The 144,179-nt window shown below is 36.7% G+C and overlaps 1 protein-coding gene across 1 annotated transcript; it reads right to left on the reverse strand.

Moving 5' to 3' along the window:
* Window positions 1–58,844: 58,844 nt before the first annotated feature.
* Window positions 58,845–60,097, reverse strand: LOC142520767 (zinc-finger homeodomain protein 11-like). Its single transcript, XM_075623887.1, has one exon. It carries the CDS (start codon window positions 59,898–59,900, stop codon window positions 59,007–59,009), a length of 894 nt encoding a protein of 297 aa, XP_075480002.1. The 5' UTR covers window positions 59,901–60,097; the 3' UTR covers window positions 58,845–59,006.
* Window positions 60,098–144,179: the final 84,082 nt, after the last annotated feature.

Below are 144,179 nucleotides of genomic sequence, written 5' to 3' on the forward strand. Positions count from 1 at the left end.
AACATAAAGATTTTCGTAAACATTTTCATATCAACATATTCATATTCGTGTTTGTTGAATTCAGATCGTAATTGTGACTTCCTCAATCCTCAAAAAGTCGAATGAGTCCATCTACATGTAACCACAGTACTGGACGACGGGGACACCAGTACGATCGTCGAATGGAAATACGATCATCGGAGCTCCCTCGAGGGCCTTCTCCCATAGACAGGCTCCCTCTAAGGTTTTTTTCCCACGCATGAGTTCCCTCTGGGGCCTTCTCCCAAAAATGGGCTCCCTCTGGGGCCTTTTATCTCACGACATCTACTCATTCTTATCCTCATATCCTCAATAGTCACAATTACTTCACCTCCTCCAATGTTTCACATTTTCATCACTTTATAAAAATCATGCATTTAATATCCATTTCTTTTAAAAACAAGCATGCAACATATCTTCTAACGTTAACGTTTTATCGTAAAAATCCATAAACATTTTAAAAGAACCTTTTAACATATAAAAATCCATAAATCTTTTAAATAAGCATTCAACATCATAAACATTTTAAAATATGCATTTAAATTATAAACATTTAAAATAAACATTTTAACATATTAAATCATAACCTTTTAAAATAACATTTTGACATAATAAATCGTAAATATTTAAAATAAATGTCATAAAATTCATAAACATTTGAAATAATCATATTAGCATGTAAAACACATTTAATTTCTAGGTGTAAAATTACCGTTTTACCCCAAGACGAAATTTCATGTTGACTCTAACATGTCCCAAATAATTATTTAATCTAACATGAATTTTCTCATATTTTTATTTGGCTTAATCGATAACTTTTAAATTAATCTTTAAATATGACGTATTACTGCGTTTTAATCCCGAATTAAACCAAACCTTAATACAAAATTCCAAAATTAAAACTTAGACTTTTAATAATTATTTGAGCTTAAATATAATTTTCCATAATTTTATTAAGCTTAAATCTAGGCGTTCCAATTAATTCTTTAATTAATGTTTCGTGCGACGATAAAATCCCGGATAAATCCAAAACTCATTATTTTGATACCAAATTTTAAATATAACATTTTTATTATTTATTCTACCCTTCCAAGTCATGAGCCACACCCGTGGACCCATGGTTCCAATTTTAGCCTTTTAATTTTCTTTTTTGACACATATTCAAACACATCGAGCCATCTCCCAAATTTCTCGAGCCACGCCTGAGCCACCTCGAGCCAAACCCTAGTCAACCCATCTAGGGACCCTCCTAACCAAGCCCAAGCCCCTTATACCCTCGAAAACCTACCTCCTCTTGACCCTTTTAGTGTGTGCGAGAGTTTTGTGCACTTAGGACTCCTTCTTCTTCTAGGAACCCTACAGCCCCCTAACCCACTACCAGCACTGACCCTCACTGAGCCTAGACCACACTCAGAATCTAGCCAAGCCTAGCCCAGCCCCGGGCAACGCGTACGAAGCCCTGCACCAGAAGCAGCCGAGCGCGATCACCTAGTGCTTCCCTCACGTGATCTGAGTTTAGCTCGAGTCACAGCGCGCCCAGCAACCCCAAACCCTGGACCGACCCCTACCCATCACCCTAGGACCCTGATGGACCACCTAGCCTAGCCCCTACCCAAGCCATAGCCCTTGGAACTCTCGGCCCCCTTCTCAGAATCTTGTGCGTGAAGAGTCCCTTCACGCAGGGACTCTTCCAGCCTAATTAGCGTGAGCCCTAGCCCCATAGGACTCTACCAAGCCCTCACCCCTGACCTTCCTCGAGCCCCAGCCAGCCCTGGCCAAGCCCCAAGGCCCCATGCAAAGCCACCAAGCCTATGCGCCGCAACAAGCACACACAAGCCTTAAAAATCCCACGGCCCTTCCCTATTTTCTCTCGGTTGTTCCAGCTTGCACTTTTCTTGTTTGCTGTGTTTGGGGTGTGTGTTCTAGACCTATAAACTTGTATAAAACATGACCCTAACACATCCTAATCATGGCAGCCCTTAAGTACAAGAATTTCATGGTTTTTGAGATCAAAATACATGTTTTAAAACCACATAAGATGCATGTGCGAAAATATTAAGATGTGTGGTTGTTTTTATAGAAAAACATGATCAAATAAATACTATGGTGTGATAGATGTTTGAAGGAAAAAAATATAGCGTGCCCTTGCGTTTTAAACGCACGATTTTACGTTGACGACGAAAAACGATGGCACGAAACGATGACTTGTTTTTACATGAAGAACCTTCAAAATTTTGTCTTAATTTGATTTGTGTGTGCCGTGTATTTTAGGTGCAAAAATAATTTGTATTGTAAAGGGGTGTGGGCGTAGGGTTTTGTGGGGTTATGGGTAGGTTTAGTATATTATATGCTTAATCAATCCACTAACAAGGTTTATGCCCATTAACAAACTTAATTAGGCTCATTTAGCCCATTAGTATTTAATTAAAATATTTAAAATAATTTTGCTTAAATAAGTTTGTGAATTTATTAGCCGGGTTGGCAAAACGTTCGTATTTTTGTTGAAAATCCAACACTGATAAAAATTACGTCCCGACGTATAAAATCACCTCAAAAACCCCCTTATTTTCAAAAATAAGAAAAAGCATCAATCATATTTTAAATAATTAAAATTATTTATTTAATAAAAACATTTTCCATTTTTCAGCCATCGATCTCCGTTCCTCGATCGCAACTCGAATAACCTTTTAAAATACATTTTAATGCAACCATGCAGAAAAGTATATTTTAAACATGTAAATATGCATAACATAATTAATTAATGCAATTAAAACAATTAATTGAAATACACAATGAATTTAATAACTCGCGTGCATGTGGTTCGCGTGGACCTTTAAATTTTCGGGGCATTGCAAAATTTATGATTCAAAGTAATAAGTTCCTAGAAATATTCTCGGATTACTCTAAACTCTCGGGAGATATTAGAGAAATCCAAAAACGGTACAAAACTAGGCAATCAGCTATACTATGTACCACGAAAAATTGAAGAAATCCTTAGGAAACATGATAAAATTCTTGGAACGTAATATTCAAACAATAATCTGAATTTTAGAACAAAAATCAAGTTCTAATAAAAGATCTAGGAAAGAAGGTTACCACTATCTTTTAGTATATAACTTTTATTACATCAGAGGAGAAAGGTCAAAGTAGTAGAAAAACCTCTAACTGATGACAAAAAATGATCAACTTATAAAAACTGTCTAAGAAAAGAAACCAATCTGATGACAACTATAAAAATGATTAATCTAGATGGTCTTCAAGACCTTGTAGAATATTTTTGCAAACTTTAATAGCGTGGATCTGAAGATGAACACAACTAGAGGTGAAAATTCTATCATTAATAGAATACCTTTTCAAGAACCCCCCTAGGGAAAGTGTGGGATCCTATGATTCAAATATGGAAAAAAACCCGAACAAACTTCTAAACCGGTGGATAATCATACCCAGTAGGAACACGAGTAAGGAGGAATCAAATCTCTTCGCAGCAAACACCCTATGAGAATGTTGTTTTTAAACCAATATATCCATATGAGGTAATGTTTAACCTTGATGTACTGAATTTCAAAACAGAGAAGATTTCATAAATGATTGGACATCAGCTATGAGAAATGCAGTAGGAATACTTGATATCAATAAATAAGGATTCATTAAACTTTTAGAAATTAGCAGTTAAAATTGCTTGGGGCATGACTTTGGCAGAAACAAAAGAGTTAGTCCTAACTGGAAAATCTCTTAGTGAGATAGTCAGAAGAATGGATACCCTATTTAACGCACAATTTATTGCGGTAGAGTATTTTAACAATCAAGACACAGAGAAGGAAAAAAATATAATCAAGCTATGTACGGTCTTAAATTTTATGACATATGTTTAGTGGATTGATATATTATATGATTCACTAAATATAGATGAAATTCAGGGGTCGAAAAAAATATAACAATGCAATTTTTCTTCTCCAAAATGCAACCCCTAGAGAGAAATGCTAATAAGAGAATATGTCTCTGGCAATTCATATACCGTAGTTAGACGAGACTCTTTTCTTAAAATAAAATTAGCAGAATGGTGTCATATGACATCATTACAAAAGAATTACAAATGATTAAGAGGTATTAATAAACTTACTCCTTTTTGTTTTACAAAACTCACATCAGAAAGAGAACAATCATACATATATTGCAATAGATTATTCTTAGATGCAGAACATCTTGTGCTAATGTCAGAGAATGATGACCTGGACAAATTACACAGCAACAGATTTTTTTTTGAAGATTATGACTGTTGCATTTTAAAGTCTTTAAATAAAGATGAAGATCAGTTGAGCAAAATAAACATCAAGTTACAAGAACAACAGTTATATACTTAGAATAGCCATTTGTTTCAAGCTTACAAGTTCAATCAAAATTGATCATACAGTCAAGCGCACTTTAAAAAGTATTGTATATGATCATTGAGGATCATTAAGTGCTAGGAATTCTTTTCTATTCATTGTATTCAAGAACATTTTGTATATTATTTCTTAGTTCAGTTGAGTAGACTGAGTTTTGGCAGTGTTAATTCCAAACTGAACTGAGTCTTTTGCAAACTGCTTGTAAAGATCAAAGTCTTCTAGTGTGAGCCTTCTCAAAAGGAAGAAGAGATGAAGTAGAATTTTGAGTTCTCTGAACATCGAGAAACAAACTTTGGTCTATTTACCATATAGTTTTCCTAGTCAAGCCATTTTGAAATATTCTAATATGTCAATTTGGCTTCTTTCCGCATGTATTTTTGTTAGCCATATATTATTGACATCGAAAATATCAAGTTCAGTTTCTAACCAAACTGAATTAATTTTGAAGTTAAGAAATTTGTTGTGAGTGTTTATTCAACCCTCCTTCTAAACATTTCCACCGATTCTATCAAGTGGTATCAAAGCGATGCTTCTTCTTGTGTTTGAACATTTCTTTAAATGGCTTTTTCAACAAAATTACAATGATCTCAAAGGAAGATTTCGACGACTGGAAGATAAGGATGCATGCTCATTTAGTTCCACGAGACGATGATATGTGGTACATCATTACTGATGGATTGATGACAATTATGAAAGCAAACATTGTTGTTTCTATAATTGATGGGGCACCTAAGAAAATTGAAAAGCCCAGAAATGAATGGACAAACGATGATAAGAAGAATTCAACCTCGATAATCTTGCTAAAGATAAACTGTATAAAAATTTTGACAAGAATACTTTTAGAAAGATCAAGACGTGCTAGAAAGCAAAGGAAATTTGGGAAAAAATGATTCAGTTGTGCGAGGGAAATGAACAAACAAAGAAAAAATATATATGTTGCTACACAAAAGTTTGATAGTATCAAAATGAAACTAGGAGAATCAATATCTGAATTTGATGAACGAGTAAGCAGCATTATCATTGAAATGAGTGCACTTGTAAAAGTGTACATTAACTGAGAAGTTATCCAGAAAATGATGTGTGGTTTGCCCTAGGAATGAGATGTGAAAAAATGACAATGAGCGAATCTAATGATTTGAACAAACTGGAGTTGCATGAAATTTTTGCAGATTTAAAGACCTACGAGTTTGAGTTGCAAACAAGAGAGGATGATCATTCTACCTCTCAGTTGACCAAGGCCTTAATTACAGTAAAACTAGAACTATCAATTTCGAGTGAGAATTCAGCCGAGCATTTGAATAATGATATCATGTCACTGTTTGTGAAGAAGTTTGTAAGTTTCTAATAAAAAATCAAAGTAATTTTCAAGGCTCTCAGCGAAAATCTTATTAGAAAAGGAAACCAACTGATGATTCCAACGCCTGGACACTTTATAGCTGACTGTACCAAACCAAAGAATGATGACAAGAGAGCAGTTGAGAAGGGCAAAAATTCCTTTGACAGAAGTAGATCCAAATATGAGAAGAATTCCTTCAAAATTAAGCATAAGGTGTTGATGGCAGAGGAAAGGAATTCAAATTGGGCTGATTCTGACAGTGAAGCATCTGAGTCAGAAAGCTCAAGTATTTTGAGTGATGATGAGAAACTGAAGTGCTTCATGCCAATGATCTGAGCTCGAATCTACCAATGAACATGTATTTGATTTTAGCTCAACTAATTTCACAATAGATGATCTTGTCATTGTACTACATGATATGGTAAATGAGTACCAAAGACTTTCTATCTCATTCAAAGAAGTTAAAGCTAAGCAAACAGATCTGCCAAACAACAAAATTGAACCTAAATAGGAACAATCTAATGAAATGTTGAATCTAAATAAATAGATTGCTAAACTAAAAAATGAGAATGAAAGAAAACAGGATGAAATTCAGAGGTTAAAATATGAGAATATGAAGCTAATTGAACTAGTTTTGTCCCGAAACAAGTCTTTAGTTTTCTTAACTAAAATTCAAGAGTTACAAAAACCATTTGAAGATGAAACTGGTTTCGATTTCAACAGCATTTTGTTATAACTAGTTTGGTATATGAACATAAAGAACTCATATCTCAAGTTGCAAAGCCTGTTGAAAATATGAATAAATACAAAAAGCTTGTTATTGGTTATTTTTCTCAGAGTTCCAATACTTAAACAAACTTGAATCCTAACCGAACCAGTTTTTATAGGCATAACTCAATAAAAGGCAAGCCTAACCGATACTTTAGCAGCAAGCATGTTCAGAAAAGATGCAGGAAAATTAATGAATTCGGAAGGGATAAACAACATTTTGTATTTACTGCACACAAAACACACAACACAAATGCATATGCACAACTTATTTTGAATACAACAAGTGGTCAATCAATTAAACTGATTCAAGTTTGGGTTCCAAAAGAACTAATCTTGTTTAGACCCAAGTAGCCATAGGTACGAAGAGTTATTCTTCATTTGTGATTGTAGGACACATGAACTGAACTAATCAAGAAGTCGGTTGGACAGTGGATGTTCAAGGCACATGACTGGTGAAGCTAAACCGCTGCCTAAACTGACTCGGTTTACTAGGCCTAAGATTACTTTTGGAGATGCTTCTGAAGAAAGAACTGTAGGTAAGTGTAAGCTAATCCATGGTAACATTATTATTGAAGATATACTACTTGTTGAAAATATTAAATACAATTTGATTAACATAAGCCAAATATTTGATCAATTAGTGAACAAGATGGTGTTCGAGTTCACTCAAAGAACAACTGAGAATCAAACTAATGACAACTAAATTGATGTCAAATAAACTGATGGCAACTAAACTAAGCACAACCAAACTGATTCAGTTCCACATAAGAATATTGGTCAACCTAATTATAGATGGAACAATAATCATCCACCTAGCTTATTAATAGGTAACACATCTGCTCCATTGATAACCAGAGGACAGATGCTCAATCTAACACTCTGCTTTCATTTCTAACATGAACCTAAAAAGATTGATGAAGCTTTAACTTATTGCATTTGCATTGATACTATACAAGAAGAACTTACTCCGTTTACTAGAAATTATGCCTGGGACTAAGTTCCAAAACATTCTCATTAATCAGTTATAGATACAAGATGGGTGTACAGGAACAAGCTCAATGAAGATGGAACAATGGCGAGGAACAAAGCAAGACTAGTTTCTTGTTCCTCACGGATTTAAGCAAGAAGAATGAATTGACTATGATGAGGTCTTTGCTCAGTAGCTAGACTGGAAGCTATCAGGAAGTTCCTTATCTTTGCCTATTACAAGAACTTCAAAGTTCATCGAATGGATGTAAAGAGTGCATTTTTTAATGAACAATTATAAGAATAATTTTATGTTGAACTACCTCTATATTTTATTAACCGTATATTTTATTATTATATTTATAAACTAAACAAAGCCTTATAGTCTGAAACAGACTCCAAAAGCTTGGTATGACACACTATCTAAGTTTCTTATTGAACGTGATTTCATGATAGGGATTGTTGATAAGATTATATTTAAGTTTACTAAAGGAGATCATACTTTAAAAGTACAAATTTTTTTTGATGACATTATTTTTGGTTCAACAAACCCCAAACTACGTAAAAAGGTCTCTAAATCGATGTGATGCTATCGGCAGGGCCAATTACGAGGGAACGGAGCAAGAAGTTCAAGAAAGCTCTTCAAGGGTTCATGGCAAGCTACCAAAAGCATTCCAATCAAGTGTGAGGCCATTATAATGTCATTGAAGTGTTGAAGAACCAAAAAGAAGGCATCCAAGCAGAGACAGGCGCCCCCCAGCGCGTATTTTCACTCGTCCCACTACCCAGAGCTGAGGCAGGCGTGCCCCAGCACGAGTTTTTGGCCACCCCAGCGCTCAACATGCGCACCAGTGGAAGAAATTAGTTGCTACAATGCACCTCCTGTTCAAAATACCAGCGCGTCTCAGTGGAGATTTTCACCCGCCTCAACGCGCCGCAATGCAGAATCATACAAGGAAACCTTAGATTACAAATTTTTTAATGTTTTTTACATAAAACAAAAGTTGTAACATGGAAGAGGACAATTATTGAATATTTTTATCAACATTTTGAGTTTTCTCTAAAATAGCTTTTGCTTTTTAATCAAAAATCAAACTTACCAAAGACTTAAATATTTGTGGTATTTGTCGATTGACTTCACATGGATTGTCAAATACGAGTTCTTTGAAGGTTCATCTGAATTTCGATTGTTTCATATTGTGGATATTTGTTGCTAAGTTCTTCATAGCTTAGAGGTGAATTTTTGGAACATTTCATGTTCGCAATCTTGATTTTGATATTAACAAAACTTGTTATATTGTTTCTAATGAATTTACCTAAGTTCACAGAAAGCTACCGAGCCTAAACTGAAGCTATCGAGACGAAAATTGAAAGCGCAAACTGATTGCATAAACTGAACCAGTTCAACTGATATATCAAAGACCAGTTCATTGATTCTCCAGCTGATAGGTAGATCAGAAGAAGATCTTCAGAAGCCCGACCAGCTGACGAAGAGCTCAACTGATTAAGAGCCCATCTTACCAGTTCAACTGAAGCAGTGAAATCAGTTTAGCTGACGAGCCAACTGATTTCACCAAACAAGTTCTAGACCAGTTCAACTGACCAGTTCAGAGCATCAGTTAGGAGCCGACCAGTTTGCAGAACATGACAAGCTTATCTAAGTGGAATCCAGCTGTGCACAACGGTATAAAATCAATTGTCCAGTCAAAAGACAATAATGAACGTTGCAGCAGAGCTTAAAGTCAAGACGTTCCAGGATGACTGTCAGAAAGGACAAGACACAAATATCGAGGAACAGATTCAAACTGCAACAGACATATTTGATGAGTCTTGAAGAACGGTCACGAAGCCTCTATAAATACAAGATCAAGACCATCAACAAATGAGTGTGTGAAAATCATGAGAAAAAAAGAAGGACACGCTCAACGTATATCAGTTTACAAGAAGCAATCCGCCCAGATTTGAGAGAACACTTCAACGTGTTATCAGCTTAGATTAGAAGCACAATTGCCTCAGTTTGTGAGAACACTTTCATGTTGTATTCGTAAATCAGTTCTCACACACGCACACACCATCACTCACATATACACATAAAATAGAGCCTATTGAAAAGCTGAGTGAGTCTTGCACAAAGACCTTAGACAAGTGTTGGCTAGAAGGTGTTGCCTTCAGTCTAGGCTAGGAGTTCAGTTAGACAGTAAGATAAGTCCTAAGCTGAGTGGGTTTGTACAAGGTTTTGTATAAATCAAAGTCTTCTAGTGCATCCTACCCGAGAGGGTAGAAGGGGTGACGTATGAGCAGTTGAAGTCTCCGAACATCCATAAACATATCTTGTGTACTTAACTGTTTAACTATTGTTTTCAAATTGATTTGATCATTTCAAGCTGATATCAGTTTATTTCTTACCATAACTGAACTGATACAATCAAGAACTGATCCCCCTCATTTCAGTTATTCAGTCCACGCAAGAGAAAAGGCTTTCAAATTAATCAGCTTTCTTAACGAACGATTATTTCGAGTATTTTCCGCTATGTTTAAAACCAAACTCGATCTAATTCATCGTTTTTTATATTCAATAGCTATTGCAGCTCATTGAGATTATTGTGTTTGAAGCATCCTTGCAGGTGTTAGAACCGATCCATCATGAATAATACAAAACGTTGCTTGTTCAAGAGATCGGGACAACCCGACGTTCTTTATTTCATCGAATTGAGGGCGTGACTCTGTTTTCGAGCGCGTTTGCTTTTCGTGTTTGGAAGAATCGTATCATTTGGTATCAGAGCTTTTGGTTCATTTTTTATTCAAGTAAGTATATTGTTTTTATTATCATATCTGCGTTAATATTTTGTTTGTTTTCAGATTTGTGTTGTTATATCATCTTTGTCTTTCATGAATCTTGTTATTCTCGATATTTTGTGAGTCGTGCTTAGTTTTTTTTTTTGAGTTGCACAAATCATCTTTGTACAAATAAAAAAATAGTACAAAAAATTCGAAAATCTTGCTGTTATTTAGCATTGATCTTTTTTTTCTCTTTTTGTGAGTCATATTCAAGTATCTCTTACAATCAATAAAAAAATTCAAATTTCTTGGCTTTACGCAGTACAAGTGGGATAGTTGCGAGTGTCCACGTGGTGAATCTGAAAGTTTGATATATACAGATACATAGCTTAAGCGCACCCTAGAGAGAACTCTCAAATTCGAGCAAAAATACTTGAGTGCTAGTGTTAATTCTTTGGAGTAACTGGTGAATATTTGAAGTGAAAAAAAAAAGAGAGACAAGTGAATTTTTTTTGGAGTGACCGTTATAATTTGGGTGAGGAATATCTTTTTATTCTATTAATGTTTCTTGCAGGTGTAATGTCCAAAGAAAAATGGAGAACGAGGTAGGAGATGACGCAAACGAAGGCCTTTCCAATGTCCAAATGGAGGCGTTTTTCGGTCATTTCAGTAGGATGATGATGACCCAGTTGGAATCCTTATATGAGAGTTGGATAGGCTTGAGGTTAGTACTAGTGGGAGTGGGTCTAAGCCTAAGAATGTGGGTAGAGGCGAATGCTATGATGAGTTTGATTTGGGTGGCGACTATGAGAGCCAAAATGAGAATTGGGAAAGGAACAAAGATGATAGAGGATGTGAGAGAGGAAAAGGAGAAGCTGTAAGGGGTAGGTACCATGATGGGAGTATAGAAGATGGGAATATGGGTAGCATTAAGATAAAGATCCTTTCGTTCCACGGTAAGTCTGACCCAGAGGCTTATTTAGAATGGGAGAAGAGAAGAATTTGTTTTCGACTGTCACCACTATTCCGAACTCAAAAAATTTATGTTGGTGGTGGTTGAGTTTGTAAATTATGCTCTTATTTGGTGGGATCAGCTTGTGACCACTAAGAGAAGGTGCAATGAGAGGCCTATAAAAACTTGGGCTGAGACGAAAAACGTCATGAGGAAGAGGTTTGTACCCAATCACTACTATACAGGGATGTTTAAAAGGTTACGAACTTTGAGACAGGGTGTAAAGAGTGTCGATGACTACTATAAAGGGTTGTAAGTAGTCATGATTAGGGCGAACATAGAGGAGGATCGTGAGGCTACTATGACTCGTTTTATATGTGGATTAAACAAGGAGATTCAAGATCAAATGGAGCTTAGAAACTACTTGAATCAAGATGAGATGGTGCAAATGGCGATAAAGGTGAGCAACAACTCAAGAGGAGAGGAGTTGGTCGCACCAATCAAGTGGGGAGTGCATCAACGTCTTGGCGTTTCAACGTTGCTAAACGTGAAGAAGGCAAGGTGGTGGCCAATATCAAAGTTGAAATTAAGAAATAGGCACCTAAACAAAGAGTGCAAGATAAATTTGAAACTCTTATGAATCGTTCTAGAGATATCATTTTTTTAAGTGTCAATGAGTTGGCCATATTGCTAGCCAATGTCCAAATAAAAGAGCGATAGTGTTGAATACATATGGGGAGTATGAATCTCAGAGTGAGGGAGATGACAAGATTGATGATGATAAGATGTCCGAGTTGGAGGACCCTGATGAGGGATATCAAGCGGTTGTAGGTGAGGCATTAGTGACTAGGCGTATCATGAGTGCCCAAGTCAAGGAAGAGGAGACTAACCAAAGAGAAAACTTGTCCCGTACTAGATATTTTGTGAATGACAAGTTTGCAACCTTATTATAGATGGAGGAAGTTGTATCGACGTGGCTAGTTGTGAGATGGTGGAGAAGTTGAATTTGCCTACCTTGAAACATTTTCAACTATATAGGCTACAAGGTTTGAATGACTGTGCGGAAGTAAATGTGAAAAAGGAAGTCTTGTTTTCTATTTCGATTGGGAAGTACATAGATGAGATGTTGTGTGATGTGGTGTTAATGCATGCTTGTCATATTGTTTTGGGGATACCTTTGCAATATGATAAACGAGTGACACATGATGACTCAAAAATCGGTACTCTTTTGTCCTACAAAAAGAACCTATTGTGTTACTTCTCCTGTCCCCAAAGGAAGTATTGGAGGACCGAGTAAAGAAAAAAAAAAGAGAGGATGCCGAAAAAAAAAGCGAACAAAAAGTGAGGTGGCCTTAGAGGGAAAAAAAAAGAGATGGCCGAAAGAAATAGCAATCAAAAGAGTGAGATGGTCATGGAGAGAAAAAGGGATGAAAGAAAATGAGATGAAAGATGCCAAGAAAAAAACGTATATGGCCCAAAAGAGCGAGTTGAAGCAACTGTTGTGCGTACACATACGATCCAATCGTGTTGATTCTTAACATGGGATTCTCCTTAACACAAGTGAAATAGCCGGATCCCTTCCGAGCATTATTGTTTCGCTTTTGCAAGAATTTGATGATATATTTCTGGAGGACCTACTTCAATGACTACAACCATAGAGGAGAATCGAGCACCATATTGATTTGTGCGTGGAAGTGAATTGTCAAATCGTACAGCCTATAGTAGCAATTCGAAGGAGACTAAAGAGCTTCAATGACAGGTAAGTCATATTTTGGATAATGGGTTTGTGCGTGAATCCATGTCTCCTTGTGTTGTACCCGTTTTATTAGTCCCTCAGAAATATGGCTCATGGCGAATGTGTGTGGATTGTAGAGCAATAAATAATATAAATATCAAGTATAGACATATCATACCTAGACTATATGATATGTTAGATGAATTTCATGTTGCATGTATTTTCAGAAAAATTGACCTTAAGAGTGGTTGTCACCAGATTATGGTGAGGGAAGATGATGAGTGGAAAACTGCTTTTAAAGCAAAGTACGGGTTATATGAATAGATGGTCATGTTTTGGTTTAATTAACGCACCTAGAACCTTTATAAGGTTGATTAACAATGTTTTGCATGCACACATAGGAAAATTTGTTGGGGTGTAATTTGATGATATCCTAGTGTATAGCAAAAATTTGGATGAGCATGCTGGACACTTGAAACTTGTGTTAATCACACTTTGAGCTGAAAGTTTGTATGCTAATTTAAAGAATGTGATCTTTGTACTAGCAAACTTGTTTTCCTTAGTTTCGTGGTAAGCTCACTAGACATACAAGTTGATTAAGACAAGGTAAGTGCTATTCGAGACTAGCCAACGCCTACTACTATTGGCCATGTTCGAAGATTTCATGGTCTTGCAAGCTCCTATAGGAGGTTTGTAAAGGATTTTAGCACACTGACAGCACCAATGAGGTGGCGATTAAAAAGGACGTCTCATTCAGTTGGGGCAAGGAGCAAGAGAAGTATTTTAAAGAGATTAAACAAAAATTAATTAATTCACATTTACTTGTCTTGCCTGACTTTGCTAATAACTTTGAAATTGAATATGATTTTTCAGGTGTAGATATTGTGGAGTCTTGATGCAAGGAGGACTGCCGGTGGCGTACTTTAATGAGAAGCTCAATGGAGCAATGCTGAAATATCTGACGTATGAAAGAGTTATATGAACTTGTGAGAACTCTTGAAACGTGGCAATACTACTTAAGGCCTAAGAAATTTGTGATTCATACGGATCATGATTCTCTAAAGCACCTTAAGGGGCATCAGAAGTTGAACAAGAGGCATGCCAAGTGGGTGGCGTTCGTGGAGACATGATAAAGTACAAACAAGGTAAGGAAAATGTAGTGGCCGACGCACGATCACGGAGGTACATATTATTCTCTACATTGGAATCGAAAATTTTGAACTTGAGCATGTGAAAGAGTTGTATGTGATGGATGAGAACCTTAGGCAGATATTTCAAACATTTATGCAGTGTCCACATGACAAATTTTATTTGCATAATGGTTTCTTATTTAGAGAAGATATATTGTGCATTCCTAAATCATCAATTCGTGAATTACTTGTTAAGGAAGCACATGAGGATGGTTTGATGGGACACTTTGATGTGGCTAAACCTTTAAATGCTTTGCATGAACATTTTTATTGGCCACATATGAAGCGTGATGTTGAGCAGTGTGCGAGTAATGTATAATTTTAGACAAGATAAGTCTAGGACACAACCACATGGATTGTATACTCCAATTCCTGTCCCTGTTAAACCTTGGGTTGACATTTCTATATACTTTGTTTTGGGTTTGCCTATAACTAAGAAGGGGAAGGACTCTATATTTGTTATTGTTGATAGATTTTCTAAGATGACACATTTTATTACTTTTCATAAAACTGGTGATGCATCTAACATTGCGAATTTGTTCTTTAGAGAAGTTGTTAAGTTGCATGGTATGCCTAAGACTATTGTGTCTAATCGTGATGTTAAGTTTCTGAGTTACTTTTGGAAAACGTTGTGGGCTAAATTTGGCACAAAATTGTTGTTTTCTGCTACATGTCATTATCAAACGGATGGGCAAACTAAGTTATTAATAGAACTCTAGGAATTATGTTGCGTGCTATTCTTAAAAAGAATTTAAAGAATTGAGAAGAGTGTTTGTCATTCATTGAATTTGTTTATAATCATAATGTGCATTCTAATACAAAATATTCGTCGTTTGAAATTATTTATGGTTTAACTCATTAATTTCTTTGGATTTGATATCTTTACCTATGAGTGAAAGATTAAACATGGATGGTAAGAAAAATGAGGAGTTTGTCGAAGCTTGCATGAGAAAGTCAAGGCAAACAATGAAAGAAAGAATTTGCAATATACCAAGCAAGCCAATAAAAGAAGAAAGGAGTGATTTTTGAACCAGGCGATTGAGTGTAGTTGCATTTGAGGAAGGAGAGGTTTCCAGAGAAGAGGCGTTCAAAACTCCTGCCAAGGGTAGTGGTCCATTTCAAGTGCTAGAAAATATCAACGACAATGTGTACCGATTGGACTTACCAGGTGAGTATAATGTAAGTTCAACTTTTAATGTTACTGATATGTCTTTATTTGTTGTAGGAGATGATCAAGATTTGAGGACAAATATTTTTAAAGAAGAGGAGGATGATGGGATCTCGGATGCTCCTAAGAAAGCAGCGTGGGATCCGTTGGATTTACCGGCATGGCCAATTACGTGGGGACGGAGCAAAAAGTTGAAGAAGCTCTTCAGGGGTTCATAGAAAGCTACCAAGAACATTCCAATCAAGTTTTAGGCCATTATAATGTCATTCAAGTGTTGAAGGACCAAAAATAAGGCATCCAAACCGAGATAGGCGCACCACAGTGCGTATTTTCTCCCGCCCCAACTCCCAGAGCCAAGGCAGGCACGCCTTAGCGCATGTTTTTGGCCGCCCCAGCACTCACCCTGAGCTCCAGCACACCCTAGCTGAAGAAATTAGCCGTCCCAGCGCACCCCCTGCGCAAAATTTGCGAGACCAACGCACGCAGCGGAGCTTTTCACCTCCCCCTGCACGCCACAATGTAGAATCATACAAGGAAACCCTAGATTATGAATTTTAATGTTTGTTTTACATAAAACAAAAGTTGTAAATTTGTGGGGACCCGGACGCTAACTCCTCTTCTTAATCCTCATTAAGATTAGTTGGGAACAATTAAATAAATTGGGTCATAAAATTTTATTTTATTTTTTAAATGTTGAACACTATATAAACAAGTGTACAAGATCTATAATAAATTAGGTCTCATCTCATTCAAATACAAGATCAAGTTTAATATCTACAACATGATCTAAAGTACAAGTATTGTAAAAAAGTAAATCGTAACAAACTACTGTTTATTCACAACATGTCAAGTAATGAAAACAACTCTACTTCTGGGTCCGAATCTCCACGCTAAACTCAATCTCCCATCCTCTTCCTGACCCTGATCATGTCCCACCTGTTATCATGCACACATACAAACACAACAACAGCCGGATAACTCCGGTGAAAATATAATTCCCAGTATAAACAATGTATACATGCAATCATATAAACAGATATAAAAGCATGGAAAAGTTATCAATAGCATGTATCATAATCTGAAAAACATGAATCGATATACAATTGCAAATCAAACTCTTTGACTCTTAACTTCTAACTCGACTCTTATCTAGTCTAGGGATCCCGGTTTGAATAAGAACGCAACAATCTCCCACCTACTCTTCCCAGCTAGATGGTGGTACGTTCTTATTCCCATACTTTGGCCACCATATCGAATTTCTACATTAGGAGTCGATCTACTCCTAAGCACATCGATATAAACCCAATGTCCAGTGACTGGCACATCTGCCAAAGACGTGGCACATCTGCCAAAGACTCTCTGCATGCTTTGCTATAAATCAATAGACTAAGCATATCATTCTCATGGATTGCAAACATCAAAGCAATTACAATATAGTATGTGGTTTTGGGAAACTCAAGCTATCTCTTACTCGAGTCGTATCTTCCCGGTTTAATATTGATTTATACATTTCTTTTCGTAGATCAATCTGATCAAGGAAATCAAATATCAGTTTGGCTCTGATCGCTCTTCGAAGTCTTCAATACCAATTCTGGAATCATATATTCGAGAAGTACAATATCAATATACAACTCAAAGCAATACTAGATATGATCAGAACTTAATCTAATTCTGTTTCGACGACATACCAACACAATCTCGATATACCCAGCAATAGAATATCAGCAGATACCAATCTCAATAACTCATAATCAATCAACAACACAATCTGATACCAAAATCTGTTTAATCTCAATCAAATCAAATTTGAAAATGATAACAATTTCATACGGTGTCCGTTCTTCGATCCGGTTTCGATTATACAATTACAATAATCTCAGGAACAGATAATATCAATCATATCCTAATTTCTTCAATACCATATTTTCAAAACATGCTGGAAAGTAATAAAAATTACTTCCTTTCGAAGCCTTGGACTAGAGGAACACGGTATTAAACTCAGATTGAAATTCTAACGGACGAATCTTACGTAAATCAAATTCTAAACTTTGAAGAAACTTGAAACCTCTCTGGAGCTTTCCTCGATTTTCCTTGCTACTGGATCTGAAGGAATGAATGCATTTACATACACACTTGCATGGTAAAGAAACGTGGCTCACTTCTTTGTGCAGCACGTCTCGCGCATATGCGCGACCTTCACCGGCGCATATGCGCGAGACCTACTGTCTCGACGCATCAGAAATTCTCTGCTCGCGCATAATTCATGTCTTCTCTTGTCTTCCCCAGTCTGTTCCTTTCCGTCTATAATCACATCAATTATCAATTAATCATTTCAAATTACAGTAATAAAATCTCGGGCATTACAAAATTGGAGGAGGAAAATTATTGAAGATTTTTATCAACTTTCTGAGTTTTCTCTCAAATTTTCGAAAGCTTTTGCTTTGTTAATAAAAAATCAAACTTATCAAAGATTTTAATCTTTCTAGCATTTGTCTACTAAATTTTTCGTAACTTGGAGGTGAATATTACAATTTGTTGCTTGTTTCAAAAGATTGGGACAACCCAACGTTTATATTTCATTTAATTAAGGGCGTGACTTCGTTTTCGAGCGCGTTTGCTTTTCGTGTTTTTAAGAACCGTATCATAATGCATGACAAATTTGAGATGAGTAAGATAAGTGAACTGACATTTTTTCTTGGTCTACAAGTAAAACAATTGGATAATGATATTTGCATCAGTCAAACTAAGTACACAAAAAAACTACTCAAGAAATTTGGCATTGAAACACGTTCCGCAGCAGTAACCCCAATGAGCTCATCGGTTAAACTACACAAAGATGAAGGGAGAATATCAATTGAGGTAACCATGTATCGAGAATTAATAGGTTCTTTATGTATCTAATTTCAAGTCGACCTGATATTTTTTTGCAGTCTGTATATGTGCTTAGTTTCAGTCTGATCCTAAGTAATCTCATTATTTAGCTATCACATGAATTCTTAAATATCTTAAAGGAATACAAAATGTGGGTCTGTAGTATGATAAAGACTCTTCTTTCAATTTAATTGGCGATTCAAATGCAAATTATGCAGGGTTCAAGCTTGATACAAAAAGTACCCATAGATCATGTCAGTTTTTAGGAGACAAACCTCAAGAAGCGGACTTCCATTACAATACGCACAACTAAGAAGTACTTAGCTGATGGAAGATGTTGTGTCGAACTGCTCTGAATTCCACAACAGTCTCTCACTCTTTGGATTCAACAATAGTTGAGAGATTATGAGATCCTTGTATAAGAGTCACCAATATTTTGTGACAATACAAGCACCATAACAATCACCTACAATCCAATTCTACACTTCAGGTCCAAACATATTGATGTCAGGAACCACTTCATCAGATATCATACATTGAAAAAAGACACAAGGGTAGAATATATATCAACTGATCAACAAGTTGCAAATATTTTTACCAAGACACTATCAGAGACTAAGTTTTCTTTTTTATAGGGCTTATAGATTTATCTTAATACTTAAATTATGGGGAATATTGATTGATAAGAAAGCAACTGATAAGACATAAGTCATTTTAACTTGAGCTCAATAGTCTGTCATTTAGTTGCCTAAATTGATCTTTTATGCTTTTGGACAAACTGGTCTTATCATTTACTAGACTAATTCGTAACTCAATATAGTTCCATATCAAGTTGTGATGGTTGAATGATCAGTCTACTTCAAATCAGTTTAAAAATTTTTCAAAAATATTTTTATTCTAATGATAGACTGTCACGTGTCTTGTTAAAGGAAATTCAAAAGGTCATCATACACAAGTACTTCATTTTACCTCTTACATTTCTTACTTCACTTTTCAAAACATTCTCTGTAATTGTTTGTGCTTTTGCTTAACAATTTTCAATCGCATTCAATATTCTCTTAAATCTTTTTCAATTTCATTCTTGAAATGGCATCACATTCGCTAGCTTAAGTTTTGAGTGCTCCTGTTGTAGCCATTTAAAACTGTTGTAATTGGAAGTGATGTTGAAAGTGCGTTCCACGACAACGGTTTAAAACAGTTGTCGTAGCTCTAATTAGCACGGATTATGTCTAAACCTTCGTTAATATTAGCGACTGTTTTTGACTAAGCCGTCATTAATTATCGACAGTTTAGAATAAATCGTCGCTAAAATTAGCGACAGTTTAAGTTATACCTTCGCTAACATTAACGATGGTTTATTCTAAATCGTCGCTAATTAGCGTCAGTTTTTGACTAAACCGTCACTAATTAGCGACGATTTAGACATAATCCGACGCGAATTTTTTAAGTAAAATAAAAAAATTACTTTTATAATTTAATAAATCTAACAAAAAAACTTACTATCTTTCTAAGCTAATAAAATTCATAATCTTAACTAACACTTAGAAATTTACCAAGAATTGAAGCGAAAAAACTTACCCTAAATTGAAATTAAAATCGTACAAGAGAGGCAAATGTATTGTAGATGTGGAAGGTGTGGAGGAAAATGGACAGAAAATGTGAGTATTTATAGACAACCAAATACCGTTGCTATTGGCGACGGTTATATATTAAACCATCGCAATTTTAAATTAGCGACGGTTCAAAATTGTTGCGATTAGCGACGGTTTTTGTTTTATTTGTCGCTATTTTAACGACGGTTCACTAAAACCGTTGTTTTTTGTCCAAAAAAAAACACGCTAATAGAAAACGGTCTTTGATCCCCAGAAAAAAACCAAAAGACAACGGTTTTTAGAAAATAGTTGTTTTTTGCTTAAAAAAAAGTGCCTTTTAACAACGGTTTCACTAAAACCATTGTTAAAAAGTAAAAGACAATGGTTTTCTAAAAAAACCATTATCTTTTGAGTGTGGTTGAAGGCATATTTTGTTGTAGTGATTGGAGTGATATGGACTCAAGAGTTTTCTTTCAGCGTCTTCCTTGGACTTCTTCGTGACTGAATTGTTGTGTGTCTATGAGAAAAGTACGATCAATGAAGAAGAAAATATTGTGATGCACATCAACGAGTATTCTCTACTGATCGACAAGTGTTTCTTTGTTTTTCTATTTCAGTTACCATCTGAGGGTATTACAAGTTTTGCTGACATCTCTCTAACTGACATGGAGGAGATGCAAATGAATTTTTCTACTTCTGGCAAAGCTGCTAAATTTTTGGATGCTAAGAAATAGCTCAAGTTCGATTATAAGTTGCTGGAGGATGATTATAAGTTGCTGGAGGATGTTGTAGCCAAGGGTTTGATTGCTAAGGTGGGTTCTTTGTTGCCCTAACTGTCGAGAATTTTAAAGTAATGAAGACCATAGTAATGAGGATAAAGATCAAGTGGTCATCTATTATGTTCAATATTTTGAAGAATATGGTGCAACATACCAAGCAATATTTTGGCTTCGCAATTAAATTAAGCAAAATATTTGAGGACTCTGAAATTCCTCTAAACGAACCGAAAACTCTATGCAAACTTAGGATGCTGATTGCACAGAGCATCATCGATCAGAGGCCCAAGAATATTTCACCGGCGAGACTGCTTGAGGTTAAGAAGGAAATTGAGGAGGAGTTAGCTCAAGCTAAGAAATCTAAGGATGTAAAGAGCAAAATTAGCTTAGCTCTCAAGCCCAAGACTAAGAGAAAAATGATAACTCATGAGAGTGACTCGAGATAACACCACCAGCACCTATCAAGATAGTTAGAACCACCAATACTAAATCAATCTCAACACTGAGCAAGCTAGCACCATTATCTGTTGAGAAGAATGAGAAGAATAATATTGAAGCAAAGAAAACCGATTCACTTTTTCCCAAAACTGATGTCAAGGAAGCTACTGCTATGGAAATTGACAATGAATTTTTTGCTAATCCTATAGAAAATATGACCTTGGTAGGATAGATGCTCCTATGTAAACAGTTGCTCCACTCACCATCCAACCGATATCAAAGCCTAAGTGCGTGGTAATCAAGGATCCTATTGAGTGCACCATGTATATATTGGACTCAATTTTCTCTTCTAAAGGAAAAGAAAAAGGAAATATGTACGAAATTGAGGATTCCAAACCATTATGTGCAGTCCAAACTTAGATAGATTTATTAATGTATGAAGTGAATAAGTACGTTGATACCAAAACTGAATTTTTGATGAATAGTACTAGTTTAGGACCGTCACTATTGCTCGCAAAATAAAGATGAAAGAAATTTTGAAGAAGTCATTGCTCTTGAGAAAATTGTGGTGAAAGCACATACAGTAGTTCATGCATTGGGAATTAGAGAATATTTCTTTGATTTAATGAGAATTAAGAAACTAACCTTGATTTTGTGAAGAACTAAAGAAGAACTATGATTGGACCTGTCCAACTGCTCACGATGACAGAGGAACATTGACTCAATTGGATGTAGATTTAAGCTCTTTACAAATAAAAGTCATATTTTGAGAGATTGACCAACAGTTATCAATACATGTTGATCCAAAAGCAAGAAAAATTCTAAGGACACTACCAAAGAACAAAAAGTTGAGGAGGGTTCTCAGTTCAGGTCCAACAGGAGTCATGCCAAGCTGGACCATCATCCAGTTCGGCTGAGCCAGAATTTTACTCTACCGAAACCGCAATCAGTCTACAACCAGAAGTTCAGTTGACAAATGAACCAATTGAGGATGTATCTCTACACAATGTTGATGAGATCCTGAAGTCTGTAATTGATAGTATTACAGAGGTTCTTGAAGAAGAAGTTAAGATAAAAAATGCAACAATGATGGAAGTTGAAGAACCAGTTTTGGAAGTTTCAGTTCAAAATCAAGAGGAGCAGATGACAGTTGAAACTGAAGTTGAGTTTGTGCGCGAAATTGTTTCTTCAGCACCACGATCAGTTCCAACAGGCACTTTTATTGTAACGACCATGGGCTATCCCGATCTTGGGCTTTCTGGGGGGCCTTTTCCCGTCTTGGGTTCCCACTGGGGCCTTTTCTCTCACGGGCTTTCACATGCATCAATACTCATAGGACTCTCCACATCAGGTTGTTGGAGTGGTACCTCCCCAAGTCTCAAACCCATGACCTCCTTGCATAAGTACATTGTTCAAAGAGACTTGGTACCAATTGAGCTAGCATATTTTATTGTAACGACCATGGATTATCCCGATCTTGGGCTCCCTCGGGGGCCTTTTCCCATCTTGGGTTCCCACTGGGGGTTTTTCTCTCACCGGCTTTCCCATTCTTTGTTACTCATGCTCAATTGGTATCAAGTCTTTTTTAACAATATACTTATGCCAAGAGCTCATGGGTTCGAGACTTGGGGAGGTACCACTCCACCAACTTGGTGTGGAGAGTCCTATGAGTAACGGAACATGGGAAAGCCCATGAGGGAAAATGCTCTAGTGAGAACCCAAGACGGGAAAAGGCCCCCGAGGGAGCCCAAGATTGGGACATCCCATGGTCGTTACAGAGACAGACTGCAAATGACTCTGAGAATCTGAAATATAAAGTGTTAAAGCACCTCTCAGGCCTATCTAAATATGTCAACACGTTTATCAAGCTGGAGTCCATGAAAAAAACTGTGCTTCAACATCACAACTATCTAGTTCTCATGATGTTCTTACACAAAAGATGGATCTAATGCATGATAGCTTAAATTCGAACAAAGGTTCAGTTCATGCCCATGTCTCTGCAAAGTTCGATACCATGTCTGAACAAATGACTTTAGTAATACATATCCTGCGAAGATATATGATTGCCTCTGGTGTTGATAAAAAAAGAGGGAAGTGAGTCTCAAGGACAAAACTGATAAATCTAAAGAGAATCTGTTTCTAAGAAGTCAGACAAATTCTATCAATTTACAGGAATTTCTATCAGTTCATCAGGATTTTATATCAATACAAGTTTTTCCTAAAACAATTGGATTTATTTCTTAATTTTTTCAAACATTAAAAAACAAAAATTTTTGGAACATTTATGTTTTGGTGTTAACAAATGACTCAAGGCAAAACTAATTTTAGCTAAACTGGTTTACCTAAACTGGACTAGTGGAGCAAACTGACTTAGAGCAAAACTGATTGTTATCAAAGCATTTTATCAAGCTATCAGTTTAAAGATCATCATTCATTCTCAAGGAAATCAGTTTACACTATAGGGAAAAACTGATTATTGGATAATTTTTTCCATACCTTGCTGACACAGCCAACTTCAACTACACTACATCTTATACGGATGTCTGAGAATGATGACCTAGACAAAAGACCCAGCACCGGATTTTTTTTAAGGTTTGATCGTTACAATTTGAATTCCATAAATTGATATGAAGATCAGTTGAGGAAAAAAACACCAAGTTACGAGAACAAAATTTATACACTAACAACAACTATTTGTTTCAAGCTTACAAGTTCAAGCAAAACTGATCATACACTCAAGCTCACTTTACAAAATATTGTATCTGATCATTAATGATCATTAAGTGTTGGGAATTCTTTGTAATTTATTGTATTCAAGAAGACTTTGTATATTGTTTCTTCGTTCACTTGAATAGACTAGGAGTTTTATTTTTCGCAGTGTTAAGAACAAATTGAACTAAGTCTTTTGCAAATTGCTTGTAAAGATCAATGCCTTCTAGTGTGAGCCCTCTAAAAAGGAAGGAGGGGTAGCGTAGGACCTTGACTTATCTTAACATCCAGAAACAAATTTGTGTCTATTTACCTAGTCAAGCCATTTTTGAGTTGTTCTAATATGTTAATTTGGCTTCTTTCTGCAGGTATTTTTATTATCCAACCGACATTGATATCGAGAATAAAAATTCAGTTTCTAACCAGACTGAATTATTTTGAAGTTACGAAATTTGTTGTGAATGTTTATTCAATCCCCCTTCTAAACACTTCCATCGGTCCTATCACAAGTCCAAGTGGCAAAGAGGCACACAAGTTAATAAAGTTAGACTTTAACTTACATATAAAAATATTTATATGTTTGAAATATATTATTTAAATCATGCTAACTTGAATGGTTCAAGACGTATAACTAGTTAAGCTAAAAGAATGATTCTTATAGAAAATATAAATTCTATATTTAATGAAATAAACTACAAATTATGATATAAATAAATGATTTTGTGACATTCTTGTAGAGTTCTCGTGATTTACAAGCTTGATCTATACCTCAAGTAATTCGAAAAAAAGAAGATATGTTATTACCGGATAATATATAGTAGTGTTTGATATTTGTTGAACGTGGATTATATGACATTTATTTGTCTACGTGAATTAATTTGTGACATTGTATAAACATCGATGCGTGGAAATAAAAATATATTTTACACACACATATTTTTTGTTATATATGTAACATTGATGCATGACACGACATCACATTACATGTTGAGCCTTGATTCTATTGATGACCATTTTGATATCATGTGTATGATCGAGGTAAGTGCTGGGATGATACGGAGCTGCGACTAGCCCGAAAGATGTTGCAGGCCGATAAGGCACAGTATGTCTGTAATCCCTGGCGAGCTGTCCAGCTCATGGTAGTAGACTGGCGGAGGAGTGGTTACTACGGTAGTGTAGCCGAGCCTTGCCTGTTGCTCGAGCTGTTTTTGTGTTGCATATACTGATTGTGTAGACATCGTTATTCCATTTACCTATGCATGTGTGTTTACCTGATCATGCATTACATCCACATATCATGCAACATGTTACATGATCTTTTTATTTGGTTTTATCATACTGGGTTATTATTCACCCTCTCGAGGGCGGTTAATGTTTTGTGTGTGGATGGTAATCAGGTAATCATGCCATTAGTAGTTCTACTTAGTGAGGAAGGGACTGAGACATTTACTCATGTGATTATGTACGTAAATGGGATTCATATGCTAATTGAAGAAATTGCGTACAAGTTTCTTGGAGTTCTAGTAAAAGAGAGGATGGAGCTGTCTGCGGCAGCCATTCCAGTGAGGGTGACTTGGAGTTACACTTCCCTCTGTACCCTATGTGACGAATATATATATATATATATATATATATATATATATATATATATATCAGTGGAGGATTGACCACTCAACCACTACAACATAATAGATCACTAACAAGTGGTACACCAACTAAAATATGTTGTTGGCCAGAACTATCAAGCAGAAAAATTCACAAATTTAAAGTCCAGATTTGAAATCCACCAAAGCTTCTATAAATATCAAGACAGAAGAAAAAAGAAGGCAATATTCAACCTTCTCATTTTCTTTCAAGATAAAACTTGTAATATTTTTTTCAGTTTATGTTTGTTGTAATTTCACCTGCGATAAGTAAAATAAGTTCTTCGTCCTCTACAGAAGGTTACTAAGTAATAATATTTTGTATATTTAAATAAAAGAACTAAATCTTACTGCCTCTCTTATATATTATTTTCAAAATTTAACTTCTTTGTTATACACATTAAGATAGAAAACAATAAAGAGTTTTGATAAGTTCTGTTGAAGGAATCCACATCAATAATCATATGTTACGACTACGTGGTTAGGCTGTGAAGTGAAGTCTGTAAAATCCGGTGGATACGATCCGACGACATTTCGATTAAAGAGATAAAATGTTTAATTTATACTAAGGAAGCATAAGCTCCTTCTTTTGAAGCTTGCTCGGTCTACTATATATTTTTATCCATTGCACTAGAGGAGGTAAACTGTATTTCATATTGCTATATTAGACTATAAGAAAGCCTGGAATACATCTCCTTTGTGGAACCTACATTAAGATCTACCTTCTTCTTGCTATGAACTGTCTACAGAGGGATTTCTCCTACCTAACCTGACCTTAGATTGGGCTACCTTAGTGAAAGCAAGAATAGGCTAACATCTAAACCATTACTATCCCAAACTCTATAGAATGAGGCTAGAAGGTTCCCTCAATTGTCGCTATGAAGGTCAGTAGTCATTCAACTTTCCTCATTTCCTTTCACTTCCGACTGAAACGGAAGTTCTAAGCTATCGTCATTCTATAGACCTAACTAGGCTACTTTACGACCCTATATACCCGAAGCTACCTCAAAGGATAATGGGGCCCCGTTCCCCTCCAAAAAAAAGAATGGAATAGTTCCGAAGAAAGGAAGTGGGTTGGTTCTGACTCTTTCTAGAGCAACTCAGCTCTTTTGTCGCTCCCGCTTCGCAGCCTAAGCTGGATAAGGAAGGAGCTCCCATATGTTGTCAATCTAAGGCAGCCCGAATCCTACCGAGGTTTAGTAGCGCTTAACAGCTCTTCTAAGGTAATCCACACCTTAGCCTAAATTGTCTAAGGAATTTGCTCTTCCGAAGGTTCCTTAGAACTCAATAGATTATTGTTGCTGGCAGCTCATTGGCTAATTCAACTTCTAAGCAAAAGAGTTGATTATTGAGTTCTTGAAGGAGCGTCTGCTATTGGGGTTGTCGGAATTGAATGTCCCTTTTAGGGCTACCGAAGATCTACTGCTCTGTGAGCTACTCCAACCTATTTCTTACTGGTGCGGATTCTACACAAGTACTATAAAGGCTGAAACTTACAAAAATAAGTCAAGTACTGTAAAGGCCCGTATTTCGTATTCATAATTTTGCGGAATTATTAAAATTTTTCTAAATAGATAATTATCTTGTCTCATTTAATTAAAGTAAATATGTAAATAATTTTAACTTTAAAATAACAGCGGAAGCAAATATTATTTTCAACCAACAATTTAAAAATAATTCAACGTAAACATCAACTTAAAAATAATCCAACGTATTAAACTGAGTTTGAATAATAAAAGGTGCATAAATTAAATCATGAGGTCCTCGGGTTTACTACTGCTGTTCCCAAGATCGCTCACTGGTCTCCGTCTCCGTCCGCGGTCCCGACCTCATCAATACCTACAACAAACAAGTAAATATATCATAAAATCGCATGCAACGTAAAAATAAAGTATCGTAAAGCGTACAGTAAAAATCATATCAAGAATAATTATAACTACGTGCATATCTAAAAATCTTACATAAAAGATTTGCTCAATAGAGCTCTGTCATAACATATCATAATTTTCTGGTAGAGATAATGTTTCTAAGCTAGTGGCCCATAACATAGCGTAAGCGCCTGATCAGACTAAACCACAGTATACTGGGCGGTAGAGATCAATCACAGCCCTTGGACTGGATGTCCGTACCCATACATAATCATAAACCGGTCGTAAGTCACCGGGCGGAGAGGTCCTCGGTTGTTCCTACCGACTTCCAAACCCATAAGCATAAGGTGGCCACAAGACATATCGCATATATCTCAAAAATAAACATTTTATATTTTTATGCACGTAACATAATTATAACCTTATTTTTTTACCGGATGATTTGGATCGTTCCCAGGCTTGCTGCGACTTACTACTAATATGTGACACATGAAATAAATCTTAACTTGACAAAATCTTAACAATAGAACCAAAAACGAGACGATTCGGACCAACAACTTGATTTTTAACCATGGCTTCGTACCAACCCGAACCAACATTAAACCGACGTTTAAAAATGATTAAAAATACCCCAAACATACTGAAAAATATGCATAATAACTGTAAAACACAAAAATGGGTGAAAGGAATCCAAAAACATAAAACACTCTTTCGAGAGTCATTTTGGCACCTTTCACCGTAAATTCTCGTACGACCTCTAAACTCGACCGAATCACGAACGGACAAAAACATGACTTTCCTAACTCATTGAGGTACTGTCCAGTCCAAGGCCATTGGCTAAAAGCCAACCAAGAACTCAAACCACCTCCAAAACCGAAGATGAAAGTTGCTGTCAAAAAATCCAGCAGTGGCACTTGTGTGTTTGTGGTGAAATTCTGAAATTTATTGACCAATGGCTTGAACCACCTCCCAAGGACTCTTACCAACATTCTAAGGCATGGCTTGGCCCATGGCTAAGGGTTAAAAGCCAACCACAAACCAAGCAACCACCTAGGACAACTCAAAGTTGCTGCCGAGAGCACCCCTTTATGTGTAGTATGATGTAATAATTTGTTTTAATGTCTTGTGTCGTTCCAGTGGTCATTTGATCGACCATGGCTTGAGATAGACATGATGTAGTGTTGTATGAACCATGGCTGTGGGCTAGAAACCAACCATAATCCAAACAACGCCCAAAAACCGAAAGTGTACACACACAGAAAATGGAGAACACCGAAATGCACTTATGTTGTTTTGGTGAAATTTTGATGGACCCTTGAACCAATCTTTGAAAGGATGATTTGGTCACGTCCTAGACATGTTAAAGTAGGGTTCTAACCGTGGCTACAGCCCCTAGGACAGCCAGGGTTCGAACACTCCTTAAACAACTCAATGACAAAAAAAATCGTGAACCAAATCTGTAGTTGGTAGAAAAAGTTTGCTGTCATGCCTTTGTTTAAAAATGTTTAGACTCAACCAATGAACCGACAACTCCCTAACACATGGTAAAACATTCCTAGGAGCAGCCTTGAGTGCCTGGAAAATGAGCCAACCTCCTGAACCACAAAGCAAGCCAACCAAAACCGTGAGACACAAAGTGGAAACATAAAAAATTCTGTACAGAATTTCTTGGGTAGTTGCTGCTATATTTCGTTTTTCCTCTCAAACCATGATCACATATTGATTTAAAATATCTATTATAACTTGATTGAAGAGCAAAGAACTAATATATACATGCCTGGAATTTGTTTTGAAGAAAAACAAATCAAAACGACAATACGACGCGACGGGATCGGAGTTGGCTTCCTTCTTGTTCAGCTGCTGTTATTCTCGATTATTTGCTGATGCTTTCTTCTGTAATTTCGAAGTTAAGGTTGTGGGGAATGTAGGTGAGGAAGGTGAATGATTTAATAGGTGTTAAAGGTGACATTATATGCCTTAAAATGAGAGTTACAAGTGAAGGAGTGGAAGGGACTTTGAATGGTTTTTCATTCCTCCTTGCTGGCCGATTCTTTTCCTCCTTTTTCTTGCTTTTATTCCCGATTTCATTAGCCTATTGATTCTAATATTTTTGAGTATATAGGATGTAGGAATGTTATGTAAGGGGAAATGATGGTTACAAGAGGTTTTAAGGATGCCATAAAATGAATTAAAGTGGAAGGTTACAAGTGAAAGCTTTGAATATCATTTGCATGCTTTCTCTCCCAGCTTCCGTTGCATGTCATTCAAATTATTGCAACATTCAAACTCATTTCATAGTCTAATAGGTTGAGGAAAATTATATGAATTATAGTATTTGAATCTACTACTAGTTAGTGATTTAAAATGAGGAATTGAATCCACCTTAAAGGTCATTGAGGATGGTTTGAATGGGTTTACACCACATTTGCATTTGTTTAAAAGTGTTGACCGATTTCCTACAAATTTTGAATGGTATATTATGGTATAAACTTTGTATTTTAATTGTTTGAGGTTTTAAATACTCATTATACACTTTAGTGCATTTACACATTAAGTTAGACTAAAGTCTTGCATGGATTTATGATTTAAGTATTTAAATGTTATACTTTAATTTCTTGAATATATTATGCTTAGATTAATTCATTCTCAATTGTTTACACATTTTAATTTAAGCTTTTAAGTAAATATTGAATCTAAAAGAATTTATTTAATAACTTAGCTCTAATTAATTTAATAACTCCTAATACATTCTTTTCCTTTAAATTAAATTATCCCTTGACTTAAATTAAATTTAGGAATATTTTCTTATTATTAATCTTATCTCAAATCTCCAAACTCCGGTCCGGCCTCGCGTATTTATCCTGAAAAGATAAAACTAAATATCTACTCTTAAAATAAATAATCATGATTTAAAACTTCATATTTAATTTAAATAATAGAAATTATGCATGGCTTATACGTAATCTGATTTTCGGGTTCTACAACTCTTCCCCCCTTAAAAGAAATTTCGTCCCCGAAATTAAATCTTACCGAATAACTCGGGATATCGACTCTTCATCTCTGGCTCAGCTTCCCATGTAGCTTCCTCCTCCGAATGATTGAGCCACTTGACTTTCACTAGCTTGACCATTTTGTTCCGAAGCTTTTTCTCCTGTCTGTCTAAAATTTGCACTGGTCTTTCCTCATAAGACAAGTTCGGAGTGAGCTGCAATGGTTCAAAATTTAAGACATGCGATGGATTCGCCATATACTTCCTCAACATGGAGACGTGAAACACGTTGTGTACTCCGGCCATATTCGGCGGAAGAGCAACACGATAAGCTAACGTCCCAACTCGGTCGAGAATCTCAAATGGTCCAATGAATCTCGGACTGAGCTTTCCTTTCTTCCCGAACCGCATGACGCCTTTCATCGGTGCTATCTTCACGAAAACATGGTCACCAACAGCAAACTCTAAATCTCTTCTCCTCTGATCCGCATAACTCTTCTGTCTACTCTGAGCAGTCCTCATCCTATCACGAATCTTGACTACTACATCAGCAGCCTGCCGTACAATCTCCGGACCCAACTCTGATCTCTCCCCCACTTCATCCCAATGAATAGGAGATCTACACTTGCGACCGTACAGTGCTTCATATGGAGCCATACCTATAGACGACTGAAAACTGTTGTTATAGGTAAACTCCACCAACGGTAGCTTTGATTCCCAACTCCCGGAGAAATCAAGAACACATGCACGAAGAAGATCCTCCAAAATCTGGATAACTCTCTCGGATTGACCATCTGTCTGTGGATGAAAAGCTGTGCTAAACAACAACTTCGTACCCATAGCTGAATGTAGACTCTTCCAAAATGATGAAGTGAATCTAGGATCTCGGTCAGACACTATAGAAACGGGAATTCCATGAAGTCTAACGATCTCCCGGATATATAACTCTGTATACTGGATCATGGAGAAAGTAGTTTTAATAGGAAAGAAATGAGCTGATTTCGTAAGACGATCTTAAAATTATTTACATATTTACTTTAATTAAATGGGACAAGATAATTATCTATTTAGAAAAATTTTAATAATTCCGCAAAATTATGAATACGAAATACGGGCCTTTACAAGTACCATCCATGAGCGGATACCATCGAGTTATCGGCCAACAAGGTTTGATGTAATTGAAATGGAGCTCGTCCATTCTTTCATCCATTGATGGCACTTTTCGCCCTTATTGAGGAGAATCACTTAGATTGAGTTCCATGGATGTGATTAATGTAAAAAAATTTATCCCGAAATTCCATAGTAGCTAGAAGTAGTTGATTAAGCCTCTGTCAGAGGAAAGATGGGGGACACTGGGGTAGAACTCCTTTATTTGACTGTCACTTAACGAATCCGTTAATCATTTCCCTTTATTCTTCTTAGAAAAGAAGCATCCCTTGGCGCACCTTTATCTGCTTGAGAGGCAAAAGAAAAATAAGCCAAAGAAAACTTGTTCATTCCACATAAAATTGATGCCACCCTTTAGACCATCTCCAATGCTGACCATTTTGGTGCAGCTTTATTGCCCCAATGGGGGCTGTTTAAATAATAGTATATTATGATTTTATTATTTGAATAATTAGATATTTAATCATAAAAATTATAAAATAATAATTGTTCATTATTAAAATATTTATTTATTTACTTTAAAAATTAAATTTTTTATGATTTTTAATTAATATAATTTAATACAAATACAAAATTAAAAATATATTAAATAAAATATACTAAATAATTATGTAAAATAAAAGGAATATTTCGAGAATATTCTTTTTGGTGTAAGATTTGAAGTAAATTGGTTGGAGATAAATGTTGTATTTGGTGCAGAAATCGCACTATTTTAGTGTAAAATTTACACCATGATAGATTTTATGGTTGGAGATGGCCTTAGGATGAGGAAACATTGCTGCCACATAACCCTCATATTTATTGTATATAAGCTTGAAACCTTGCGTATCCCTATGTTTTTTGACAGGCTCAATAGATGTAATAATGTCACGTACTGAAAAGAGAGTTCAGTATGATTTGGAAAAAATTAATTAAAGTAGGGAGCTTAAATTAATTTTTGATGGACAAAGGACTATATTTTAAATGATATTAGGACATGGAGATTTATTTGAGATTTGTTGTCTCTATTCGCTAATTCAACATTTTTTAATTTATGTTATTGATCGATTTCACTCTAATCACAGAATTCAACTAAATCGAAAATTTTTCGTTCGATCAAACCGACTAAGTTGTCGTATATCGATTTAAATTAATCAGTTATTTTAGTTCATTAATGGAAATAACCAATATCGTTTTCTTCAAAAAAAAATAGAAAAAAAACGATTATTGTTATTTTAAAAAATATATATATTTTTACTTAGTAACTCCACAACAAATTTCTTTAAAAGAAAGGCAACATAATATATATCACAATCAATATTTGTCCTTTTTTCCATCAATATTCGACGAAAAAACATTTGAAACAATTTCTTACATCACCTTGAGATGAGATTTCTTATATCCTTTCCTGAAAATTGATAACTATTCATAGTTTTTACCTTGACGCCAAAAATAGTTCAATCAATGCTTGAGTTATGTCCCAGTTATCAAAAGATATAATTACTGATATTTCTATAAATTAGATGTTTGAACCATATAACAACATAAGTTTCGCGTTTCGATCGCTCTCTTATAACGACTTCTACGACGTCAATGCAAAGTTTCAAAGTTTTAAAAAATTCGAAAAAATACTAATACTAATTAATAAATATATTTGTTGACAACTAAATCAATTTAGAGTTTTAGTATAGTTGACAATTTATGGTAAAAATCAAGTAAAAACACTATTAACAGTCTTTAACAAATGGGAGCTTCGATTTTAAAAAATCAATCCAACCAATGATTGCTTGAATAAAATATTAGTTTATGTTGCAATCATTAGACATTTAATCAGACATGGAGGATCACAATAAAAAAAAAATTATGATCTAAATTATATTATAAAATTATATTAATAAAAAGTTTCCTAAAAGTTCATTTCATGCCTCAATGACGTGTGTCTAATGTCTAAGTAGTAATTTGAATATATTATTTGAGACCTCGGAGCCATGTAATAAAAAAAATATATGAACATATATCATATAGAAAGACATGCAATAATGCTTGCCACAACAAATGGATGAACACGACATGACTTACTCAAACACTTGATCGTTCGAGTAAGCTACTTAATTGGATGGGATGTATCCTTTGGAGTATGTGGCGCATATCTGATTAAAGGGGGATCGCCCATTAGTTGTGGTGTGAGTGATGTAAAAGTATTTTTGTGAAGTCGTGAATAATTTTAAAATAGATTATATAGATTTATATTTGTAAGATGGGTCTTAAGTTCAAACATTACGTTCTCGTTGTTTCTCACGTAAGAACAACAATTGTTCTTGATCTTTCTAATAATTGCACCAATTGATAATAAGGTTAATGTCACTTATTTTATCAAAATAATATATATGTTGAATAATTGTACATGGTGATACCACCGGAAGAGCCCGGGTCATGAATGACCTTGAACATTAAATGGGTCGACCGAATCGTGGTGAGTTTGCAGCAGGAGCTTATAAGTAGCTGGGCATGTGACTGTCCGAGACATCTTTACCCGGGCTACCAAAAACCCGGGCTTTCAAACAAGCTCCCGGGAGGCTTTCTATTTGGGCTACCTCGAAAGTATCATCTCACTCGAGTGTATCAGTATGAGATACTTCATGCTTAGCAATCATTACTGTCAGAATTGCAGGTGTTTGGCGTGTCAGAAAGTAGGGTATGGGCAGTCATCTTGCCCTAATTAGTAAGTGGGCACTGAAAACAAAATAATCATGTATTTCATTCCTATAAATAACATGTACGATTTATATTCAAAGATCTTTGGCAGATTCACACATTCACGTATATTCACGTATATACGAGCCTTTTTTATCTTCATCTACTGACTTAAACATCGGAGTGGTTATGTCGGACACCCCTTCGACGCCCATTCACGAGTTCATCTTCTTGTTTTTAGGACACGGTTGCAGCCATTACACAGATATATCTTCATCTCAAGGTATATTTTCTGGTCATTTTTCCTTAACAAACTTCCTATTCAATTCGGTGGATTACCTCGACCCAGCTCACCCAATTCACTCGTATCACATCATTGGCGCCGTCTATGGGAAATTGTGCTCAAGACGTAGATATGGCTCCTACCAGAAAAACGAATCAATATCGATATCAGGTTCCTTGAGATAATTCACTCCTCTATGGTCAAGTTGGTCCTTCACTCACTGGACCTCAACCTTATATCATCTTGTCACCCGAAGAGTTAACTCGGATTATATCCGATGCTGTCAAGAATGCCATAGCAAGAAAGGCCCCTTCTCATCATTCTACCCCGCCAGAGGGAGAGCAAGAGAGAGATCAAGAGGGGAGAGAAGAGGGGGTGAGAGTGGAGGAGAGGGAATCTAGTGTTGGTTCCAAGTCCCCTACTGTAGTTGAGGAGTTGGAGGAGTTGAGGAGGAAGATGAAGATTTTGGAGGGGCAGGTGGAAGGTCGGAATAAGGCCCAGGTAATCGCTAAAGGTGTCCCTTCTCTGATGTCATTATCCGAGAACCTTTGCCAGGGTACTTTAAATCTGCGAAGATAAATGATTACGATGGGAGTGCTGATCCTGAAGAGCATATCGCCATATTCGAGAATATGGCTATGCTACATTGCTATGGGGATATGATCAAATGCAAAGTGTTCTTGACCACTTTGGTTTACTCAGCCCATAGATGGTTTGAGGGACTGACCCCTCAAAGTGTACAATATTTTAAAGACTTTTACAATGTGTTCTTGCATCATTTCAGCAACAGCAAGAAATATAAAAGAACCACTTTCAGTTTGTTTGAAGTGAAGCAGAGCCATGAAGAAAGTTTGAGGGCATACATCCGAAGGTTCAATCGAGTCGCTTTGGATGTTCCCTCATGTGCCCTTGAAACCAAAACTACTGCATTTACCCAGGGCTTACGGGAGGGTGAATTTTTCTGATCATTGACCAAGAAAGCGCACGGGGACTTTGAGGATCTTTTGGCCCGGGCAGAAAAATACATCAAAATGGAGGAAGCCTAGAAACAAAAGAGGGATGCTTTGAAGAGAGAGAGGGGTGAACGGGTGGCCAGAACCGAGGAAAAATTCAGAAGAGAGTCCAACCTGGACATTTTTCCCATCATGTGCCTCTGAAAATTGCCCGGGACAGGAATGTCCAGTTGTCCACGAATGCAACTCAGAAAGATCCCAGGACCTAAACCGCAATCCACAGCCAGTTAGACCGGAGAAGAAGGGATTATGTACCCTTCACAACGTATGTTTTCATGACACAAATGAATGTCGGATGCTGAAGAGGGATTATGTCCAGCATGCTGCCCCAGGATATAATCCATCGAATAAAAGGCCAATGCCATCTTGGACAACTCGGTGGCAAGGACCAAGTTCCCAAGAAGACTCACAAGGTGCCCCGGGCGAAAGAAAAAATCATGACCAGGAACAAAAGAATGCCTCATCCCCTGCTTTAGGGGTGATAAAAATGATTTCCGGAGGCTCTACAGATGGTGATTCTAATCGGGCTCGAAAGGCCCGAGGTAGGAGGGAGGAGGTTGAGGGAGTGAGAAGAAATGAATTGGTTATAAACTTTGGACCGGGTGATCTCAAGGGTGTTAGTCTTCCTCATAATGACGCCCTGGTAATCCAAGCCCGAGTTGTCAATTATGATGTTATGAGAATCTTTGTTGATTCAGGCAGCTCTGTAAATGTTATCTTCAAGGAAGCTTTGGTGCAGATTAATTTCCAGGGGTATCATTTAGAGCCAATAGAAACCGCTCTTTTCGGTTTTTCTGGTCACGCTGTGTATCCGGAGGGAGAGATTATTTTGCCGTTGACTTTCGGTATTCGGGAAATTGTGGAAAATTGTTATGACCCATTTTACGATTTTGGATGCCCCTTCATCATATAAAATTATTCTGGGACAACCGGCTATGAATGAGTTGAAAGCTGTAGCATATACCTATCACCAAAAAATCAAGTTTTCAATCGGAAATCGGGTATGAGAGGTCCGGGGAGATCAACCATCTTCTCAGAAATGCTATGTAGAGACAGTCCGGGTGGATCAGAAGAAAGCGAGGCGAGAGAAAAAGGGAGGAAATTGTGTTAAGGAAGTGGAGAAGATAACAGAAAAGGGGGAGGTTCATTATGTAGCAGAGGAAGAGCATGAGATGGTGGAGATTGTGCCAGGAAAGGAGATCTGGGTGGCTCGAGATCTTGACTTATCCACGCTGTTCAGTTTATTAAACTGTTTAAAAACTAACATTAATGTTTTTTCATGGTCACAGTAGGAATTGGTTGGGATCTCACCCTTGATGGATGAGCATCATCTGAATATCCTTCCGGGGTCTCAACCTGTCAAACAAAAAAAAGACACTTTGGTCCTGAGAAGGACAAAGTGATTGATGTACATGTCCAAGAATTGTTGAAAGCCGGTTACATTAGAGAAATACAATTTCCTACTTGGCTCTCGAATATAGTGTTGGTTCCTAAAGCTGCGGAGAAGTGGATGATGTGTGTAGATTTCAGGGATCTCAACAAGTCTTGCCCCAAAATCATTATCCTCTGCCCCAGATTGATCAGTTGGTGGATTCCACCTCTGGCTATGAACTGCTCAGTTTTATTAATGCTTACCAGGGGTATCACCAAATTTCCCAGGCCAAAAATGATCAAGACAAGTCCAGTTCCATTACCTTGGGAGGTACATGTTTTTGTTATGTAGTTATGCCTTTTGGGTTAAAGAATGTTGGAGCTACATATTAGTGTTTAATGAATAAAGTATTTGGGAAGCAGTTGGGAAGAAATGTGGAAGTACATATTAATGATATATTCGGTAAGTCTCGAGAAATTTCTTGTTTTATCTCTGATCTGGAAGAAACGTTCGCCACTCTCATGCATTATGGGATCAAACTCAACCCGACAAGTGCATCTTTGGCGTGAAGAGTGGTAAGTTTTTGGGTTTTGTGGTAACTGATCGAGGGATCGAGGTAAACCCAAAAAAAGTCAAGTCAATATTGAATATGTCATCCCCTCGGTCCATCCGATATGTGCAGAAACTAACCGGTAGGACTGCTGCACTTTCCCGATTTATATCCATATCAGCACACAGAAGTTATCCATTCTTTCAAATCCTGCAGAAGGCACAACAATTTGGTTGGAATGAAAGTGCGAACAGGCCTTTAAAGACCTCAAAATTCATTTATCAAAGCTTCCAATTTTGGTAAAGCACGAGCCCGGGGAGAAATTATTTGTCTACTTATCCACTACAAAATATGTTGTCAGCTCAGTGCTTATACGAGAAGAAGGCTCCGATCAGAATCATGTGTATTATGTCAGCCATGCTCTCAGGGGAGCTGAGCTCCGATACAGTGAAGTGGAGAAGATAGACATGTCCCTGGTCATGACTGCTCGGAAATTACGACCTTATTTCCTTTCGCATCCGATTATTGTGCTCACCAACATTCCTCTTGGGAGGATCATGACTCATTTGGATGTTTCTGGAAGAATGATAAAGTGTACAATCAAGCTTGGAGAGTATGATATCGAATACAGGCCCCGGTTGCTATCAAAGCACAAGACCTGTTACACTTCCTTTCAGAAATGATTCAGCCGGACGAGGAAGAGGCTTGGAGAGTATTTGTGGATGGAACATCGATTATAACCGGATGTGGAGTGGGAGTGGTGATAACAACACCCTCGGGAGAAAAAATTAAGTTGGCTCTGAGAATTGACTCATGGGTCACCGACAATGAAGCAGAATATGAAGTTGTTTTGGCCGCAACACGTGCTGCCCGGGAAATAGGAGCTTCCCGAATCATTCTATACTCCGATTCACAATTGGTCACTGAACAGATAAAGGGTGTTTATGAAGCTAAGAATGACAGAATGCTCAAGTATCTAAAGCTCATTAAAGTCCTGGCAGAGTCTTTTGTGGATTGGAGTATTGAGCGAATTCCCCGAGATGAGAATGGTGAAGCAAATGCCTTAGCTAAAATGGCCGCCTCCTTTTCAGAAGTCAATACTCGAGAAGTATTTCATGTTACTCGCTAATTTTTTCTACTGAGGAGGAGGTGCTGCCAGTGCAAGAGGATTCATGGATGACACCTCCGATCAAATTTATTGCCCATAATGTATTACCTGAAGATCGAGCTCAAACCCAAAAGATCAAAAAACAAGCTCACAGGTTCGTTCTTTTAAATAACATCTTATACAAGAGATTATACCAGGGACCTTTGTTAAAATGCTTAGCTATGGGAGAGGTGGAGTATGTCCTCCTGTAAATACATGAAGGATGTTGCGGGGAGCATCTTGGAGGAACAGCGTTGGCCCGGAAAGCAATGCTGGCTGGATTCTGATGGCCGAGCATAAGCCAAGACTCTTCTAGGGTGGTCCGAGTCTGTGAAGGATGTCAACATCATTCTAACTTTCAGAACATCCCGGCTACTCCTATGAAGCCTATTTGGGCATCTTGTCCCTTCGACCAGTGGGGCATGGATATTGTGGGACCTTTCCCAGTTGCTCGAGCTCAAAAGAATTTTATCCTGCTTGCAGTAGACTACTTCTCTAAATGGATTGAGGCTGAACCACTAGCTAGAATCACTGAGAAGGATGTGCTGAAGTTTTTGTGGAAAAACATTGTATGCCAGTTTGGGGTTCCCAGGAGATTAATTTCAGATAATGGAAGACAGTTTCAAGGAAAGAAGAAAACGTCCTGGTGCCAAGAAATGAAGATCACTCAGTCTTTCACCTCTGTTGCTTACCCTCAAGCAAATGGGCGGACAAAAGTAATAAATAGGATTATTGTTCAGGCCTTGAAAAGTCAGCTGCAAGGTAATGGAAAAGACTAGGTGAAGGAGTTTGTCTAGTGTTCTCTGGGCATACAGAACTACTCCACGATCACCTACTCAATAAACTCCTTTCAATTTGGTATATGGTTCTGAAGCAGTCCTACCTGTGGAAATAGGGCAAACTTCCGCGCGGGTAAGATTACGATAATGATCAGAGCCGGGCAATGGAACTAGATCTGGTGGAAGAGAAGAGAGAGAAAAAAATGATTCGGATGAAAGCTTATCGGGGCCAAGTTAGGAAATCATATAACAAGCGAGTCCGGATCCGAGACTTTCAGACAGGCGATCTGGTAATGAAAAAAGTCAATCCAGCTGGAGATGTGGGCAAGTTGGATGCTCGGTGGGAAGGACCTTATAAAATTATTCAGAAAGTTAGCCCTGGAGCATTTTATTAGGAGGATGCTCAGGGACGCTCTGTTAAGCGATCATGGAATATTTTTCACTTGAAAAAATATTATGCTTAAAATGTATCTGTTATCTGAAGTGACAATGAAGCTCTTTTCTTACCAAAAAATGTGTGAAATATTATATCTAAAACCGAGAGGCATGAGGCCCCAGTTACCTATAAGTTCAGGGACCCGTACCCTGGTCCGGGGCTCCATACCCTAGTTATTTATTAAGCTCAGGGACCCGTATCCTGGCTCGGGGCTCCGTACCTCAACCATTCATTAAGTCCAGGGACCTGTACCCTAACTCGGGCCTCCACACCTCGACCACTCATTAAGTCCAGGGATTCGTATCCTGGTTATTCATTAAGACCAGGGATCCATACCTTGGCCTAGGGCTCCGTATCCTGGTTATTCATTAAGCCCAGGGACTTGTACCCTTGCTCGGGGCTCCGCACCTAAAAGAAAAGGAGCAGCGAAGCAGTATATGAATGAGAAGAATCTAATTATTTCTAAGGCAGGGTATTTTGTAAATATTCTCATGCTATCTACGAAAGACACGATGGGTAAAAAGAAAAGTATTTTATTAAAGAAATCTCGAAGGCAAAGATTACAATAAAAAGGAAAGAAACTTACAATCCTAGTCTAAATCTATGGGACTTGAGCCTCGCTGCTCCTTTTCTTTTAGGTGCTTCTCCTCTTCAGCATCCTTGAGAAGGGATGCTATGGCCCGTCTAAAATCAGGGAAGTATTCCCTATCTTCCGGAAGAAGCCCAACTTCTTCAAATTTCTCTCGGCATTTAAGCTAGTCTGGAAGAAAATGTAGGCTTGATCTTCAACTGCCTTCTGGAATTCAGGAGACTAGAGGAAGGAGGCTCGCCACTTATCTAGGTTATATTCGGAATCAGCCAGGTCAGCCTCATCAACAATCGTCCGGGATTATTGGCTCTCCTTTTCCTCAGACAAAGAATGATTTTCTGACTCTAAAAAAGAGATCTCGGGCTTTTGCCAGATCCACTTGAGTTATTTGCTATTGCTGGTTGGCCTTATCTAAAGCATTGCGGATGCCAGCCATTTCTTCCTCGTGAGCTGATCGAAATCGGGAAAGCTCTCCTTGCAATTGCTTTTGTAGATCTTGAGTAGTCCGGGCTTGACCGCTTTCTCTTGTAGCTACCGCAGCCGTTTCTTCAAAAGCAGATACCAGCATTTGAACACCCTGTTCAGAAGGAGTTAAAAAAAAAGAGAAAGAGATCAGGAGGACTTACGGAAAAGATCCGGTTTGATCCTTCGAAGAGCTTAGAGGTCGGGAGGGATCTCTTCAAATGTGTCTCCTCAGCAGGAAGAAGCATCTGCTTGAGGAGCTTGACTCTGGTTGTAGTGGCTCCCTCCAAGAAGAGATTAACTCAGTCTCCTGACATGCTGGATTGGAAGGGCTCATTAAGTGGATGATTTTGTATAGGAGGGGTGGATTGGGCTGTCCTGGAGGTGTCTTGATCTTCTTCTTTGTTGCTTTCCAGAAGGACAAGCTCCGGGCTTGCCATAGCTTTTCTCTTCCTTTGGATAAGAGGAACATGGTCCGCTGAATCTTCATGAGAATCAGTTTGAACCATTTCCCTCTCTTGCTGATGCTCCACCAGGGCAGAGTCGTCCATCCGGGCCACCTCTTCCTCGGCCGCAGATAATTGGGTCCCAGAGAGCGTGGGCAAGACCGGTTTTTTCTTCTCAGCAGCTGCTTTCCGGGCTGCAAACTTTTTCTCCTTGGTCGCCTTCTCGGCCGCCCACCTCTTGGCGAAGGCCTCTTGTATTTCGAAGTTGTCTATCAAGAGTAAAGGAAAGAGCAAAGCAGAGTTATCAAAAATCAAGTATACATTAAAAGAATAAAAAGAAGTAAAGGAAATGTTCATAGTTGGAAATTATCAGGTTGAGCGCCCGAGCCAGCCACTTCATCTACCAGCCGGTCGAGAGGGTCCTCCACCCGGGTAATCAACGTATAAGCAAGCATATTTTCCTCTGAAATGTGGGTAGAAAAGAAGAACTTTTGCCCCTCCACCAATTCTTGGCTTCGGAGGTAAGGCTCCTCAAATTTTTAAGATTTGGTAAGAGAAGGTTGTGAAGGAAGAGTGGGGAGGAAACCGGTCAAGCAGGGAATGGAAGTCGGTTGGAGAATGAAAAAGAAACGTCATTTCCATCCTTTCTGGGAGGAAGGGATATCATCAAAGAATCGAGATTTTAACCGGACAGACAATGAGAAGGCATTATCTCCCATCCGACAAACAAAAAAGTAGTAGAGAATAAGGGGGTTGATGAGTAAATTGTGCATTTTAAAGAAAATATAGGCCGAGGCCATAATCGGGAAAGAGTTCGGGTGGAATTGGTTTACTGGTACACCATAGAACTTGGCAACCTCAGTATAGAAAGCAGGAATATGGAATCGAAGGCCATTCCTAACCTGGTCCCTGAAGAAAGTAGTGAAACCAGGCGGAGGGTGATCAACCCTGTCAAAGGGGCCGGGAATCAAAATGGGAAAAGAAGGAGGAATAGAGCCGAGATCCCTAAGTTCCTCGTCCGCTACCGAGCGCAAAGTGCTGCTCATTGAAGAAAACCAAGGAGGTCCTGGATTCTCAAGGGGAGAAGGGCTGGAAGCTCGAGTTTTGCCCTTACCCTTGTCTTTTTTCAAAACTCGGGACGGGCCAGCAGAGGAAGGCTTGGATTTTAGTGTTTTGGTTTTTAGAGAAAGGTCGGTGGAAAAACGTTTTGGGGAGGAGAAGGAGGTGAATCGAAGCGCATCGCGGTAGACTCATAACTAGATGAGCCTCACGCATTCGCTCCAGAGGTAGAAGAAGTGGAATTTGACATATTTAAAGAGAAATGCAAGAAAGAACTTACGAGATTAAGTGATTGAAGGATATTTTGGTTGGAAACCGACGGAACAGAGGAGCGCAATACGCTGGAGATGTTAATGAAGTTTTGGAGAGAACGAGGAATTGTAAAAGTGGCAAATGAAATGGGTTTGTTGTTTTATGTAGGTGAGAGGAATGGATCTCAACCGTTGATCTAAGGATAAATCGGACGACGAGGAGGTGTCTCGGAAATTGTGCGGGTAAATGAAGGACAGGCTCGAAGATCGAGGTGTCTCAGACTGATAGCATTCTCGGAATTCGAAACGTTTTGGGCCATTCAAATTCTATGGCATGCGTCATCATGACATCAGCCCTACCACCCGAGAATATGAAACGACAAAAATATTTTAAGCCCGGGAGACATGAGGCCCCGACATCTTATTCTAAGCCCGGGAGACATGAGGCCCCGACATCATATTCTAAGCTCAGGAGACATGAGGCCCTGACATCTTATACTAAGGCCGAAAGACATGAGGCCCCGGAATCTTATTCTAAGCCGGGGAGAAATGAGGCCCATGTACCCTATTTCATGTCCAAGAGGCATGAAGCTCTGATGCTTTTATAAGAATTGATTATCTTTCTATTTGAGTCCAAGCATGACTGTTCGGGACAGCGAGTAAGATTCTAGCCCGACTATTTAAGGGAGGGGTGGTGATACCCCCAGAAGATCTCGGGTCATGGATGACCTGGGACATTAAATGTGTCGCGTGAATCGTGGTGAATTTGCAGCAGGAGCTTATAAGTAGTCGGACAGGTGAATGTCCAAGACATCTTTACCCCAGGCTACCAGAAACCCGGGCTTTCAAACAAACTCCGGGGAGGCTTTCTACCTGGGCTACATCGAAAGCAGCACCTCACTTGAGTGCACAAGTATGGGATACCTTATGCTTAGCAATCATTACTGTTAGAATCGCAGGGGTTTGGCGTGTCAGAAAAGTTGTCAAAAAGTAGACTGTGTGCAGCCATATTGCCCTAATTAGTAAGTGAGCAATAAAAACAAAGTAATCATGGATTTTTTTCCTATAAATAACAGGTACGATTTATATTCAAAGATCTTTGGCAGATTCACACATTCATGTATATTCACATATATACGAGCCTTTTTTATTTTCATATGTTAACTTAAGCATCGGAGAAGCTATGTCGGACACACATCCGGTGCCCATCACGAGTTCATCTTCTTGTTTCCAGGACACGGTTGCGGCCATAACACACAGATATATCTTCATCTCAAGGTATATTTTTTGACTCATTTTTCCTTAACAAACTTCATATTTGATTCGGTGAATTGTCCTAATCCAACTCAACCATTTCACTCGTATCACATCAGTACAATTCAAATGTTTTGAATCATACCAACCAGATATCATACAGTAAATGTTATATTTTAATAACTTTAGAAAACTGTTATTATTTGAAGATACCTTATTTATTATACTATTCACATGTTGACCAAATTTTTAATTATAGAACAAAGGTCGGCGAATATTGAATTTGTGACCATAATAATGATTGAGTTCCAATTAATAAGTAGAGGGCTGAATAGTTTCGTGAAACTTTTTTTAATATTTTCAATTGCTTTTATAATAACTCACACATACACACATATATATTTATATATATAAATAGTGTTAAATTTTTAATGCGAAGTGTTTCTAGTTTATTGAACAAAACATCTGTTTGTTAAAAAGAAGATTGTGGGACTCTCACGTAAGAATATGTCTCTTGTAAGACGATCTCACGAAACTTTATCTGTGAGACGGATCAACTCTACCAATATTCACAATAAAAAATAATATTATTAGCATAAAAAGTAATAATTTTTTTATTAATGACACAAATAAGATATTCGTCTCACAAAATACGACATGTGATACCATCTCACACAAGTTTTTGCCCCACCTTAAACATTTATTGATTTTTTTTAATTCGTTATTTAAAATTGAGGTTTAGTCTCTCGGTTTTTTTTACAATTATAAATATAAATTAAATTAATTATAAAAAAACCTTTACAAACACACGACATATAAAAAAAAACGCTAATATATATTAATGCAAGCAAATGAGATTTGGAATGATACGCATGTTAATTAATTTTCTTGCCGCTATAGCAACCAACCAAAAAATGGCGATTGGCTTAGAGCACCCGCATTAGTGGCGTGTTATAACACCCACCACCTCATCAAAAATCGTAGGGTCTACATGCCACATACACATTACATTAACACATCTATTCTCTCACATTCATTTTAATATTCACACTCATTATTTGTAGGTCCCGCTGTCCACTCATTCATCTTATTCTTACTTTAAATTAAATAAATTCAATTTCAAATTTTTTAAGAAATTTAAATTATTATTATTTTATATTAATAATAATATGTTTTTATATATTTAGTACGTAAAATAATTTAATTCTATGAGTGTCACTTATTTAAAATTAAAAATTTATTATAAACCTAAAATAAAACGGTACAACATATAATAATAAATAACACTTGCATAAAAATAAAAGAAAATAAATTAAACTAAAGAGAAGATGCAAAATACTAGTTCAAGGAAACAACGTTTAGCGACGGTTTGTGGAAATCCATCGCAAAAAGCGACGGTTTTGAAGTAGGGGCGTTCATAAAATATAAAATATAATTAAAATAATTCAAAATACGTGGGGTCTGCGTGTCAGCAAATCAGCGACGGTTTTTGAAAAGAGCGACGGCTTTTTAGAAACCGTCGCTAATTGTCCAATTTTTTAAAAAAAATAAACTGACACAGGGCGTTCAATCCTCTCTCCTGTGAGTGGACGTTATAACGCCCACTCACAATGGAGAGGGGTGTTAAATAGGTGTTATAATTGTGGGTGCCCTTAGTTGCCTTACAAGTTAAAATTCAAATAATTTATAGAATTTAAAATCTTCCAATGAAAAATATAATTTATTGGTGAGCACATATATCGATCCCTAGGTTTTATCAATTTGGTTTGAATCCTCCAGGATTACGATAACTTTGTTTTTGGAACAATTTATTGTGCACAAGAAAATTTCAAAATTAAAAAAAAAATAGTTATGTGATTTAATAATGTTGCATATCTAATAGATAATAACAGAATATAACTAAACTTAATTCAAGAAGAAAACTGAATATCAACGAACAAAAGTTTTCTAAGTCGATCAGAGTTTAACTAACTATCGAGCCAAACTGATGGTGTATTATTGAAAGGCAAAAAAGGATACCGAGAGGCAAACTGATCAATGGATAATTGACGAAGGCAAATTGATAGAAATTTATTTCAGTCGATTAGTCAGCTCAAATCCAAACATTATATGAAGATTATTAGTATACTCGGTAATTAAGAATCAGAGCCCATCTGATATATCAAATAAAGTTTTCTGTATTAACAGCTATGGCTTATGTATACCCAACAGAATTTCCGAATTACCAGAAATATACGATCTGTCAGAAAGGACGATGACATTAAAATAACGACATCTGTATTTGGAAATGGATACATGATTTAAAAAGATGACTGTTGCAGATAAAGCTTATAAACAGATCAGTTAGATAAACTTTTTAATCTTTCTGAATCTTTGAATCCTCCGAACTTCTGAATTTCTTGAAAAAGTTTTCTGTGAGCCAAATTGATCAAAGCAAGCACACGCGGATAAGTTAAAATCTGATCAACTGAAGATCAATTTGTTCTTAGAATTCATTTGTGAAATTCTTGTAATTGAGATTAAGAAATCTTACTGCTCATTTGATTAAGATTAAAGTTTACTAATAATTTCAGTTAGTCAGTAATAAGTCCTATTGAAGTGAATGATTTTAAACTATTTGTAATTACAAAACCTTTTAGTGCAATCCTTTCACAAAGAAGAAAGGGTGACGTAGGAATATTGAAATCTCTGAACATCCAGAAACAAATATGTGCAGACTTAAATTTTAGTCTACCAGCATTTACTTTCTGTTTGATAACTCAGCTGATTTTTTATTTAAGCCATTTTTTCCCAAACAGTTTCACTCAATCTATTTTCACACAGTTTCCATTGTTGACTTGCTGAGAACCTAACTGACAAGAATTTAATTTCATTGTTGTTAACACCGCCTAAATATTTGAAAATTGTTGAGATTATTTATTTACTCCTTTTTAATTAATATTATATCTTAAGAAAATGTATATTAGTGGACTGAAACCATGAATGGACCGATAAATGATAAAAATGTAATTTTATCAAAATTTAATATATCAAGAACAAAATATGTGAGGATGTAATCGAGTCGAGCCGAGCCGAACTCTTGAATGTTTGAGTTTGGTTCGTTTATAATCGAGTCGAGCTCGAGTTTTATTTATCGAATATATGCATGGCTCACGAGCATATTCAAGCCTTTATCGAGCTTAAACAAGCTTAATAAATATGAATTATACATTTAAATTTTCATTAAATTAATTAAAAAGTAAATTATGTATTTAAAGAAAAATATATTATTCTTATTAAAATTTATAAATTTATTATAATAAATAAATTTAATAGATTTTTCTATATATTTCATAAATAATATGCAAAATCAATAAATCAAATATCAAAACTATTATTTTTCATCTAAAAGATTACTCGTGAATTTACCAACGAACATGTTCACGAGCTAATGAGCCGAATACTGTAAAGCTTGAGTTTGGTTTGTTTATCTTAACGAGCCTCATTAAACGAGCTGAAACGAGCTTTTATCGAATCGAGCTTCGAATAGCTCACGAACGGTTTGGTTCGTTTACATCCCTACATATAATGATCCTTGAGTTTCATTAATATTTGGTGTAGTCGAGAGGAAGCAAAGTTTTTATTTTGATCCTAACTGCCACCAACCACGTTTGTGTACCATTGAACCCTGTTAAGCCAAGTATAAAGAACATTTCATATAAATTATCATAATATATACATAGATCTCTAAAAATCTAAAAAAAATTAATATAGTCAATCAATCTTTCTCATGACACGATTAATAGAATAAACGTTTTGATCAGCTTTCACTTTGATAAATTTCATTCTCCATTTAAAAAGATATCCATCCATTTTTTTCAAGTAATTCATAATCGTCGAATGAGATGAAAATCTTTATTGTCGACATTGTTACTGAAGAATCGGAAACTAAACGAAAGCTTTAGGAAAAAAGAATGAGATTTAGGTATTCTCTGTTCTTTCAGCCACATAGGTTCATGAATTATAAATTTATATTAGTTCAATTTACACTATTATTCAACATTATCAGTATCTAATAAATTGGACCGAGTTGGATGACTGTTTCGCCTTTAATAGACATAGATTAATTAGAAGAAAAGTTGCCACAAATTTTGATCGAACAACCTGCAGCTAAGAATTGATTGTAAACATTCAATTTTGAACAACTAAGAATGAACAAAGTCACGAGCATTAATTAATAATAATTATAATCACAGCCATATTCTGAGGGATTATTCCATGCCTGCAGGGGTACATCCAAGGGACGGAATTTTTTCTGGTCCAATTTTTTTTTTAATTTTTTTTTCCCATGAAATGGAATCTCAATCATTCATATACAGTATCGAACGAATCTATTCTAAGACTTTCACATGTGAACCTAAAAGGGAATCCTCAAATCTGAAACTCTACGCACCTCTATCTTCTGGTAGTTAAATAACAAATTAATGATAAATAACAAAAATATCGAAAGTAATATTTAAGATAGACAAAAATTTGTGTAAGATGGTTTCACGGGTCGTATTTGTAAAACGGATCTCTTATTTGGGTCATCATGAAAAAGTATTACTCTTTATGTTAAAAGTATTACTTTTTATTGTGAATATCCGTAGAGTTGACTCATCTCACATATAAAAATTTGTGAGACTGTCTCACAAGACACTTACTTATTAAAATAATAAAACATAAATACAAAAAAAAAAGATATTCTCTTGCCAGCCAAAAGCAATGTTTAAAAAAGATGTCAGAGATATGCAATAATGTCAACATGTAAAATAAACATATAGGACACATCAAAGCCAAAAATAATAATAATTCTTCCAACAAATCCAAAAAAAAAAACTGAATAAGCTTTTCAATTTAATTGTAAAAAAATAAAATATGACGAAAACAAAGTAAAAATTGTCTATAATTTCTAATTAATTGGCCAAGATTTTGTCTTAATTTTAATATAACAAGTTGTTTTTGTTTTATTTTTTACTCCCACTTTCGCCACAGTTTCAAATTGTATTTAAACATATAAATAATATCCAACATCACGAAATAACTGAGAGATGGATATATACCCACTTTAACTATTATTATTTATTTTAGTACTTCGACGAAAATTGAACTAAAAATATAAAAAGCTATTATCATAAAAAAATTTGTGTCATGTTCCGAGATCAGAGTTAATTGACACCGACGTTGTTTTACACTCACATAATCAAAAACAACAATTCTTCTAATATGTTATAAACAAAAATCAGTTTATAACTCATAATCAAACGAAAATTTATCTTTACAACGAAAATTCTCGAAAGCGATAAAAACTATGCGGAAGCGTTTACAACGGAAAAAATATAAAATTTAAAACGAACATAAATTTAAATTAAATTCGTCCTTCACCAACCTCAAAATTGGTCGTGTTCCTCTTTCTCTATTTGATCTTCAGGCTTATCTGGGGAGGAAGAGTAAGGAGTGAGTGATATAGTCGTCACTCAGCAAGTGGTAACCGTTCGAGCACATACATAACAAATATACATGAATTGTGAAGAAAAGCGTACCATGCATAACATAATTCATATCATAAGCATATCTTGGCCTAGGAACTGAGATTCCTTTAATTTCCATAATTTATTGATATCAAATCCTAATTTTTAATTCTATAAGGGGGCGAAGCCGTATAATGATTATAATTTCACCGTTTAAGGGCCATAAACATATATAATACTGGGATTCTCGCTTATATCCAGTTGAATCATCATAGTACCAAAACATAAAACATATTATTATCGTATCAAGAAAGGGTAGAAACAGAATAACGGTGCTCGCTCGAAACTTTCAAAAACGAAATAATTCATATACAACATATTTTAAAACAAGCCCACTTTCCTCATATCTGGATGGGAAAAATGCGAGGGCACTGCTTCTTGACTAGGATTTTCGAATCCTCATTGAATATGGACTGCGGCTGTGGGGACCCGGACGCTAATTCATTCCTTAATCGTCTTTAGGAATAATCCAAACAATTATAATAAACAGGGTCTAATTTTTTTTTTTTTAAATACAAAGCGGAAACGTAATGTAATTCAATTCAGATTACATACTAAACATAAACATATAAATCTTGTATTATCTACAATAATTCAACTAGGTTCAACTATATCTCAGTGCTGAATCCTATGTTGCTTCGAAGCCCGGATCTCCACGCTATCTAGTCCAGCCTCTTTCTCTTCTTGACCCTGATCCTATCTCACCAGTTGCCATGCACACATACAAACAAGACAACAGCCGGATAACTCCGGTGAGAATTACATTCTCAGTATAAATCATGTATACATGCAATCATAAAAACAATATAAAAGCATATAACAGATATGTCTAACATGTATTCAAATCAGAATATAAATCCATATCAAGAATAAATCCTATTCTAAACATGTACCATCATCAGGAACATAAATCAATATATATCATATTCTGGAACATAATCAACATGAATCAATATAACTGTCAATTAGACTCATGACTTCACATTTAAGACTAGACTCAATCCTAGTCTAGGGATCCCGGTTTCCAGAAGTTAGCATTCTCATATCGACCAACAGTAATAGAAAAGACTCCAGTTATATCCACGTTGATAGGGTATCGATCACCAGTAATAGAAGAAATACCAATTCTATCCACATCGATATGGTATCGATCACCAGTAATAGAAGAAGCTCGTATTCTATCCACATCGGTATAGTATCGATCACCAGTAATAGAAAGAACTCCGATTCTATCCACATCGATATAATATCGATCACCAGTAATAGAAAAAGTTATGATTCTATCCACATCGATACGGTACCGATCACCAGTAATAGAAGAAGCTCCGATTCTATCCACATCGATATAATATCGATCATCAGTAATAGAAGAAGTTATAATTATATCCACATCGATAGCCAATCATCCGGTGACAGACTTTGGCACTATCGCCAATACACTATCTTGTGACATTGTGCAATGTGCCCGTGGCGATCCCACCACTATCGGCACTTCTGTCACAAGATTACTCGTCTAATACATGCTGTCTATAAATCAAGAGAACAAGTACATCAATCAAATCAATACAATAAGGTAAAGTATGTGATTTAGGGAAACTCGAGCCAAACCTCACTCGAGTTGTGCAATCCCAACTCAACATTAATTTATACCTTTATCTTCTCGGTCCGATGAAGACGAAGTATCGAAGTCAACTCTGTCCATACCCAATATGATAATGACAATCGAATAGATACAATATCAGTATATAACTCAGTTTAAAACCTGTTCTGATTAATACTCAAATCAAAACATAATCTGATCAATGCCAATCGACATATGATATCACAATACTATCTCAATCAATACCGAATCTGATCAATATCAATCAACTGATGTTTCGACGGCATAACAATACAGTCTCGATAACCCCGTCAATTCCAACACCACAGATATAATATCAGAACTCATAATCAATATCGGTGCAACTCATAATTTCAATAACAATACAAATCTGATATCGAATCTCAATTAATCAATTCCAAAAATCATAACAATTACATAATCAGTCCATTCTTTAATCTGACTTCGATTCTATGATGTCTAACATGTCAAGAACATCATATATGACGTGTATTCAATTCCAACAACATCATAATTTCAGAACATGTCAAAACGTAACAAAACTTACGTCCAGTTGTAGTCTGCGTTGATAGGAACTTAATACTGAAGTCGGATTCAAAATCAGACGGGCGGATCTCGTAAAAATCGAAATTCTACGATTTGGAACCCTTTTTCCCTTTCCTCGAGCTTCTCCCTCGATTTCTTCTGAAATTAACGTTTGTATGTATATATATATATCAAATCGCATGCCAATGAAACGTGGCTGATTTTTAATCTGCATGTCTCGCGCATATGCGCGACCCCAACCGGCGCATATGCGCGAGACCTACTGGTCTCGATGCGCTGCTTCACAATTGCTGGCGCATATGCGCGCCTCAACTCCGCGCATATGCATCAAAGGTTCTGTCTCAAAACTTTGGCTACAGGACTACTCGCGCATATGCGCGCACACAAGTCGCGCATATGCGCGAGACCTTCTGGTCACGCACCACTCTTTCCGCACAACTCGCGCATATGCGCGCCTCCATCCGGCGCATATGCGCCAACTGCTCTGCCATGCTCGCGCATGTACGCGCATTCCAGCCGCGCATGTGCGCGAATACACACCTTTGCACATATATTCACGTCTTTTCTCACCTTTCCCGGTCCACTCCGTTCCGTCTATAATCACATCAATTAATCACTAACTCATTTCAGATTAGCTTCAGATTACGGTAATAAAATCTCGGGCATTATATTTCTCCCCCTCTAAGATACGATTTCGTCCCCGAAATCACAGGCAATCAAATCAGATAAAGAAAGAAATGTATAATAGAGGTTAATTAGAAAACTCATTGCAATGCAAAAATTCTGAAATTTCAGTCTCATATCGGATTTTGTTTCCCAAATAGTTTCTTCAGTATCATAACGCCTCCATTGAACTTTCACAAACGGAATAGTCTTCTTTGATACCCTGACGACTTTACTGTATGTTCAACAGCAGAATAGTCTTCATTCTGGATTTTCATTCTTTCACGCATCCCTGATTTCAATTTGAAGAAGAATTCAAGAAGTATAATATCATCATACTACTTAAGATCATTCTGATAAAATCAATTGCGAATGCTAGATATACAACATCCGTATATACCAATCAACCGCTCATACCCAATCAATATCATCAGCTGTTATCAAATGCAATCTCAGATATCACCGTAATATCGTTCCCATTCAGCGGAAATCTGCAGTACTCACTGTACAATGTCTTGTCTGTGGCTATCTCAATACTCGTTTGATAGCTATCATTATACAATAATTCATAAAATGACAAGACATCAGGTCACTAGTGCCAAAATCCAGCACTACAGTTCCTGGATATCCTCCAGTATCTAGATAGTTTGCTCCGACTATCCGTCAATCTATAATACATAGATAAAAAAATCATGCTATACATTCTGCCAACAGTACTAAATCAACCAAGAATCACTGTATGATATAATTAACTCTGGCATTCAATACCATCTGAGCCCTTTTCTGACATACCTCTCAGTCGTCTTGTCATATCTGTACGTCATCCTGTACCTATACACATATGCCGATTTGAACAATCGTTCAATCATAACCACATCCTGGTACATTCTTGGCATGATTTCGGTAAGTCTATCACCAGATCCATAGAATTATACTCCTATTTCTATTCAGGAATCGATAATCTGTATAACCAATTTCCTGGTTTCTATCTTCCTATCTTCATCTGTCAGCGATTTAGACATTTCAATACAAATTCTGACATAACTGATTTTGTTTGTTTACATCAAAACTGTCCGTTCGAATTATCACACATCTCGTATTATCAGAATAATACTGACTCTACTACTGTGTGCCTCTGACAATACTTGTTATTTCAAATTCGAAATATATGGCACAAACAAATCAGCTAATTATATAAAATAAAGCATTACCTACCTGGTATTCTGATTGACACACTGTTCTGACTATCGAAATCAAGTTCTGAACAATCTGATCAAACTTCGGAACTGCAGAAATTTTCAACATCAGCTCTGAGCCGGCTTGACTGTATATAATCTCAATGGTTCATGTAATCAATCAATATACTATCTTCAGATATCCTAGACTCTGAATACAATCTGTTGCAATCTGGATTCATAGCCGAACAATTCTGTATACAACAATCTCAGTTCCCAGAATATTCAATACAAATTTCAACTGTTCGATTCCATCAATCATACGCTGCGAATATATCAAGATCTCATAGATAAAACGAGCATAAGGTCATCAGAACACTTCGGAACACAGGATTTATCAACCCATACACAGAACTGAAATATTTCCCAGAGGAACACATAATCAGATGTAACTCTAACTCTCAGGCATTAAATCTTCTAACTGACATTTCAATTCTTTCAATTCAATCAATATCATTCTGTACAGAAGTCTACAATAAAATCCATACCTGATATCAAATCAAGGCTGAAGTCGCTCCCCCTGATATAAGACAAACCCGACTTTCATCTGGAACGACTATAGCAACTCTCCTGCTACTGACAAATCATTTCCAGATAGGCTCATCTTCAGTAATCAACTGAATACATAAGGAATTACTCCATTCTTTTCGATAATCATCGAATCATACATAATACGGATATCAAGGAATTCAAAATCGAGAATCCTTACCGTATATCATTCGTTCATCGGCCATTTCAGGTCCGAATCTTACCATCTCCTGGCAAGAATCTATAATAGTTCTGTACTTGTTAGAATATCAATATCAATAATGTAATCAGAATCAGATAACACAAGTACAATACAATCTAATTCAATCTCATTCTCTTTTTACTGCAGTACACAATATATCACATAATTCACTGATATCAATTCCTCTCCCCAAAAGGTACAAAGATCAATACTACAGTAATACAGACCCAGCAGGTACAACATATATCAATACAACTCAGTCAAAGATAATCGTAGGGAATGCATTAGTATATATCAATACATATGCAACATAATCATAAAAGATTATTACCTGCCTCTATATCATCACGTGTGTCCTGGGTCTGTTCCTCGATCACTTCCACCAGATGATTCTGCTCCCTGAAATCTTCGGGAACCTTTCTGTGGACAGACTCTAGCAAAGTGTCCCTGCTGTTTACAGATATTGCACCTACCAGTCACTCTCTGGCACTGCTCCATAGGATGTCTCCCTCCGCAAGTCCTGCAATAAACTCCAGTATAACTCGAGCTAGAACCACTGGAGCTAGATGAACCGCTCCCTAACTTCTTGAACTGTTTCTTTCGAGCTTTCAGCAAATCTTGCTTCCCACTCGTACTGTCACTATCCAATCGGAGAGGGGATTGTTGTGTCTGGGGTTGCTTTGCACACAACCTTTCTTGTTGTCTAATCAGACTCGCCTCAGCTCTTTTTGCTTTATTCAAAGTATCAGCAAAATGGTAAGGTCGCTGCATATTTATCAATACAACTATCTCTGAATTCAATCCTTTGGTGAACTGCTCAGCTACAGCTTCATCATTCCCAGCTATCAGAGGAACAAAACGCAGTAGAGTAGAGAATTTAGCAACATATTCTTCAATATTCAGTTGGCCTTGTCTCAAATTCTCAAACTCTGCTCTCTTGTCCTCTCGGTACGATCCTGAGAAGAATCTTCGATAAAATTCAGCTTTAAAGACTTCCCACGTAATCACCGTACCCCGCTGTTCTAATACTCTTTTGGTTGTAATCCGCCAACTCCTAGCGACCTCGTGTAACTGATTGGGCACCAATTTAATTCTCTGTTCATTTGGATAATCAAATGAATCAAACAGTATCTCTATATCGTCTAACCAATTCTCACACTCCACTGGTGTCTCATTACCCTTCAGAATCAGCGGTTGAAACGATTGAAACCACTTCATCTGTATTTCCATCAAAGTTTCTGTCTCATCCATCTGATCAATCGAAGTATTACCCAATTCTCGAATTCTTCTGGGAGGGATATCTGATTACCACAAGGGTTAGTACCACATGAGATAAATCAATCTCAGTCCCTTCCTGATCAGCTTACCTTCTGATCAGGAATTGGTTCTGATTCATTTTCAAATCAAATAGATTACCAAATCAACTCAGCTATTCAGGTAACATGTATTTAAAAGCAGTAAACATAATATCATGCTAGCATACACAATGCAGGAAAGGAAACTCAATCTACCCCGATCATTCTCTTTTATCTCAATCTCAAGAACCTACAGTTCTAGAACCTACTGTTTAAGAACCTAATGCTCTGATACCACCTGTTGTGGGGACCCGGACGCTAATTCATTCCTTAATCGTCTTTAGGAATAATCCAAACAATTATAATAAACAGGGTCTAAATTTTTTTTTTTAAAATACAAAGCGGAAACGTAATGTAATTCAATTCAGATTACATACTAAACATAAACATATAAATCTTGTATTATCTACAAGAATTCAACTAGGTTCAACTATATCTCAGTGCCGAATCCTAAGTTGCTTCGAAGCCCGGATCTCCACGCTATCTAGTCCAGCCTCTTTCTCTTCTTGACCCTGATCCTATCCCACCTGTTGCCATGCACACATACAAACAAAACAACAGCCGGATAACTCCGGTGAGAATTACATTCTCAGTATAAATCATGTATACATGCAATCATAAAAACAATATAAAAGAATATAACAGATATGTCTAACATGTATTCAAATCAGAATATAAATCTATATCAAGAATAAATCCTATTCTAAACATGTACCATCATCAGGAACATAAATCAATATGTACCATATTCAGGAACATAATCAACATGAATCAATATAACTGTCAATTAGACTCATGACTTCACATTTAAGACTAGACTCAATCCTAGTCTAGGGATCCCGGTTTCCAGAAGTTAGCATTCCCATATCGACCAACAGTAATAGAAAAGACTCCAGTTCTATCCACGTCGATAGGATATCGATCACCAGTAATAGAAAAAATACCAATTCTATCCACATCGATATGGTATTGATCACCAGTAATAGAAGAAGCTCGTATTCTATCCACATCGGTATAGTATCGATCACCAGTAATAGAAAGAACTCCGATTCTATCCACATCGATATAATATCGATCACCAGTAATAGAAGAAGTTATGATTTTATCCACATCGATACGGTACCGATCACCAGTAATAGAAGAAGCTCCGATTCTATCCACATCGATATAATATCGATCATCAGTAATAGAAGAAGTTATAATTCTATCCACATCGATGGCCAATCATCCGGTGACAGACTTTGGCACTATCGCCAATACACTATCTTGTGACATTGTGCAATGTGCCCGTGGCGATCCCACCACTATCGGCACTTCTGTCACAAGATTACTCGTCTAATACCTGCTGTCTATAAATCAAGAGAACAAGTACATCAATCAAATCAATACAATAAGGTAAAGTATGTGATTTAGGGAAACTCGAGCCAAACCTCACTCGAGTTGTGCAATCCCAACTCAACATTAATTTATACATTTATCTTCTCGGTCCGATGAAGACGAAGTATCGAAGTCAACTCTGTCCATACCCAATCTGATAATGACAATCGAATAGATACAATATCAGTATATAACTCAGTTCAAAACCTGTTCTGATTATTACTCAAATCAAAACATAATCTGATCAATGCCAATCGACATATGATATCACAATACTATCTCAATCAATACCGAATCTAATCAATATCAATCAACTGATGTTTCGACAGCATAACAATACAGTCTCGATAACCCCGTCAATTCCAACACCACAGATATAATATCAGAACTCATAATCAATATCGGTGCAACTCATAATTTCAATAACAATACAAATCTGATATCGAATCTCAATTAATCAATTCCAAAAATCATAACAATTACATAATCAGTCCGTTCTTTAATCTGACTTCGATTCTATGATGTCTAACATGTCAAGAACATCATATATGACGTGTATTCAATTCCAACAACATCATAATTTCAGAACATGTCAAAACGTAACAAAACTTACGTCCAGTTGTAGTCTGCGTTGATAGGAACTTAATACTGAAGTCGGATTCAAAATCAGACGGGCGGATCTCGTAAAAATCGAAATTCTACGATTTGGAACCCTTTTTCCCTTTCCTCGAGCTTCTCCCTCGATTTCTTCTGAAATTAACGTTTGTATGTATATATATCAAATCGCATGCCAATGAAACGTGGCTGATTTTTAATCTGCATGTCTCGCGCATATGCGCGACCCCAACCCGCGCATATGCGCGAGACCTACTGGTCTCGATGCGCTGCTTCACAACTGCTGGCGCATATGCGCGCCTCAACTCAGCGCATATGCGCCAAAGGTTCTGTCTCAAAACTTTGGCTACAGGACTACTCGCGCATATGCGCGCACACAAGTCGCGCATATGCGCGAGACCTTCTGGTCACGCACCACTCTTTCCGCACAACTCGCGCATATGCGCGCCTCCATCCGGCGCATATGCGCCAACTGCTCTGCCATGCTCGCGCATGTACGCGCATTCCAGCCGCGCATGTGCGCGAGTACACACCTTTGCACATATATTCACTTCTTTTCTCACCTTTCCCGGTCCACTCCGTTCCGTCTATAATCACATCAATTAATCACTAACTCATTTCAGATTAGCTTCAGATTACGGTAATAAAATCTCGGGCATTACAGCGGCAGAGCTTCGCTACTCGATATAACTTAGAATGCAAAAATTCGAAAATTGAGCAGCACTTGAAGAGAAACTTTTCGAAAATATAGAGTGTTTGAATGATGCAAATTTCGAATGACCTGGGTGTGTTATTTATAGAGTTGAGGTGAAAATCTTATTCAAATTCGTTGAATCCTTCCAAATTTCGAGATACTTCTTCAATAATTTCGAGATAATTATTCCATAATTCGATATGCCTCTTCCATACATAATATCATGTCATAAATTGAAAAACGCGTCCACCAAGTATATTCCTATTTCTAATTTTGACCTTGGACTGGATGGTTGAATTTAAACTGTTTTCTTGTACATATTCATAATATGTCTGCATTGCACTGAAATTTTCTAGCTCCTTTGTTGAGAAAACTGTTTTGTATGCAATATTTACTTCCAATTAGATTGATTTACAGCCTAAAATTTTGAAATTACTATGTATCTTGCACTAAATTTTGAATTTCATGTATTTATTAGCTTGAAAAATTTTTAAATATCATGTATTATTTAATATTTCCGAATTTCTTATTATATAACATAGCACGAAGAATTCGAAAAATTATATCTTATACATATATGTGATCACCTAATAATTACATATCCAAAAAAGTTTGGGTTTTCACATTTTGAATAATAAAAAAGATATTAACCCGATTTTGTATTTTTTATGACGATGAAAACCACAATAGACGTTACCTTCCAATGCGCAGTACATCAATTCTGGAACTAACACAATAATACTAAAATCACCTTAACCAAGAAAACCACACCGAACACCATTTTCCATTTTTTATAACTGGAGACTAGATATCAACTTTTCCAATTCAAGAATTTTTTGAAAAAAGGAGAGAGCTAAAACAATATTAATTCTTGAATTAATAATTATAATTAGATTATGTATGTGAGTTACACATATTAAAAATGAAAATTAATTTGAAGTACCCCTTAATCTGCCTAATTAATCATATGGGAGGGAGATGAACAATTATTAGGAACATGAAAACGAACTCCTCCACCATTCTGAAAATGACCGCCATTAATATTACTGTTATCTTCGTTCTCCTTGTTGATTTTATTATCCGAGCTGTTCATTTCGCCGTTGATGTTAGCTCCGACGCTGTCCATTTTCCTCTTACCCGATGTGTTCTTGTTGTTGTGCATCCAGACCTTAAGCACCCCCTTCTCCACCCCGATTCCGCGGCAGAATTCTTCCACCGCCGCCCGATCGCATCCCTGCATTTTCCACCCGAGTTTCTCCGAGAATTCTTGCATTTTCTCCTTCTGTTCATGGCTGAATTTCGTCCTGAACCGCTTTCTCCGAACCGGGTTCCCCGCGATCGGCGTCACCGGCGCCCCCTGGTGCGTCTGCTCCTCCGTTGCCACCGCGGAGCTGAGGGTCATCATCATGTGCGGTGCGAGCTGGCAGTATGGCTGCTGCGGCGGGGGAGAGGGTGAGAGGGAGGAGCGCCGCGGGAGGGGAGGCTGCCGGAAGTCGAGGAACGGAGGGTTGCTGACGTTGGTGGGGGAGGCTTCCGCCGGATCTCGGCGGTGGAAGTTCCGGTGGCAGCCGCAGGCAGCGCAGGTGAGGGACGTGGGGTCGCTGTTGGTAGAGGACGGGGAGAGCATGAACTCTCCGCAGCCGTCCACGGCGTGGCCACCCAAGGCAGCTGCATGGTTCTTCATGCATTCTCTGTACGTCACCATCCCCAACAGCGCCGGCGGAGGGCGGTGGTGCAGCTTCTTAACCGCTCCATTGGTGATGGATTGAATTTGTGTGGGCGGTGGTGGGGTTTCGTTTCCAGAATCATCAGAGCTAGTGGATGGGGTTGAGGTTAAATCCAACTCCATAGATTTTTCAAGAAAATTAGTCAACAAATCTTTGAATTAGGGTTCTTAAAGTTGAACCTTGGAATGAAGGGCACTGAAAATGGTGAAAGCTGTCCTATTAATTTAGGGATTTCAAATTTGGGATTATATGCAAATTTAAGGATTTCCTTTGGATGGGATTACCATTATCTCACCAACAATTATATATTCCACTTCTTTTGTTTCATTTAACTTTAATCATCACACACCACTATTATAGTATATAGATATATGAGTAAATCTTTTGTAAGACGGTCTCACGAATTTTTATCTGTAAGACGGGTCAATTCCATCGATATTCACAATAAAAGTAATACTCTTTAACATAAAAATTAATATTTTTTTCATGGATGAGCCAAATAAGATATATGTCTCATAAAATACAACCGTCTCACACAAGTTTTTACATCCATTATATAACTTATATTAATATAGGGGGGACATGCGCTGCGTGTGATATGTAATTTTAAATAAAATTTACTAAAATTGAAATGGTACGAAATAAAATAAAATTAAAAAATATGAAACGTGAAATTTAGTATTTAAAGTCGATTTGCGTAATTATTAAAAAAATCAATATAATACAAAAAAACTCGATGAAAAACATATTTTTAGTAAATTTTAATCGAAATAAATATATAAGCACACATAGTGTGTAAACATATATACATGTTATGTATCTATACTATATTATTAAGTGTGAGCACATGATAATAACTACCTAGAAAGGACACCAATTTTACCCTTATATGATACTAATATTACACTTTTGTTTTTTGTTTTTTTTTTAAATTTCAAACATACTTTTATTTTTATTTTTTTTATTTCAACCATTTAAATATCAATTTAGTCCCTCCATAATTTGTCAAATTTTACTTTAGTCCAACGATAATAATAAAAAAAATTATACACGCGCGTGTGAAAAGTAACTAATAAAATGAATGTGTAAATGTACATAAATCAGATGAATAAATGAAAAGTAAATTGGAGAAAGATTTAGTTGAAAGAAAGTGGAGAGAGTGAGTAAAAAAATAAATAAGAGAAGGGTATTTTGTCAAAATAATGTCAACAACTTTGGTCATGGAAAATTAAAGGGGAACATTAAATGAGGTTGTTGTCATAAAACCAACAAATATATAAAGACAGATCTGTAATAAATATATCCTGTAGGGGTACATGCGTCTTTTCATATTTTTTAAGCGTACACGTGGCAAATTAATCGCGCAGGAGCAAGATTTTTGACCATTTATGTAACATGTGTTAGCTGTACAATTTATATTGCGTAGTTGAACGTATAAATAAATGTATTCAAATTTTTATTTTGTTCGTGTTATAAAATTTCAGTTTTAATTTTATATATTTTTATTTTTTTAATTTTAATTATTTTTTGTTGGGATTATTGATTTGACATTATACATATTAGTACGTCAGTGTCACGTCGAAAAAATATTAAATTTTTTAAAAAATACAAAAATAATAAACTAAAATTAAAATTTGATAATATAAAAGTTCAAAATCGCAAATAAGTAAATATATATGACCAAAAAATGTAATATTCATCTCACGAATCTTTATTAATAATACGAATCAATCTTTCAATATTTATAATAAAAAGTAATACTTTTGACATAAAAAAATAATATTTTTTAACGAGTAACCCAAATAAAATATATGTATTACAAAATTGATATGTGAGACTGTCTCATATAAATTTTTACAATTATACTAAAAAAAATTTGTAATTTGTATAAATAAAATGTAAATTTTTGAATTTTTGTAAACTAGATCTAATATGTGTGTGGCTGAGGAATTTCAGAATTTTATTAGCAATATAAGTTATATAATCAATTTAGAATACAATAGTTGCATCATATGGAATAAAATTTAAATAAATTTCAGGTATTATTGAAGTTGAGGAGAACGAAATAATTTTAAAAAAATTATGTTATATAATACTACATTTGTTAGATAAATAAAAAAAATTAAATAACCCAATATTAAAGTTTTTTGTTTCAATTTTTTCCTTAATTAAGAATTGAGGGTCTATTAATTTTCACCTTTAGAAGCAAGATTCTAAAAAGCGTGAAGCACCCCAAAACGTGGATGTCGAGCTCCAAGCTTTTCAAACTTAAGCGAGATTAACACAAGTTTAAGCGTAAAAAAACGTTTTTTTATTTTTAGTGTAATTGTAATTATCTCAAACAAATAAATAGATAAAATAATACATAAATATGATAAATTTAAGTCTGATGCATTAATTCTCATATTTATAAAAACATAAAAAATGATAAATATTTGTCAAGTCATTATCAAACATGCTTAATCATAATTAAAATTAAAAAATAAACATCTAAATTATAAACCTAATTTATTATTTTTAAATAAAAGATATATATTTAAAATAAAAAAATTAAAAATAAATAGATGCAATTAATTGTGTTTAAGCACACTTAATTAAACGTCTTAATTACGCTTAATTCGGTCAAACTACATTTTAATCGCTTTTTCCGCTATTCTCAGAATTGATGCGTTTTTGTCGAGCTTCAAGCTTAAGCGGGCTTTTTAGAACAATGCTTAGAAGTAACAAAATTAGACAATAGTAGCTCGATGATGACGGATTTTTATTTGAATTTTGAAAATGTAAACTTTTATTTTTTTTAAAAAAAAAAGCCGCTAAAAAGCAATAATAGAATGTTGTATTGAGTAGGTCTTTTGTGAGACAGTCTCACGAATCTTTATCTGTGAAATGGGTCAACCATACGGATATTCACAATAAAAAGTAATACTCTTAGCATAAAAAAGAAATATTTTTTCATGGATGACCCAAATAAGAGATCCGTCTCTAAAAAATACGAACCGTGAGACCGTCTCACACAAATTTTTGTTAAGTTGTATTATATTAATATACAAAAATTTGTTGTATGTATATTCTAAATTTAGATTTTATTTAAATTATTATTTTGACTTTTAACTAAAATACATCCGACTTCCGGATTTACTTAAAGACAAATAGCAAGAAGATCGTCATCTTTCAGAATTAGTTGGTTGAATTCAAATATTTTAATACTGAGTCAGTCTAATCCCAATATTTTTGTTCAATAAAAACTATTATAAGAACCTATTTTAGTAATTTTAATTATAATTAAATGATTTGTTAATCATAATTAATAACTTATTTTTTAAAAAAAATTAAATATGTTAAAAAATTATATTGGAGTGTGAAAATCGCCCTTGATAAAAGAGTATCACAAGTTATAATTTTTGGTAAAGTTACATATGTTAGTTTCAACCATATGAGTATATGAGTATGTATATATCTATACTATATTATTAAGTTTAAGACACCTAGAATAATTAAATTTTGGTTTCATTGTCTGTTTTAATAATTATATATATTAATAAAGTGTTAAAATTTTAATGTAAGTCATATGTGGTTCAATTGACAGAATTTTTATGTTCTAAGCGTCAAGGTATAGATTCAATTCTTACTTGAGTCTATTTTTCTTTCTTTTTTCTATTTATTTTTTAATTCATATATCAAATTGCAGTATAGTCTCTCACTATTTCTTATAATTATATTTTGATTCTCATTTAAATATAAATCAACTAAATTCTAAAAATTGAGTGCATCGACGTACTAGTAGAAATGATGAATCTCTATCCAATGATAAATATAGTTTTCTCTTCAATTCGTTAATTGGAAACAAATTAAATCATATCGCAATCTTGTTATAGTTTTCTCTTCAATTCGTTCACCAGCTCTCCCCCCCATGCCCGAGTCCTCGCCTCGCTACCCTCGCCGAAACCCCATTCAAGCTCGCCCAGCCCCACGCATCCAAGCGCCCAGCCCCGTGCGCCGCGCTTCGCCATCCTCCCGCTCGCCCAGCCGAGCCCCCTGCCCCTCGTCTCCAGCCGAGCGCCCATCCGAGCCCCTCGCTCGCCCAGGCACCCAGCCCCGCGCGTCGCGCCTCGCCATCCTCCCGCTCGCCCTGCTGGGTGCCACGCTCGCCCCTCGCCCAGGCCCACACGCCCGCCTCGCCTGCCTCGCCGTCTCCCTGCCCAGCCGAGCTCGCCCAAGCCCACGCGCCAGCTCCTCGCCACGCTCGCCCCTCGCCCCCTCGCCTGCCAGCACCTCGTCCAAGCTTCGCCCTCGCCACCTCGCCCCCTCGCCTAAGCTCGCCCAGCCGAGCGCCCACGCTCGCCTAGCCAAGCACTCGCCCTCGTCGAGCGCCACGCTCGCCCAGCCAAGCTCTCGCCCGACGCCCGGCGCCCCCAGCATGCCTGCTCGCCTAGCCAAGCTCTCGCCCGGCGCCCCCAGCACGCCTGCTCACCCAGCCAAGCGCTCGTCCCCTCCGAGCGCCACGCTCGCCCCCGCAGAGCGCCACGCTCGCCCAGCCAAGCGCTCGCCCGGCGCCCCTAGCACGCCTCACGCCGCTCCACCCTCGCCCAAGTGCGCCTGCTCGTCCAGCGCCCCCCATCTCGCCTCGCACACCCGCTCAGCCCGCAGCCACTCGCTCGCCTCTTCACGCTCGCCCAACGCATCGAGCGCTCGTCCAGTACGTTGAGAATTTTGATATATTCCCTTGCGAATGGTTGTGTGATTTCTGAAAAAATTATGGGGGCGTTGCCCCCACACCCCCACGACCTGACCGGGCAGGTCGATCCCCGCGACCTGACCGGGCAGGTCGATCCCCGTAAACTCTGCTCCCCGTAAACATCTTTTGTTATCGACTAACCAAATAAATTTTTCTCTTTCCAAACTTTGCTCCTCTGCTAGGCGATGTCTTAGCAGGAAAATAAAAACTCAACATCTCCACCCTCTAACTCCTCTGCTAGGTGACACCTTAGCAGGAAAAATAAATTTAATTCTCCTCATCCACTCTTCTCCTCTGCTAGGCGATGCCTTAGCAGGAAAATAACATTTTTCTCCTCTCAAACTCCGCTCCTCTGCTAGGTGATGCCTTAGCAGGAAAATAAAAATTCACTACCCCCACCCTATTCCTCTGCTAGGTGATACCTTAGCAGGAAAATAAAATCAACACCTCCATCCTCTAACTCCTCTGCTAAGCCAGCTAAGCCGGGCCTTAGCAGGAAAATAAAATTCAACTCCTCCATCTAATTCCTCTGCTAGGTGATACCTTAGCAGGAAAATAAAATCAACACCTCCATCCTCTAACTCCTCTGCTAAGCCAGCTAAGCCGGGCCTTAGCAGGAAAATAAAATCAACACCTCCACCCTCTAACTCCTCTGCTAGGCGATGCCTTAGCAGGAAAATAAAATCAACATCTCCACCATCTAACTCCTCTGCTAAGTCGGGCCTTAGCAGGAAAAATCAAACTCTCACCTCATCATCTCCTAACTCCTCTGCTAAGCCGGGCCTTAGCAGGAAAATAAAATCAACACCTCCACCCTCTAACTCCTCTGCTAGGCGATGCCTTAGCAGGAAAATAAAATCAACATCTCCACCATCTAACTCCTCTGCTAAGTCGGGCCTTAGCAGGAAAAATCAAACTCTCACCTCATCATCTCATAACTCCTCTGCTAAGCCGGGCCTTAGCAGGAAAATAAAATCAACACCTCCACCCTCTAACTCCTCTGCTAGGCGATGCCTTAGCAGGAAAATAAAGTCAACACCTCCACGCTCTAACTCCTCTGCTAAGCCGGGCCTTAGCAGGAAAAATCAAACTCTCACCTCATCATCTCCTAACTCCTCTGCTAAGCCGGGCCTTAGCAGGAAAATAGAATCAACACCTCCACCCTTTAACTCCTCTGCTAAGCCGGGCCTTAGCAGGAAAATAAAATCAACACCTCCACCCTCTAACTCCTCTGCTAAGCCGGGCCTTAGCAGAAAAAATCAAACTCTCACCTCATCATCTCCTAACTCCTCTGCTAAGCCGGGCCTTAGCAGGAAAATAAAATCAACACCTCCACCCTCTAACTCCTCTGCTAGGCGATGCCTTAGCAGGAAAATAAAATCAACATCTCCACCATCTAACTCCTCTGCTAAGTCGGGCCTTAGCAGGAAAAATCAAACTCTCACCTCATCATCTCCTAACTCCTCTGCTAAGCCGGGCCTTAGCAGGAAAATAAAATCAACACCTCCACCCTCTAACTCCTCTGCTAGGCGATGCCTTAGCAGGAAAATAAAATCAACATCTCCACCATCTAACTCCTCTGCTAAGTCGGGCCTTAGCAGGAAAAATCAAACTCTCACCTCATCATCTCATAACTCCTCTGCTAAGCCGGGCCTTAGCAGGAAAATAAAATCAACACCTCCACCCTCTAACTCCTCTGCTAGGCGATGCCTTAGCAGGAAAATAAAGTCAACACCTCCACGCTCTAACTCCTCTGCTAAGCCGGGCCTTAGCAGGAAAAATCAAACTCTCACCTCATCATCTCCTAACTCCTCTGCTAAGCCGGGCCTTAGCAGGAAAATAGAATCAACACCTCCACCCTTTAACTCCTCTGCTAAGCCGGGCCTTAGCAGGAAAATAAAATTCAACGCCCCCACCCTCTAACTCCTCTGCTAGGAGATACCTTAGCAGGAAAATAAAAATTCTTCTCTTCCACTCTGCTCCTCTCATCGCCGACTCTGCTCCTCTGCTAGGCGATGCCTTAGCAGGAAAATAAATATTCTCCACCTCAGCCTCTACTCCTCTGCTAGGCGATGCCTTAGCAGGAAAAATTTAACTTTTCTCCCCCCCACTCTTCTCCTCTACTAGGCGCAGCCTAAGCAGGTAAAATAAAATTCATATAATCCTCATAATACAAGAACAACCACGAACTTAATATAAGAACTTGGCTTTATTAAATATCAACTGATAACGTAAGACAAATTCAGGAACGAAATACATCAAAAATGAAGTAAAGATGTTCTCTAAGGTGGTAAGCGTTCCCATGCCTCTTTAGAGCCTTACCCAGCGCATTCTCCAACTTTCCTCTCAGCTCCTCTTGTACCTCCACAGGACAAAGTTACCCATTTTGAAGCTTCTCCGAATGACTCTACAACTGCAAGACTGAGCTCAAGCTTCCATGCGAATGCTCGTGACTTCTCTTTTCTTCTTCCTTCACGATTCTTTCATAACAACGACGTGCGACTTTTTGGTCCCCGCACAGGACTCCAACTCCTCTTCCCACAGGAAACTTAAGCTTCTGATGATAACTGGAAGCTACTGCTCTAAAATCCTTCAGGGCTGGTCGTCCTAGAATTCCACTATACGCTGACTGGGTATCTACTACAGTGAAGGCTATCACCTTTGTTACCCGCCGAGGATCAGTCCCCAAGGATAGGAGAAGAACAATCTGACCCAAAGGCAAGATGACGTGTTCTGCAAACCCATACAGCGGGGTGGATACCGGCTCAAACTCAAATCCTCTCATCTTCATTTGATCCAACGTGCTCTTGAACAAGACGTTCACGGAGCTTCCATTATCAATAAATATCCTTGCCACATCATAATTGGCAATGGTGGCCGTCACCACCAAGGCATCGTTATGTGGAGTCACAACGCCCCGGAGGTCTTCAGGCCCAAAGCTGATGACGGGGTCTTGTGGTAAGTCTGCACCACTATATCTCAAAGTTCTCCAATTTTCTCCCATGTGCTTTCCGAGCTCGCCCAGAGTCTCCATCAGTAGCACCCCCCGAGATCATATGAATCATTCCTCTCGTAGGGTGGTTATCCTCATTCATTCCCCTCCTCGGTTCCACGAGCTCCTGAGGGACATCTTGACATCCACCTTCCCCTCTCTGCTCACCCATCCTCTGATTTATCCATGGAGGGCCTTGACCACGCCTAGGGGGCGAGCGAGACCTTTGTCGACTCCTTAATGAGGATCTTTCTCGTCTATCCCGTGAAGATAATCTAGCACTGTACCCAACCCTTCGCGACTTCTCCCACCTCCCCGCGGGCTCCCTCACCTCCATCACCTCGTCCCGACTCCTATCTAGGGGAACATGGGATGAGAATTGTCTTCTACTACTAGTTCTGTCTTCCTCTCTTTCCCCCGCACCCCTCTTCCTTCCTCCTTTCTCCGCTCCCTCAACTCTACTTCCTCCGGGCCGGCTCTCCATCCTTCTGTACCGTTGGGCATCTTCCAAGTTTACATATTTCTCAGCTCGAGCCAACAGATCATCATAGCTCAACGGAGGCTTCTTGACCAACGACTTAAAAAACTCTCCTCCCCTTAGTCCTTGTGTAAAGGCACTTATCATGATGTCAGGGGTAGCCGATGGTATTTCTAGTGCTGCAGTGTTGAAGCGCTGGACAAACTCCCGCAACGTTTCAGCCTCTTGCTGTTTCATCACAAACAAACTCAAATAGTTCTTTTGATGCCTCTTGCTGCTGGAAAATCGGTGCAAGAAGGCTGCAGAGAAATCCTCGAACGATTGTATGGAGTTGGGCTGCAGGGTATTAAACCATTGCTGGGCTGACCTCACCAACGTGCCCAGAAACACCCTGCACCTGACTCCGTCCGAATATTGGTGCAACAGAGCCACATTCTCAAATCTCCCCAAGTGTTCCTCAGGGTCTGTATGTCCGTCATACTCTCCAACGTTTGATTGTCGGAAATTCGGAGGAAGCCCTTCCTCCAAGATGGCTAGTGAAAAAGGGCTTCCTCTCTTGGGTACCGGCGCCCTGCTTCCCACCTGCTCCCTCAACCTCCTTATCTCTTTCCACATCTCTCCCATCTCACTAATCTCCCCACTCTGGAGGGGTTGCGTCTCTTCAACCCTGCTATGATGGACCTCAACATTTTCCTCCCGCTCCTGATGGGCGGCTTGTTCCTCTACAAACATAGACTCTTGATTCCTCTTCATGGCCTCATCCACTGTTCGGGTGATAAATTGGCCAAGCTGTTCCAGGGTCAAGTTTCCCACATTCTCATTGGGACGGGTTTGCTCGGCCCTCGTCTCGTGGATGGGCTGCTCAGTTCTGGCCTCTTGACGAGGTTGTTCTTGTCTCGTCTCAAGATGCGGTTGTTCCTGTCCCACCTCAGCGCGAGATGGTTCGGGTCCCCTCTGAGGACGCGATGATGCTGAGGTGGCTCTTCCACTCCCTCTCCTCCCTACCATCTCTACGTCTTAACTCAAAAGTTCCCACAGACGGCGCCAAGTGATACTCACGGGAAATTTAGGGTCCGATCCACGCAAGCGTCACTAATCCAGACACGGGCTCCAAAATTACCCTGGGCCTGAAATCACAAATAAGACCGTTAGGAGGGGGCCAGGAGGGTATCCTGGCGTAGCCCCTCCGACGCTCAAGTCAGAGACTGAGGATATATGGGGGAGCAGCTAAGGGCGCTGCTGAAAATAATATAGTGAATCCCCTAACTGAACACTCAAACCTGGTATTTATAGGAGAATACATGGGCCCTTGATGGGCTTGTCTTCCTTTTGAGCTAGGGATGGGCCAAGGGTAATGGGCCCATCCATGGGGTATCAATATATATATATATATATATTGTCGTTATCTTATGTCCTACCACACACTGTTATTCATCCATTAATTTAAAATAAATTAACTTACAATTTGACTCACGTCGCACATGAACTAGCCAGTAATCAAGCCAATCATGACTTATTTTTATTTCGAACAAAAAATAGTAAAATTCAACAACTTTTATATCTGACCATACATAAAAACTTATGTGAAACGATCTCACGGATCGTATTTGTGAGACAGATCTTTTATTTGGGTCATCCATGAAAAAATATTACTTTTTGTGCGAATAGTATTATTTTTTATTGTGAATATCGATAAGATTGACCATCTCACAGATAAAGATCTGTGAGACCGTTTCACAAGAGACCTAGTCCTGACAATATAAGCTTAACGTACATACACTGTATTCGTCTACATATTACGTTATCATCAAATATTAATATTAACAATTTATATATAATATATATTGTCATCTATATATATTCACCAAATAATATATTATAGATTTTTATTCTAACTGTTCTTATCCTTTAATTTAATATTATAAAAACATATTGAAATATTACCAGTTTTCTTGAAATATCTATTGCTTTTAAATATGATGGTGTAAAGTTTTCACATGGTCATTTACTAATTTATACTCAGCTCGTCTCAAATATATAAGCTTGTTTTGTTTTTTTACACAGATTTAGAAAAACAAACTTTACACAAACAAATTTCGTATTTTATCCTTATTATTAGTTTATTCAAAAAAAAATTGTTGTATATTTTTCAAAATTTAGTTAACATGGGTATATTAGTAAAAAAATTGTCGCTAAATATTGAAACTAGACTTTATATTTGGGACAATCGGAAAAAACAGAAGAAGAATATAACTGGAAACAGAGAGTATATGTGTATAGATATGTGTGATTTTGTGCACAAGTTGGGTGCATGTAAAATAGTTTATATATATATATATATATATATATTCTTTTATGTTCAATCATTATTAATAAAAAATTGGATATTGTAATAAATCTAACATTATATATATTTCATAATTAATTGGAACAATTAATCTTTAAATGCAGGTAAATTTTGTAATTTTTTTAAAAAAATTGTGGTAGTTTGTAACAATAGTTTAAACTGTGGATATATATTGTTATAAAAATAATCATTAAAAAACCGACAATTCCAAATCATTATTTCATTATACACAGAATTTTTATGAAACCGTTTCACATATCAGTCTGTGAGACAGATCTTCTATCTAACTCGAACTATGAAAAATATTATATTTATGCTAATTTTCATTACAAGTATGGACCGTCTCGCAAATGTAAATCGCTCTCTTCATTATAAAAAAATAATATTTAACTTGAAATCATTATATTATTCATGAAATAATTAAATTGAAATGTTTGAACTTGAGAAAATAAAAAAAGATGGAAATGTATCTAAAGCTTGGCATGTTGTTAAAAGCCGTTAAATATGCTGCAACTTCAAGAAATGACAAGCTGTAATAATTAAAAGTCAATGCCTATATATATTATTAATATGCTATTCATTTGGCACGCGAAATAGGACACACAATTTGCCACAAAATTATATTCTATCTATGATGAGTTAATCCATGTCCCACCGATCAACACTTGCCTTTCTTGTTGCTTTCATGCCGAGCTTCTAAAACGCTAATAGCCATTTGAGTAGATTTTTTGTGAGACGGTCTCACGAATATTTATCTGTGAGACGGGTTAATCCTATCGATATTCACAATAAAAAGTAATACTCTTAGCACAAAAAGTAATATTTTTTCATGGATGACCTAAATAAGATATCCGTCTCACAAAATACGACCCGTGAGACCGTCTCACACAAGCTTTTGCCTAGATTATTTTATGAGACGATTTTCACATATTTTTATTCGTGAGACGGATCAATGTTCTTCATATTTATACTAATAAGTAATAATTTTTTTAACTTAAAAAGTAAAATTTTTATTAATGACCCAAATAAAAGACTCGTCTCACAAAATTGATTTTTTCTAAGTCACAAAGACCTCCTGTTCTTGTGGGGAGGAGGGGACAAAGATATGATATTAGACTTAGATCAATTATGGATAATATGACATCTTAGATATGAGATGATAGATTATTTTCGAAATCTAATTATAAATAAAACCCTCTTTTAGCTTTATGTCTCTATACACAGACACACTATATATATATATATATATATATATATATATATATATATGAGAGTAGATTTTTTGTGAGGCGGTCTGACGAATCTTTATCTGTAAGACGGGTCAACCCTACCGATATTCACAATAAAAAGTAATACTCTTAGCATAAAAAGTAATACTTTTTCATGGATGACCCAAATAAGAGATCTATATCACAAAATACGATACATGAGACCGTCTCACACAAGTTTTTGTCTATATATGTCTTATTTTCTCGGCTCTTATTATTAAATATTATATTTTTAGTCTGGTAGTTTGTAAATTTAATCTCGTATAAGTCCAAAACTGAAATTGACATAGGAAATTGCATAGCTAAAAGTCAGATATGTTGAGTTGTAAAATGAATTTTGAGATTTTGGTTTTTGGTGGATTTTTTTTTCAACTTGCACCTAAACAAATAATTTTTTTAGATTGCATGCCTGAATACTACGTTTCTTTTTGTATGTAAATTTTTATTTTCTTTAAAATATATAGAATTTCATACTCATCAAGTCGCATTAATTAGCATATCTATGTTAGATTTACGGGACCAATTTATTGAAAGTGAGTAAGATTTGTTACGGCTGTTTTTGGATGAGAGTATTTAGTGGATTTAAATTTCAAATTTTTAAAAGACAGTTCACATTTATATTTTATATCATTAGACTCTTATTAATTATAGAAAAACTCTTATCAAGCCGTTTCACGTATTAATTTTATGACACTGATCAGAGATACGATCTATTAAAAAAATATTATTTTTTAGGTCAAAAATATTAATCTTTGCAAGTTTGAACACGATTGACTCTGATATAGATCTATAAGATTGTTACTCAAAATTTATTATTATTATTATTATTATTATTCTTTTGAATCAGAACAATTGGAAGTTTCAAAATATCAATTATAAAAGAAACTTTAATTTATATTTTAAAATGAGTATTTGACAACTTGGACCGTCTGACTAATCATTTTAGTACTCCACCAGTAAATTATATTTTTGACAAATTACACCCTCAAATCAAATTAAAACAATAATTTGCCACCCTTTTATATTTTCAATTTTAATCTTTCAAGAAATATTAAAATCGAAGGAAAGTTTTTGTCAATTAAAATAAATGAATAAACGGAAAATCACGCTCCCTAGGGTTTTTTCGCTCTTAGTGTTGGAAAACCTACGCCGTGTAGGATTGTTTCGTTCGATCATCTTTTTGATCTGAACGTTGGCCTGTTTTCTCGTTATTATGGATCCGGATGAAATCTCTCGTCTAGTTGAAGCGATGAAACTCTCTCCGCCAAAGCCAAACGAGACTATTCTATTGGATGATTCAGAGATACGCATGGGAAAGGAACGACTATCTACGTGCTTGGTGGCTAAGGTCCATTCGACTAAAGCAATAAATAGAGACACCTTCCAGCAGCAAATGCCCCGGATTCTCCAAGCATCGAGGAAGATCAATATCGAGGCTATGGGGGACAATATATTTGTGTGCGACTTCAATTCCCAACGAGACAGATACCGGGCACTCGCGGATGGCCCTTGGAATTTCTTCCGCAGTCTGGTGATTTTTAAGGAACCTGTGGGTTGGAAAAATCCAACTGACATGGTTTTTCACGAGATAGGGATCTGGGTTCAATGCCATAACCTTCCATTGGCCTTCATGCAAGGGGAACTCCTGCACAAGGTGGGACGTCATATTGGCCGAGTAGAAGAGGTGGACTCGGGTAAAAATGGACTTTTCTTGGGCCGTTTTGCGAGAATTCGGGTATTGCTCAACCTTTAATGAAATTTATTCGTATAAAGGCTAGGGGAGTGGAGGAAGACATTATAGTTTTGCTGGTATACAAGCGCTTACCGGACTTCTGCTATGCATGTGGACGAATTGGACATACGGTTCGGGATTGTGATGATAGTGGGGCTGATAAAACCACCCATGCATATGGAATTTGGCTACGTGCTTCGACACACATCGGTAGCAGAAGAAAAAACTCACCCCGTAAAGATAATTCTTCCCCTAATCCCGATGAGGGCCCTTTGCCTGAAGCCACTGGGGATGAGGAAAATACTGAAGAAGGTAATATGGATTCAGAAAGCCAAGCACTTGTGACAACAAACACACCATCGGGCATTGCCCTGCTGACAGCCCACGGCCTGCTGAGCACTCATCTGCCGACCATTGACATTTCGAATGAGAAGACCTCAGAGGAGCCAAGACCTGTTGTTGGCACTACAAAGCAATGGAAACGTCGGGCACGAGCAGTCGGTGAGCATAGGATAGCGAATATGATCTCATCATCAAAAATAATGGCCAAACGTTGTCAACACACTACAGATGATGAGAGCATCTCTCAGGAGCATACAAGTCCAGTGAAAAAGAAACTGAGAAATGGAACGGTGGATTCTAGCTCAAAGGACATAGCGGCGGTGGTTGCCCAGCAACCCCGTCGATCATCATGAATCTTATATGTTGGAATGCTCGGGGGCTTGGGAACCCACGAGCATTCCGTGAATTATGGCGACTCATCGCCGAAAAGGACCCAACTCTCTTGTTTTTGAGCGAAACAAAAATGAGGGCGTCTAAATGCAAGCTATGGAAGAGTAACCTAGGATTTATAGGATGTTTTATGGTGGATTGCAGAGGTAAAAACGGTGGTCTTGTACTGTTCTGGAAAAACCCGGCCGAGGTATCAATCAAATCTTATTTTATTGGGCACATTGACTGTGTTATTCAGGAATCCGGAAACTTGTGGCGGTTTACGGGTTTTTATGGCCAACCAGACGCATCGTTACGTCATTTCTCATGGGACCTCCTCAAAAGACTTAAGAGTCTACGAGAATTTGATGGCATTCCTTGGTTAGTAGGTGGAGATTTTAATGAAATTTGTTATGAAAGTGAAAAGTTGGGTGGTAATCGAAGACCACTCCCACAGATGCAAGCCTTCCGGGACACACTTGAGGTATGTGAGCTCCAAGATATATTTTGTCACGGAGATGCATATACATGGGTCAATCGACGAAGAACGAAAAGTTTGGTTTTTGAAAGGCTGGACAGATTTGTAGGCAGCATAAATTGGGGATTATTGTACCCAACGGCCCACGTTTCCTCCGTGGAATTCTTTCACTCTGATCATCGGCCTATCTGTATGAAGTTGACAAATGCACACTCACAGGGGTCAGCAAAGAATGCTTTCTTCAGCACAATGTTCAGGTTTGAACGGTTCTGGTTGATAGAAGAGGATTGTGGAGAGATAGTTGAAATGGGTTGGGGAGAGGGTAACCACTCTATTCCACTCCCAACGCGTATTCTCCTGTGCAAAGAGTCACTACAAACCTGGGCCCGAGCAAAATTTCAAAATGTCCCAAAGATACTAAAAGAGAGGAGATCATCACTAAATGCCCTACGCACAAGCAAAAAATGGAACTCATCTGTCAGTCAAATACACAAACTTGAGGAAGAAATTGAACAGCTGGCCCCAAAGGAGGAATTATATTGGCGACAACGCAGTCGAATATCTTGGCTAAAAGATGGCGACCGAAATTCTAAATATTTCCATGCTACAGCAACTCAACGGCGAGCTCACAATTCCATTCATGGTTTGATATCATCTCATGGAGATTGGTGCACTGAAAGTGATGGTATAGAAAAAATTGTGTTGGACTACTTTGGGTCTTTATTCACCTCGGATACACCTACTGAGAGCAACATGCAGCCTATTTTTGAAGTCTTGCAGCTGAAAGTTGATGATCACATGAAGAATTTTCTTTGTGCACCGTTCACTGCAGCTGAGGTCAAGCGTGCACTGTTTGATATGCATCCGGACAAAGCCCCTGGCCTCGATGGGATGCCTCCCTTTTTCTATCAGAAATTCTGGCATGTTATTGGTAAGGAAGTAACTGAATCAGTTTTGCATATTCTAAACGACAATGCCGATTTTGAGTTCTGGAATGAAACGCTGGTTACACTGGTTCCTAAAACGGCAAATCCGATGCCTATGAAGGAATTCAGGCCGATTAGTCTATGCAATGTTTGTTACAAGATCATATCTAGAGCCATAACCAATCGTTTCAGGCCAGCTCTTGCAAAGATTATTGATGAATTCCAGAGTGCGTTTATTCCCAGGCGACAGATTACGGATAACATAATAGTCGGGTTTTAAACAATTCATTGGATGAGCAACAAAAAATCTGGAAGAACGGGTTAGGAAGCGTTAAAGCTGGACATGAGTAAAGCATATGACCGGGTGGAGTGGGATTTCTTACAAAAACTTATGAATCGATTGGTTTTTGCCGATACATGGATTGATAAAATCATGAGGTGTGTGTGATTAGTCAAATATTACTTTCGAATCAATCAAGAAGTAGTAGGGCCCATAATCCCTACACGAGGACTGAGACAAGGAGATCCATTATCACCTTATCTATTTGTTTTATGTGCATACAATTTATCTGCTCTATTTACTTCGTATGAGGAAAGAGGGTGGATCCGAGGTGTGCGTGTTGCTTCATCTAGTCCATCGGTTTCTCATCTTGGGCGATAGTTTGGTGTTCTTCAGGGCTTCGTTGGAGGAAGGGGCTCGTGTTAAAGAATGTCTACAGGCCTATGAAAGAGCATCGGGTCAGTTGATTAACTATGATAAGTCAGCGCTATCCTTCAGCCCAAATACCAACTCATCTCTTATTGAGTCAATCAAAATGGTTTTGACCATTCCAGTAGTTCAACAACATGATGTCTACTTGGGACTACTCACGGTTTCGCTGAGAAGCAAGAGACTCCAATTCCGATATCTGGTGGACAGAGTGGTTAAGAGAACCCAAGGATGGGGACATAAATGTTTCTCGGACGGGGGAAAGGAGGTACTTATCAAATCTGTACTCTAATCTATTCCTATTTATGCTATGTCCTGCTTCAGAATTCCTAAGTCAATCTGTGATGAGATCGAGAAAGAATGTGCAAATTTCTGGTGGGGAGTGGAGAATGGAAAGAGGAAATTGCACTGGAAAACTTGGGATTTTCTATGCAAACCGAAAATGAGGGGAGGACTCGGCTTTCGGAAAATGGATGAATTTAACCGAGCACTGTTGGCCAATCAATTCTGGAGACTATTGCGAAATCCTGAATCCCTAGCAACCAAAGTCCTTAAGGGACGGTACTTTCGACATGGAGATATTATGACCGCAGGGACAGGTACCAATCTGTCATTTATTTGGAGATCTCTTGTCTGGAGCAGAGAAATTCTTGAGAACGGATTGATTTGGCGAGTTGGAAATGGACACTCAATAAGAATCTTTGAGGATAATTGGGTCCCAGGTTTGACATCAAAATTATGCATTCCCAATGAAACATGGCGGAATGATGCGAAAGTAGAGTCCTTGATTATAAATGGAGTTTGGGACACTTCGGCGATATTGCACAACTTCATTCCATTCATTGCCGAGAAAATAATACAGACTCCTCTTCTAGCTCAACATACTGGTGATACCAAATTTTGGCGTTTTGATACGAAAGGTCACTACTCCGCGAGGGATGGTTATCGTCTACAAAGAGGTTTTTTTCACCCCCGGGGAACCAATCAGAGCATTCAATGCAAAAATGGTGGTCCTTTATCTGGAGCCTCTCCATACCCCTAAAGGTAAGCATTTTTTGGTGGCGGGTAGCCCATGACATCATTCCCACAAACCTAAATCTACTCCACCATCATGTGCCAGTTAGTGGGCAGTGTTACTTATGCTATTCCGAACATGATTCTACATGCCACTCACTATTTTTCTGTGAGGCGTCAAGAAGCTATGGAAGGACACATAATATTACTCATGCTGAAATCTGTCAAAAGAGCCTGCACGATGGACTTGTGCTGTTGGATGCGAAAAAATTATCCCATAAGAATTTTGAAAAGTTTGCTATACTATCCTGGGCAGTATGGAAAGAAAGGCTAAAGATCCTACATGGCAATGACGGGCTACTGAATGAAAGGGTAATTACTTGGAGCAATACCTTTCTAACCGAATTCCAAGCTGCTCAATCGACTGCTCGAAGTCCTCCTCAAGGGCGAGCTCTGACCAGCAAATGGAAGCCAACAGAAGCAAATGATTTAAAGATGAATGTTGATGCATGATTCATGCTTCAATGAACACCTGAATCGATACAGTATAGGTGGAGCACTACGAGACAACCAAGGTAGACTACTCCTGGCCTTTGGAAAACAAATTTCGAAACCCACCTCAGTGCTTATGGGAGAACTAGAGGCAGTTTATGCAGGTATCAAGTTATTATATGACAAACAAATCCATGATGTCCAAGTTACAACAGATTCTTAATTGGCAGTGCAAGCAGTCACGACCTTTAAAGATGACATTAGCTATGTAGGATTACGAGCTTCGGTAATCAAAGATCTGGTACAGAAGCCGGTAGTGTCAAGTCTTATTTATGAGAATAGATTGGCTAATAAATCTTGTAACTCTTGATCTTTCTCAATAAAATTACAAGTTTTGCTGTCAAAAAATAAAATAAAATAAATGAATAAACATTTATTTAATAAAATATGTTTTCATTGTCTAAATTTTTAGAGTAATATAAATAGATATTAAATATGTAGAATATTTTTAATTATTAAATCAATAGTAAAATAATTTTAAAACATAATTAAAAGCCATTTGCTATTAAATTTATTACTATCATTATTAAAATCTGATTTATTTGTGCTTGATTATTAACAGCAGAAAGAATAATATGTTAGACTTAATTGAATTGTGGCGATGAGAGTCAAAACCAGTAGGCAGTAATAACTAAATCAGAAGACAATATAAATAGCAGAAGCCCTCATATCGCTTTAACATAAGCAGTACTTTTCAAAGTACTTATCGGCTTATAAAAACAAAAGCAGAACTAGGCTTAGAAAAGCAGAAGCATAACTTATCAGAACTTAACGTCTTTTGCTTGATCGTTACAGTCTTAAATGTTGCCTTTACTTTACATAGTACTAGTATTAATTGCACCATTAATGCTGTATAAATACATTTAATACACCTTACTAATTTTAATATGAAACAAAGACTTATTACTTTGAAGCTTTATGCAGGACCATTTTTAGGTGATAAAGCTGATTCTACTCAGAAGTCACAGAAGCCGTTTTTACTTACAGACGTTGGATTCAAAGCTTTTTATATATAAGGGTCAATCCTTTATAGAAAACAAGATTATTATTATTATCAACGCAACGATTATTCCAACGCTAGTTTGAGCAATCATCAACTAATACTTATCTTCAAGCTCAACATACAGAAAAGCAGCACAAACTTTATAATATATATCCGATTTTTTTTGATCATTTTGTGCTGCTGTTTCTTCACTTCTTCACAAGCGATTCAAGTTTTATACATCTTATTGAGAAGAGTCTGTAATCTGGGAAATAGTCTTTTCTAGAACTTTGCTATATTCATTACATTGTGTTGCGTGAAGCTGAGAGTTTCGGTAGGCTAAGGATAAGTCCTACTGAAGTGGGTGTGTACAAAAGTTGTACTGTAAAAGCCAAAGTCTTTTAGTAATACCTTCTGAAAACAGAAGAAGGGGAGACGTACAAGATTTCATCTTCGAACTTCCAGAACCAACCACTGTCTACTGCCTACTGTTTTATTGTTTTCACTTTCATACCATCAGATCGTTTCCGAACTTATTATTGTGATTTGCTGAATATTTATTCGAACAAGATAAGCTACAATCTCTAACAGGATTCTAGCACCTTTTGCAAAAACATCCAACAAAGGAACGTGTTTATTCAACCCCCCTCTAAACTCGTTATCGATCCCCAACAAGTGGTATCAGAGCAGGCTATTCTTGTTCTAAGAATCTACAACAAATATGGCACACTTCAGTAAAGTTACTATGTTTTCAAAAGAAGATTTCGATTACTGGAAGATCAGGATGCAAGCCCATCTTGCAGCCCAAGACGATGACATGTGGTTTGTCATCACAGATGGTCCATCGAAGATTCTAAAGCCTAATACAACTATTGTTGTTACTGATGGTGCGTCACAAATGGTTGAAAAACCAAGAAGTGAATGGAATGGCGAGGACAAAAAGAAAGCTAATCTATAAAATGTTGCGAAGGACATTCTCTATAAAACACTTGATAAGAACACCTTCAGCAAAATCAAGATGTGTTCTACTGCGAAAGAGATTTGAGAGAAACTCATCCAAATCTGTGAAGGAAATGAACAGACCAAGGAAAACAAATTGTCTATAGCAATGCAAAAATTTGAAAATCTCAAAATGAAAGATGGAGAAACTCTAAGCGAGTTTGATGAACGTTTCAGCAGCTTGGTTAATGAACTAGCTACCCTAAAGGAACATGGAAATAGAGAAGTGGCACTCAAAGTAATGAGAGCCTTACCCAGAGAATGGGATGTCAAAACAATGGCTATGAGAGTCTCAAAAGATCTGAACAAATTAGAACTACATGGCTTGTTTGCAGACTTGAAAGCTTATGAGTTTGAGCTGGAAGTGAGAAGCTGAGAAGAGCCCTTGTCGAATCCACCTACCAAGGCTCTTGCAGCTACTGCAACTACTACTCTACTGTTACTAATGCATTTATTTCAAATGTTTCACCTGCTGCTGAAAGCACATCTAACAAGACTGCTGAACAAATCAGCAATGATGCAATGTCCCTTTTCGTGAAGAAATTTTTCAGATTCATGAAGAAGAATCACCGAGCATACCAAAGCCCAAATCGAAACTTCAAGAAGGAATCACCACCTGCTGATATGGCTTGCTTCAACTGTGGAAAATCGGGCATTTTTATTGTTGATTGTCCGAAACATATGAAGGATGACCAGAAGAAGAAGGGCTACAAGTGAAATGATAAGAAGTCCAGAAGAGACCGCAAAGTAATGATTGCTGAGGAAAGTAAATCAAAGTGGGCGGATTCTAGCTCTGAGTCTTCTGACTCAGATAGTCATTCCAGCGATATCGATGCAGAAGAGATCAAATGTCTCATGGCAAACACTGAATCAACCTCGACATCTGGAGAGATAGTTGATTTCGATTATGATGAATTTACACGAACTGATTTGATTAAAGCATTGCATTACATGGTGGAAGAGTACTCAAGACTTTCTCAATCATTCGAGGAATTTAAAAACTGAAAATCAAAACTTAAAAGATCAAATCAGTAAGGTTACTTGCTTGCAAGAAAACAGCTGTAATGATCTAAAAGTTGAGATAAGTAAGTTGAAAACTGAGAATGACAGAGTAAATGCAGATTACGAGACAATGAATTCTAAGAATCAGAAGCTGTCGGTTCTGGTAAATGCATAGAACAAGTCTTCTGTTAATTAGAGAAGATGCAAGAATTACAGAAGCAATCTGGAGACAGGAGTGGTCTCGGATTCAGTAATAATGAAAGCACTTCTGAAACAAGTACTAAGCCAAAACTGGATACAAGCAAAGAGAAATGCATTCATTTTGTTAAATCCAGTGTGGTATATGAACTAGTAGTACCAACTGTTCAAGTCAGAAGGTTTGAAGATCAGAGGAACAGAAGTAAGCATTATGGTCTGGTTATGTTGAACCTAAGAAAAGAGTCACCAGAGTGCTGGATCCACTAGAGGATTCAATTCAAGAGGACAACCCTCTATGAGGGTTAGAAACTACCAGTACTATAATTCTAGATCAGTTCAGAAGAGATACAGACCAGATGAAAAAAATAGAAGGGAAGAAAAACATCCTAAAATGCATTCTGTTAGAAATAACAAACCTTCTGTTGCACACACCTCTATTGATACCCGAAGTACAAGGTCACCTAGAATTGTACAAATGTGGGTTCCTAAAGAACTGATAAGGCTTGGACCCAAATAGATTGGCTACCAGTTATTAAAACTTGTGCTTGCAGGAAAATGAGAAGAAAGCCAAGATAAGCAGCTCTACTTGGTATCTGGACAGTGGATGTTCCAGACATATGACTGTACAAAAGAGTCTACTTTCAGAAATAATGAGTTGTACTGCACCAAAGATAATTTTGGGGACAACTCAAAAGGTAAAACTGTGGGTAAGGGTAAGATTATCCATGGTAATATTACTATAAATGATGTGCTTTTGGTTGAAAATCTTTGTTACAATTTGATCAGTATTAGTCAACTGTGTGATAATGGATACTCAGTAGCTTTTCAAAAGCACACCTACATAATTAAAGATTCCAATGAGTCTATAGTCTTAACCGGAATAAGAGAAGGCAACACCTACAAAGTATCATGGAACAAAGATCATGTTAATGTTCCTACATGTTTAGTTGCCTTTCTTAGTGATAAACATTGGCTTTGGCACAAGATATTGAATCACCTTAACTTCAAGTCTATCAATAATCTCAAGAAGCAGAACATAGTTGATGGTTTACCTGATATTAATTTCGTTAAGAATAATGTATGTTCTGCATGTCAACTTGGCAAACAAGTGCGATCTAACTTCAAGAATAAAGGTAGTAAATCAACATCAAGGTGTTTGGAATTATTGTATATGTACTTGTTTGGTCCAATCCCTATCATGAGCTTAGGGGAAATGAAACACACTCTTGTTGTTGTTGATGATTTTCTAGATTTATTGGGTAATATTTCTTGCTGGAAAAGATCAAACCAGTGGCCTCCTGATCAAGCTTCTAAAAAAGATTCAAAATGAAAAATCAGTTTCTGTCATCAAAATATGAAGTGATCGGGGCACTGAGTTTACTAACAAGATTCTTGAGTTGTATATGGATGAACAGGTTATTCATCATGAATATTCAGCTACCAGAACGCCTCAACAAAATGGAGTAGCTGAGAGGAGAAAGAGAACTCTGAAAGAAGCTGCTAGAACAATGCTAGCAGATGCAGACATCTCTCAGCGCTTCTGGGCAGAAGCAATCAACACAGCGTGCTACACACAGAAATGAACCATGATCAACAAAAGGCATAATCAGACTCCATATGAGATATGGAAAGTGAGTAAGCCTAATGTATCTTATTTTCATGTGTTTGGTTGCAGATGTTTTGTGCATAATAATGGTAAAAATTATTTGTCTGCATTTGATTCAAAATCAGATGCTGGATTTTTTCTTGGATATTCAGCAGTAAGCAAATCACTTAGAATTTTCAATAATAGAACTCTTAATGTTGAAGAATCTATTCATGTTGTCTTCGATGAAGATAGTACTGCTCCTGGAATTTCTAACATGTCAAATCTAAGTAACAGATTAGACAAGATTCATCTGGAATTGAATAGTGAAGATGATGCAGAACCAAATATCAAAGATGCTCAAAATCCAGAACCAAACATTCCTATGGTAGAACCAACTGTACAGACACCGGATGTACCAGAACCAGTAGCTGACGTTCCAGAACCTACTACCGCTTTATCAGAGGATAATCCAAATCCATCAAATCAGGAAAAAATCCCTCAAAACCATTTCATTTGGAGAAAATCACGCCCTCCATCTTTGGTTATTGGAAATCCAGCAGCTCCATTGAGAACCAGAAGACAAATGTTAAATGAATATATACATGCTGCTTTTATTTCTCAGGATGAACCAAAGAAGAATGAAGAAGCTCTTCTGGATCCCAGTTGGATTGATGCTATGCGAGAAGAGCTGAATCAATTTAAAAGAAATGAAGTTTGGTTTCTTGTACCTAGACCATCTCATCAAGCAGTTATTGGAACTCGGTGTGTATTTAGAAACAAGTTAAATGAAGAAGGTATTGTGGTTAGAAATAAAGCAAGACTGGTGGCTCAAGGTTTCAGACAAGAAGAAAGAATAGACTATGATGAAACCTATGCAACGGTAGCAAGGCTCGAAGCAATCAGAATCTTCTTAGCATTTGCTGCTTTCAAGAACTTCAAAGTTTACCAGATGGATGTGAAAAGTGTCTTCTTAAATGGTCTACTGCAAGAAGAGGTCTACGTTGAACAACCCCCAAGTTTTATTGATAATTTCTTACCGGATCATGTCTTTAAATTACACAAAGCTCTGTATAGTTTGAAGCAAGCACCTAGAGCTTGGTATGACACTCTCTTACAATTTCTTGTTAATCATGATTTTACAATCGGTACAGTAGACAAAAATTTATTTACTTTAGTTAAGAATAAGCATATTTTGTTAGTGCAGATTTATGTTGATGAAATTATCTTTGGGTCAACTAACCCCAAATTGTGTGCAAAGTTTGCTAAGTTAATGCAGGATCAATTCGAAATGAGCATGATGGGAGAATTGACATTCTTCCTAGGACTGCAGATTAAGCAACTCAATACAGGGATCTTCATAAATCAGGCTAAGTACACAAAAGAACTACTGAAAAAGTTTGGCATGGAAACATGCTCTGCTGCTTCCACTCCAATGAGCTCATCTACTAAACTTGATAAAGATGAAAGTGGAATTTCAGTAGAGGTAACTCAGTATCATGGTCTTGTTGGTTCATTGTTATATCTTACTGTCAGTAGACCTGACATTATGTTTGTTGTTTGTATTTGTACCAGATTTCAGTCTAACCCTAAGCAATCGCATTATATTGTTGCTAAACGAATTCTAAAATATCTAAAGGGTACTCAAAATGTCAGCCTATGGTATCCAATGACTCTTCTTTCAATCTTATTGGATATTCCGATGCTGACTATGCAGGTTGAAAACTGGATAGAAAAAGCACCATTGGTTTTTGTCAATTTCTTGGTGATAGGTTGATCTCCTGGTTTAGTAAAAAGCAGACTTCTATAGTCACATCTACTGCAGAAGCAGAATATCTTGCTGCTGGAAGTTGCTGCTCTCAATTACTTTGGATGCAACAACAACTTATGGATTATGGAGTTCGAGCATCTGAATCACCTATATTCTGTGACAATACAAGTGCTATATCAATTACACATAATCCAGTACTTCATTTCAGAACGAAGCACATTGACATCAGACATCATTATATTAGAGATCATGTGTAGAAGAAGGACATTCGTCTGGAATATGTCCCTACTGATTAGCAAGCAGCAGATATCTTTACAAAGCCTCTGCCTGAGAATAAGTTTTCTTATTTTCGTAATGTTCTCGGTTTAATTGATTTGTCTTAACTACTGATTATTATCTTCTGCTCTTTTTCGTTTATGCATTAAGTAAAAACAGCAGATAACCAGAAGTATGACAAAATAAAATGTTTCATTCATAAAACCAGATGCATTACAGTAGATAAGCTGTTACAATCATAGATATCAGCAGTACTGAGAATTACAGTAGAAACCCTTACTAGAAGCTCCTGGAATAACCCCCCCTCTCTTCGCATGATCGTGGTTGATGAAAGGGATTATTCCACAGCTTTTTTTAACATAATATAGAATAATCTAACTGATTAACCAGATTACAGGGCAAGGAATTTCTTCCAAGTCTTCATCTCTTGGAGAACGATGTCTTCAAACATCTTCTTACGAGACGCTGGAAGTTGTCCTTGGAACTCCCCTGCTGCATCCAACTCCGGAGAAGACTCAAATAAATCGCTTACTCTATCCATTTGATTTGTTTTATGTTTAATATAACTTAGTGTGTGAGCTTGCAAGTATTTATATAGAGTTTCGGGGAAGTTAAAGGGTCGCCTAACTGTTCACCTCCTGCACGAATATCAAAAGTCACCTGTCATTCCCTCAGATCTCGAATCTTCATTTTTAATATTTATTTATTTGCATTAATTTAGGGGGAATATTATTGACTGATATTTACGTACCTTGTCTAAAACAGAAGGAGATGTGTATTTTCGATAAAACAATGTGTCTATTGGTTTTTATTAAGATGCTGGATATATTTCAGTACTTTATGATTTTCAGTAGATATTATCATAAAACGACAAATCCTCTTCTGATTTTTCTTTAGTAACCGCTTTGGACAGCCCGCTCTTTTCATTGAATTTCTAAATTTTTCAAAATCATTGGCTTATCTAACAGTCATTGCTTCAACTTTTAAAAACTCAACCAAAGATATATTGACACGTGTCCTTATGTTTTCACTGACGGCTGTACATTTTGTATATTAACCGTCTCTTATCTCTCATTTCAACTTTTACAATTTCAGACTATTGCATACTAGCTACTGCTTTCTCTCGCATTTCTCTATTACAGAATCTGCTTCGAATTCATCTTATCTGCAGAAATGGCTAGAGCTTATACTCTCAACGCTTACCAAGTTTACTTTGCATAAGTTCTGACCATCAAGGATGAGAATCCTTTTAAGATATTCAAGGCCATTGAGAAATCTGGTCTTAGAAGATTTCTGAAAGCACCTGCCATCATCTACAAGACTGCCCTCCTGGACTTTTATGCTAAAACGACCATTGAGGATGGGAAGGTCATCTACTCACAGGGAGATGCATCCATAACCATTGATGCTGCACTTCTGGGGTCAACTTTCTTCCTTACATTCTCAGGTACTTTTGATGTTTCGACTATTTCTAAGGAGAACATGTCCACCGCCCTTACCACATTATCAGCTTCTGGAGAGGAACTCTCTCGTTCTCTCTCTCTTGCTTCAAGAAGCTTCTGAAGATGGAGTACAAAGTACTCGCGGACATTGTGGCAAAGACGCTTCTGGTCAAGGCTGATACTTTTGATAAGCTGACCAAAGAAAAAGTTCAAGTGATGATAGCCATCAGTTCTGAAGCCAAAGTAGATTGGAGTCGTTTTCTTTTCAAAATAATGAAGGATATGATTGTGAGGAGAAGTACTGGTTTTGTTGTACAGATCAGTTTGATGTTGAAGAATGCTGGTTTTCCTTTGAATTGTGAACAAGATGGTTCATTTGTCACAATGGCCGATGCTAATAATGTACTTGCTTTAAGGCCGAAGCCAACTGTGGCTGAATTTGTCGCCCTGAAGAAGGAGATTGGCGATACTCAAACTGAGGCTCAAGCTCCTCAGAAGAAAATCAAGAGAAAGAGAGTAGTTGTTTTGACTGATTCAGACAAAACCATTACGGAATGGTCTACTGCTCCAACCCAAGCCTCACTCCCAGCCACCCCCAGCAAAAAAACCTAGAACAACCATTCGCCTCAAGAAAACAGCAGTCATTGCTGATTTTCACACTGTCCCTTTGAGGCAAGTTTTTCCAGAAGCTACCTCATCTAAACCAGAATCTGTCCTCTCCTCTAAACCAGCAGCCATCCCCACAGCCACCACTTCTACTTCTTCTCAGACTCTCAGACCCGCTTCTAGATTTGTTATTAGAGAAGCTCCTGCAGGGTCTTCTGCTTTTAGACTCGTGCTGCCTGCATCATCATCAGATAAAGGCAAGGGAAAACTCGTTGAAGAACCACAACCTCTTGGTGTCAAGTCAATTATTCATACTGCTATTGATCTTCATTTGGAAGAAATTGAAAAATCTGCCAGTGAAGACATGACTTTCTTTGATGATTGGCTTAAAGTTAGAGTTTTCCACTCAATCACATATTTGAGATCACCAATTGTCTACGCAAAAATGGTGAAGAATGAAAAGAAGGTCTTTGCTGCTGCTAAGACTAACAATGTGATTGAGACCATGAACAGAAGGAGTTACATTCTTGATAAGCTAAAATGTCAAAAGCTGGATTCTGTTTTGAAGACCTTGAAGTCAAATTTTGATGCTGTGAATCCTACTGATGTTCAGGATCAGAATGTGATTCAAATTTTGACTGATCGTCTACGATTGATTAATGAGCAACTTCTTACTCAAGAAAAGGTCTTTGGAGAGCCGTTGCAGTACCAAAAAGGTGATGTCCCAGACTTTCTCAATATTAATCCAGTTGAGGAAAGGACCACAGCTCCTTCAGAAGCTAAGGTTTCCAGTACTCCTGCATCCCCGACATTGCCTACCAAATCTTCATCTCTGATTTCTGTTCATGAGTTGGCATCAGTTGATGAAGTTATACAATCAATTGTTCTCTCTGCTGCTGCACTAGAAGCACCTCAGGTTGCTGAAGTGGCAATTCTAGAAGGTAACCAAGAAGCTCAACCAGCAAACCAAACTATGGAAGAATAAGATGCGGTTCAATCCTTATCACTGCCAAACTTGGAGAGATTTTCTGCTGACCATCCAGCAGAAAGGGAAGCTCTATTGAAAGATCCATTTGAATCTAATCTAGTTGTTGAACCTCTGGAAACCACTGACACCATTGATGTTTTGTCCCAACCAGAAGATAGAGCAGAACCTGAACCTTCTACTGCTCCTGAAGGAACTTCTGCTGAACTGTCTGCAGAACCGTCTACTGCTCCACCAGAAGATGTCCCTTCTACTGCTTTGATTATCCCTCCTGCTGATTCTCCTACTCACATCGCTAATCTTGCAGAGATGAGACAACGAATGCTCGAAAGAACTCCATCGCCGGAAGAGCAATTTGATCTTGAATTTCAGATAGATATTCTGCAAAGAAATCTGAACAATCTCTCGGAGATAGTCAAACATTTGGCCTTTGAACATGATGGTGAAATTAACCAAATTCTTCCGTGACCGCATCTCAAAAGAAGTCACTCGGACGGCAGAATCGTTGGCCAGGCTACATGTTGAAACCAGTGTATTCAGGCAATCTATTTTCTCGAATATGGGTAACACCTTGTTTGGTCAAGCTAATATCCTTAAAAATGTCTCTGATCATGATTCGACTATTCGCTCAATCTCCACCAAAGTAGAAGCTATGGATTCGAGGCTTGAAACCATTGATGCCAAGATTGAGTCTCAATCTCAATCTATTCATGATCTTAATGAACGAGTCTCGAATCAGGCACCTGTTCTAGAGATGCTGAATCATGGAATTATTGCTCTTACTGGCCGAATGGATGATTTACTTTCTCGAATTCAGGTCAGTGATGCCAAAAAGGGGGAAGCAGAAGGGAGGCCAGAAGAAGGCAGAACTGGAGGACATCATGCAGAATCTTCCTTCAGAAATCAAGATCCTCAAAATGAGGAAACAATGTTCAGAGATATCGGCACTGATGATTAAACTCTTCTGAACTCTTTTGTTTAAATTTACTTATCAATTATCTTGTTATATTTGCTATCTGCTTTTTGATATAACTGTTGTTCTTCATCGTTACTAACATCTAGGTTTTGGCATCACCACAAAGGGTGAAATTTTTAGACTTAATTGAATTGTGTTGATGAGAGTCAAAACTAGTAGGTAGTAGTAACTAAATCAGAAGACAATATAAATAGCAGAAGCCCTCATATCGCTTTAACATAAGTAGTACTTTTCAAAGTACTTATCGTCTTATAAAAACAAAAGCAGAACTCGGCTTAGAAAAGCAGAAGCATAACTTATCAGAACTTAACGTCTTTTGCTTGATCGTTACAGTCTTAAATGTTGCCTTTACTTTACATAGTACTAGTATTAATTGCACCATTAATGCTGTACAAATACATTTAATACACCTTACTAATTTTAGTATGAAACAAAGACTTATTACTTTGAAGCTTTATGCAGGACCATTTTTAGGTGATAAAGCTGATTCTACTCAGAAGTCACAGAAGCCGTTTTTACTTACAGACGTTGGATTCAAAGCTTTTTATATATAAGGGTCAATCCTTTATAGAAAACAAGATTATTATTATTATCAACGCAACGATTATTCCAACGCTAGTTTGAGCAATCATCAACTAATACTTATCTTCAAGCTCAACATGCAGAAAAGCAGCACAAACTTTATAATATATATCCGATCTTTTTTGATCATTTTGTGCTGCTGTTTCTTCACTTCTTCACAAGCGATTCAAGTTTTATACATCTTATTGAGAAGAGTCTGTAATCTGGGAAATAGTCTTTTCTAGAACTTTGCTATATTCATTACATTGTGTTGCGTGAAGCTGAGAGTTTCAGTAGGCTAAGGGTAAGTCCTACTGAAGTGGGTGTGTACAAAAGTTGTACTGTAAAAGCCAAAGTCTTTTAGTGATACCTTCTGAAAACAGAAGAAGGGGAGACGTACAAGATTTCATCTTCGAACTTCCAGAACGAACCACTGTCTACTGCCTCCTATTTTATTGTTTTCACCCTCATATCATCAGATTGTTTCCGCACTTATTATTGTGATCTGCTGAATATTTATTCGAACAAGATAAGTTACATCTTTTGCTTGATCGAGAACTTTTATTTATATGATATAATTACATGATAAAAATATGTATTTTGTGGTATACAACTCACTCACTGTGTTTCCAAAGAGAACACATACTCTCTTAATACAGGAGAACAAACACCTCACAAATATTATAGAATTAAGAACTTAAATTCTATAAGATGAGAGAAAACTCGAAGGAGAGATGATTTCAGAATGAAGGGGAGAGCTCTATTTATAGAGCCCCTTGTCCGTGTGAATACGGGTTAACCGTCTGAACATTTCTCGTCAAATATATCAACTTTGCCAACCCGTTTTCTTCAACAAAATTAATCACCACAAGAAATACAAGAGAATGTTCTTTTGTTTTATGACAAGAGAATGTTATAAACGCGTTATTAATCACCAAAGGAAATACAAGAGAATGTTAAAAAGCGTTATTTCCGTCTGAACATTTGGCGACATTGCTCCCACTTGGAGATTTGATTGAGAATCAAATACTTCTCAACACATCTTTTCAATCCTGCCATTCTCTACTGTTTACATTTCCCCTAGACCAATTGAGGATCTACACCACTCAAACTTATCAGTGTTTACTGGCTTAGTCAGAACATCAGCTATGTTATCCTTTATATGGATTTTCTGTATATCCATACTTCCTTCTTCTACTACTTCCCGCACAAAGTGAAATTGTACTCCAATGTGTTTCGTCCTGGAATGAAAGGCTGGATTCCTTGCGATGTGCAAGGCACTCTGACTGTCACAAAACAAAAGAACATTCTCTTGTTTGTGTCCGATCTCCTCCAATAACTTTTTAATCCATATTACCTCCTTGCAAGCTTGAGTAGCTGCTATGTATTCTGCCTCTGTTGTAGATAATGATACAACTGTTTGCTGTTTTGAAACCCAGCTTACAACTCTTCCTGCAAGTGTAAACACACAACCAGTAGTAGATTTCCTCTTATCAAGATCACCTGCATAATCTGAATCGACATAGCCCCTGATGCGACTTTGATTGTTGCACTCCCAAGAGCAGGTTGTCCACAAGTAGTATAATTCGGTGAGTTCGAATATCGTATCCACATGGAAGCTAAGGTAATTACAGGTCCACTACAATGTCTTTTTTTTTTTTGGTTTTTTTTCGTTTAATTGTTTGAATATTTAATTGGTAATTTTTAATTGTTCAAATTTTAATTTAAGTAGTTGAGATTAAAGGATCCACTCTTGGTAGTTTAATAAAATTAACATTAATGAACATTATTGAAATCCACTTAATAAAATGGTTCTAATATATTAAATAATCATATTTATATTATGTTATATATTATTATCTTATAAGTATATATACCAAAACTTATAAATGTTGTCAAGTATTTATTGTGCTGTATATATATTTGTAAATACTAAATCAAGGTTCCCACTTTAAATGGTTAGTAAAACAAAACTAACATTTAAATGGTACCAAGAAATTAATATTATGATATATTCATATATAATAAATCAAGAAATCCACTTTAAATGGTTGGTAATACCAAACTAACATTTAAATGGTTTCAAGAATTTAGTGTAACATATAGAAACAATAAATCAAAGCTTCCACTTATAAGTAGGATATATAATGCTTAAAGAAATAAATATAACAAAAACAATAAATAATGATTCAATAATATAAAATATAGATTCTTATCTTTTAATAACCTTATTATCATGCCAAGAGTTTCAAATTTTCATCTCAACTTTGGGAAGTTAGCTACTCATTATTCAAAGTGTAAAACTTTGAATATGAAATTAACATGCTAATTATATTTAAATGAAGAAATAAAGGGAAAACAGAGAGAGAAATATTATGAACTCAAAGGTTTGTTCATAAAATGAAGAATATCCCAATACATTACAATGCACCCCTATTTATAGCCATATTTGGAAAGACAATCACAAATAAAATATTATTTTTTCACATAAATCTTCATTGGTGTTCCAAGAACTTATATTTTAATACACATCACTTTTGAAAATTTTCCCATCCGAATTTTCTTTTCCACATAAAACAAAACATGTAGATAATTGAGTTGTTTAAATTGTGGTATTTCTTTTTAACCATTTTACCAAATAATTTGAGAGATATAGTCAAAATGTTAGAGCATGGTAAAACTGTCACTTCTTTAGTAACTTTATTTGTTGCTTAATTTGATCCCACTTGTGAGAAGATTTTTATCTCATGCTTGCCACCAATATTGTAGATATTAACATGAACTTTCTACAGGTCCAAGAATCATCTTAATGCCATTTGCAACGCCAAAGTTATTCTTGTCTTATCAAACCTTTAAAAATAGTAAAAACTTATAATTACACAACAACTTATATTTTATACAATTTATTATAAAACATATAATAAAACAAAAGCTATAAATTTATATTATAAAACATTTAATTAATATACAATTTTTTATCTTTATCACACTCCCCAACCAGCTTATTGCTAGTCCCTAGCAACTTAAGCGTTAATAGCAACACAAAACATATTGATTAATTTAAATAGAAATGTAATTGGAATATCCAAGTGTTTAAATTAAATTTGAAAACTGTCAAAGTTATATCAAGATCATTATAATTATAATTTATGAAATAATCTGAACTGATCAATTCAAAGCTTATTTTCAGGTAGTTAAATGTACATGACCTTCAGAAATTTCTAGTAAGAGTCTCAACTCCATATCCTCACAGGTTAATAAATGTTTCAATTTATGAGAACGATATCTCTCGTGGAGTTGGAATACAGATAAATGCTCAGGTAAATAGTTTACAGAATGCAGACAGACAAACTAGCCAAACTAATCAAAAGATAGGAAATTCATTGATTCAAAATCTAGTTGTTCTTATTATATATTTTTCCTGATCTTTTTTTTAACATCATGGAATTAGACTAAGTTTATGCTTCTTGACCACATATTTACTTAATTTGTACAATATATTTCTTTCTTTTTTTTTAATTTTTATGAGAGATAAATGGGTCGTAGCATATAACTTAAAATTTACATAGATTTTCAACATCTTTTTTTTTATTTCTCTTTTTTTTTTCAGGAAATATCATTTTTTTTCAAAATAAGAACTCAAGATCTAAACAATAGATAGCGTCTCTAATGATCAACAAAGGCTCGTAAGCTGTTTTCTCAATCCTCTCCACTCACTCACAAAATATGTGTGAGTTTAAAAAATTTTAGGAACTCTTATCAGGTATATCTTGGGCCATATACTTTAATAACTGATTTTATCACAATGGTTAATCATTCAAAAAGATTTCATAAATTATATTTTTATAGTGATCATAGTATTAAAATTGACTTTTTTTCAAATAAAAATTTAAACATCCTTAGATATATTAATACATTTTATAATTTAAACCTTTCAAACATGTAATGTAATGATATTTTTGCAAAAATTACTAAGATACAAACAATAAACATGGTTTTATTTTAAAATAATATTTTAAATATTTTTTTATAAGTTTGTTCTCCCCTCAATCAGAATATGACATTGTCCCTAATGTAAAAATAACTACTAATAAAGAGTACATAATGAAAGAGATATCACCTGGAATTTTATTGAAGATAACAAACTGAAACAAACGCAAATCAATCCACGACTTTTGAATCAATGATCTAACTTTCTTTTCTTACTGCTTGATTGCGATCAATTGATCTTTGTTATAATCGGATCATGCTTATAAACAAAAGCTTCCAAATCATCAACTAATTTGTCAGCAGTCGAAGCAGAGATGAGCATCCTTCGTGAATTTTCTGAAATGAAATTCCGTTCCACAGCTTTATCAAGAAATTTCAACAAAATGTCATAATAATTATTGATATTCAATAAGCCCACAGGTTTATTATGGATATTAAGTTGTGCCCAAGAAACAGTGTGAAAAATTTCTTCTAATATACCAAAATCACCTGGTAGTGCAATAAAAGCATCAGAATTTTCAATCATTTTGATGATTCTTTCATACATAGAAGAAACTTTTAATTCATCCCCAATTGTAACATCTGTAATATTTCCTTCAGCTAAAGCTGTAGGAATAATACCAAAAACCTGACTACCTCCAAGATGAGTAGATGTGGAAACAGATCCCATTAACCCAATATTACCTCCCCCATATACCAAGTGAATTTTTCTCTCAGCCAATATCTTACAAGATTATTCGCTGCTTCTACAAACACTTCATTTTTTCCAGGACTCGTTCCACAAAATACACAAATATTTTTCAATTTTTGTGCAGAGGATACAGCCATGTTTTTACTTTCTTTTTTATCTTCGAAAATAGAAAGAAAGATGAGAGATTTTATAGGGGTAATATGTTATCATGACAAAACTATGGGTCACAACTGTAAGAAGAATAAATAATAAAAACAATAATGACACACATGCATATAAACAGTAGTGTGATTGTGGCTCACAATTTTCCTCTGGTTTTACGTCCAAAAACGGCTTCAACGCCTTCTATGAGTCGAGGATATGCTTACCATCCAATTTTCTTATAAATTGGTAAACATGGTCTTTTTTAGTCGGATTCCCAAGACTATGACGCTCATCTTGGAATTGTTTTCATAAACGGAGAAGTTCAATATGCACGTGTCCACTAGAATGCGTCTCAAGAGTCAATAAGATGTTATCTAAAGACTCCTTACTCAGTCCATTCTTAATGAAACTAGTTTTATCTTCTCTGTTATTGGAAACATATCCCAAAGATCTGCATCGTTTGTCACAAGTCCATCTTGCACACTTATGACAAACCCATAACTTTTTGGCCCTTCGTTTTTTCGCATAAGTGCTTTTTCTTAATCCAGGCAAATACCGAATGAGCAATGATTGTGGAACTTCTCCTCCTAATAGGACCTTAGCTTCTATTACAAGACAAATATCTTCTGGAATTCTTTTTTGCATTAGCAATCTCAATCTTTCACACCTACCTGCATAAATTGTTCTTAGAACATTTTCAGAAACATAGGGAAAATATTTACAAATTTTTGAGAGAATTTCATCCATTTTGAAAAGAAAATAAATTATTAATTTTTTTAATTTTTGTATCAACAATTGTGGGAAACTGATTTAACCGACTATGAGAGTCACGGAGTACCGTTATCCATAATTTAACCGGGAAAATAAAAAGATTAAGGAAACCTCAAATAAAAACAAACAAAATTAAATAAAACACAAAAAAATCAAGGATCAGAAAGGGAAATAAACTCTTCTTGAAAGATTTCATTTTCTAAAAATGGTTTAAGCCTTTGTCCATTTACTTTAAAAACATCACAATTTTTAGGATTTTCAATGTCCACAGCTCCATAAGGATACACATGCTTTGCAACATATGGGCATGTCCATCTTGATCGTAATTTTCCTGAGAATATGTGAAATCGAGAATTATAAAGCAAAACTTTTTTACCAATCTCAAAAGATTTTCTAAGAATTATTTTATCATGAAATGATTTGATTTTTGCTTTATGAATCATTGAATTCTCATACGCGTCATTTCTGAGTTCATCAAGTTCATTAAGTTGCAATTTGTTGCAATCATCCATGCTTGAATTAAAAGTTTTGATCGCCCAATAAGTTTTATGTTCCAATTCCACAGGCAAATGACAATATTTTCCGTAAATCAACCTATAGGGAGACATATTAAATGATGTTTTAAAAGCTGTTCGATATGCCCAGTGTGCATCATTAAGTCGCAGAGACCAATCTTTTCTATTTGGGTTAACAGTTTTTTCCAAAATTTGCTTTATCTCCCAATTAGGTAATTCAACTTGCCCATTTGTTTGAGGATGATAAGGAGTAGTTACTTTGTGAGTAATACCATATTTTTCATTAATGAAGCAAATGATTTATTAACAAAGTGTATTCCCCCATCATTTATCATGGCTCGAGGATTTTTACAAATCTACTAAAAATATTTTCTTTCAAAAATTTGATGACAATTTTATGATCATTTGTTTGACATGAAATTGCCTCTATCCATTTGGAAACATAATCAGCTGCAACTAAAATATACAAGTATCCAAACGACAGTGGAAAAGGTCCCATAAAATCAATTTCCCAACAGTCAAAGATTTCAATTTCAATGATTAGATTCAAATGCATCATGTTTCTTTTTGAAATCGCACCCAATTTTTGACAATTTTCACAGATCTTGCAGATTTCGTGGGTGTCTTTAAATAAAATAGGCCAATAAAATCCACACTGTAAGATTTTTGCAGCCGTTTTCTTTGAAGAAAAATGTCCTCCGCATGCTTCTGAATGACAAAATTTAATTACACTACTTACCTCATTGTCGGGTATGCCACGTCGAAAAATTTGATCTGGACAATACTTGAACAGATACGGATCATCCCAATAAAATTTTTTTACCTCATTCAAAAATTTTCTTTTATCTTGGGGACTCCATTGCGGTGGCATTTTTTATGTCACAAGAAAATTTACTATGTTCGCAAACCAAGGTGTAGTAGTAACTGAAAATAGATGTTCATCAGGAAAATTATCGTTAATTGGTGTCATTTCACAAGAAGATCCTGTTACTAGTCTCGATAAATGATCGACTACGACATTCTCGGTTCCTTTTTTATCTTTGATCACAATGTCAAATTCTTGAAGCAACAAAATCCATCGTATCAGTCGTGGCTTTGCATCCTGTTTGGTCAACAAATATCTAATAGCAGAATCATCAGTAAACACAATAGTTGTTGATCCAATCAAATAAGAACGAAATTTATCTAATGCAAATATTACAGCAAGTAGTTCTTTTTCAGTTGTAGAGTAATTCATTTGAGCACTGTTTAAGTTCTACTTGCATAATATATCACATAAGGCTTACCGTTTCTTCTTTGTTATAAATGAGTTTAGAGATTGAACTAAAGTGATAGGATCGATTAACGTATCAAGAGTGTTTAGAAGGGGGGGTTGAATAAACACTCACAGTTAAAACTGGTCTTTTCTAATTTTGAGTTCAGTTTGGTGACAAAATGATTCTCGGAATCTTTTTGGTCAATGACAATCAGTTAAACTAAAGTAGTTGCGGAAAATAACTGACTGAAAGATAGAATACGAAACTGAAATAAAGTAGGCAAAGGTTGTTTCTGGATGTTCGGAGAATTTAATTACTCTTACGTCACTCCTTCTATCTCAAGGATAGGATATCCACTAAAAGACTTTGATCAAATACAAGAATTGTACTGATCCACTTCAGTTTGGACTTAACACTGCCAAAAACTGAAACTCTTAGTTTAACAGAATGTTCTCAGTGCGTAACTGATCTTAGCACTATCGAATTTCAACGATTATTACAACTTGCTAGTGAGCTCAAATTGTAGCCTTAACTGCTACGAATATATCAAGTAAGAATGAGCTAAGATTTTGACAGAGTGACAGCAAGCTTTTGAATAGTGTTGACTCCCCTTTTTTTTGCTTCAGCTGTTCTTCTGTCATATTTATAAGCTTCTTTTCTCCAACGGTAACTTGAGATGAATTTGAATATTTGTATCCGTTGATTTCTACTTGATTATTTCTTGGACATTGTTTGCTTCATTTATTGTGATGCGGCGTCTTAATTGCTTTCGCCGAAGTGCGTTTTTCTATGCTGTATTGATTGAAGTGCGGCGTTGCAATCTTCTATGTCTCTTGACGGTTGAATGTTATTTCCCGAGACATGTTCAGTTGAAGGGTGCTTAGCATACGGCTGAATATATCAACTGATCAGTTTCCAACTGATCAGTCTTCTTTATTAGATCAGCTAATTTCAGTTGTTAAGTCCAATTGCTGAGTTCAGTTTACTCGATCAGTTGGTTCGAATTTTCAGTTGGTTCATATTTTGTCAAACGTCGGAATTTAGTTTCCAACAATTTCCCCCTTTATGGTGTTTGACAAAACTAAGTAAATAATAACTGAACATCTGAGCTCATTGTAGATAAAATAAGAGATTGAATTTCTTGAACTGAAAGGGATCTTGATTTAATAACAGCTGAATCTAATAATCTGATTAACTGCTTCTGCTGTTTCTCAAGATGCTCTTTGATCTTTGATTTCTTCCCCCTTTTTGTCAAACAAATCCGTCTTCTCAGATAATTTTTGAACGTCAGTGGGAAAAATTTTGACATCTGCGGAGATACTTGAGACAACAGTTTGTAAACAAGTCTGCAGCAATTCCATTTTATTAGAAACAGAAGTTTCCAATCGCTTAACTCGTTGACTGATTATATCATGAGTTGTATAGAGACTTTGAGCTATACCTCTGTCATTCTTCATCTCAAGTACAGTTCGGGTAAGAGACTCCATGTTTGCTTGAATGGCTTTCAGTTTTGCGGAGTCATATTCAATTGAAGAATCCAATTTGACAGTATGAGAGAATTGTGTGGATTGAATTTTCTTGATTTCAGTAATCATCTGCTGCATATTGTGCTGCATATTCTGGCTTTCTTCAAGAACAAGATCCATTTCTGTGGATTGAAGAGGAGGTGACTGATTAGATGTTCTTGGTTCATGTGAGACTTGATCAAAGACCACCATGGTCCTATCAGATAATATCGTTTCAGAAACAGTCTGTGCTAGAATGTCTGTTGCAGCAATTTCTTCGTGAATTTGAGGTGGTGAAGGTGGATTTTGATCAACAGATAGCGCTTGGTCAGTTTCCACTGGTGCCTCTTGTTGAGAGTTTACTGAACTTGGTTCTGGATCCTTTGTTTGAATGAGGAATCGACTCACTAGATTTTCAGCAACTACTTGACCTGCAGATTTTTCTAGTTCATCAGTTTGAGTGACTTGTTCAACAGAGATTTCTGGCTGAACTGGTGCTTCTTGTTGTTCTTGCATTGAATATGGGACTGGCTCTTCAGCAGCAAGTGGTTCAACTTTCTTCAGATGGTATCTGAACTTCTTGTTCTGGTTGTTCAGTTGAAGGAGCAACTGATTCAGAATGTATTTCTTCTAGCTGAGCTTCCAGAGCTACAGCCTGAATGATTTCATCAATGTTTGCAAAAGATAGTTCAGTTTCAGAATACAGCTGATGTTCAACCTGAGAAGATTGAGGCATATCTTGAACTGGTTCTTCAGCAGCCGGTTGTGGAGATGGCTCGTTCTGTTGGGAGGATGATGAATCTTTTTCTGCATTTGAATTGGAGGATTTGTCAGGAAGAACCAATTCCTGATCTTGTTACCAAAATCTGATTTCCCTTTGTAGGCCACTAAGATCTGAGTCCAGTTGGGTGAACACAGCTCTATCATGATATGCTGTTGAACCTATGGGATTGTAGTTGGATTTCAGCTTTTCAACCATTCTTGTCAGCTTTTTGACTCGAATTTGATCAAAGAAATATTTTTGTCTCTCCAATGCCTGATCAATAGTAGCAGCTTTGACTATATTTAACACAATCTCTTCAAGTTTAATAAACTTTTTCAGTTGGGATTTGTGCTTCAGCTCTTTGGCAAAAATTTCAGTCCTAAAACTCTTCCAGCTATCAAAAGATTTTAGTTTCGATGTGGCAAATGCATTTACCTGTTCCCAAACCAGGTCAATGTGAGTTTGGATGTTATTAGATGGCCTTGGTTCTTCAACTAGCTTGCCTTTTCCTTTTTCAGTTGTGAGAATGTGAGGAATATCCAAACCAGAGTGAGTGGTTTCCACTGGTTCCATCAATATAACACCTTTAGATCTGGCCCAAGGCAAAATAGTAGGTCGATTTACATGAGTCAAAGGAGCTCTTACCTTAGCGGGTGCCTTTTCTTTAGTAACTGAATCATCAGGTGGGACTACCTGCAAAGGGATAGCCTGAATAGCTGTTGGGCAGCTGATTGAGTAATTTTCTCAGTTGGAATGACTTCCACCGCTGTTATTGGTTTAGTTCTTTGCGTCCTCGGTCTCTTGACAAGCTTAGGAGAAGGAGTTTTCTCCGAATCTGATTCACTGATAATCAATTTTCGTTTTGCAGTTTTCAGTTGGGACAAAGTTTTGGTCTTCTTGATTGATGTTGGAGCAGGTGGTTGCATTCCAACCTACTGTTTGGTTTTCAAAAACTGTTTGGGAGAAATGTCCAGTTTGGTCTTTGGCGGTAAGATGTTCTTGGCATTGAATACCTTGAACTTTGATGATTTTCCAGCATTGTCAGCTACCAATCCTTTTAGTTTCAGAAGATAACTGAATGGAATAGCAAAGCCTCTTGACTGTTTGGTAGATTGAAGCATATTCCTCAGAATATTGAAAATAATATGCCTCCAGTTAGCTTTCTTCTTTCCCATGATGATGGTCATCACTTGGAATTTTTCAAGAGTAAGGGCAGGATAGGAGCCAGCCTTAGCCAATATGCCTTTTGCCACTATGTCGGCTAATAATTGAATTTCTGATTTCAGCTCTTTCTTTTGATCGGAAACTTTGATTTTTCGCCCATCAGCAGACAGCAAAGATTGCATTTCCTCAATGTCAGATGTTTTGACTTCAGAAAAACTGACGTACCCATCAGTTGGCAAAGAGAAAATTTCTCCAAAGTCCTCTTCAGATAGGATCAACAGTTGATTATTGAAGGTTACAGAGATACTTCCATCAGTAGTGATGAACCCCTTCAGATAGAATTCATTTACTTCCTTGGGGTATATCTCCTGCGAAGATTGTCCCAAAAACATCCTGAGACCAGCAGATTCAATCTTCAGAAAAACGTACTTAACTTCTGCTTCTTTAACTGATAAAACTAAGTCAAATTCGATGGCCATAGCATTCAACACGTGAGCTGGGATTTGATTCGCCATTTCAACAGATAAAATGATCTGAAATTCGTAAACGATAAGCTCTGGAATTAGTATGCTATTAGAAACTGATTGTATGCGTAAGAAGAAAACTGAATTGAAGCAGGCTTAGTACAGTTGTTCGTGACTGTTCAAATTCGGGACACGTGTAGTCCATTAAAAATTTTGAGTAAAACTATGTGTACGTGTGCTGTGGGCGTTTGTGAAAAAGATGAACGGTTTAAAATAGGCCACGTTATGAATCTGCAGTCACGTCAGTTGATTTGGAATATAATAAGTTTTAAATTTGTTAACTTATGTGAGAAGATTTGTAAAATATCCAGCTGAACGATCAGTTGGGAAACTGATTCATTTCAGTTGAGAGTTCACAAACAATTGTCTTCTCAGTTAACCTCTTCAAAACTGATATCCCCCCTTAATCGATGCATAAAATAATTAAAGCGACGATATAAAATAAATTTAAAGGTCAGAAAGATTATCGTTTGCTGAAACGTTGACGACCCTTCATCTTCCATGACTCTTGGCTATAAGTAGAAGTGACATGGTTAGTTTCAGTCATATTGAAAAACATATTCAAAGTAAAAAGAATGGCAGATGCTAGTTGTAACGTCCCAGATTCGATGCTGTACCAAGACGAGTCTTTCCAGCGTGCTTATGTCCTCACTCACACGCATCCTGGGAAACTTCCCAGGAGGTCACTCATCCCAAAATTTCCCCAAGTCAAGCACGCTTAACTTTGGAGTTCTTATGTAATGAGCTACCGAAAAGAAGATGCACCTTCGTGATATGAGTACCAATCAAATCTTTTAAGACCTCTTCAACTGTACAGTCCATTACATTGAACAGTCTCGGAATCCCTCTCATTCCGGTGTGGGATCGGTTCATTCATGTTCCCTCCACCTAGAAGCCTTGCAGGAGCCGCTCATTGTCCGTGCAACTGATGGCACCGGCGATCACCCCCCGTCCTCTTCGGCCCCGGGCCTCACATGCCCACCAGCTTCCGCTTGGTTCGTCCCCGAACCACTCCGTACTAAGAGAGGTTGGCTCTGATACCAACTGTGACGACCCAGATTTGACGACTGTCCTCACTGTATCAAGATGAGTCTTTCCAGCGTGCTTATGTCCTCTTTCCCCAAGTCAAGCACGCTTAACTTTGGAGTTCTTATGTAATGAGCTACCGAAAAGAAGATGCACCTTCGTGATATGAGTACCAATCAAATCTTTTAAGACCTCTTCAACTGTACAGTCCATTACATTGAACAGTCTCGGAATCCCTCTCATTCCGGTGTGGGATCGGTTCATTCATGTTCCCTCCACCTAGAAGCCTTGCAGGAGCCGCTCATTGTCCGTGCAACTGATGGCACCGGCGATCACCCCCCGTCCTCTTCGGCCCCGGGCCTCACATGCCCACCAGCTTCCGCTTGGTTCGTCCCCGAACCACTCCGTACTAAGAGAGGTTGGCTCTGATACCAACTGTGACGACCCAGATTTGACGACTGTCCTCACTGTATCAAGATGAGTCTTTCCAGCGTGCTTATGTCCTCACTCACACGCACCCTGGGAAACTTCCCAGGAGGTCACCCATCCCAAAATTGCCCCAAGTCAAGCACGCTTAACTTTGGAGTTCTTATGTGATGAGCTATCGAAAAGAAGATGCACCTTCGTGATATGAGTAGTACCAATCAAATCTTTTAACACCTCTTCAACTGTACAGTCCATTACATTGAACAGTCTCGGAATCCCTCTCATTCCGGTGTGGGATCGGTTCATTCATGTTCCCTCCACCTAGAAGCCTGCCAGGAGCCGCTCATTGTCCGTGCAACTGATGGCACCGGCGATCACCCCCCGCCCTTTTCGGCCCCGGGCCTCACACTAGTAGCTCGAGTGCTTCGCCATTTTCTTTGGAGACTAGGAAGGCTGTGATAGAAGATGAAGTCTTCTATGAGAGTCTTCACTACTGGGAGAAGCTTCAGAAGCTTGAGTTCCTGTATAATACTGGCGAGGCTACCACTCCCGAGCTGATGGCAGAGTTGAGAAAAGTGCGGGAGCACTTGCACATAGCTGTGTGGGTGGATATCTTCACAGATGGTCATATCTATCAGCTGATGCTTCGAAAAGAGCTGAAGATCCTTAGGCGCATAGCTGGTTCTCACAGCTTTTCCAAGACATCTACTGGACCTTTATCTGCTTGGTTGAAGATGTGGATAATTGTTGTAGAAGAGAAATATAATGATGTAATCCAAGCAAATATTTATGGTTGAATGAAACATTTATTTTGGCTTAACTTTGTTTTTCTTTTTCCTGCAAATAATAAGTTTCATTAGTTATTATATATGAATTACGATCATAAACAGATGAACTGATGACTGGTTAAGCGTTAAATAATAAATGTCAAACTGATATCAGTTGATAATGATCAAATGATAGTTAAGAAGCCTCGGTAAATGAGAATGATGCTTCTGTTGATTTGAGTCTCTTCAGTTTCTTCAATATTTAAATTTCATCTGTCTATAAATAAGATGATAGAACGTGAGACAATAACAGTTCAATATGTCGGATTCAAGTAACTCTGATGCATGCAGTAGTTCGCATATTCAAGTTAATGAGAAATTAAGTCCTTATTTAGAAGAATTGAAGAAGACAATGGAAGAATATGTCTTGATGAAAGTGATGTCAACATGGTTCAAGATTCATGATTTGTAGAGGGTAAGTAGTAGTGGTGCTGTTCCTACTCGTGCTCAAGCAGCAACAACAAGAAAATACATTGATCGTTTTGAAGTTAGGCATGTTACAGATCTGATTGATGACAAATGTCTGTTAGAAGCAATGTTATGGAAGGAATGACATGTGGTTGAGAAGATTTCTACAACTATGTCATTTTCTAGAATCCAAATTTATGAGTTGAATAATTGGATTAGAGAATGGCAGGATTCAGTTGGTTCCATGATATCTTCTGTAAACTGGGATCGATGGTATTCTTAATAAAATATTATTTTCAATTTGTTGTGTTCTTATTTTCTGCAGATAATTCTATTAGTAAAACAACATTAGTAATAATTTTAAGATAGATCAATTAAACCAAGAATATTGCGAAAGTAAGAAAACTTAGTCTCGGGTAATGGTTTGGTGAAGATGTCAGCTGCTTGTTGCTCAGTTGATATATACTCCAGTCTAATGTCCTTCTTCAAAGCATGATCTTTAATGAAGTGGTGTCTGACATTTATATGCTTTGTCTTTGAGTGAAGAACTGGATTATAGGTGATGGCAATTGTACTCGTATTGTCACAAAATATGGGCGAATTATTTGTATTTACTCCATAATCTCTCAGTTGTTGCTGGATCCAGATCAGTTGTGCACAGCAACTACCAGCAGCAAGGTATTCTGCTTCAGTTGTTGAGGTAGCTATAGATGTCTGCTTCTTGCTGAACCAAGAGATCAGCCTGTCTCCTAGAAACTGACAAGATCCACTTGTACTTTTACGATCAATCTTACATCCTGCATAATCTGTATCTGAATATCCAACTAAATTGAAAGTAGAGTCTTTAGAATACCATAACCCAACATTTTGTGTACCCTTAAGATATCTCAAAATTCTTTTAGCAGCTGAGAAATGTGATTGCTTAGGATTTGCTTGAAATCTAGCACACATACAGACAGCAAATACAATATCAGGACGACTGGCAGTTAGGTATAACAATGACCCTATTAAACCTCGATATAATGTCGCCTCAACTGATATTCCCCCTTGATCAGTGTCCAATTTTACTGATGAGCTCATGGGAGTATTTGCAGCTGAACATGATTCCATGCCAAATTTCTTCAGCAGCTCCTTTGTATATTTAGTCTGACTGATGAATATGCCAGTTTCTAGTTGCTTCACTTGTAGTCCAAGAAAGAATGTCAGTTCACCCATCATGCTCATTTCAAACTTATCCTGCATCAGCTTAGCAAACTTTTCGCATAATTTGGGGTTAGTTGACCCAAATATGATATCATCAACATAAATTTGAACTAATAAAATGTGATCATTCTTAGTAAATTTGAACAAAGTCTTATCAACTGATCCAACAGAAAAATCATGATCAGTTAGGAATTTTGAAAGAGTTTCGTACCAAGCTCTGGGATCTTGTTTAAGACAATATAAGGCTTTGTTCAAATGATATACATGATCAGGAAAGTTGTGATTTACAAAACTTGGGGGTTGTTCAACATATACTTCCTCTTGTAGTTGACCGTTCAGGAATGCACTCTTTACATCCATTTGAAAGATCTTGAAATTCTTGTATGATGCATAAGCAAGAAACATTCTGATTGCTTCCAGTCTTGCAACTGGAGCATATGTCTCATCATAGTCAATTTCTTCTTCTTGTCTGTATCCTTGTGCTACTAATCTTGCTTTGTTGCGTCCAACTGAACCATCTTCGTTCAGTTTGTTCCTGAAAACCCATTTCGTACCTATGACAGTTTTTGAAATCGGTCTTGGAACTAAGTTCCAGACATTGTTATGAGTAAACTGATTTAGCTCTTCTTGCATTGCATTTACCCAGTTAGGATCAACAAGAGCTTCATCAGTTTTCTTCGGTTCTAGTTGTGAAACAAAAGCTGAATGGATAAATAAGTTTAGCATTTGATTTCGAGTTCTTACTGGATCTGATGGATTTTCTATTACCAGTTCAGGTGGATGTGATTTTTTCCATCTGTACTCAGTATTTGTTGTATCAGCAATTCCTTCAGTTGGTAACTGAACACAGTTTTCAGTCTCAGTTGGTGCTTCGTAAACTGGTATTTGAATGTTATCATTATGCTCTATCAACTGATCGTTAGCAACGACTTCCTGTGCATCTGATTTATCCAGTACTTCTGGTTCAGGTGTTTGAAATATGTTTTGATTATTATGACATTCATTTTTGTCATCATCTTCCAAACTGATATCTGTAAATCGATCAACTAGCTCAACTTGATCAGTTGGCTTATTAGTTAGTTCAGTTTCATCGAAATCAACATGAGCTGATTCTTCAACATTTAGGGTTTTCTTGTTGAAGAATCTATAATCTATACTAACTGATGAGTATCCAAGAAATATTCCCTCTGCAGATTTAGCATCAAACGCTTTTAAATAATTTTTACCATTATCAAGGATAAAACATCTGCAGCTGAATATTTTGAAATAAGTAATTATACTTTTTCTTCCATGCCAGATCTCATATGGTGTTTTCATATGATTCTTATTAATCATTGATCTGTTCTGAGTATAACACGCAGTGTTTACTGTCTCTGCCCAAAACCTTTGAGAAATACCAGAATCAGCAAGCATTGTTCTAGCAGCTTCTTTAAGGGTCCGATTTCTTCTCTCAGCTACACCATTTTGCTGAGGAGTTCTGGCTGCTGAGAGCTCATGCTTAATTCCAGCATTCTCTAGAAAATTTGAAAGAGTTTGATTGATGAATACAGTTCCTCGATCTGATCTGATTCGATCAATTCCAACTGATTTTTCATTTAAAAGTCTTTTGAAGAGCTTTATCAGTTTTGAAGCAGTATGGTCTTTAGATTTGAGAAAAATAACTCAAGTAAATCTTGAAAAATCATCTACGACTACCAAGGTGTATTTCATTCCCCCTAAGCTCATGACTGGTATAGGACCAAAGAGATCCATGTGCAACAGTTCTAAGCATCGGGATGAAGATTTACAACCCTTGTTTTTAAAAAAAGATCGTACTTGTTTACCATACTGACATGCTGAGCAAAGTTTTTCTTTTGAAAAGTCTATTTTGGGCAAACCAGTTACAAGTTCATGTTTACTCAGATAGGCAATGGTTTTAAAGTTTAAATGGTTTAGTCTCTTATGCCACAACCAGTTTTTAGATGATTTGAAAGCAATAAAACAAACTGGTGCATAAGTTTGATCATTCCAACTGATTTTATGTGTGTTTTCACAACGTTTGCCAGTTAGTATGATTTCATTAGTTGAAGTTTTGACTGAACATGAGTTTTTGTCAAAATGTACTGAGAATCCACTGTCGCATAACTGACTGATACTGATCAAGTTATACTTCAGGTTTTCTACTTATAGAACATCTTTAAAAGTAAAGTTACCATGGATAAGCTTACCCTTACCCACAGTTCTACCTTTGGAATTGTCCCCAAAACTGATATTTGGACCACTGTATTTGATCAGTTGAGATAGCACACTTGCATCTCCTGTCATATGTCGCGAACATCCACTGTCAAAATACCATATTGAGTTCTTGTTTGTACCTGTTACCTGCAGTCACACACATAATATAATTTGGTACCCATATCTCTTTGGGTCCTGAACTGATTAGTCCTTTAGGAACCCATACTTGGATTAGTCTAACAGACTTTCCAGTAACTGTATTCCAAATGGTTTTTCTCGGCTTTTGTGTGCTTGTGTAGTGTACGGATGATACAATATGTGTTTTAGCTTTATTCAACTGATTGTTCAGTCTATATCTCTTCTGAACTGGCTTGCAGTTATAGTAATTGGAATAGCCATTCGAATAGTTTTTGTAAAATCTCTTTGATGACTGACTTTGTGAATCGGTTGAGAATTTTTGACTATAACCAATCCCATATCTTCTAGCCTTGTTCATATTCTCAGTAGGTTGCTCAATCAGTTTACTGGGCTCAATTTGTTCTTGTACCACTGCTGATTTGACAAAATGAATGTATTTCCCTTTGTCTATTGTTAGCTTTGGTTGAATATCATTTGGATACATTTCTCCTTGAGTGTTGTACCCTAAATCAGTTTTATCAGAAACTGATTTTTGTGAAATCTGCATCTCATTTAGTGCAGTAGATGATTTGTTCCAAGACTGAATAAGCTCAGTTTGTTTTGAGTTTTCAAGCATCAACTTCTGTATTAATGACTGATTTTTGTTTCTTTATGCTTTTAACTCAGCAATTTCCCTTTTTAGACTCAACCCATCAACTGATTCATCAGTTTTGGTTTTATTGTCCGTGGGATCAGTTTGCTTTGCTTTGATTTCTTCAAATGATGATGCAAGCTTTTGATACTCATTTACCATGTCATGTAGTGTTAGAATGAGTTCTTCTTGTGTGAAAACAGTTGAGCTGAAATCAAATACCTGTTGGCTAGATGATTCTTCTGCTGCATCATTAGCCATCAAGCACTTTACTTCCTCATTATCACTAGAACTGCATGAGCTTGCTGGTTCCGACTCTTCACTGTCAGTTTCTGCCTATTTAGATTTGTTTTCTTCAGCTAAGAGTACCTCATGTTTCTTTCTGAAGACCTTCTTATCTTCCTTGGGTCTTCTTTTGCGTTCATATGATTTCTTTCTTCTATCAGTTGAGCTTTGACCGTCCTTCTTGGGTTTAGGACAATCAGCAATGAAGTGACCTGATTTGCCACAGTTATAGCAGGCATTTGGTTCATCTTTGGAATTGTTCCTTTGGTATGGCTTCTGGAAGTTCCCTTGCTTCTTTCTCATGAACCTTCCAAATTTTTTGATGAACAATGACATAGCATCATTACTCAACTGATCAACAGATTTTTCGATTGAACTGATTGGTTCAGTTCTGACAGCAGCTAGAGCAGTTGTGGCTGCAGAGGTAGATGATTCTCCTTCTCTGGTCTGCAGCTCAAATTCATAGGCCTTTAAATCAGCAAACAGATCATGAAGTTCGATTTGGTTCAGATCTTTGGACTCCCTCATTGCCATGGTCTTGACATCCCATTCCTTGGGAAGACCTCTTATTACCTTAAGTGCAATCTCTTTGTTGGTATACACTTTTCCAAGTGCATTTAGCTCATTGATGATACTGCTTACTCTTTCATCATACTCGTACATTTCTCCTGCTTTCATTTTGATGTTATCAAACTTTTGCACTGCAACAGAAAGTTTATTTTCTTTGGTTTGATCATTTCCTTCACACAGCTGGATCAGCTTTTCCCAAATTTCTTTGGCTGTCTTACACATTTTTATTTTGCTGAAGGTTACTTTGTGCAGCGTTTTGTACAGAATTTCTTTAGCCACATTATCAAGATTTGCTTTTCTTTTATCTTCAGTTGTCCATTCATCTCTGGGCTTTTCTATTCTTTGTGGTGCTCCTTCTGTAATGGCAACTGCTGTATTTGTTTTTAGAATCTTCATGGGTTCATCAGTTATGACATACCACATGTCATCATCTTGTGCAGCCAAATGAGCCTGCATTCTGATTTTCCAATCATCAAATTCTTTTCTGGAGAACATGGGAATTTTGTTGAATGAAGTCATGCTGGCAAGTTTTTAGATCAAAAGTATTCAAGAACAAGATTCAACCGCTCTGATACCACTTGATAGGATCGATTAACGTATCAAGAGTGTTTAGAAGGGGGGTTGAATAAACACTCACAGTTAAAACTGGTCTTTTCTAATTTTGAGTTCAGTTTGGTGACAAACTAATTCTCGGAATCTTGTTGGTCAATGACAAACAGTTAAACTAAAGTAGTTGCGGAAAATAACTGACTGAAAGATAGAATACGAAACTGAAATAAAGTAGGCAAGGGTTGTTTCTGGATGTTCGGAGAATTTAATTACTCCTACGTCACTCCTTCTATCTCAAGGATAGGATATCCACTAAAAGACTTTGATCAAATACAAGAATTGTACTGACCCACTTCAGTTTGGACTTAACACTGCCAAAAAATGAAACTCTTAGTTTAACAGAATGTTCTCAGTGCGTAACTGATCTTAGCACTATCGAATTTCAACGATTATTACAACTTGCTAGTGAACTCAAATTGTAGCCTTAACTGCTATGAATATATCAAGTAAGAGTGAGCTAAGATTTTGACAGAGTGACAGCAAGCTTTTGAATAGTGTTGACTCCTTTTTTTTTGCTTTAGCTATTCTTCTGTCATATTTATGAGCTTCTTTTCTCCAATGGTAACTTGAGATGAATTTGAATCTTTGTATCCGTTGATTTCTACTTGATTATTCCTTGGACATTGTTTGCTTCATTTATTGTGATGCGGCGTCTTAATTGCTTTCGTCGAAATGCGTTTTTCTAAGCTGTATTGATTGAAGTGCGGCGTTGCAATCTTCTATGTCTCTTGACGGTTGAATGTTCTTTCCCGAGACATGTTCAGTTGAAGGGTGCTTAACATACGGCTGAATATATCAACTAATCAGTTTCCAACTGATCAGTCTTCTTTATTAGATCAGCTGATTTCAGTTGTTAAGTCCAGTTGCTGAGTTCAATTTACTCGATCAGTTGGTTCGTATTTTCAGTTGGTTCATATTTTGTCAAACGCTGGAATTTAGTTTCCAACATAAAGTCCTTTATAAACCTCCTATAAAATCCAGCATGTCCCAAAAATGAGCGAATTTCTTTAATGGTTTTTGGAGGGAGTAAATTGGCAATGACATCAACTTTGGCTTTATCAACTTCAATTCCATGAGATGACACAACATGTCCCAAAACAATCCCAGAAGTAATCATGTAATGACATTTTTCCCAATTTAAAATAAGACCTTTTTCCTCACATCTTTTTAAAACTTTTTCCAAATTTTCAAGACAATTATCAAATGTATTCCCAAAAATAGTTAGATCATCCATGAAAATCTCCCAACAATTTTCAACCATGTCGCTAAAAATGCGTAGCATACATATTTGAAATGTTGCTGGGGCATTGCATAATTCAAATGACATCCTTCTGAATGCAAATGTTCCAAAAGAACACGTGAATGTAGTTTTATCTTGATCTTCGAGTGCAATGGAAATTTGATAATAGCATGAATATCCATCAAGAAAACAGTAGTAGGGATGACCTGCTACTCTTTCTAAAATTTGATCCAAAAATGGTAATGGAAAATGATCTTTTCTAGTGGCGTCATTTAATTTTCTATAATCAATACACATCCGCCAACTAGATGGGACTCGACTTGTTAACAATTCACCTTTTTCATTTTTTTATCACTGTGATGCCAGATTTTTTTGGAACTACTTGTGTTGGGCTTACCCACTTACTATCAGAAATAGGGTAGATAATTCCAACATAAAGTAGTTTGAGAACTTCAGTTTTCAAAACATCTTTCATGTATGGATTTAATCTCCTTTGTGGTTGTTGAGATGTTTTAGCATTTTTTTCTAAGTGAATTTTGTGAGTACAAATTAGTGGATTAATGCCCTTGAGATCTTTAGTGTCCAACCAATTGCATTTTTATGTCTTTTAAGCATATCTACTAATTTACCTTCTTGATCACTTGGTAGTTTGCAAGAAATTACTATTGGATATGTTTCATCTTCTCCAAGAAATGCATACTTCAATTCTTCTGGTAAGGGTTTTAACTCCAATGTGGGTGGTTCGTCTTTGTTCTCATATTTTGCCTCAAATTCTTTCTCTGATCCTGGTGACGAATGATACCTGATAAAATCTTCAAGATCAATTTCAATATTTTCTTTAACAGTATCAATTGAACAAGTATCTAATTGGTCACGAGTACTCCCTTCTTGAATGTTTTCTTCCACAAGGGTTTCAATAAGATTTTCATCTTCACTTTCATCTCCTTTGTCATGTGGCTGCTTACAAAGATTAAAAACATTAAGCTCCAAGGTCATGTTACCAAATGACAACTTCATTATTCCATTCATGCAATTTATAAGAGCATTAGAAGTTGCTAAAAATGGACGACCCAAAATTACAGGAATTTCATTACAAGTTTCGATAGGTTGTGTATCTAAAACAATGAAATCAACATGATATACAAAGTTATCAACTTGGACCAACACGTCTTCTACCATACCTCTTGCCACTTTAACATATCTATCGGCAAGTAAAAGTGTTACCGAAGTAGGTTTTAAATCGCTTAGATTGAGTTCTTGATAAACTGAATATAGAAGTAAATTCACACTAGCTCCGAGATCAAGCAAGGCTTTTTTAATCTTTCGTTCTCCAATAATACATGAAATAGTAGGACAACCAGGGTCTTTGTATTTCAAAGTATTATTATTTTGAATGATTGCACTTACTTGTTTGGCTAAAAATGCTTTCTTTTTCACATTCAATTTTCTTTTCACAGTGCACAAGTCTTTAAAAAATTTGGCATATGATGGTACCTGCTTTATCGCATCTAATAAAGGAATATTAACTTTTATTTGTTTAAAAATATCATATATATCAGAATTCAAATTTGATTTTTTTGTATTTTTCAATGCATGAGGGAATGGTGGTGGCACTGTCTGTTGATCCTCCTCTTCGCAAGTTATGGGTTCCACTTCCTTATCCTTTGGAGTTGATTTATCATTATCTTCACAAGGTTCAAGAATGGATTTTTTCACAACCTTACCACTGCGAAGGGTAATAACAGATTTTACATGATCCATTGGTTGAGTTTCAGAAGTTCCAAATTGTGAATGATGATCCTTGGGATTAGGATGTGATTGTGAAGAAAATTTACCTTTTTCATGAACATTAAGTGCAGATGCAAATTTAGCAAGAGTATCTTTAAATCTGTCATGGTTTGAGCAGTTTGAGTATTGATAGACTCTTGCTTTGCAATTAAAGAATTCAATATATTTTCCAAATTTCTTTTAGGTGGAGGAACATAAGGTGCATAATTTTGAAAATTTTGTTGATTTTGGAAATGTGGTTGTGAAAATTGTGCAACATTATCATTCCTCCAACTGAAATTTGATGATTTCGTCAACCTGGATTGTAACTTTGAGAAAATGGTTCAAATTTTGGCCTTTTAAAATTGTTCAAAATATTGGCTTGTTCATGGAGACATTCTTTAAAAGAGGGCAAAGTGGGACAATCTTCTGTAGAATGATGACTTGTATCACAGATGTGACACACAATTTCTTGAACAGATTTTAATTGATCATTCTTTTTCAATTCATGTGCCTCAACTTTTCTTTCCAAAGAGGTAAATCTAACTTGGAGATCATGTTCATCTTTGAAGGTGTACATACCTCCACCAGATGTGGGAGATTCCCAATTTTGAGCATTTTCATCTAATGAATTGAGATACTCGATTGCCTCGTTTGGATCTTTATCTTCAAATGTTCCATTACACATAAATTCAACAATTTGCCTATCTTTAGGTGTTAAGCCTTCATAAAATTGAGAAACAACTCTCCAAATTTTAAAACCATGATGTGGACAAAGATTAAGTAATTCTTTGTATCTATCCCAACACTGATAAAAAGTTTCTCCTTGTTTTTGAGTGAAAGTGATTATTTGCCTTTTGAAAGAATTTGTTCTATGAGATGGAAAAAACTTTTTCAAAAATTGTTGTTGCAATTCATCCCAAGTTCGAATGGATCCCGATCTAAGATTTTATAGTCAAGTTTTAGCTTTATCTTTTAAAGAAAAAGAAAAAAGTTTAAGTCAAATGGTGTTCATGCTATAATTTAGATCATTATATGTGTTGTACACTTCTTCAAACTCTCGTAAATGCATGTATGAATTTTCAGAATCTAAACCATGAAACTTGGGTAAAAGTTTGATAATACCAGGCTTAAAATTGAAATGAGATCGATCAGGGGGAAAAACTAGACATGAAGGTGTAACACAAAAGCAATAAAAATTAAAATAAAGAAAAATAAACTATAAACAAAATTAAATAAACTTGAAATTAAATTATACTTCCCAAGGCAACGGCGCCAAAAACTTGGTGCGACTTTGATTGTTGCACTCCCAATATCAGGTTGTCCACAAGTAGTATAATTCGGTGAGTCCGAATATCGTATCCACAAGGAAGCTAAGGTAATTACAAGTCCACTACAATGTCTTTTTGTTTTTGGTTTTTTTTCGTTTAATTGTTTGAATCTTTAATTGGTAATTTTTAATTGTTCAAATTTTAATTTAAGTAGTTGAGATTAAAGGATCCACTCTTAGTATTTTAATAAAGTTAATATTAATGAACATTATTGAAATTCACTTAATAAAATGGTTCCAATATATTAAATAATCATCTTTATATTATGTTATATATTATTATCTTATAAGTATATATACCAAAGCTTATAAATGTTGTTAAGTATTTATTGTGCTGTATATATATTTGTAAACACTAAATCAAGGTTCCCACTTTAAATGGTTGGTAAAACCAAACTAACATTTAAATGGTAACAAGAAATTAATATCTGATATATTCATATATAATAAATCAAGACATCCACTTTAAATGGTTGGTAATACCAAACTAACATTTAAATGGTTCCAAGAATTTAGTGTAACATATACCAACAATAAATCAAAACTTTCACTTATAAGTAGGGTATAATAATGCTTAAAAAAATAAATATAACATAAACAATAAATAATGATTAAATAATATAAAATATAGATTCTTAACTTTTAATATCATGTCAAGAGTTTCACCTTTTCATTTCAAATTTGGGAAGTTAGCTACTCATTATTCAAAGTGTAAAACTTTGAATATGAAATTAACAGGTTAATTATATTTAAATGAAAAAATAAAAGGAAAACAAAGAGAGAAATATTATGAACTCAAAGGTTTGTTCATAAAATGAGGGATATCTCAATACATTACAATGCACCCCTATTTATAGCCGAATTCGGGGAGACAACCACAAATAAAATATTATTTTTTTACACATAAGTCTTCATTGGTGTTCCAAGAAATTATATTTTAATACACATAACTTTTGAAAATCTTCTCATCCGAATTTTCTTTTCCACATAAAACAAAACATGTAGATAATTGAATTGTTTAAATTGTGGTATTTTTTTTAACCATTTGACCAAATAATCTGAGAGATATGGTCAAAATGCAGAGCATGGTAAAACTGTCACTTCTTTGGTAACTTTATTTGTTGCTTAATTTGATCCCACTTGTGAGAAAATTTTTATCTCATGCTTGCCGCCAATATTGTAGATATTAATATGAACTTTCTACAGGTCCGAGAATCATCTTAATCTCATTTGCAACGTCAATGTTATTCTTGTTTTATCGAAACTGTAAAAATAGTAAAAACTTATAATTACATAACAACTTATATTTTATACAATTTATTATAAAACATATAATATTTAAACATCTAATAAAACAAAAACTATAAATTTATATTATAAAACATTTAATTAATATACAATTTTTTATCTTTATCAAAGCCCATCATGATTTTGTCTTTATTTTGGTATCATACCAAAAATTCAATGGAAATACGCTCTCATTTCCACTATGATATTTAAAGTGGCTGTCAAAGTCCTCCAGGTCGTTGGTTTTCGGCTTTGACCTATTGAAAGATTTGGCATCTAGAAACAAATTCGACCATTTTTCAGCTCATCTTCTGGCTGAATTTCGGTCTTCTTAGAACATATATAGTTGATGGAGCTTCTTCGAGCTTTAGACTTGAGTTCAGGAGTTACAGTTTCTCTTCCACGAACGAATACACTTCAGCCCTTGCGGTTTTGCGTCGCGTCAATTTCTTTCGAGCTAACTCTTTTTGCTTTTGAGCTAAAAATTTAAGCCTAAAGTTGAGCTTTCAATTAGTAAGTTTGAGCTAAAAAAATATCAAGTTAACGTGATTTGCTTCGAAAATCCGAGTCCTCACAAGTAACATCAAGGTAAAATAGAAGAATAACATGGTCAATTGTTTCTCGACCCATAGTATATGTGATTAAATAAGATATGAGAAGACAAAAGCAAAATTTCTCTGAAAAAATAAACTCACGTGGATGAATATTAGAACATGCAAAAATAAATTTTCTTTCAAAATTTACAATAAACATATGAACATGAAAATTGCATTATTTGCATATCGTGGAATTGTTGAACAAATTGATGAACTAATATGGTTATTTCCACAACCAACAAAATTCATTCGTACAATAACTACTGTGAAGCACGTAATATATATTGATAAAATTTTAGATCATACATTTTCCATAACATTAATCAACAAATATAGTTTTGTGACTGAAATCAAATCAATATTCTTTAGAAATAATATTAAATCTAATATCAATATTTTTTTCCGGAAATATTCATAGTTCTCGAGCTTATATGGATATTCTTCTTGAATATATGCAAATCTTATATTGTAGATCAATATTCATCATAAAAATTAACAGATCTTAGATCAATATTTTTTAATAAATATATTTAATATCAATATTTTCCATGAATAGTGACATCATAGTTTTTATATCTAACATGTTTCAAGAATATATTAAAATCTACCTCTATCTGTATCCTTCGGGAATATTTTTAAAAAATCTTTGATCTTGATCAAAATTCTTTAGGACGTTTTTAAAAATTTTTCTCGGTTAGTCTTTTATTAAATTAAATTTTGTGAATTAGTACTTCTATTGTTCAAATGAATATGTTGTTTCTTTTATTAAATATTAAAATTCCACGTGTTCGCTATTTTATTATTATCTATAAATATATATAAATTCCATATATAGATTAGATATTATATGAAATATTATATTTGAGAAATAATTTAAAATTTCAATATTTTATTTTTTGAATTCTCATAACAGTCAAACTCATCATTGGTCAATTTTTCTAAATTTAAAATTTCCGCGCTTTTTTTTAAAGATATACTTTCAAAGTGTGTTCTATATTGTTGATTTGTTTTATATTCTATTCAAATTAATTCTCATTTTTAATTTTTCTTAACAGAAATAAGTTATATTTTTAATGTTTGAAATTAACTTCAATAATATTCTATGTTTTTTAATTCTATTTTAAAATTATTTAACTATTGATTTAATAATAAAAATGTATCCTACAAGTTTATATCTGTCTATCTATCTATTACGTAAAAATTTAGACAACAAAAACCCATTTTATTAAATAATTTTTGTAATCATTTATTTTAATTTACAAAATTGCCTCTTTAATTTCAATATTTTGGAGAAAGATTTTTATTGAAAATATAAAAGGATTTTTAAATTTTTTATTTGAGGGAAATTTATATTGTAAATATAAAAGAGTGCAAAGTAATTGTTTTATTTGATTTAAGGGTGCAATATACCAAAAAATATAATTTAATTGTGCAGTGTGCCAAAATGATTATAATAGAGAGTGCAGGTTGCCAAATAACATTTTTTCTGAGTTGAAAGAAGAGATTTTTACACAAACAATTGAGTCTCGAACTCGAGACCTCTTTCTAACAACTCATCCCCAACCGCGGCGTTCACTAGCTTTCCGGAACGTCTCGTATAAGATTGAGGTCGAAAAGAAGCCAAATTAGGGACGACAGGCTGATCATACAGCGTAGATTGTTCTTCAAAAACATTAGAGGAAGATTGTACGTGCTAAGTTTAAGGAGACTCCAACCGGGCTACGGGCTGGGGATAAACACCAGAGAAATTAACACACAGGCGAAAGGCCTGTTTTGGATCAATTCATCGCATGAATGGGGTCTTGGACTCTCGGGGCCTAAGAGAGAAAGGCCCATCACATGTGCGTCGTCCCGTCCTGTTCTATTTTAGTACAACACTAAATTCAAAATAATATAATTTCTGCACCAAAAACACGACCCATTTTGACTCTATAATCTTAAACTTGGCTCTAAATCACCGTGGTTGATAAAAGAACAATTGACTGCAAAAAATACCTATTTCTAATCAATTTATATATATAATTAGAGTAGGTCTCTTGTTATACGGTCTCATGAAATATTTATCTATGAGACATGTCAATCCTACCGATATTCACAATAAAAAAGAATACTCTTAGCATAAAAAGTAATAATTTTTCATGGATGACCCAAATAAGATATCAGTCTCACACAAATTTTTGTCATATAATTAATCATCTCATATCACGTGCTTAACATTAATATCCTCTACCATTCTATTTGCAACAATTAAATTAATTTACAACTTATTTAATTGTAGCATATATTAGTAATAAATCTAACTTTTATCAACAATCCTTTTGAATAATAAATACACGTACAAATTATTAATAATGTAATTTATTTACTAAATTAAGACGTTCAATTTTCTTTATTGATATATTTATAAACTAATAAAACTAACCATAAACAATTTATTAAACTTATATTTATAAAATTATCATTCATTTTTCAAACAAAAAAAAAAAAGAAGAAGAAGAAAAACTTGAAAATAAAAATAAAAACCTGTTATTTTGGTGTTATCCAGTAGAGATGGCCTAAATAATATTTGAAGTTGTCTGGTTCGAGCCTAGTCCATTACAAAAGATTGGCATCCACACATTGCGAGGCAGCTTTCCAGCTTCAAGTGAACAGGTTAAAACCATCACCAAATCATGAGTCGAAGATGACCAATGGCCCAATGTCACAAGTTTGATAACGAGATCTCGAGTTCGAAAACTAGGTAAAACTAAAAAAAGATAAATAAATAAAATCAAGAGTTAATGGCCCTCGGTAGATATGTACATTGGGACCATCTTTGATCTAGCTGCATCATTGTTTTAAATGCCTACTGGTATACCTTCATGCCTTGATTATGAGATAACATATATCTTCTCGGTATCGTTTCGATTTTATCGAAGTGCCCGATGGGACATTATACGATCAGATTTTAGCAACCTTCAGTTCTTGTATAAATACTCCTGAGATGAACATTGTTATCTGTCAAACTCATACTCCAGCAAAACTCAGGTTGAGAGTTATAGTCGGGACACGTTAAGCACCGCGACGGCATTGATCTTCGCCACAGGAATACTTCCATCCCCATGGGACTTGCTACTAGTTAATTCCTATCTCTCAGATTAATAAAACATCGGTACGTTTTTGTCGACGTAGAACCGGATATGATATCATCATGTGCTTGGCAGAATTGCTTGTTGATGTTTCTAAATCAACAAGATTCGACACAGATACTGCATGCAAGCACTTAAAAAGAATATATATCTCTTTTCTGTCCCTTTGAATATGATCGATTTGCAACATCTTACAAGCAATCTTGGCGGTACGATGTTAGAAAGGAATCTTGGATTCCAAAACTAATTAATATTTTATTTTTCATTTCTAGACTAATTTAATGATTTGTTCCCTAAATACACTTCATCGTATTTTTGGAATTACTCAAATATAATTTGGGAAATTATCCATATGATAAACTATAACCATCTTATGTAGAGTTTGATTCTAATAAAACTCTTGCATGTTTGAGTTTATGCATCACTGTTTTAGTTGTAATTTATCTTGATGATATTTAATTCCTTGGTGTGTCAAGAAATTTAGTTTTGGTACTTTCACTAGCATTGTTTGGTGTAAACGATTTACAAATTTTCTAGTGAATTTTTTGTCATGAGGCATCGCACAAGTACTTGTGCATGATTTAAATATGCTCTTTGTTTATTGAACAAAATTATTCATATGCGTTCATAATTAATTTCCTGCAGTGTTGTGTGCTGGTGTTGACAACACCTAAGCACAACACAAAGTTCTGATACATTAGTTATTAAATATTTCCTGTACGATTATGAGCGACAACCCTTTTAAGTGGTATCAGAGTAAACGCTTGATACACTAAATGATTGATTCTGGTCTTTGCTGTTCTTACAGGAAATACACAAAAAAAAAAACTTAATGGATACGTTAGCTTCTAGCACTGCTTTTAGATCACCAGTCTTGGATGGATCAAACTATGCCCTCTGTAAAGTCAAGATGAGGATATACATTAAATCTATTGAAGAAATGGCATGGCAATGAGTATTAGATGGTTGGTCTCCACCGAGAACAGTTGATGATGATGGGGATAGTAGAGTTAAACCTGAAAGTTCATGGTCTAATGATGAAATCCAAACCTCAAATTTTAACTCAAAGGCGCTCAATGTTATATTCACCTATGTTGATATCAACATGTTCATCCTTATCACCAACTGCATCTCTGCTAAAGAAGCATTGAATATTCTTCAGAAGCACTGCGAAGAGTCTGAAAGTATTCGCAGAACCAAGCTCAGGATGTTAACATCCAAATTTGAAAGCTTGAGAATGGAGGAGAACGAGACTATTGTTGAATATGATCGAAGATTGCGTGACATCGAAAATGAGTCTTTTAGTCTCTGTGATCCTATGTCAAATGAAAGATTGGTTAGCAAGGTCCTGAGATCCCTCCCAGAACGCTTCAACATCAAAATTTGTGCTATTGATGAATCAAAGGACACATCTACACTTAACCTGTAAGACTTGATTAGCTCATTCCAAAAATTTGAGATGAATCTGGACCTACAAAAAGAAATAAAGGGCAGACTATTGCTTTACAATCCACAGATGACTCCATGAACAGCCTAATTCAAGAGGCAAATGAATCTGATCTTGGTGAGGAATCAATCTCCTTGATTATTAAGAAGTTTGGTGACTACTTGAAAAGAATGAGAGACAAGAAGAAAACCATGTCAACACCAAAACCTTCTTTTGTTCTTTTTGAAAGGAATAAAATGTCTGCACCTACTCAAGGAAATTTTAGATCAAGGAATGACGTATTGGGTCGAATAGAAACAAAGAAACTTGATTCAGTACAATGTAGAGAATGTTCCAGATTTGGTCATTATGCGAATGAGTGTGCCAACCGACTTCGCAGAAACAAAAACATGGCAGTTTCCTTAAGTGACGAAGATACTGATGAAGAACGTGACTCCAAGGAAGGAGATGATTGCACCTCGCTATCTGCCATTCAGAGTGATATATACAAACTGCAGGTCGATCCCTTTGGTGTTGCCACTGGTGTTGCAACACCAAGTCGCAACACCGTGCCAAAATCACCGTGTCTTAATGTTAAATCTCTGAAAACTCAGATGTTGAAAAAATCCAGGGATCTAACCAAGAAGAGCTTACTTTGGAAATTGTTCAGATGATGTATGAAGAACTTTATGATGACTGGTTCAAAAGAAATGAAACAAACTCAATACTTTCAAAAGAAAACACTGAATTAAAGAGCAATTTGTCTCGTCTTGAAGTCTTGCTCAGTAGGAAGGACCTTGAACTATGTAAAGTCAAGGATGATCTTGAGAAGGCATCAAAGACACTTGCTAAATTCAACTCAAGCTCATCAAAACTTGACTCAATCCTAACCATGGGAAAGGACAGCAGATCTGGTCTTGGTTACGTTGAAAGTATATATGAACATGGTGAGTCATCTAATTCCAGTTCAAAGACCACGATATTTGTGAAGAGTGTTGAAGACTGTGCTGACCCCTTAACAAATCCACCTATGAAGACTGTGCAAAGCTCAAAGCTGGTCTCTGAACAAAAGCTGAAAAATTCCAGCTCATCTTCTTCACCGATAAAAAGTCACTCCTCAACAAAAGTGCCACAAGTCAAGAAGTCGGTGTCAACCTCAAACTCCAAGCAAAGAAAGCGTTATTTCATCTGTCACTATTGCGATAAGTCTGGACACATCAAACCCTTTTGCTACAAAATTAGAAATGACTACCTCAGTTGGCATTCAAATCGGGTGTTGCATAAGGTGTTGTCCAACACCAATTCAACACGGCAGTCAAGAATTCTTCCACAAAAAAAGTTTGGGTACCAAAAACTGTTATTCGATGAAATGTCATTTATACCTCTTTAAAAACTAACATTGCAGATGCATGGTACTTTGACAGTGGGTGCTCTCGCCACATGATTGGTTTTAAAGAACACCTTATTGATTATATTGAGGTAAAAGGTGGACGTGTAACCTATGGAGGTGGTGCAAAAGGGAGAATTGTAGGCAAAGAAACTCTGAACGTTGATGGGCTTCCTGAACTTCACAATGTTATGTGTAACGTACCGTACTTTTAAACAAAAAATTTACGAAAAATAAAAATTTTCTTAAATACCAAATGAACTTTCAATTTTCGTTCATAAATCAATTGTTCATCCAAAAATATTTGCGTTAAAAGAGATCACCAATAAAATTTGCTAAAGAAAATACTTGTTTAAACATTGTAAAATGTTTAAACAAGCGCCTGAGCAGCGCCGCGGCGCCTCATTGCCGAGAGATAAGCACTTAGGCGCTAAGGAACAAGTGTCGCGGCGCTCACACCCACGAACGACGGGCACCTAGGCGCCACTTACTCAGCGCCGCGGCGCTAATGGCGGCGAAAAAAGAAAATGGGCTTTCAACTTACGGCCCGAACGCGCAAAAATAAAGGAAAAAACGAGGGTTCAGAATTGAGGACGTCGTTTTTGGAGAAAATACAGAGAGAAAAGTCTGAGCTAACACGAGACGAAGACCGGCGCGCGAAGATCGATTACAAATACGAAGAACGACGAATCTGGGGACAAAAACGACACTTCGGATTTGTTATCTGTTCTTTCGTGTTTATATTTTCTCGCATTTCGATGTCTAAAACTTTGAACATGCATTGTTTTTATTTCGATTTCGTCATGAACTAATTTTCTATTCTAGAAGATGATGTAGCTTTGTGGATACGATAATTTGACTAAGTTTTTATATGATTGAATTCCTTCTCGTTTAATTGTGTTTCTTTGTGTTTATTCTACTGCAATTAATCGGCCATAAATTGTGTGTTGTCTGATTAATTCTATAACTCGGGAGAGGGACTAGGATTATAGATCATTAGAAGCACATCGTTGATTGTTTATAGCGTTCGGAAGATGTATAACTTTAGCGAAGCTTAGGTAAGAACATTGTTTGCATCTATCCATGAAACTTAGATTTTAATTAGGAATATTAGAATCGAAATTTGATTGATACAGTTTATTTGTCACTTGGGAAGGGCGGAATAAAATAAGTAAGTGTTCTTGGCTATTAAATAATTGGAATTCGTGAATATAAGTTCAACTGAAGTTAATTATCGTGGGCACTTAGTGAAATCATTTCTCTAGATATTTTCTCTTCTTTATATTCGTCTAAATTCGGTGACTAGTTACTAATTTCGCGATTCATAGATTCCAAGTATACCAACCTTTTTAGTTGATTTTTCTAGATAAAGTCGAGACTATTTTAATTACAAGCACTAATATACGTTTTTATACACATTTCTCGTGGGATCGACACTTTGATTCAAAAATACATTTTACTATAACTTGACGTTGTGCGCTTGCGAGCAATCAAGAAAACACGCAACAAGTTTTTTGGCGCTGTTGCCGGGGAGTGTCAAAATTTTGAATTTATATCAGTATTGTTACCAATTAGTCTAGATTTTAATTTAGAGCTTTAGTTTATTTTATTTTATTTTTATCATTATTGTATTGTTCATTTTTTCTGCTTGACAGTGTATGCTAAGATCGCAAAACTCAGACTTGCTGATTTTTGATCCGGAGATCGAAAGAACTGCGAGAAGATTAAGAAAAGCAAGAAGAAAAGAGATCCAAGCAATGGCTGAACACAGAGAGAATGATAGACAAAACCCGCCAGAGGTTATACCTATCAGAGATCACTTCCGACCAGTGATCAACAATCATTACTCTGGTATTGCAAGAGGGACCATCAACGCCAATAATTTCGAACTGAAGCTTGCACTGATAAATATGGTTCAACAGAACCAATTCGCAAGAACTGCTACTTCAGGTCCTCACGTTCACCTGAGAACCTTCTTGGAAATCACAGATACGGTAAAAATTAATAATGTTCCTGACGATTTTATTAGATTGCGTTTGTTTCCATTTTCTCTCAGGGACCAAGCAAGAAGATGGCTCCAATCATTGCCGTTAGGGAGCATCACGACATGGCAGGAGCTGGCGACGAAGTTCCTTTCTAAATATTTTCCCCCTGCGAAGTCTGCACAATTGAAGGTTGAGATCAGCACTTTTAGACAGACTGACTTCGAGCAGTTGTATGAAGCTTGGGAAAGGTATAAAGAGTTGTTGCGGAGGTGCCCGAATCATGGTTTTGAAGACTGGGTGCAGATTGAGTTGTTTTATAATGGATTGAATGGTCAGACACGGACAACAGTGGATACAGCAGTAGGTGGCACGATCTTTGCCAAATCGCCTACTCAAGCCTATGACTTGCTTGAGCAGATGACTATTAATAGCTACCAATGGCCGTCTGAACGGTTAGGAGTAAAGAGGACAGCTGGAGTTTATGCCGTGGATCCTATCACATCACTCACTGCGCAAGTCTCAGCGTTGACTACACAGATAGCAACCATGAATAAAGTGAGTACATCAAACACTGAGGGACCACCGCTTGTTGTTGAAGAACCACATTTTCTTGAATAAGTCCAATACATCAACAACAAAAACTTTGGAGGCTATGGAGGATATCGAGGTAACCCTCCCCCTAATACTTATCATCCAGGATTGAGAAATCATGAGAATTTTTCATACGCAAATAATAAGAATGTGTTGAATCCTCCACCGGGGTTCAATACATCAAATGGCAAAGGGAAGCCATCCTTTGAGGACTTGTTTGGGACATTCGTTTCTGAATCTGGTAAGAGGATGGCTAGGACTGAGTCTAGGCTTGACAACCTAGAGACCCACATGGCAAGTATTGGTGCTTCCTTGAAAATCCTTGAGTCGCAAGTGGGGCAGATAACGAAGCAACTCACGTCTCATCCATCAGGCACAGTCTCAAAGACTGTAGATCCAAATCTGAGAAAAGTGAATGCCGTTTTTATTCAGTATGAGGAGATTGGTAGGATAAACATAGAAGAGAAAAAGGCAGATCACACACCTATCCGGGACGAAAAGCCAACTCCAACCGAAGGAGTTCAAGGTAAGAAAGGTAAGAGTTGTGATTTTGATCAATGCATTGATATTTCTTTACTTCCCTACCCCCAAAGAATTTTACAATTGAAAGCTGAGTTTCAAAAGAAAAAAGGTCTTGAAGATCTCAAGAACCTACACTCTAACATTCAGTCTGTAGAGCTGAAAGATGTGGCATTTACTGGAGGAGATGATAAGGGGAGGCAAGGAACTCTTTCTCAAAAATTGCAAGACCCCGGGGGAATTTGTTGTACTACGTGAAATAGGGGGTCAATTAGTGGAAAAAGCTATCTGTGATTCAGGGGCAAGCGTGAATATATTACCAAGTTCTCTTTACGAGAAATTTGGACTGAGCAGGATGAGGCCCACAGGACTAAACTTGCAGATGGCGGATAAATCGGTCAGGACACCGTTGGGTATTGTGGAAGATGTTGAGCTTCGGATCGATAAATTGAGGCTTCCAGCAAATTTTGTGGTACTTGACATGGGGAACAGTCAGAATGTTCGTACCATTTTAGGACGACAATTCTTGGTTACTCCTGGAGCAGTCATTGATTTGAGACAAGAAAAATTGACCATGGAGGTTGATGGTCAAAAGGTAGAACTCAAGGCATCCGAGATATCACATGACCCACCTTGAGCAGACAGTGACAGTCGGGCTGACGACGTTAAACCAAGCTCTTGTTGGGAGGCAACCGAACCAGTATCACTTATTGCTTTCGTTTTCTTTATTTGCTTTTATTTTATTTTCAGTAGTATAATTGCTTTTACGTTTCTTTTTATTTAATTTGGCATGTAAAGATTAGAAACTGATTTATGTGTTTTTATGTAGGTGCAAGTTGAAACGAGGCGTGACAAGGACTCAATCTGGACAAAATTTGCGCAAGAATAGCGCCTAGGCGCCTATAAGGAAGTGCCGCAGCGCTAAAATGCGAGGACTAAATGCCGCGGCGCTAAACATCCAGCGCTGCGGCACTGTACTGCCGAAAGTTAAGCGTCGTGGCGCTACTTATTCAGCGCCGCAGTGCTAGTTCGTGTTTTTTTTTTTAAAAAAAGAGGGTTCAATTCATTCTTCTAAATCAAACTCAGATTAGCGCCGCCGCCTCCCAAGCGCCTCCACCGAGAAAACGCCGCCACCACCACCGTATTCCTTGTCTAAACACCACGAGACACCACACTAATCTCTCCCAAGAAAAATCCATCTTCATATCCTACTCTTAAGGCCTTTGGAGCAGAATTTTGACGAAACTTCTACATCGAGCCGACACCGACCAAATTGCAATCATCGTGTGGATACCATATCGTAAGGTAATAATCTTAGACATTGTGCTTCTTGACGTTCTTGCTCGTAATTTAGAGGAATTGTATTCTTGGGTTGGTACACATAAGGTGTTTGACAAATTGCCTCTGTGAGTTGTTGTTAAGATTTATTGGATCTGGAATATTGCATGTTAGCGGGGATTGGCAATTGATTGCTTGTGTTAATACTGTGGCTGCTTGATTATTGGAATATTGTTTGAGTTATTGTGGAAAGGTGTTGAGCAAGTTGATTATGTTGAAAAATGCCGCCGAAAAAGAAAAGCAAACAAGATCAGTCAGGGGATGGCGAGTCGTCTAATGCCAGTTTTGATAGACGACAATTCTGGGATGCAGTTCCTGCCGAGAATTATATGAAACTATTAGAGAAAAACATGCAGAGAGAGCGAGGCATGGATCAGAGCCACCAAAATTGTGATACATTGGCTCGTGCTCGAGCAATGAATTGGGGCGAATTTGTTAAAGCCCCCGGCTGATGCTGTGATGTCCCCTATGAGGGAACTTTATGCGAATCTGAAAATTAAGCATGAGAATTTTCCGTGAGGATTCGAGGGCGGATGTTTGCCTTCGATAGCACAACGATCAATTCGGTGTATTCGATGCCAGATTATGAGACAGACGGGTACACACTGTTCATGAGAGAACCGTACCCCTACGAGACGGTCATAAACACAATTTGTGAACCGGGTACAGTTTGGAAACTCAACAATCATTGAGCCCCGGTCACATTCCCAGCGACGTCGATGAAAAGGGAGGCCTACAAATGGTATCACTTTGTGGCCTCGCGGTTGATGCCATCTGGGCATGTGTCTGACGTTACGAAGATGAAGGCAGCTTTGGTCTTTTGTATCCTCACCGGCAGGACAGTGGACGTGGGCCGGGTGATTATGACATCTATTTTGCAGGCGGCTAGGGGTACATCCACTGTTAGCATGCCCCATTCATCGACTATCACAGACCTCTGTCATGCAGCAGGGGTCATTTGGGATGCTAATGAGACATTACTGCATACAAAAGGCGTTATATCACTGTCTGGACCCCTCCCGAGGGATAGGAGAAGACAAATGCTTATTCGTGGTTCAAGAGAAGCTTCAGGCAGTGGTGCACCGACACAGCCCGCCCCACAGTATTCACATGCACAGACCGACAACCCCCTTATGGATGAAGTCGAGCGTAAGCTGGAGACATTATTGCGGATGACGCGCGAGCACCAGGAGTACGTGTATGATTATCATCGCGTGCTTGCACAGCATTACCTTGCTACTAGTCCATCTGGTGAGTCATTCCCACCACCGCCTACATTTGGACATGGACCTGATGATGATGAGGAGGAGCCTGAGCTGTCAGGCGAGGACAGCGAGTCCTGATGCTCGTTGTATGAGGTACGTAATCCCCTGGTTTTTCTTGCTTTATTACTGTACATTGGGGACAATGCACGTACTTAAGTTTGGGGGGGTCGTCTACTGTCGTTACTTTTCATTTAATCTGCTTTACTCTGTTTTACTTTTGAGTTTCAGTTTTCGTTCTTATTTTAGGAATTGCATGATCAGTTATTCCCTGCACTTCTCGTTTAAAAAAAAAACTCGTTTATCTATTTCATTGCATGTTAGAATTGTTAGGACTATTCATGGATAAGCTATCGTGAGGCCGATGATGAAAATAAAATCGTGAGTCTGAAGCAAGAATGTGTTCATGATTACTTGGGAGTCACATTTTAATGCACTGTCATGTTTGTTGATATTATCGGTGCTCATAGACAATTTGCGTGCCTGTGGTGCTAATTAAACGAGGGAAATCTGATTTTTAGTAATTCTTGCATGACATTGACTGACACTTTTGCGAACGCAGAGATGATCTAGGCAATTTTCTCAATATCTTTGGGCCTATCTTCTTTATTCATTATCAATTGTTAGCCATCGAGCCTCGAGTAGATTGAGATGCTTGACTTTTCTTTGTGCACCTAACTCATATATCATTTTGATTGAAAATTTCATGTGATTGGTTTGTATGAGATGACTAATGGATTGACGGAAATCTAGAACTTGTTTTAACACTTTTCGAGGCGAAATACGGATAATATGTGACATAGGAATGATTTAGGCGATCTTTGGAACCGTTTGAGCCTTCGAGCCTACCAAATCAGCACGAAATATCCCTAGTGTCCCACTTTGAGCCTACTAAAAATCAAGTGATGTGTGTCAATGACACACAATCAGCCCCTACTTGTATCTATTCTACATCCCACAACAACTACCTAATGAAACTTATACACTTATTGTCCTACCTAAATTTTGAGAGAAATAAGTTCATTGGCGTTGGAATGATTCAAATACTCCTTGAAAAGAAAAAAAAAATTGAATGTGCAGAAAGGAGTTCAAAAAAGAGGCAAAAAGAAGAAAAACAATGAAAAGAACGAATTAAAAGTGGTGAAAAAGAATCTATATGGGAAATGAAGGGTATAAATGAGAGGAAAACAATAAGGGGATGGTTAGTGAAAAGAAAATGAAAATGAGTGAAATTGATCAAGTTTAAGTATTTCTCTCAAATTTTGATCTCCATACCTTTATTGTAGCCACGAGCTGTAGCCTAACATTACAAGCCTACAAGACCTATTAACCTTGTCACATTTATCCAATATATTAGTGGAGAAAATTTGTTCAAATCAAGCTTATGGATACCTGATAAACATGATTAGCGAGTATAGACTTTAATCGTTTGCATGCAAGCATCTCATTGTGTGACTTCATCTTTGGTATACTTGTGATGAATATCTTTTGAGCCAAACAATCACCAATAAAGTCCTTTGTGATCTGTGTAAGTAAATGTGTATTTTAATGAAGTGTGAGTTGTACCAAACTGAGAACTTCTTAAGTTTATAAGGCGATTTGGCATTGTGAATTTATTTATGCATTCGATGAGGTAAATAAACATTGACATACCACACACGCACGTGACTCTCGAGTAAATACAAATCACATGAAAATAAATAAATCTGAGGCCACTGTCACTTTTTGCATATCCATGACTATAGTTGTCAGAGTTAATTTCTTGCTTGAGTCTGCATTTCTATTTTTATTTTTATTTTGCTCGGGACTAGCAAAAGCGTTAATTTCTTGCTTGAGTCCGCATTTCTATTTTTATTTTTATTTTGCTCGGGACTAGTAAAAGTTCAAGTTTGAGGGTTTGATAAGTGCAAGAATTGCACTTAATTTATATGTTAATCCATTTGATCTATGCTAGTTTCGAACATATTTATGCTCGGTTTTTGTTGTTTTTGTGTAATGCAGGGGATATACAACTATGGGATGATTTAGAGCAATCAGAGATGTTTTTGAGCATGAAACGGCGATTAAAGAAGCGCTGCAGCGCCACAATGTACGAAAGACAAGCGCCTAGGGGCTGCCCAAGCAGCGCCTCATTGCCGAGAGATAAGCGCTTAGGCGCTAAGGAACAAGCGCCGCGGTGCTCACACCCACGAACGACGGGCGCCTAGGCGCCACTTACTCAGCGCCGCGGCGTTAATGGCGGAGAAACAAGAAAATGGGCTTTCAACTTACGGCCCGGATGCGCAAAAATAAAGGAAAAAACGAGGGTTCAGAATTGAGGACGCCGTTTTTGGAGAAAGTACAGAGAGAAGAGTTGGAGCTAACACGAGACGAAGACCAGGCGCGCGAAGATCGATTACAAATACGAAGAACGACGAATCTGGGGACAGAGACGACACTTCGGATTTGTTATCTGTTCTTTCGTGTTTATATTTTCTCGCATTTCGATGTCTAAAATTTGAACATGCATTGTTTTTATTTCGATTTCGTCATGAACTAATTTTCTATTCTAGAGGATGATGTAGCTTTATTGATACGATAATTTGACTAAGTTTTTATATGATTGAATTCATTCTCGTTTAATTGTGTTTCTTTGTGTTTATTCTACTGCAATTCATTGGCCATAAATTGTGTGTTGTCTGATTAATTCTATAACTCGGGAGAGGGACTAGGATTATTGATCATTAGAAGCACATCGTTGATTGTTTATAGCGTTCGGAAGACGTATAAATTTAGCGAAGCTTAGGTAAGAACATTATTTGCATCTATCCATGAAACTTAGATTTTAATTAGGAATATTAGAATCGAAGTTTGATTGATACAGTTTATTAATCACTTGGGAAAGGGGGAATAAAATAAGTAAGTGTTCTTGGCTATTAAATAATTGGAATTCGTGAATATAAGTTCAACTGAAGTTAATTATCGTGGGCACTTAGTTAAATCATTTCTCTAGATATTTTCTCTTCTTGATATTCGTCTAAATTCGGTGACTAGTTACTAATCTCGCGATTCATAGATTCCAAGTATACCAACCTTTTTAGTTGATTTTTCTAGATAAAGTCGAGACTATTTTAATTACAAGAACTGATATACGTTTTTATACACACTCCTCGTGGGATCGATAATTTGATTCAAAAATACATTTTACTATAACTTGACGTCGTGCGTTTGCGAGCAATCAAGAAAACACGCAACATCTGCCACACTGCTGTCTCCCTGTCGTAGCGTCATGAACTCCCTAGTAAATCTGGATCGTACTTCTTCAGTGAAGTACTTGGAGTAGAATACCTCTTTAAACCCATTCCACGTCAATGTTTGCAAGTTCATTGATGCCGACGCACCGTCCCACCACAGTTTGACGTCTCCTGTTAGAAGGAATGTGACACACCTGACCCTATCTGCATCTTGCAGCTCCATAAAAGCGAAAATCACTTCGAAGGACTTAATCCATCCTTCAGCTATCATCGGGTTAGTAGTCCCCGAGAATTCCTTAGGATTCATTCTCCTAAATCTTTCGTACAGGGCCTCTGGTCTGGGCCTCGCCCCCGTGTCCACTGCCGCATGGTTCCCCGAAAATTGTGCGAAGAACTGAGTCATACCTGCAAGCATCTGTGCCTGCATATTTGGCGGTGGAGGAGGAGGAGCGTCTCTCCCCTCCTCTCGAGCCTCTCTGGCCTCATCCCTTGCTTCCCGGTTAATCATGCGTCTAGGAGGCATACTGTTCCAACGATTTACCCAACAGGTAAAGCCAATGTGCATGCATGTAATATCAATAATGTAAGATGCACGTAACTTGAACTTAAAACATGGACATGCTGAAAATCATGACTTAATGCTTAATACATGGAATAATTCAAAACCTTAAAACTTACAGACTTGAGGTGTGGCTTTGTGAGCTTCTCGCAACTGGCAGTAGGCATAACCCTTTACAAGAACACCGCTCTGATACCAATTGTAACGTACCGTATTTTTAAACTACTTGAAATTTGCGGAAAATAAAAATTTTCTTAAATACCAAAGGAACTTTCAATTTTCTTTTATAAATCAATTGTTCATCCAAAAATATTTGCGTTAAAAGAGATCACCAATAAAATTTGCTAAAGAAAATACTTGTTTAAACATTGTAAACAAAACGTGAAATCAGAGTAATTGAAACATTGCATAAAAATTTAAAACATGTGCGGTCCCCGGGTTTAGCCTCCCGCTCAGTCCAAGCCGGCTCACTGGTCCCCACCTCTCGTCTCCTCAAAGTCATCCTCACCTGCATCGATCAAGTCTAGTGAGTGTAAAGTCTCAGCATGCATAAACTGGGAATAACAAATAATACGTAATAAAGCCACATGCATCTTTAAAATAGAGCGTACATACTTGAAACTTGAACTTGCATACAAAAGCTTGAACGTACATACATATCATAGACGTGCCATCAACGTAAAACTTTTTCTTAAACATGCTTGCATCGTACATACTTAAACATACATAAACTTCATCATTTTGCGTAGAGATATGTTTCAAAGCAAGTGACCCATACATAAATACGCCTGATCAGACTAAACCACAGTACTGGGCTGACAGGGAAGTTCCACTGCCACATACATGAGATCCCCGTTCATGCTTTAACATGTGGATTGGTCCCTGGTCATGCTTTACCGCTTTTCAATCCTGATCTAAACCCGGTCATGCTTTTCCAGGGTGGATTGGTCCCTAGTCATGGTTTACCGCTTTCCAATCCCATACATAGTTTGGTCACAAGACATTTAGCATATCTCAAAAACATGAAAATATTTTCTTTTGCACGTCGAACATACTTACTTGGCGTTGAGGGATTCGTTGGATCTCGCTTGGGGCCACTGCTGCACATACTAACAAGCGTTCAAACCCTTAACTTACATAGCTTAGACGTAGGTACTCGTGCTCACCACCGAAGTACAAAAATAGCTTATGACATTCTAGATCACTCGGGACTTGACCTCGTTAAATCATCGTACTAACTTATGACATCGAACCCCGAAAAATCTCTAAAGTGATGTGTGAACATTTCCCAACATTAAAAGACATGAACTCACTAATGAAATTGAAAAGAAGAAAGAACACAAACATTTTTACAGATGGGGCCGCGCTCGGGCAGTAAAACTTTACCGCTCGAGCGCCAGGTCTTCTGGGAAATACACTCGGACAGAAGGAGTGGCGCTCGGGCAGTAAAATATTATCGCTCGGGCGTCAAGTCTTCTGGACTCCGCGACTTAGAAGCTTATTCTGTGGGGACCCGGATGCTAACTCCATCTTAACTCATCGTTGGGATTCAATGGATCAATTAAATAAACTAGGTCGTTAATTTTTTTTTTAACTGTTGAACACTTAATCCACAAATGTTCAAAATACGACAACAAGTTATGTTTCATCTTATTCAATTTACAAGATCAAGTTCAATAACAACAACATGATCAAAAGTACAAATCTTGTACAAAATAAAGTCATAACAACTAGTGTTATCAACTACAAGTCAAGTGTATAACAACCAATTCTAATTCTAAGCCCGGATCACCACTTTAATCTCGATCTTTCATACTCTTCTCGACCCTGATCCTGTCCCACCTGTTGTCATGCACAAATACAAACACAACAACAGCCGGATAACTCCGGTGAGAAACATATTTCTTAGTATAAACAATGTATACATGCATTTCATACAAGCATATACAAAAGCATATAACATTTGTAACCCAATATGCTTCGTAATCTACAAACACATAAATCAATACAAAGCTGTAAATCAAACTCTTTAACTCTTATTTTTTGAATCGACTCTTATCTAGGGATCCCGGTTTGAATAAGAACGTAAACAAGTCTCCCACCTACTCTCTCCTGCTAGATGGTGGTACGTTTTTATTCCCGAATTTCGGTACACTATATCGAATCTCTACAATAGGAGTCGATATTCTCCTAAGCAAATCGATATAAACTAAACGTCCAGTGACTTGGCACCTCTGCCAAAGACTCAAAATACATGCTTTGCTATAACTCAATAGTCTAAGCATAATAATCTCAAGAATTGCAAACATATCAAAGCAATCACAATATAGTATGTGGTTTTGGGAAACTCAAGCTATCTCTTACTCGAGTTATCTCTCCCGGTTCAACATTGGTTTATATCTTTCTTTCGTAGTTCTTGGTTGAGCAATCAAATCTCAATCTGGCTTTGTTCGTTCTTCGAAGTCTTCAATACCAAATCTGGAATGACATATTCGAGAAGTACAATATCAACATACAACTCAAAACAAGACTTGTTTTGCTCAATACTCAATCTGGTTAAACTTCGACGGCATAACAGCACAATCTCGACATACTCGTCAACTCAAACATCAACAGATACAAACCATAACTCATAATCAATAACAATTACAGCCTATAATTTCAAATCTGTACAATCTCATTCAACATAGGCTGAAAATTGATAACAATTGCATATGTTATCCGTTCTTCAATCTGGTTTCGATTACAGGCTCATAATCTCAAGAACACATAATATAAATCAAATCATGATTTCTTCAATACCAAATTTTCGAACCATACAAGAAAGTAATAAAACTTACATCCCTTCGAAGCTCTGGATGAGAGAAGCACGGAACTAACTCGGATTGAAAATCGGACGGCCGGATCTTGCACAATCAAATTTTTACAATCTAAAGAAGCTTGAGGATTCTTTCATGGCTTTCTCGGTTTTTCCTTGAACTTCTGAAGGAAATGAAAGTTTGTTTATATCTTAACATGCATGACAAGACACGTGGCTCCTTGTTCATTCAGCATGTCTCGCGCATATGAACGTCCAACACTGGCGCATATGCGCGAGACTCTCTGTCTCGGCACTTGGCCATTGATCTTCTCGCGCATATGCGCGTCCAATGCTCGTGCATATGTGCGAGACCTACTGTCTCAGCGCTTGTAAACTCATCTGCTCGAGCATATGCGCGCCTATGCGCGAGATTTACTGTCTCGGAAATATTGAAATTCACCATCTCGCGCATATGCGCGAGGTCTTCTGCCTCGACATTTGCTGCTCACGCATATGCGTGCCTCATCCCCTCGCATGTGCGCGAGGTCTGCTGGATTTCACACACACAATCATATGCTTTTCCCCAAATCTTTCTCGGAGTGTCTTTCTATAATCATATCAATTCATAAATCTATAATCTCGGATTAAAAGGATATAATCTCGGGCATTACATATTCTCTCCAAATTCAATTAAATGGACAGTGAACAACGTCTCGAGACCCATCATAGGACACTATAACACTGGATCAAACCTATACAAATGCCCCAAAACAACTACACATCACAAGCAACGCAAAAAATCCGTGAACACGACAATTGATACCAAAAGCATTCATACGACTTCTAATTCCACCCGGTGCCTCATGACACGAAACGAAACACCAACAATCACCCAACATCAATCTCGACACACCCAAATGCAGCAGTGCTCAACCATCGATCCCCAACGAAGCTTGCAACAATAAAACTTCAAGAACACATCAAGAACATATTTTTCGGAAAAATGCAGTTTGAGCAGTCCCACGAAAACGGCTATAACTCACTCATTTCTTATCCAAATATTTCAAATTTACTTTCAAATCGAAGGTATCAAAAAGTTCTACGTTTTATATGTTGAAAGATTTCCAAAAAGTCGACCGAAAAGTCGCAGTATTTGAAATGACAGCAAACTTTGAGTTTTGAGATCCAAAAACGTTTCAAAATAGATCCAACCATTTTTGCTCAAACTTTTGCATAACATTCACATGGTTTTCAAACAATAAACATCAAAATATTTACTATGACAAGATCGATGCAGAAACGAAAGAATATACATGCCTTTTTTGAAGATTTTGAAATACCGAAACGACGATACCAAAGCGGGAAGGAAGAGAGGGTTGATCCGGGACAACCGTTGAACGATTTTCTTGCAACGAAATCAACGAAAACTTGCTGGTAAAACTCAGAGGGAGGGGCGGCTGCTCTAGAGGCAAGAACCCTAGGTTTTGCTCTCAAATATATGAAATGGAATGGGAAGAAATATGTGTGTGTGCAATTGTATATGTGGTGTGTGTAAAAAAATATGTAAGTGTGTGTGACTGTGTGTGACTGTGTATAACGTGTGTGTGTGAGTTTATTAATAATTAGGGACTAAATATTGCTTAATAAATAATCAACGACTAATTAAAATGCTAACATTTCTCTAACTTTAAATAACATCTCTTAATTTAAAATAAAATGTACAAGTGACAAATCTTTAAAACTTTAAACTCATAAAATCACCTAATAATTAAATTAGGCTTTTAAAATGCTAAAAATTGAATAAACCTTTTAAAATGCCCCAAACCTAACTTAAAATAAAATACCTCATGAAAAGTGCCAAAAATCGTCACCGGTCTCTTTTCCTCGATCCCGCGTCGAATAATCGCCTGAAACATGAAACTCAAGAAAACATTTCACGTGCATCGCACAAACATAATTAATTTAAAATAATGAAAATTAAATAGGTCATGCATTGTTATAAATCATTTTAAACTTGAATAAATAATTTAACAATTTAAATAAATGCATGGGTTTTATGTGTACTAATTTAGGGCTCTACATTATGCATGTTGAAGGACTTAATTCGAACTTAATAAGCATAATTCTACTCTGTGACGATGATTTACATGTTAGGTTCAAAAAAAATAACTGTGAAGTTTTAATGATGTAAATGTTTGTGTTTTTTCAGGTACTAGGTTTGCTGACAATTGCTATCTTTTGGGAGAAGGTGATGATTGCCGAAGTGCCATGGTAAGTGATTTGGACCTATGGCATCAAAAACTGGGTCACGCGAGCTTCAAGACCTTGAAGAATCTGTGTACACAGTTTGATGCTATAAGAGGTATACCAAATTTAAGTTCAGGAAATACATATTTATGTGGACCTTGCCAGAAAGCCAAACAAACCCGTGTTGCACATCCGTTGTTGCAATACTTTGGGACAACACGACGTCTTAAACTATTACACACGGATCTAATAGGTTCAATGGATGTTGATAGCTTGGGTGGTAAGAAATATTCGTTTGTTTGCGTTGATGATTTCTCGCGCTTTACTTGGATAAGCTTTCTTAGAGAAAAATCTGATACCTTCTAAAACGTCTGCTATTCGTTTTCTTAAAACGTACTAGAAATTTTTTAAAAAGAAAAAACACTTACTAGCATCGGCCGAACACTTGCATAAAATAATTAAAGTATTTTTGACGCCATTTTAAAATACCCAACCAAATGACATTTAAAAATCCAAAAGAAATAGTTCAAAGAATAAAATCATCAACCGTTTTATCAACCTAAAAACATTATTTGAAAAGTATAGCACATGCTATAACCTCTCAAAAATCACTCATAAATAAATCGTCGTAAAAATATCTTTAACGTCACTTAAAATAATAAATCATAAACTAGTGCGGAAACTAGCGTCGGTCATCGGGTTATGTGCACCTTCAGTCCAGTCAGAGCAACCATCAAGACCTCCATTATCATTTTCATCAAACTCACCTGCATCAATCACACCTAGTGAGTCTAAAAACTCAACACACCATAATCTTGATAACAAGTAACACATATACAGATCACATACAACAGTGAAATTACTTGTACTTAAAATATCGTTTTCATGAAGATACTTAAATTTAAAACATGAACATTTTCGTAAACATTTTCATGATGCATAAACTTTAAATAAAAACATTTTCTCAAACATTTTCATAATGATGTATAAACTTTAAACAAAAACATTTTCATAATCGTTTTCATAAACATTTTCATAAACATTTTTCATAAACGTCTTCGTAAACATTTTCGTAAACATTTTCATATCCTCATAAACATATTCATATGAACATGCCAAACTTAAATCTCAACCTTTTCCTTTTCCTCATTTCATAACAAATATCCTTTCATCATGAGCATATACATTTTTCCTTTTTATTGAATTCAGATCGTTAATTGCGACTTTTCTCATCCTAAAAAAGTCGATGGATCCATCTACATATAACCACAGTACTGGGAGGCGGGGGCATCAGCGACAATCTCTCGTCAACTGAGCCTTGGCCTATCCTCCTCGAATGAAAATACGATTGTCGGACTCTCTCTGGGGCCTTCTCCCATAAATGGGCTCCCTATGGGGTCTTTTCCCTCACGATATCCTCATTCTTATCCTCATATCCTCAATGGTCACATTTACTTCACTTCTTTTAATGTTTTAAATTTTCATCACTTTATAAAAATCATGCATTTAATATCATTTTTCCTTTAAAAACAAGCATGCAACATATTCTTTTAATTTATCGTTCATCATAATTCCATAAATAAATCAGAAAATTCCATAAACCTTTAACATATAAAAATACTTAAAAATTAAAAATAATCATAATAGCATATAAAATAGCATTCAGAGCACTGCCATGACGTTTACTAGTTTCTAGGTGTAAAAAGACTGTTTCACCCCTAGACGTAACATTTCACGTTTTTCAATTTTTCATGATTTCATCGACTCTAACATGTCCCAAATAATTAATTAAGCCTAAGTTAAAATTCTCATAATTTTATTTAGCTTAAATAATAGACTTTTTAATTAATCTTTAATTAATCGTTTTACGGCGTTTTAATCCCGAAAAATTCCAAACTTTAAAATAAACTTCCAAACTTTAAAATTTAGACTTTTAATAATTATTTGGCCCTCGTGAACCATGACTCGACCCCCGTGAGCCATGTTTCAATTAAATTTTTACAAAGAAAAACCCTAACCCTTCGGTTCTAGCCATCACCGAGCCATGTTGGTTTTTCCCTCGAGCCATGCTCGGACCACACCAAGCTAGCCCCTTCCTAGACCATCTATGGACCCTTCTGGACCGACATGACCACCTGAACCAGACCCTGGCTTGAAGCCGAAGCCCCGACTCCAGCTGAAAGCAAGGCCGAGACTCCAAGTGCACATGGACTCTAAGTTTGTGAGCCTAGGACTCCAGCCTTCGACCCCACCCATGAAGCAGCATGCCGTGCACCCACCTAGGACCCTTAAACCTTGACATAGCCCATCCCGAGTTTCCTAAACCTTCCCCTGACTACCTGCGTGCTGCTGCACTAAAATCGCGCAGCACGCCACTTCTCGGGTGGACTCCTTCCCGAGCCCTATACTCGAGTCCTAGCATGGCTAGGACTCTCTTCCCGACTCGTACATGACCTTGGCTAGTCCTAGTCCCAGCCGTGCCAAGCCATGTCGCGTTACACCCCAAAACCGAACCCCTAAGATCCCTTGACATAAGTTTCTGTACCAGCAAGCTTCCTTCGGTTTTGGCAACGTGAAAGGTATGTGTCTAGGACCTTAAATCATGTAAAAACCTTGTTTGATCATGTCGTAATCATGACAGCCCTCTAAAGCACATAAAAACATGTTTTTGGAACCTTAAATAATAAGTTTTACTCATGTGTATGCAATAATACGAAAATTTTCATATGAACATCATGCTTTTCGTACAAACATAATTTAAAACAATAATACGATGTTATAGACAAGAAAAGAAGATGTGTGGCGTGCCTTTGCATATTTTAGGCACGAATTATCGTTGACGATTTGAAGAACGACGACGAGGAGACGTTGGCTTGACAACCTTGATGAACTTTGATGCTTTTCCTAGATATTTTAAAACTTTTCCTTGAGAAACTAGGTGTGTGCTGTGGCTTTGTGTGAAGGAGGAGTTTAGGATTTGTTGGAGAAGTGGGCGTGTAGTTTTGAGTGAATTATGGGGTAGATTAGTATATTATATAGTTAATTAAACCACTAATAAGGCTTATGCCCACTAAGAGATTAATTAGGCCCATTAATGTTTGATTAAAATATTTAAAAGATTTAAAAATACTTTTGTTTAAATAATTTTGTGAATTTATTAGCCAGGTTGTCAATACTTTCGTATTTTCGTTGAAAAATCAACACCGATAAAAATTACGTCCCGGCATATAAAATCACATCAAAACTCCTTATTTTCAAAAATAAGAAAAAGCATCACCCTTATTTTAAATAATTAAAAACAATCAACCAATAAAAACATTTTCTATTTTTCAGCCCTCGGTCTCTGTTCCTCAATCGCAACTCGAATAACCTTTAAAAATACATTTTAATGCAACCATGTAGAAAAATATATTTTAAACATATAAATATGCACAACATAATTAATTTATGCAATTAAAATAATTAATTAAAATACAAAGGAATTTAATAATTGCATGCATGTGGTTTACCTGGACCTTCAAATTTTCGGGGCGTTACAATCTTTCCCCCTTAAATTGAATTTCGTCATCGAAATTCGCTTATCCTTAATAACCCAAAGTTTAGACTTAGTTCTAGTATTCTAAAAATCCATGCTTCCGCTGCGCTAATCTGATAAGACTTAAGTTCTATAATGTCCTTACGTCTCCTTGATCCCAATTAAATTTACATTCTAAATCCTCGTTTTCAAATTGCAACTTAAAAAGTCCCATAATGAGTTAATGCTATATTATTATAACCTCGAATTTCAATTTTTCTTACAATTCCCAATGTTAAAGATGGATTACAATACTTATCGTATATTACTTTCCTTATTTTATACCCAAAATATTCATCAACTTATCATATTTCAACCTTAAAATCCCAAACGCATCCGCTAACACTTAAATTTTCAAGCCTAATATTGTTGCATCCTACAAAATCCTTGATTAACATTCCTTATAACATTATAACCAAGATATCCTTATGTTCCAAATATTTTTAAAAGTCTAAAGCATCGAAAATTCTTATCATTTAACACATTCAATTATCACTTTATTGTTAAACTAGTCCCCAAATTCCTTAACAATTGCAAAATGAATTCTTAATTTCCTAAAAAATTATCCAATTGGTCTTGAATTTCGAAAATCCTACGATTAACCCATAAGTTCTTGGCATTCTTAATTCCCTTCTACGAGTTTCCATAACATAAATTTCGATAATTTTAAACTTAATTACCCATAATTAATCTTACCTTTCATCAAAACTTGAAATCCCAATTTATACATTTTCTTATTTCCAAAGATCATCGCAGTCTTCGAATCATTATTACTTATGAGTAATTACTAAAAATTAATTCAACTAGTAACCACGAATCATAAATATTTTCTTAAAGAATCTACGTGTCCCAAAGACATTCATAATATTCACGGTTAACTTGTGGCCCAAAAAGTAGAACGTCAATACTAAAACCCAAAATCAACATAGTCCAATTCCACCACAAAGCCAACATGTGTTGAAATCAAATAATTACTTATTTCATATCGTATCACGTATAAAAATTCTAAAGCATATAAAACATATATCCTCATAATGCTATTAAACATGTGACGTAAACATATAATTCATGTAGTCATGCAGGTAACAACATATAAAGCATGTAAACTTTCAATTTGAGGCTTGACGACTGAGCTTCTCGGCAGTGATGGTGGCACAACCCTTTACAGAACCATTGCTCTGATACTAACTGAAACGTCTGCTATTCGTTTTTTTAAAACGTACTAGATTTTTTTTAAAAAAAAAACCCTTACTAGCATCGGCCGAACACTTGCATAAAATAATTAAAGTATTTTTGACGTCATTTTAAAATAACCCAACCAACTGACATTTAAAAATCCAAAAGAAATAGTTTAAAGCATAAAATCATCAAACATTTTATCAACCTAAAAATATTATTTGAAAAGTATTGCACATACTATAACCTCTCAAAAACCACTCAGAAATAAATCGTCGTAAAAATCTTTAATGTCACTTAAAATCATAAATCATAAACTAGTGCGGAAACTAACGTCGGTCCTCGGGTTATATGCACCTTCAGTCCAATCAGATAAACCATCAAAACCTCCATTATCATTATCATTAAACTCACATGCATCAATAACACCTAGTGAGTCTAAAGACTCAACACACCATAATCTTGATAACAAGTAACACATATACAGATCACATATAACAGTGAAAATACTTGTACTTAAAATATCGTTTTCATGAAGATACATAAACTTAAAACATGAACATTTTCGTAAACATTTTCATGATGCATAAACTTTAAATAAAAACATTTTCTCGAACATTTTCATAATGATGAATAAACTTAAAACAAAAACATTTTCTTAAACATTTTTCATAAACATCTTCGTAAACATTTTCATATCCTCATAAACATATTCATATGAACATGCCAAACTTAAACCTCAACCTTTTCCTTTTCCTCATTTCATAACATATATCCTTTCATCATGAGCATATACATTTTTCCTTTTTATTGAATTCAGATCGTTAATTGTGACTTTTCTCTCAAAAAGTCGATGGATCCATCTACATGTAACCACAGTACTGGGCGGCGGGGGCATTAGCGACAATCTCTCGTCAACTGAGCTTTGGCCTATCCTCGTCGAATGAAAATACGATCGTCAGGCTCCCTTTGGGGCCTTCTCCCATAAATGAGCTACCTCTTGGGCCTTTTTCCTCACGATATCCTCATTCTTATCCTTATATCCTCAATAGTCACAATTATTTCACTTCTTTCAATGTTTTAAATTGTCATAACTTTATAAAAATCATGCATTTAATGCATTTTTTCCTTTAAAAACAAGCATGCAACATATCCTTTTACTTTATCGTTCATCATAAATTCCTTAAATAAATCAGAAAATTCCATAAACCTTTAACATGAACATTTTAACATATAAAAATCCTTAAAAATTTAAAATAATCATAATACCATATAGAATAGCATTCATAGCAATGTCATGACGTTTACTAGTTTCCAGGTGTAAAAAGACCGTTTTACCCCTAGTTGTAACATTTCACGTTTTTGAATTTTTCATGATTTCATCGGCTCTAACATGTCCAAAATAATTATTTAAGCCTAATTTAAAATTCTTATAATTTTATTTAGCTTAAATACTAGACTTTTTAATTAATCTTTAATTAGTCGTTTTACGACGTTTTAATCCCGAAAAATCCCAAACTTTAAAATAAACTTCCTAACTTTAAAACTTAGACTTTTAATAATTATTTGGCCCTTGTGAACCATAACTCGATCCCCGTGAGCCATGTTACAATTAAATTTTTACAAAGAAAAACCCTAATCCTTCGGTTCTAGCCATCACCGAGCCATGTTGGTTTTTCCCTCGAGCCATGCTCGGACGACACCGAGCCAGCCCCTTCCTAGACCTTCTATGGACCCTCCTAGACCGACATGACCTCCTGAACCAGACCCTGGCTCGAAGCCGAAGCCGAAGCCCCCACTCCAGCTGCAAGCAAGGCCGAGACTCCTAGTGCACATAGACTCTAAGTTTGTGAGCCTAGGACTCTAGCCTTCGACCCCACCCATGAACCAACATGCTGTGCACCCACCTAGGACCCTTAACAGTTGACCTAACCCATCCTGAGCCCCCTAAACCATCCCCTGACTCCTTGGGTACTGCTGCACTAAAATCGCACAGCACGCCACTTCTCGGGTGGATTCCTTCCCGAGCCCTGTACTCGAGTCTTAGCATGGCTAGGACTCTCTCCCCGACTCGTACATGACCTTGGCTAGTCCTGGTCCCAGCCGTGCCAATCCATGCCACGCTACACCCCAAAACCGAGCCCCTAAGATCCCTTGATAGAAGTTTCTGTCCCAGTAAGCTTCCTTCAGTTTTGGCAGCATGAAAGGTATGTGTCTAGGACCTTAAATCATGTAAAACCTTGCTTGATCATGTCCTAATCATAGCAGCCCTCTAAAGCACATAAAAACATGTTTTTGGAACCTTAAATCATAAGTTGGTACTCATGTGTATGCAATAAAACGAAAATTTTCATATGAACATCATGAGTTTCGTACAAACATAATTTAAAACAATAATACAATGTGATAGACGGGAAAAGAAGATGTATGGCGCGCCTTTGCGTATTTTACGCACGAATTATTATTGATGATTTGAAGAACGACGACGAGGATACGTTGGCTTGAAAACCTTGAAGAACTTTGATGCTTTTCCTAGATATTTTAAAACTTTTCCGCGAGAAACTAGGTGTGTGCCGTGGCTTTGTGTGAAGGAGGTGTTTAGGATTTGTTGGAGAAGTGGGCGTGTAGTTGTGAGTGAATTATGGGGTAGATTAGTATATTATATAGTTAATTAAACCACTAATAAGGCTTATGCCCACTAAGAGGTTAATTAGGCCCATTAGTGTTTGATTAAAATATTTAAAAATAATTTTGCTTAATTAAGTTTGTGAATTTATTAGTCGGGTTGCCAATACATTCGTATTTTCGTTGAAAAACCAACACCGATAAAAATTACGTCTCGACGTATAAAATCATATCAAAACCCCTTATTTTCAAAAATAAGAAAAAACATCACCCTTATTTTAAATAATTAAAAACAATTAACCAATAAAAACATTTTCTATTTTTCAGCGTTTGGTCTCCGTTCCTCGATCGCAACTCGAATAACCTTTAAAAATATATTTTAATGGAACCATGTAGAAAAATATATTTTAAACATGTAAATATGCACAACATAATTAATTTATGCAATTTAAAATTTTAATTAAAATATAAAGGAATTTAATAATTGCATGCATGTGGTTTACGTGGACCTTCAAATTTTCGAGGCGTTACACCTTCGATACTCTTAAGAAATTACATGCTAGGATAACAAACCTGTAAGATCTGAGGGTGACCAGAATAAGAACCGATCATGGTAAGGAGTTTGAGAATTCTCACTTTATTTCTTTGTGCGACAAGAAATGTATCAATCATGAATATTCAGCTCCGAAGACCCCTCAACAAAACAGCATAGCTGAAAGGAAGAATCGAACCCTCGAAGAAATGGCTCGGGTCATGCTAAGTTCCAAGAATGTGTCAAAACGTTTTTGGGCAGAAGCTTTGAATACAACCTGTTACATTTCCCACCATGTATTTATAAGGAGTGGATCTACCATGACCACCTATGGAATTATCATGGGAAGGAAACCAAATCTCAAATACTTTCATATCTTTAGCTGTGTGTGCTACGTCTTAAATGATCGAGACCATCTTGCAAAATTTGATTCCAAAAGTGATATGTGTCTATTTCTTGGATAATATTCAATGAATAGTCAGGCTTATCGTGTGTTCAACTTGAGAACTAAGGCTACTATTGAATCCATTAATGTTGTTTTTGATAATTTTGCTGATCTAACAGGAAAGAAAAAAGAGGATGATACTGAAACGGTGTTGAGAGTGGTGTTGAGTCCAGTGAGGCAACACCAAGCACAAAACAGACTGAAACTTTGGAGAATGAGGACGGTGATGATGGGGTTTACTGTGAAGGGAAGTATATTCCAAGTAAGATTCAGAAGAACCATCGATCCTCATAGATCATTGGCAAGGTAAATGATGAAGTTCAAACAAGGAAGAAAGACAAAGTGGATTATCGCAAAATGATTGGACTG

Source organism: Primulina tabacum, chromosome 12 (assembly GCF_025594145.1).
Source record: "Primulina tabacum isolate GXHZ01 chromosome 12, ASM2559414v2, whole genome shotgun sequence".
In the NCBI taxonomy this organism is placed as follows: Eukaryota; Viridiplantae; Streptophyta; class Magnoliopsida; order Lamiales; family Gesneriaceae; genus Primulina; species Primulina tabacum.

Coding starts and splice junctions, on each gene's coding strand:
- LOC142520767 (XM_075623887.1), bottom strand. CDS start 59,900: ATGGAGTTGGATTTAACCTCAACCCCATCCACTAGCTCTGATGATTCT.